Below are 121,896 nucleotides of genomic sequence, written 5' to 3'. Positions count from 1 at the left end.
CCTTCAGATATGAATGTTCCATTCAACCCACGAAGAATGTTTTATCGAATTAGAAACAATTTACAAATTGATAGTTTGCATCGTCTGAGCTATAAATTATTCAGTGCAACCAAAATTGATACGTGTGTGACTATTGCAATGACACGGAAAAAAAAGAATCAAGTTTTTACAACGAATTTTCGACTCACGTGAATCAAACAGTTTTTCATTATCACGATCTGGTTGAGTGTAAGAGATTTAAAACTATCAATTGTTCCAGTGTGCACGAGGGAAATTCCACCTGTGGTTCAAATGGAACCACTTGAAAATTGGACCACAACGAACTTCGTTTGTACCAAGTCACACACTTTTTCCAATCCACAGCCTTGATTAGACACTGTTAAAAAATGTAATCAAATTTAATTTATTTTATGTATTTTTTTCAAAACCTGTTTTGAAGTTGTGTGTTTTATTTCAACATATTTATGATGTAATATAACATAATTTTTTCACAGTTCTCCTTTCCCTCCATAAGTGACAAACAGAATTAGAACCATATCAAGTCCGGCCATATCTTATCGACAAACACTATCTTCCCTCGTCATCATCACCATCATCGACACCAAGTTATATTTTAACCCACAGGTCAACCACTGGCGCAGCTCAGTCAATTGAAGGTAACCGAACTAGGTGGACCGATCTTCCCTCTTCCCAACGAAAATTGTTGTAAAATAATCGCATTGTAGTGGAATTACCGTTCGAACAAAAAAAATCCTTATCAGTCTCGAAAAGTGATAAGACGAGGTGCGTAGAACCGTGACTTCGCGAGTTTCAGTGCTGATATCGACGATATAATCACATGCCGGAGGTGATTGATTTGTGAATGATTTCGTGGAATAAAGGTGCCAGTCGTTGGAGGACAGCCGGAGAGGCCGCATGGTGTCGTAGTTACAGTGCTGAGAAGTTCGAGTGAATTTAGTCGCGAAAACGGTGGAAAGCTGTGAATTGTTCAACCAGAAAAGCGAAATAACTTGGATTAAAGTGGATTAACAAGCGGCAACGAATGACGTTCGAGGAGTTTTGTGGGGGTCCCTTTTGGGTAAGTTTCAGTTACAAAAAAATAAAGTAATGACACAACATTTTGATATCTTTAATTTACTTTCGGTTGGACTAGTGCAACAAAATCATGCATGGATTTTTATTTTCAACCGTTTTATGAACTCTAAAAACTGCTGTCTTGATTTAAACTAGAGTAGTAAAGTATTTATCTCATTTATAATTAAATTGAATACATTGGGGTGTATCGAAGTTTATTGCATTTTGATTTTAATGATTTCTCTTAAATGCCCAAATTTGTGATTTGGTGACAAATTAATTAAATTTTTATCCCACATATCGGAACACTCACAAATTCGGCACACTTTTGTGATAATTTGTCAATCTTTTCTGGCAACCTTTCTATTTTTTGGACCTATATTTGGACATTTCCTTGCTATTTCACTAGCAAAAGTAGTACTTTTTGAACAAAAACAGCATTCAGAGCAGCAAAACACTGCCTCCAAATGGCCTGTTCCATAATTGTGGGATGTTATTGTGCCTACTACAATTGTCAAACACCTGAATTCAAAAGATATCTTCTCAAAATAAAGTTATCAAACCATTAATAAAACATTACTAAGCTTGAGTTTCATTGGTTCCAGTGTGTGAAGTCATTATTTTGTAGGAAATCTGTACTCCTGGAGAGAATCAAATTTTGTTCACATCCGTAAGAAAAAAGTGTTCCGAATTTGTGGACTTCAAAGGTCAAAGGTCTTTCTTTGATATAAAACGTAAAAAAATGCGGTCGGTCAATACATCAGCTTTCACATGAAGGTAAAAGCAAATCATTATGTTCAATTATCGATTTGCTATGATGTTTTGAACATTGTTTGATCTGTAAACTGTTCCGGATATGAGGGATGACTGTATCTAACTTTATTGTCATTTAAAGCGATTTTATAGTACAAATCATCTTATTCCCATTTTACTATTAAATGTATTCAACTTGATGCTAATGATTTATAAACACGCTACATTTGAATTCAAGAACTTTTTCTGTAGGCTTTATCATTAAAATTGTTCATGGAATTCGAAAATGGTGTTTTTGTTTTTCAAATCAAGTTTAAGATGAAACTTTTTGAAATAAGCTTAAAATTTGTCTTTAAATTAAACATTTATTTTGTTACATTTTTTTTCCAGCTCATTTTTTAAGCAAAGTGGCTCGCAAATCTAGAAATTAGTCTCAAACATGTTTATGTTTTGGAATGAAAATTAGGTCTTTAAAAGTTTGGTGAATTAGCTTTTTTCGATTTTCTTAACATTTTTTTTGTCAGTTTAGTAAAAAAAATTGTTCAAAATGAAACAAGGCTCGCACCTTGCAATTAACTGTAGTAAAAAACTGGTTCGAGTAGTTTGCAATATCTGCAGCTTTGCTTTGATCAATTTTAACCACATTCGATCCAAAATAACCTTAAGACATTCCTTGAGTTTTGTATAAGGATTTTCCAACAAAATTTTGTCATTATCGTTAAAGGCGGTATGTGTGTTCTAGACAAAAAGTCTGTAGGCAGTTTGTTTTTTTTTTTATTCCTAACTTATTTTTTCAGGACCTTATAGGTGCTGCGATCACGTTAAGGGCCGTCCATAAACCATGTGGGTGAGAGGAAGGCACCAACCACCTAAAGGTGGATTAAGTAACGTTTTTTGTCTATATACTTTTTTCGTCAGGTTTTGGAAATACCAAATCAATGAACTGACTGAAATTTATGATTATTTGAGAAGGTGTGACACGCGAGACTTGAGCAAAAAATTGACGATACAATTTTATAGCAGCAAATGAAACACATATAATTTTAACTTGATTTATAAAAATGTTTTGATTCTATTGACCACATATGTTTAACACTGTCTCAAACAATTCGAAGAAAGAATTTATCATTTCAAAAAATTTCAAAATTTTAATGCGACAATCCTTTGTTGGTGTTTTTTTTAATCTGTTAACACAGATTTTGTTTGCAAAATCTCAGTGTTTTGTTTTGCAAAAAATCGTCAGAGCTGAGTTTTAAGTCATGTTGCAAAGCAACTATACAGTTAAATAATGCATTTAACAAATTTTTGATCGAAGTGATAAATCCATAGCTTTTATTTGTTTGTCCTGTAGCCAAGAGTTATAAAACTTTGGAAAATATTTGAAACGGCCTATTTTTTCTCCAAAAATTTTTGGATGTTTTCCACATATGATTGATTTTTCCTATAAATAGTTTTTTTAGCCTATGATTTTAAAACTCAATGTCAACTTATTTGGGCATCTTATTAAAGACGTATTTGCCTGGACTAGTCGCTTCCCGAGTGAATCACGAAAAACAATAAATCATACCGATTAATCCTCCGCCAAGGCTTGTCGTACGATGACATGCATCGCGACGCCGCCGTATCGTCATGCCACCAAATATGGTGGTCAGTTTTTCTTTGATAACAATCACAACCGCTCTCTCCCCACATTTTATCAATTTATTTATCAGAACCTGTCGCAATCGATGCATCATACTGACCGAATCTCTTTTCTTATTTCTCTAGGACGACACCCTAACATGGCGCGCCGAAGACGCCGATCTGACCTTCTGCTTCCAGCGCGTTATTCTCCAGTGGGTTCCGTGCTTCTTCCTGTTCGTGTTCACCGCGTACGAAGCGTACCGGATCGCAACCAGCCGGTACCGGGATATTCCATGGAACTGGCTGAACATCACGAAGATTGTCATCACTTGTGCGTTGATGGTGCTGTCCTGGATTGACTTGGGAATGGTCGTGAACTATCACGATCAGAATGGGGTGTTTGATGTGCAGATCGTCGTTGCGGTATTGAATGCTGTGGCTTACGTGAGTTGATCTTTTGCTAAGCTAAGATTACTAGACTAAATTGCTTGAACTTTGTTACAGATTGTCGTTATGATCTTGTACTACTTCTTCCGGAAGTATGGAGTACGAAGCTCAGGAACGGTGTTCATTTTCTGGTTCTTGAAGGCCTTTTTTGGAATTATTCAGATGCGAACCGAAGCAAAGCTCCATCAAGCTCGGGACAATCCGATTGGCTCCGGCGAAACGATCGTCTTCGCCGAGTACCAGTTTGTCAGTTTCACGCTGCAGTACGCGTTTATCTGCTTGATTCTCCTGCTGGAGATTCTACCAGATCAAGCCCCACGCTACAGTGACTACCCAAAACAGAGAAACCCGAATCCGGAACTCAAGTCCAGTTTCTTCGTGAAACTGCTCTACATGTACTTTGACTCGTTCACGTGGACGGGCTTCCGTAAGCCGCTTACCGACGATGACATGTTCGACCTTAATCCGGAGGACACGTCGCGGGAGTTGGTTCCACCGTTCGACAAGTACTGGTACGAGAGCGTCGAGAATGGTCGTCGCAAGCAAATGGCCACCGATAAGAAGGCTGGCAAAGTCAACCCCACGTACAAACCGCACGCGCAGACCAATGGATCCGTGCTGCCGGCCATGGTCAAGGCTTACGGGGGACCATTCTGGTTCGCCGGGCTGCTTCAGCTGGCCATATCGGGACTTCAGTTTGCCTCGCCATACCTAATGCAGTGAGTTGAAGATCTTTAAGTTCAATAACTCGATCACTTACCTTTGATCTGTTTTCTAGGGAACTGATGGGTAACATCGCAATGGACGGACCGTTCTGGATCGGAATGCTGATTACGTTCGCGCTCTTCTTCAACTCGCTGCTGATTGCACTGTTCAACGGACAGTACTTCCGAAAGACCTTCATCGTAGGATTCCGCATCCGAACCGGCTTGATCAGCGCCATCTACCGAAAGGCACTGAGAATCTCCAGCTTCGCCAAGAAAGACACCACGGTGGGTGAAATTGTCAACCTGATGGCGGTCGATGCGCAGCGGTTCTTCGAGTTGACGTCCTACCTGCACGTTCTGTGGTCCGCCCCGATCATCATCGCCGTTTGCATCTTCTTGCTGTACGAGATCCTCGGCGTAGCCGTGTTTGCCGGGTTGGCTGTGATGGTAATCATGATCCCACTGACTGGATTTATTGCTAGTAAGCTTCGCGACCTTCAAGTAGCCCAAATGAAGATCAAAGACGATCGCGTCAAACGGATGAACGAGATCCTCAGCGGTATGAAGGTCCTCAAGCTGTACGCTTGGGAGCCCAGCTTCCAGCAGGACGTCGTAGAAACACGTGGAACCGAAATTGGTATTCTCAAATCGATGGCATACTACGGAGCGGCGACGTTCTTCGTGTGGAGCATGGCTCCATTCCTCGTAACCCTCGCCTCCTTCACAGTTTTCGTACTGATCGACGAGAACAACGTGCTCGACCCGCAAACCGCCTTCGTTTCGCTTGCCCTGTTCAACATCCTTCGCTTCCCGCTGGCCATGTTCCCGATGATGATCACGTTCGCAATGCAGGCCTGGGTTTCGATCCAACGTATCAACAAGTTCATGAACAGTGAAGAGCTCGACCCGAACAACGTGACGCACAACCGAAGCGATGACGCGATCGCTATCAAGGACGGAACCTTCTCCTGGGGCGACGAAACACCAACGCTGAAGAACATCAACCTAACCTTGGCGAAGGGAAAGCTGTCAGCAATCGTCGGAAGTGTCGGAACGGGAAAGAGTTCGCTGATTTCGGCGCTGCTCGGTGAGATGGAGAAGATCAAGGGAACGATCAACACTGACGGATCGATCGCGTTCGTGCCGCAGCAGGCTTGGATTCAGAATGCTACTCTGAAGGAGAACATCCTCTTTGGAAGAGCTTTCAATGCTCAGAAGTACGATCAAGTGCTCGAGTGTTGTGCGTTGAAACCGGATCTGGAGATGCTACCGGGTGGGGATAGCACGGAGATCGGCGAGAAGGGTATCAACTTGTCGGGAGGACAGAAGCAGCGCGTTGCGCTGGCAAGAGCCGTCTATGCTGATGCCGAGATTTACCTGTTTGACGATCCGTTGAGCGCGGTTGACGCCCACGTTGGAAAGCACATATTTGAGAAGGTGATTGGACCGCAGGGAATGTTGGTTGGACGCTCGAGATTGTTGGTAACGCACGGTATTTCCTTCCTGCCTCACGTGGAGGAGATTTTCGTCATCAAGGACGGAGAGATCTCCGAGAGTGGTTCGTACCAGCAGCTGCTGGATCAGAAGGGAGCCTTTTCGGAGTTCCTCACGCAGCACATTCAAGAGCTGGACGAAGAAGACGAGGAGTTGGCGATCATTCAAGAAACGCTGCAAGATGAACAGTCACGCCACGTGGTTCAGCGGGCCATGTCAACACGGTCGAAGGGATCGAACGGAAGTGGTGGAAGTATGCGCAAGAAGAAGTTGAGCAGACAAGAGTCCCGGAATAGTAATAAGGTGGAGACTCCGGCAGCGCAGGTAAAGGGAGCGACATTGATCGAGAAGGAAGAGTCTGCAACTGGAGCGGTTGACTTTGCTGTGTATATCAAGTACTTCAAAGCAATTGGATGGAATCTGGCGTTCTGGTCAATCTTCTTCAGCATCATAAATCAAGCATCCGCTATATACGGAAGCGTATGGTTGACAAACTGGTCCGAGGATCCGGAAGCAGCGACGGATCCTTCCGTCAGAGACATGTACCTCGGAGTGTACGGTGGACTTGGAGGAGTCCAATCGTTCGCACTTCTGATTGCTTCCATTACACTAGCCCTCGGATGCCTCAAAGCAGCCAACAAGATGCACAACAACCTTCTGGAAAGCACCATGCGCATGCCGATGTCCTTCTTCGACACAACCCCGCAAGGTCGTATCATGAACCGCTTCTCGAAGGACGTGGACGTAGCGGACAACACGCTGCCCCAATCAATCCGTATGTGGCTCATGATGTTCTTCAACGTAATTGGAGTGTTCATCGTCATTGCTGTGTCCACGCCGATCTTTCTGGCGGTCGTTCCCGTGTTTATGCTTATTTACTACGCAGTCCAGAAGTTCTACATCGCTACCTCGCGTCAACTCAAGCGACTCGAGTCCGTCACCAGGAGTCCGATCTATTCCCACTTTGGCGAAAGCATCACCGGACAGTCGACGATCCGCGCCTACGGCGAGCAAGATCGCTTCAAGCAGGAGTCTGAGAAGCGCGTCGATTACAACCAGCTGATGTCCTACCCGAGTATCATCGCGAACCGATGGCTGGCGATCCGGCTGGAGATTGTCGGCGCCCTGGTGGTGTTCTTCGCTGCTTTGTTTGCCATGCTGAGTCGAGAGACCATCGGAGCCGCCATGGTTGGACTGTCGATCACGTATGCGCTGCAGATTTCGGCCGTGTTAAGCTTTTTGGTACGGATGACCGCTGAAGTTGAGACGAACATCGTTGCGGTCGAGCGACTCGAGGAGTACACGGTGCTGCCGAGGGAAGCAGAGTGGCAGGTTGGAACGGTCGACAAAGCGTGGCCGATTGATGGTAATGTCGATTTCAACAACTACAAGATTCGCTACCGGGAAGGGCTGGACCTGGTTATCAGGGGGATCTCGTTGAGTGTTAAGGGTGGAGAGAAGATTGGAATCGTGGGAAGAACCGGAGCCGGCAAGTCCAGCTTGACACTGGGTTTGTTCAGAATTGTGGAAGCCGCTGGTGGAGAGATTGTCATTGATGGGTTGGACATATCCAAGATGGGACTGCATCAGCTGAGAAGTCGTCTCACGATTATCCCGCAGGATCCGGTGCTGTTCTCGGGAAATCTCCGCATGAACGTTGATCCGTTCAAGGACTATTCTGACGATCAGGTGTGGAAGGCGCTTGAGTTGTCCCACTTGAAGAGCTTCGTCAAGGGACTTCCAGCTGGTCTGGATCACGAAATTGCGGAGAATGGAGAGAATTTGTCCGTAGGACAACGACAGCTGATCTGCTTGGCTCGAGCTATCCTTCGAAAAACTAAGGTGCTGATTCTGGATGAAGCCACCGCTGCAGTCGATCTGGAAACCGACGATTTAATTCAGGTACTAACCTCAATAATATCTTAATGTCAATGATTCCTAATCAATTTTCCTTTCTCAGAAAACAATTCGCTCGGAGTTTGCCGACTGTACGATCCTGACGATCGCCCATCGCCTCAACACCATCATCGACTCGGACCGGGTGCTGGTGCTGGACAAGGGACTGGTGGCGGAGTGTGATAATCCGCAAAAGCTGCTCGCCGACAAGAGTACCATCTTCTACGGCATGGCCAAGAATGCCGGCATCGTTAACTAGACCGCTGGAGAGGACACAGCTTGGAGAATCTCATCCGAGATGGCGGACACTCTTGAAGGTTGGTTGAATTACTTGGGAAATACCAGCTGAAACTGACGATTTTATCATTTCAGAGAAATACATTGCGATACGATAGTCCTACAAATACTCTTCATGACGATACCAAAAGGATTCACTACAACTATAGAATAGACGATCACATCACCTATATTTTCATACAATAAAGATTTAAAAGTAATGACTGGTATCAGCTTATTCATTGTTGATGACATTGCCTAAGTATTGCGTTGATTTCCCACGAGACCATTACGAAGCCATTTCCTTGTGGCGCTATCTTACCTCATCGATAAGAGACTTGCAATAAAATCATTAAACCAATAGATAACCAAATATGGAATCAAGTGTCATTTGCACAGTCATCCCTGAATAACGAGGTGATATCTTTAGAGTCATTTAACTTGTTTCCAGCTTTGAATTGAGTTTTATTACCTAATACCACTATAATTCCGGACCCAGTCTAACTTACAATCCCGGCATTCTTCGCCATTCCGTAGAATATTGAGTTCTTGTCCGCTAGCAGAGCCTGTGGTGAGTCACACTCTGCAACCAGTCCCTTGTCCAACACCAGCACTCGGTCCGAGTCGATGATCGTGTTCAAGCGATGAGCGATCGTCAGGATCGTGCAGTCGGCAAACTCCGTACGAATTGTTTTCTGAGGATAGAAGATGCAGTTAGAATTTAGTGGTATTATAAGATTTTTAAGATCATTACCTGAATTAAATCGTCGGTTTCCAGATCGACTGCAGCGGTAGCTTCATCCAGAATCAGCACTTTGGTTTTCCTCAAAACAGCACGAGCTAAGCAGACGAGCTGGCGTTGTCCAACCGACAGGTTCTCTCCATTCTCCGCTACCTCGTGCTCCAATCCCGCCGGAAGTCCCTTCACGAACGTCTTCAAGTGTGATAACTCCAGCGCCTTCCAAACCAGATCATCGGAATAATTCTTGAACGGATCGATATTCATCCGAAGACTTCCCGAGAACAATACCGGATCCTGAGGAATGATCGTCAGGCGACCACGCAACTGATGCAGTCCAATTTTGGAAATGTCGATATCATCGATCACGATTTGACCCCCGGCAGCTTCGACAATCCTGAACAATCCTAACGTCAAGCTTGACTTGCCAGCACCGGTTCTTCCCACGATACCAATCTTCTCCCCACCCTTCACACTCAACGAGATCCCCCTGATCACTAGCTCCAAACCTTCACGGTATCTAATCTGCAAGTCCTTGAACTCTACCCTGCCATCTACCGGCCACTTCTCGTCCACTTTACCCTTTTGCCAGACGTCTTCCCTCGGCAATACCGTGTACTCCTCGAGTCGCTCAACCGCAACGATGTTCGTCTCAACTTCAGCCGTCATCCGTACCATGAAACTCAACGTGGCGGATATCTGCAAAGCGTACGAAATAGACAAGCCAACCGTAGCCGGTCCAATTGTGTCCTTCGCCAACACCGCAAACAAAGCAGCAAACAGCACAACCAAACTTCCCACAATCTCCAACCTAATTCCAAGCCAGCGATTCGCCAAAATCGTCGGATATGAAACCATCTGGTTGTAATCGACCTTGTCCTCGGACTCCCGCGTAAACCTCATCTGCTCGTTGTAAGCCCGGATCGTCGACTGTCCGCTGATGCTCTCCCCAAAGTGCGAATAGATCGGACTACGCGTTACTGACTCCAACCGCTTCAACTGACGCGATGTCGCAATGTACACCTTCTGGATGAAGTAGTAGATGAGCATGAGCGGTGGGACGACCGCTAGGAAGATTGGCGTAGAAATCCCAATCACCACAAACACTCCAATCACGCTGAACAGGAAGTACAGCCACGCCCGGATCGTAGCTGGAAGCACGTTGTCCATCACGTCTACGTCCTTGGAAAATCGATTGATGATTCGGCCAAGTGGAGTCGTGTCGAAGAATGACATCGGCATCTTCATCGAGCTTTCCAAAAGCTTATCGTGCAGCTCTTTGGCCGCCTTCAAGCAGCCCAATCCCAGCGCCACAGAACTGATGAACAGCGCGATCGACTGAATACCTCCAAGAGCTCCGTACACCCCCAGGTACATGTCACGCACCGAGGTGTCCGTAATCGCCTTCGGATCTTCCGACCAGTCCGTCAGCCAAATGCTGGAATACACTCCGCTTCCTTGCGTAATCAGGCTGAAGATGATCGACCACAGACCGAGGGACAAGCCGATGGCTTTGGTGTACTTCAGGTAGACTGCCAGCGTAACGGCTCCCGTTGCGGATTCCTCCTTCTCGATGAGCGTTGATTGATCGACCGTATTCAATGGTTTCTCCTTATGCATGCTTTGTCTTGATTCTTGCCTGCTGATTCGTTTCCTAGGAGCCTTCTCGTCCGATTGGCTTGAGATCACAGATATGGCACGCTGTACAATCTTTTGCGAAGATTCGTCCGTAAGTGTTTCCTGTAGCAGTTGAATTTCTTCGTCTTCTTCGTCCAAGCTCTGAATGTGTTGTGTCAGGAATTCTGCGAACGCACCCTTCTGATCCAGCAGCTCCTGGTACGAACCACTCTCGGAGATCTCTCCGTCCTTGACCACAAATATCTCCTCGACGAACGGCAAGAAGGATATCCCATGGGTCACCAACAGTCTTGATCGTCCAACCAGCATACCTTCAGGTCCAATCACCTGCTCGAAAATGTGCTTTCCAACGTGGGCGTCAACCGCGCTTAACGGATCATCAAACAGGTAGATATCGGCATCTGCGTAGACTGCTCTTGCCAGAGCAACGCGCTGCTTCTGTCCACCCGACAAATTGATACCCTTTTCACCGATCTCCGTACTGTCCCCACCCGGTAGCATCTCCAGATCAGGCTTCAGCGCACAGCTCTCAATAACTTTGTCGTACTTCTTCTGATCGAATGCCTTCCCAAACAGGATGTTCTCCCTTAGAGTAGCATTCTGAATCCATGCTTGCTGCGGAACGTACGCGATCGTTCCGTCCGTATTGACCGATCCGGACAACTTCTCCATCTCCCCAAGCAGCGCAGAAATCAGCGAACTCTTACCCGTGCCGACACCGCCAACCACCGCGGAGAGTTGACCCTTACGTAACGATAGGTGGATGTTCTTCAAAGTTGGTGTATCTTCACCCCAGGAAAAGGTTCCGTCCTTGATGTACAGCGCATCTTCGCTAGCATGATGCGTCACGTTGTTCGGATCCAACTCTGCACTGTTCATAAACTTGTTGATACGTTTCACCGAGACCCAGGCCTGCATCGCAAATGTGACCATCATGGGTAACCAACCCAGCGGAAAACGTAGAATGTTGAACAGAGCTAGGGAGACGAAGGCGGTTTGCGCATCCAGATGGTTGTTCTCGTCCATCACTACGTACACGGCGAACGAGATCAGGGTCACCAGGAACGGTGCCATCGTAAAGGTAAAGTACACTCCCGCTCCGTAGTACGCCATCTTCTTGAGGATCCCGATTTCTTTATCACGTACCTCCAGGATCGTATCCTGGAAGCTCTTCTCCCACGCGTACAACTTTAGCACCTTGATACCACCCAAAATTTCGTTCATCTTCTTCACGCGATCATCCTTAATCTTCATCTGTTCCACCTGAAGGTCACGCATCTGCGTCGCCAGCACACCGGTAATTGGAGTCATAACGATCATCACACCCAAACCAGCAAACACCGCTACTCCGAGGATCTCGTACAGCAGGTAGATACAGAGCGCAATAATCAGCGGTCCGGACCACAGTACGTGTAGGTAGGACGTCAACTCAAAGAATCGCTGCGCATCGACGGCCATCAGATTCACGATCTCTCCCACGGTGGTGTCTTTCTTAGCGGAACTGGAGATGCGCAGCGCCTTCCGGTATATTCCACTGATCAACCCGGTACGAATGCGGAACCCGGTTAGGAACGTGTTGTAAAAGTACTGACCGTTGAACAGCGCGATCAGCAGCGAAGTCGCGAAGAGTCCAAAAGTGATCATGACACCCTGCCAGCCAGGACCATCGATTGCGATCCATTTCATCAGCTCCCTGAAAGCATGAAATAATGATTTGGGAGTACAATCGAGCTTCTCGAATACCTACTGCATCAGGTAAGGTGACGCGAACTGCAGCAAAGAGATCGCAAGCTGGAACAACCCGGCAAACCAGAACGGTGCTCCGTATGCCTTCACCATCGCCGGAAGCACGGATCCGTTGGTTTGGGCGTGCGATTTGTACTCCATCCCCGTCTTGCCGGCCTTCTTGTCCGCTTGTATCTGCTTCTGGCGACCCTTTTCGACGCTCTCGTACCAGTACTTGTCAAACGGCGGTACCAACTCGCGTGAAGCGTCCTGCGGATTGATGTCGTACATGCTGTCCATGGTGAGCGGATTGCGGAAACCTCTCCAGGTGAACGAGTCAAAGTACGCGAAAAACAGCCGGACGAAGAAGCTGGATCGGAGTTCGGGGTTTGGGTTCTTCGCGTCCGGATAGTCACTGTAGGACGGTTCTTGGTCTGGAAAGAGTTCCATGACCAAAATCAGGCAGATGAACGCGTACTGAATGACGTAGCTGATGTATTGGTACTCCCAAAAGTTGACGGAATCGCTGGACACGTCTCCTCGGAGCTCCTTGTTCTGCAGTTCAGTACGCAGCTGAATGATTCCAAAGAACATTCGCATGAACCAGAAGATGAAGATCGTTCCCGAACTTCGAATCCCGTTTCGTCGTTGAGAGAAGAGTAGCGCAAGCATTACTTTCTGAAAAAACGATCTTCTTTTAGTTTCGCGAGAAGTTAGATAACTGTACAACTTACATAAGACACCGCGTTGAGTACGGCAGTCACGATCTGGACGTCGAAGAGACCCTGCTCTTCTTTGAAGGTTACGACCATCCCAAGGTCGATCCAGCTCATGCACATCAACACAAACGTGACCAGCATCTTGGTCAGATTGAACCAATTCCACGGGATGTCACGGAAGCGACTGTTTGAGTACTTGTACGCCTCGTACATCGAGAAGATGAACAGAAACAGGCATGGTATCCATTGAAGAGCTACCCGTTGGAGGCAGAACGTCAAGTCCGGGTTTTCGGCGCTCCATTCCAGCTTACCGTCCTAGTACATAAATAGAAGAAAATTGCTTCATCATTAAGGTTGCACCACCGCGGGGGCCGCCTCGGCAAACAGTCCTCAAGTAGTGTCTACACCCGGGAGCTCTTGTAAACAGCTGTATCACAACTAAACTACTCGCTTATCGAAAATCAATCTTGTGACGCGTGACGGAGATCCAAGCCGCGGTTTGCAAACATGATATCTCTCCGCACAATAGCAGTATAAGTAATATTGGCCTGTCTGACTTGATAAGATAAGGCGGGTGGCTGTTGGAAGTCCATTGATGTTCTGTTGCCAAATTCTACTAAGTGAATCATTGAAGACACGGGGTTTTCCTGATCCCTTGCAGGCACTTTCTCCACCGAAGAAGCGATCATTACCCAGAAGGGACCTCCGCAGAACTCCTCAAAGGACATCGCAAAGTCCTGAGGTAGCGAACTTTAATCCTCCAGGAATTTCACAATCTGCAGCAAAGTCAGCTAATCTTCAGCTCCAAGGACACCAGCACACCATTCAACCGTTATTACAAGGGACGAAAAACCACGCGAGACTAAGCTCGGACCGGGCTTTCGATCGCACTTTTATAGGCAGAGCTGTGTTATCAGAGGAGTTCGGGTTCCCGCTGATATGACCAATAAAGAGGTATTGCTCGGCGATGACGAGTCGGTGGAGCGCGTACGGCATGGCTCACGATTGCGTTGAGAAACGTTTGATATGGTTTATTATTGTTTTTCGATATCAGCTAATCGGGTTAAACGATTATCAGGCAACATCTTCTTCGAAGATCTGCGTAAAGTTGCGAATCTGTTTCGGATTACTGATTATGATGTAATTATTCCCGTCAATCGACTTATTGATGGAAATGGATTGCGCTTGATAAAAGATAACCTAATAATTGGTCGTGGTGATGAAATATGTTTAAATATTAATTATCTAACCTTATAATTATTTTGAATATTGATCACGAAAAGGAGCTTTATCGCGAAAGTTAAAGGCTTAAACTTCTAATACAATTAGGCAGATTGTAATCTATATTTTTAGGAAAAAAAACCTATAAAAAATTATGGAGCTGTTATGCAGCATTCAGCATTAAATTCTTGTTCAATACAAAAAATAACAAAACTTAGAAACAACTAAAATACTCACAAATTAAAATACTCACATATTAATATACTAAGATACTAAAATATAAATTAACTAAAATACTTAAATACTAGAGTACAAAAATACAGTCCAGACTCGATTATGCGAAGCCTCGATTATCCGAATTTCGATTATCGACACTAGAGCTTCCAATTTTCCGAGGCTACAAAATTCCCGGGAAAAGGGGAAATTTCCATCATATTTCCCGGAAAGTTTAAAATTTATCAAAAATTGATCTAATCCTGGTTCTAATTATTATTTTGCAACTAAATTTTATAGAAAAACAGGGCTTTTCTTCACTCTCTCTGACTTGCTTGCGCTGCCGCTGCTGCCCAGAACACGGATTTGATGTTTAGCAAGGAAAAGAAAAAAAAACATTTTTTTTTTTGTTCGTGATTCGATTATCCGAAGAAGGTAATCCTTCGGATAATCGAACTTCGGATATTCGAAACTTCGGATAATCGAGTCTGGACTGCAGTAAATATTACTAAAAATAAATATGATTTTAATATATCTGTTATCATATGCTTTTTTAACGATTTTTCCAAAATTATTTTTTTATTTTACAGGCATTGAAGTTCATTTTAGAATATATTGTTTTATAGCAAGCTCAAACCTTTTTAATTCTGGTTTGAAATTGTAACTCATTTAACGGGTGATTGGCTCATTCAACCTTTTTCGAGCACAAGCTCTCCTCCAATGTACAGTACACTCTTTTGGAAAGCTTGGCAATCAACTCGTGAACGAGCTTTGGAGAGAGCAATATCAAAAGCAACAAATCTTAAAATAAAAAGAGAGAACAAACAACCTTTAAAGCTCCTTCTCGCAACCAGCAAAGTGAGAAATATCCAAGTCACGTGTACGCGTTTGATAGCAACATCGTATCAAAATAATAAACAGAGAGGCCATTCAAGTGTGGGGTTTTACATTCAATGCTCACTCTCTCATTCACTCTCTTTTTCTTAATAAAAAGTTTGAGAATGAAAATATGCTCACAGTCGAAGGCTTCCTTATGTACGCGCACACTCTCACAGTAGTGCTCTTGCCGAAAGCGTGAATGAACTCATTACCAAAACAAATAATAAATTGATATAGTGGGCCTTTCCTAGTAAAGTTTCCATATGGTTGCAATTTTTGGGTTAGTAGCGGGCTGGGGAAGTTACGGCGAGCAACTAGTACTACCGTGTGTGTTGTTTGTTTTGGGTACAATCAAGGTTCAAGTAATTTAAGCAATCTGTAAATATGAGTTAACGGCTTGGAAAAAATCAACAATGAAAGCTGAATAAAGTCAATTTATTTTCTAATTAACCGACCGAAATATTTTATTTGAGAAACTGGTGCAACCTTTTTTTATGTTTTTTCACTGAAACTGATAGAAACATGCAAATACTTCTCAAGTGTCTCTTCAATGTGCCTTTAAAGGTTCCAAATAACATATTTTACAAATAAATAAACATCAACACAAGTTTCTCAACTAAAATTCTCTAGCTTTCTTTGTAATCATCTTAAACACCACCCAAAAATGAATATAAATATACATCAAAATTAAGCCCGCATACAAGTGTGATAGTTTAAAATGCTGAATACCTCTTGAAATTTCCAAAATATATTTTTAATCCTTTTGCCCGGTTACACTATGGCATTTTATCATAATAAATTCAATCAACTGGTGAAAACAGATTGCAACACGAGTTTTTTTAAAAATAAAATACACTCAACCCCCTATGGTTGGTCACTTTTTCGTTTGACACTTTTTTAGTTTGTACCCGGTTGGTTGGTCAAAGTCAAACTAAAATGTGACGAACTGTCACTTTTTACACGGTGCTCACGCACACTTTTAAAACAAACGTTTGGAAGTGTGTGTGAACTCCGTGTTAAAAGGGTATCTAACTAAAAAGTGACCCCGTTCGTTTGACAACTGTTGGTGTTGTCACCAATGATTAATCCTTTCAGGCCTGATGGGTTAAATAAAAATCAAAATTTCCAAAACTAGCCTGAATTACATCTGATATATATTTAATAACAAATTTAAATTATAAAGTTTTGCAACACTTCACAAAATCTACTAGATCAAAAAACCATCATTAAAAAAATAAGCCCGAGAAATCTATTGATGTACTAACTGTGTCTGTAATCATCACTATTGACCGGTGCTAGTGCTTAATCGTCACACCCCTCGGTGTCCCATTTACGTGTCCACGTAGAACATTTTCTCTTTATATACACAAAAGTACCTACTCCCGCGTAAAGCACGAGCGCGTGACCGGCTCGCCAAAGAGAGAGCTTTGGTGCTTCCAACGAGAGTGAGAGAAACTTCGCGCTCTCGCGAGAATGTGGCGGAAATTTTCCGCGCGCGACGTCCGAGACTCGAACTCGGTGCCTCTGATTGCGTTGCCGTAAGTTCCAACGATGGCGTTGTAGCGTGCGGACGTGTTTTTCGTTTTCGCGTTCAGTTATCGTGCCCCGTCTGTGCCTTCATTTCGAGCTGTCAACCGGTGTGTGTGAGTGTTGGGACGTCTCCGCCGCCCACCACCACCCTTCTGTGTGTGGAAAATACCCTGTTGCAGAAGAACATGGCGACCGCGGCCACGGCAGTTGTTTGTTTGTTGTTATCTACCCGCAAATGGGCTACGTGTTAATTTTTTTTTTTGTGTTTTTTCTTCACCTCTTTGGGTTTGTTATTGTGAGTTGGGTTGCGAGGGGCGGTGAACAAGTGTTACAAATTGATAAAAGTTGGGAAAAAGAGCGCGAAATCGCAGCAGGCGATGGGATTTTTGGAGGCACCGTACAAAAAATTTGAATTCAAAATATAGTGACCTACGTGGTGTTAGAACGGAAGAACCGAGAGCTTTCCATTTCCGCGCGCTCTCGCTTTCACTCTCTTTGTTTCTCTGCGTTTCCTCTCGCATTTCCCGACGTTTCCACCGCTTCATACAGAGTGTGAGAGTGGGTCGAAGTAGGCAACGTCACCAAAACCTGCTTGCGCGCTTTTTCCCGTCGTTGTTCCGTCGTTGTCGCGCTACGCGTTGGAAGTTCTAGTTCCGTTCTACGGCCGAAACTCCGGAAGTTTATACGCTAGAAGCGTTAGCAGCTGTAAAAAGTGAAACGGTTGGCGTTTGGCGAACGTAAGCTGGGGCGGTGAAGGTTAGGGTTCACCGTACGGTTCAGGGCAGGCCAAGTTTCCAGTATCCATATGGTAACATTCAAGCGCATCGAAGCAGACCATGGTGGAGCAGTTCAACGGTGCCTAATCAAAGCAAGCCGTGCTGTGTGAAATCATGGAGCGCGTGCTAAGTGACGACCCCCTTGGAATGAGTTCAGTGGATATCAGGGCATGCTGCGCCAGATAAAGGTGCTAAACGGAAACCTAAATAAAGTGAGGATGTGTCGCCAGAGTGATACGGTTTCGGCAGCACCAAACTCATCGAAGCTTTGGGTGCTTAGCAAATAAGGTCAAGTGAGGGAAAAAAACGAAAAAAGTGTACATTCCAGCGCAAGTTTCTACCACAAGAGTAATGGACGCGACGGCAGTTGACGAAGCCATCAACTGTCAGAATAGTGCCTAACCGTAGCTGGCGGACAACAAAAATAAACCGTGGTGTCGACGAGCTCGCTTCAGAGGTGACAATTGAGCGAGGCTAATAACAACAAAAAACGCCACCTAAAGTAAACAAAGCACACGGTGGAGCGAATCTGGGCTGGAGTAGCCGAAATTGCTGGAGGTTTTTTGCCTTTTCGCTGACAAACAGGTACGTGTTGGGGTTTGGGCAAACAACAACCGAACAAAAAAAAAGAGCTACGCGGCCATTTAACGCAAAAGTGGTGCTGGCCAACAAGCCGTGCTGGAAATTTTTAAAGTCCATAAAATTGTCTCACCTTCTTGGTTGGGAACCTTGGTGAGGGAAGCGTTGTTAGGTTATCTCTTTTTTACTCGAAAATGAGTCATTCTGTGTCAACGTGCTCGCATACGTCAATCGACTTTCTATTTCAAATAAACGACATACTTTCAGTTAGCCCAACATCGAGCCACCTTTCGTGAAAGTCGGCCCGACAAGCAGAAAAACGCTAGGATTTTCTACTGGGTTCTCAAGGGGTTCTACAAACTAATTACTCCAAGATTCTTTATCCGTCTAACGTCCTGCATTGATTAACCAATAAAACGGCCTGAAACTCTTCCCTCATTCAGGTTCCCTACCCTGTTGACAACCACAAAAAATGTGTCACAGCCCCAATATCGCAAACCACCCCTCATCATGTCCGCAACATCAGCCATCTATTGTTTTGCACGTTGCCATGACAGACAGCAGTTTAGTCACACTTTCGCGTTCGTACGTCAACCTGCCGCCTGCCACCTGAGATGGTCTCCGGTCTAGTTTGTCGCGACCGACGTAATACACGGTGACACGGGTGGCATGGCTTGCTTGTGTTGTGACCTGAAAGTGCCCGCTGTTAGATCAGGAAGGGGTTTCAGAGTTGTTGTTTGGGTGTAGGAACGGGAGGGCCTATTCTTTGCTCCGATGGGTGCAACATTAGGGTGTAATATCAAAATCGATTTTCCAGCACAGCAATTTTTCAGTTCCTGTTGGGGTCCTAAACAACTCCCCAAAGTTTGGGCACGATTGGATTAGTCCTCACTTTGCGCAAAGCGATTCAATTTTCCATATAAATTTGTATGGGAAAAACCAATTTTTTTAATTTTGATATTTATAAAATCCACGTTTCAAGCTGTACTAAAACCGGATTCATATTCAAATGCTCTGGAAGGTGCTCTACAACTTTCCCGAAGAGAGTATGGTGCTAGCATGTCCCTAAGAGAAGATACAGCGTCCTCAAAACTCGTCTAAAACGTGATTTTCGAGCAAAAAACACATTTTAGACGAGTTTTTAACACGCTGTATCTTTTTTTTAGGAGCAAGTTAGCACCATACTCTCTTCGGGAAAGTTGTAGAGCACCTTCTAGAGCATCTGAATATGAATCCGGTTTTAGTACATCGTGAAACGTGGATTTTATAAATATCGAAATCCAAAAAAAATGTTTTTCCCATACAAATTTATATGGAAAATTGAATCGCTTTGCGCAAAGTGAGGACTAAACCAATCGTTCCCAAACTTTGGGGAGTTGTTTAGGACCCCAAAAGGAACTGAAAAATTGCTGTGCTCGCTAAATTTGGACAACTTTATTTTTTTCCATACAACCATATTACACCCTAGTGCAACATGTCTGTCATTTTCCTAATCAACGGTGTGCGGAGTCATGGGGAAATTCCAGTGGTTGGCTATGTTCTGAGCCGATGTGTTTGATGTATTTCGAAAATTGTGTGTTCTGAGCGTTCTGAATGCTGATAAAAGAATAACGCAAGGTTGACGAAGAAAAATATACATTTAATCTTGAGCACAAAAACAATTCAAAATGGGTTTGAATATTCATCAATCTCTCACAATATCTTTTAACTTTTCATTTATTCAACAGCAAAAGATCGATCTTGCACTAGATTTTTAAACATTGAGCAATTAACGTAATTTGTCAACATTGCTCTTCCACTGAAGTCGGTAATATTTCATCATTCATAAACTACAAGTTTAAAATGTGAGTCACTGCACTGCGAGTCGACACAGTTTAGAGTTGAAATGTTTTGTAAATGTTCCATAATTATTTGTAGTTTTTGCTAAAAAATCCAAAACTTTAACCACATCTAAATGTTGTCCATGCTAGACTATCCGAAGCCTTGATTACCGAAGGTTCGATTATCCGAAGGCTTTTATGGGACTTTGGATAATCCGAATAATCAAATAATGGACAAAAAAGTATTTTTTATTTTTCAAAAACTTAGGGATTTTTTTTCATTGATTCATTAATTACTTGTTATTTTTTAAGAAAAAAATCAAATTTTTCAAAAAATCAAATCAATTGATTAGCTGTTATTCTTAAATAATTGTTACTATTTTCTAAATTCAAGGTTCAGTCGACTCTCTGGTTGTCAATATCCAAGGGACCGTCGAGGAAGAGAATCATCAGTTTACAGAACGATGCAAAATGAAGACTCGATTGAAAATATTTTTTTCTTGATACCCAGCAATGGGAGAGAATCATGGCAACGTCCATCAAACAAAAACAAACTAATGTCAAATACCCTTCAAAGCTTCGTTTCGGCAAGAAAAATGTCTATGCAAGCCATGAGAAAGTGAAATTATTGACAACCGGAAGAGATTTTTAAAGCAAACAGAATCCAAGGGACCGTCGAGGAAGAGATCCTTCAAGCAAGGGAAAATATCGAGGAATGAAGATAATTGAAGTATGCAGATTGAAGGGACTGAAGAATTCATCGATAGATGGAGAATTATTGATATCGAGAAGATCGACAGCCAGAGAGTCGACTGTATTTTCAAAAACTACTTTAATCACATTACCCATAATTTGGTAACGATTTTCCAAATCGCTCAATTTTATTCTTCTCCCACTAAAAGTATTCCATGATGACACCAACCACCAAGTGTTCTAAGTGTTTTTTAACGATCGCCATTCAACCGATTGCGGACAATTTGGCATTTACCCTTCCCACCCCGAATGTATTGATCGTGTTTCTACAGACTTCTTCTTCACCATCGGCATTTCCATTGCAGTAGGCCTTTGTCTGTTCGGTACCCAAATTGCCTTGACTCGTTGGCAAATCGAATCCGCGGCCAACTCGGATGGCACTCGATTATCGCTTTATAAATGCCGAAATTTACCGACAATTACGGGTGAAATTATAGACTTTTTTTTCGACTGACAAATTGAGTGGAGACTTGGGCGGGGAAGCCGCCAAGTGCTAATGGAGCGTCGTCAACACGCTCGCTGTGGGTTCTCCAAAATTGGATAACTGTGAGCTGTCAATCAGGCAGAAGCTTCTTCTAGAGTCGTCTGCTAACGGTCCTCCGTTAGCGTTATCTGCTTGTTCCGCTTCAAAGTCATAGTCGACTCTTGACATTGATTGCGCCTATGACCCACTGTTCCTTATACATTGTTAAGATAAGATAAAATTTAGACAGTAATTATGTTTTGACAGTTTTGATGATCCGTGACCCACGAATTTCTCCAACTTTTTATTTACATACCCTTTCACATGCTTCACAGATCGCCGAACCCACCAAGTCGTGCTTTCCATTTCATTAGGGCACAAAACTTTTGTAAACAAGAGTGTATCCCTCTCACACACTGTCACACTGTCATTGGAGTGAAAGGGATACACTATTGTTTACAATAGTTGTGTGCCCTTTTGAAATGTTAGGCTCCAAGTAGCCATTCTGTTTTGTTTTGTTTATTTAAGTTCTCTCTTTCTGTTTTGATCCGGTGCTTCAAAGCCTACTTAGCAAGCAATCACTGGCTACTACTGTTTACGATGATCCTCTCTGCTTTGGTCAGTAATTTCGCAGGTGGCTTCGATCTCTTCTCGCCTCTCTCTCTGCTATGCTCGTGCCATCCGTTGTGCTGCGATGTTGCAAAACCGTTACTTCACCCAATATTTCCGCTCTGCTTGGATGGCGTTTGGAGCAGTGCGGTTGCGTTCGTAACTTTCGATTTCGTTTCCACAGAGAAGAAGGAAGGGAGGGGCTCCTATCGCGCACTTAAGTCTGTTGTTGGCGGATTTTTATGGGTCTATTTTGCTCGAGACAACCACAACATCATAATTGGATAAAAGTAGCAGAAAGCAATCGAAGATTGAAAATGAGGTGTAAAACTGTGGTCGAAAAACATAATATCGGACAAAAATGCAATAATTTTTAAAGTAGAAACAAAATAGACATTCATAAAAATAATCAAATTATTTGCAAAAATATCACATGATAAAATTCAAAACATTTATAAAATAAGCATAAGCCATTATTTTCAAAATTTATTAAAAATTATTAAAATTTCTGAGGAAAGTGCGAATATGAATGTCATTACTTTTAAATAAAATGCATAACAAAATTGAATACATTTAAAAAATGGCGGGATAAAAAATCTAGACATAAGTTTTACTACGATGTACCATTATGCAAGACATTGGGTTTAAGTTCTGCGACCCCATTTAGTCAAATTTGAGCATGTTACATTACCACAATACTTCATCGCCGTCATATTGGCTACCATATTGAATTTTAAATTTCAAAATAAATTAAGACCGATTTTGGAGTCATATATGAGCTCAATGACTCAATGAAACAACAACAAAATTGTTATGTAATAAATAAATTACAGACTTTTTTGATTTACGTGTCAGCAAAAAAATATCCATATAAATTGATTTGAATCTTTCAATTTTGAAAAATAATAAAGAAACATTATTTCTTAAAATAAAAAAAAATCCAGATCTTGAACAATAAGAACAATAAATACAACAAATTCAATCAGGGGTTTTTTTTAACTCACAAATATTATGTCAAGAACTTTTTTTCCAATATTAAAATAATACAAGCAGAACTTTTTTTGAATTCAAAACTTTGTGTTTATATAAAGTTTGATTCGGACATATACATAATTGAGTTATGAAATTCAATTTGAATTCAAAATGCAATGAAAAATCATTATTTTAAACTTTTTTTTTAATTTCAAAATAATTAAAGATGGAATAAAAAAATGCTTGGCGAAAAAACAATGAAAAAATTGAAAAAAATGTTTTTAACAGTAATCCAAAATTATGATTTTGTAAACAAATGTAATAAAATAAACTAAACAGAAATTAAGCTATACAGGTAAACCTCCCTTAAAAAAGCGAAAAACTCCTACTTTTTTCTTGGAGCAAATCCCACAGTGCCTGTCACGAGCTTACTGCCAACCTGTTGCTCTAAATTAGTCGCAACACTCTCAATCTCAACACAACTACCTACAACTACAACTACAACTTCATCCCATCCCAAGTGGCTCCAGCCTCGGTCAGCCAGCTGCTTGAAACGAAAATGAAACTATCTCCGTCACGATCATCAACGCGGGCCGAGAGGCAAAGCAATAAAGATAATCAATTTTCCTTTTCCGAATCGGAACGCGCTCGCGCGTGCCGTCCAGTTATACTACCGGAGTTGAATCACAGACGAAACCCTTTAAATGGCAATTTTTTTTTCTTCTTAAAATTTTGACATCAAATTTGAAACCTATTTTTTAAGGCGTTCCTAGTGTCCTTTCTAAATTTATTGTTTTATGTTTTATTTTTAATGATTGTAAAATTGCATCAAATTGGAAAGCAAAGGGTCACTTGATAAAATCGTCAAGAATTCCGTGCCTTGATCCAAGTAGACGTGCCCTCTCGATGCGCCTATCTCTAACGGTGCAATTTAATTTGTAACAGCGATTAGATTTGAAAATGAAGGGTCTGTATCGGAAGGCGAACCGGAAAAAAAGCAAAAGTGTTTTGGTGGAAAATGCTATGCTCGACGAAAGTGGCCGAGAAATTGAGTCAAAATGCTGAACCAGGCTTTGATTCATTCTTTGAGATATGCTAATAAGGGGGCGAGGCACGCTAACCGCGTTGTTTACGAATGGGAGGAATAATTTTCCCATAAATCTCGGCGAGCATAGAACCAACCTGTTGGTCTTTGTATGACCGGCGCTAAGCTGCCCTCTTCATTATGATTCATTTGTTTTATGAAAGAAACCTAAACTTTTGGCTGAGCTATCAGGGTATCAGTTTCAGATGGAAATATTCGTGTTTTTAGTATAATTAATTGTCACTTACGAAGGCCAACATCCAGCCACTCACCCTAGCTAAACATATGTTTACTACAAGTATCGCAGCATCCCACGACAAATAAAAAAACTAAACCTGTTGATGGTGATGATGCCCATGAACTTGATGCAGGCAGCAGATTACATAGCCCAGTAAGCGGTTTGGCGAGTTTGCAACGAGATGCAGTCATGGCCGGCTATGGCGAGTTTGCTGGCGCTCGGGCTAGTTGATGAATTGCAACAGGTTTTCCACGTTTGCCCGCACGTATAGGAGGCCACACACGCACACACTCACGGGTTGCTGGACGACCCCACGATAAATTGTGGTACCGTACTGGGGTGATATCTAATAATTGATTGTTATAACACCCAATTTTATTTCACTTATTAAGGATGCCAAAGTTTTAACACGTAATTATACTGAAATGTCTCAAAAATTTTAATGAGAAAAAAGTTACCTAAAAAAAATTTTTTTCTGTTAAAGCAAAGCAATCCACTTTAACGACCCCCGGGTCTTTTGTGGGCTCTGTTGCAAGTTTCTGCTCATTTCTAGGCATCCGAAGGTTATGTGTGGTGAGTCACCCAAAACCTCTTTTACGCAAATGGACCGACGTTTTACTTCCCCATCCGATAGAAGGCCAGGAGGATAAGGCGGGAATCGAACCCGCGCCCCATAGCATCTTAGGGATCGGCAGCCGAAGCCGCTAACCACCGCGCCACGAGGCCCAATCTGGTTATTTTTTTTTTAATTCGAAAATCAAGAGATGCTTTGGCAAATCGAGTTTGAATTAGACTAGATAACTATCACAAAAATGCTAGAGCTAAAGATTGGATTTTGATTTTTAAATCTTTTTCAAATTCATTTAAGTTAAGAGGAACATATTGCACTAAACATTACTAAATTTTTAAAAAGGTATTTCGGGTAATAGGTATTACCAATAACTTTACCACGCTTTTTACCAACAGCTAGTTGCAATTATCAATTAAAAATGTTTTTAAAAAATCATACCAAGCGATGTTTTTTTTTCAAAAAAAAAACAGAATACAAAGAAAAAAAACCACAAATTTCAAGAGATGTTTTTTTTTATGAAAACAGCAAAATACAAAGAAAGAAAAACAACTAATTTTAATTCAGTGATATTTGGAAAATATTTTGCTTAGATTTTTTTGTAAAATAAATCAAAAACTGATCATATATTTTTTCAGGTGTTACGGAAATTTTGGTAATGTAGAAAATATAAAAAAACGTTTTAATTTTTATCAGTGCGAAACTTCAAATGACATTTTAAATTTAGTATTGGATGACTGAATTTTGTTTGCCAAAATTCCTATGATGGTTATTTTTTAACTGGTCAAATCATGACAAAGTTAATTTTGTTTCACAGGAGCAAATTAACTTTTCCTTGATTTGAAAACTATCTATTCAAAACTCTTCTGTCAAGAATTATTGATTTATTGGTTAAATTATATTTCTAGGTATGACAAATTCTCATTTCACTCTCCCAGCCGATCCGTCAATCTCACGCCAATTTAAACACTCCCGCTTTGCCGCATGAATAAAGGCAGCAGTAGCAGCAGTCGCGGGTGTGTTTAAGTAACGCGTCGTCCCCGAATGCAAATCTCAGCATGCGCTTTGCTTTAATTAAGCCCCCCCCTTCGAAGCTTCGTCGTCGCCTACTACGAGTGTAGAGCTCAGGCTCAGTTGATTACTGGTCGCGACATCATCCCAGCACAAACCGGCGAGGGATGACGAATATGACGACCAGCCAAGCAAACGGCTGCTAAATTGAGACCTTTCGACGATAAACTTTTTGTGTTTGTGTCATAAAATGGCCTTCCGATGTGGAGAAAAACAGTCATGTGCCAAGTGGCGCAAATATGGCCAAGTGGTGGCATCAGAGGGGGGTAGAAAAAAAGCTTAATTACTACTCGTCAGCCCTTGCCAAGTGTGGCTTTTAATGTTGTTGTTGTTTTTTTCTTTCCATACAGAGTTTTGTTTACTTTCCTTTCCTTGGCTTCAACAGCAGTTTTAGCAGATCATGAAACACGAATTTTATTGTACATTATGTACCTCAAGCTTATGATAAAATCTGGCCATTATAAGTGTTCATCTTAATGTGAGTAAGTTAATTACCTTCAATTAAACGAACGTCTAGCATCATGTAGTTTATGTTGATATGCAAAATTGTTGCCGGTTGAAGTCACGTGCTTCGGGTAAAGGTCAGTAGAAATATTAATTCAACTTACATTCAAGTAAATCATTGGAATTTCAACAATACCTAACATCTCAAGTCCTTTTGAAAACTAATCCAAGCACCAAACTCCAGCAGTCTGAGTTTCCAAATTTCAAAAACCGAGTCCAACTTAGCTTACTCTCCCTCGTGATTTATTATGGTCAAGTTCAAGCTCATTTACCGCGATGTTTACGACCCGCTGGAACCAACCCTCACAGTTAAGTCGACGACGTTAAGTGGTGTTAAATTTTAGTAGATTTTTTTTATTAAATAAAATTTTCTATTGACACTACAAAAAGGATTGAAAATAATATTATTTCAAGTGGCAAACTTGTTGAACAACAGTTTTTAGAACCATTGTTGAATCATATTAAATCAATAAGTCAGATTATTATTTTTTGAAATTTTGGTAATTTGGCCAATTTTGGTCGTTTTGGTAATTCGAGTCATTTCGGTCATTCTAGTCATTTGGTAAATTTGAACTTAGTAGTATGTTTTGTTCTTTTTGGTCATCTTAATCATTTTACTAATTTCATTCATTTTGGTAATTTTGGCCATTTTGCTATTTTGATCATTTTCGTCATTTGGGTCATATTACATTTTTGGTAATTTTGTTCATTTTAGAATTTTGATCATTTTGGTCACTGTGGTCATTTTGGTCATTTTTGTCTTTTTGGTCATTTTGGTCACTTTGGTCATTTTGGTCATTTTGGTAATTTTGGTAATTTTGGTAATTTTGGTAATTTTGGTAATTTTGGTAATATTGGTAATATTGGTAATTTTGGTAATTTTGGTAATTTTGGTAATTTTGGTAATTTTGGTAATTTTGGTAATTTTGCTACTTTGGTCGTTTTGGTCTAGAGCGTCCAATTTCCCGTCCCGGGAATTCCCGGGATTTCCCGAAAAAAAATATTTCCCGTTTCCCGGGAAATTTGTAATTTTCCCGGGAATTCCCGAAATTCAAGCGGAAGTATACATTTTCTTAAATTTTTGGAACTATTTTTTGAAAATGCTCTGAAAAAATAATAAATGAACAAACTCAACATGATTTTGTTAAATTAAATGTATTGTTTGGTTTATATGTAATTAATCAGATTATCATAAATTATGATATCAGAATTATTTCTGATAATATTCATTTTTGAAGCAACTGGGAATAGATCTTTCTTAATGAGTATTCAATTATTACAATTAGGTAAGCTTTTAACAGATTGATGTTATTTCATCAAAACAATGTAAACTCCTTACCTCCAAATTAAAATTGAGATTTTTTTTACGTTTTTGTTTATCATGATCAAATGAGATGAAAATCGAATTTGTGCAAAAAGAACTAATTCAATTGGTTGAATACTTAGTACTAAAGAAATTACAATTTGAAGTAAAAGAATTTTGGAGCACTGGTGCAACTACAGGTGTTAGAGGGTTAAATATAAAAAATTGAAGACTTTTTGTGGAATGATGTTATTTTATCGTATAATTTAAATCATGTTGCATAATAATACAAAAAAAACATTGAAAAATTACTTTCTATTGTATGTTCTCAAAAAATGTACAAATATATATTCAAAGCTTGCTTCAAATATTTGAAAACATTGGGTTGTTTGGAGTAAAACCAACACTAAAAAGCTTTTCCATTTGTTCAAGAGCTGAAACCAGTTTTTGTTATGAAAAACATATATCTGCATGTTTTTTTTTCTCAGTTCAATAAACTGCTCACAGATGCAAGTTTCAAATTTCCCATTAAAAAATACCAAAGTACATTTTCTTGTAGTTGAATGATTTTTTACATGCAGTCAAGCTGTTAAATGATCTTCACACTTATTTAAACCCTTAATGTTGATGTCCTATACAATTTTGTTGAATAATATTAATTAAAACCAAGATCATAACAATTTTTAATGAATTTAAAATTTCCCAGGAATTCCCGGGATTTCCCGGGAAATTGGCTGAAAATTTCCCGTTTCCCGGGAAATTTGTAACAAATTGGACGCTCTATTTTGGTCATTTTGGTCATTTTGGTCATTTTGGTAATTTTGGTAATTTTGGTAATTTTGGTAATTTTGGTAATTTTGGTAATTTTGGTAATTTTGGTAATTTTGCTACTTTGGTCGTTTTGGTCATTTTGGTCATTTTGGTCATTTTGGTCATTTTGGTCATTTTGGCCATTTTGGTCATTTTGGTCATTTTGGTCATTTTGGCCATTTTGGTCATTTTGGTCATTTTGGTCATTTTGGTCATTTTGGTCATTTTGGTCATTTTGGTCATTTTGGTCATTTGGGTCATTTTGGTCATTTTGGCCATTTTGGTATTTTTTGTAATTATGATCATTTTGGTCATTTTGGTCATTTTGGTCATTTTGGTCATTTTGGTCATTTTGGTCATTTTGGTCATTTTGGTCATTTTGGTCATTTTGGTCATTTTGGTCATTTTGATCATTTTGGTCATTTTGGTCATTTTGGTCATTTTGGTCATTTTGGTCATTTTGGTCATTTTGGTCATTTTGGTCATTTTGGTCATTTTGGTCATTTTGGTCATTTTGGTCATTTAGGTCATTTTGGTCAATTTGGTCATTTGGTCATTTCGGTCATTTTGATCATTTTGATCATTTTGATCATTTTGATCATTTTGATCATTTTGATCATTTTGATCATTTTGATCATTTTGATCATTTTGATCATTTTGGTCATTTTGGGCATTTTGGTCATTTTGGTCATTTTGGTCATTTTGGTCATTTTGGTCATTTTGGTCATTTTGGTCATTTTGGTCATTTTGGTCATTTTGGTCATTTTGGTCATTTTGGTCATTTTGATCATTTTGGTCATTTTGGTCATTTTGGTCATTTTGGTCATTTTGATCATTTTGATCATTTTTATCATTTTGATCATTTTGATCATTTTGATCATTTTGATCATTTTGATCATTTTGATCATTTTGATCATTTTGATCATTTTGATCATTTTGATCATTTTGATCATTTTGATCATTTTGATCATTTTGATCATTTTGATCATTTAGTCATTTTGATCATTTTGGTCATTTCGGTCATTTTGACCATTTTGATCATTTTGATCATTTTGATCATTTTGATCATTTTGATCATTTTGATCATTTTGATCATTTTGATCATTTTGATCATTTTGATCATTTTGATCATTTTGATCATTTTGATCATTTTGATCATTTTGATCATTTTGATCATTTTGATCATTTTGATCATTTTGATCATTTTGATCATTTTGATCATTTTGATCATTTTGATCATTTTGATCATTTTGATCATTTTGATCATTTTGATCATTTTGATCATTTTGATCATTTTGATCATTTTGATCATTTTGATCATTTTGATCATTTTGATCATTTTGATCATTTTGGTCATTTTGGTCATTTTGGTCATTTTGGTCATTTTGGTCATTTTGGCCATTTTGGTCATTTTGGTCATTTTGATCATTTCGATCATTTCGATCATTATGATCATTTCGATCATTTTATTCATTAAAATAAACTCATTGTTTTTTGTGACAGTATTGAATGGATGTTTTTAAATATTTTATATTAATTTTAAAAGATAATCATAACAGTTGTCGTCGACGAAAAAAAAAACGATGACAAATCATAGGAGTGGCATCGAGTGGGCCAACAACCAGCTGTATGATGTAGTTATCTAATTAAGTGATTAATCAATTACAGGTGAGCCCGCCAACTCGAGATGAGCCTGTGGTGGTGGTCTTGTTCGATGCAATTATTATATGTTTATACGCCACTCTCGTGATTAGCTGTCATGTCAACCTATATCCCCGCTAACTGTGCATTGCGTTACGTACGCTAGGGACGGGCCCTTTTGGCGACAGGTCAATTACAATTAAGTAACCTTGCTCGCTTCCACCGGCGCACAATTAGTTCTCCGTTGAGGAGCCACGTTGGCTCTCTCTGACATACTAATGTGTGTGACTGTGTGTGTGCTTCACGACTTCAGTGCGCGAAACTGTAAATCATTTCCGCCTGCTTTTTTTTTGTTACACAGTTTGAAATTATAATATTCTAGTTTTTTTGTTATCGTAATTTCTATCAAACTTGAGAAAATGTTATTTCTAGTGATTATATTTAGTATGTTTTTTATTTATAAAAAAAAAATAATAAAGCACTTTATTTCTGTGCATCCAGTAGGTAGTAACTACTTGCCTCCAACTGTTTGATTATGCAACACTTTTTTTGTAAAAATATGGACAGACATGAACACGTTGGCTGGCGGTACGAAACTTCGAAACAACAACGCCCGCCGCCGCCGCCGCTAGTTGAAATGCAATTGTTTTTCCTCCCCTTAGTAGAGGCAGGTAGGCTAACAGCTCAGGTATGCAACCTCATGCGGCCATTTTTGTATCGTCGTTTATCGAGCCGGGAAACATCTGATGCACCAGCACAGCACTGCTGCTGATCGGTTCTCGGGCTATAATTGCTTGATGATGTGGAATGAGTACGTACAATCGCCGGGTGTGTGTTGTGTTCTGGCTAGAATTACGCGGTATGTAACGTGTTAAAGTTTTTAGGTTAGCTTTGCGTCATTAGATGCTCATTATTTTATACATTATTTTATAAGTTTCAATATAATGATGCTAACGTATATTGAAAATAAACATTCATTTTTGAACCTTCCTTACAGAGAAAACGCCTGAAATCACTTGAAATTAGATTTTGTTTAAGCAACTCAAAAAATTCGGCAAGTCTGATATTTGGGACCATGAAAAAAGGGCTCTTTTCCGACATTTTGCGGGGTCCGGTGAAATATTTCGTCGGGAGGTCTAGAGCAACTTTTTTCACGGGTCCCCCACAGACCGTTATTATAAATAAAAAATTTCCACCCAAACCAATGATTGGACATGGTTCCTGGGACCATTCTGCACCTCTGGGCCGAGTTTCAAAATATTTGCCGGCAGAAATTTCGAATACGGTCAGTTTTAGTGTTTCGAGTAGAAATTAAGGGGAAATCACATGTAAAATGCGTAGGAAAAGATCAAAGTTTCAATGTTTTAACTCCAAAACATTACTGGTCATGGTTTTAAATTGTATTAACATGTAGCAGAATGATATAAAAACGATTTACAGCACTGACTTAGCCGGATTAAGCCTAAGTTAAGTGACTTAAGTATATTATTTACAAGTTTACACCTTAATATTAAAAAAAAGTCCTACATCAAGAAATTTTAAGACAAGGAAAACTAGATAGCACAAAAATAACTTAAAATGGGGTGACTTTGAGCTAAGGGGTGACATTGTACCAATAAATGCATTAAGATTGCTTTGATTAGCTTGAATTTTATGTTAATTTATTTATTTGTAGACGGATTAATTTGGTCTATTTATGTTCCCACAAAGCAATTTGATGATATTGCTACGCAAATCTGCTTATTCTGTTTGAATAAAGCCTGTTGATTTGAAATTAAATTGATTAAACTAAATTTAAAGTCTCCTGGAATCCTCCAAATTTGAAAATGATGCTCACATTTTTTAGTTCTGAATCAATTCCTACTGAAATAAAATAAAACAATCAAAATATTAGGGCAACAAATTTTGTGACGTGGCTAGTTTGTGACATTGCAATGAGAATTTGTTTTAAATCGTTTACAAATTTCAACCTTACGAATGAAATGCGGAGAGTACTTCAGCTATCATTTATCTTATATTTTTTTTGTTGTCCTGTGTAATGATTATAATGAGCAAATGTTTATTGACACAACTTCCCACAAGATTGATATTTCAAACCAATCAATTACAGTTACCGTCATAAAAAAAAATAAAATAACATTTTATAATTGATTAAATTAATGTTGATACATTCATAGTTAGAATTCAATAGAATATATTATTGATCATCAAGAACGTTCACTAATAATGTATTCATCAAAACAAATCCTACTTCTGGCCAATGTGAAAACACAATCAATCTTTTAACAAGCTTGGCATATCTTATGAAAACATGAAAATAGTACAGTTAAATATCAAATCAAATCAAATTGTTCGCTCTACAACATTACCAGCCAAACTGGGGTGAGAGGCAACCACGTTTAAAACTCTAACACCGAACCCGATATGGTCAAGTATGTACAGGCGATGTAAGTTTTCAATGTGACTTGTGTCCTAAAACTCTTGTCGGGGTCAAACGGTAAGGCTTATGAAACTAAAACTTTATCTATTTTATCTATTTTTTAGTTGTTCGTACTTATTGAACTTTTTATGGCAGAGGACAACATAATCTAAAAAATATTTGCAACGATTTGCAATTCAAGCTTATCGAGCTTGTTGTTAAGCCATCTGGCTATTATTAAATCGTAAAATTTGGTACAATGTCACCCCGTAGGTCAAAGTCACCCCATTTTAAGTTATTTCTGTGCTATCTAGTATTCCTTGTCTTAAAATTTCTTGATGTAGGACTTTTTTTTAATATTAAGGTGTAAACTTGTAAATAATATACTTAAGTCACTTAACTTAGGCTTAATCCGGCTAAGTCAGTGCTGTAAATCGTTTTTATATCATTCTGCTACATGTTAATACAATTTAAAACCATGACCAGTAATGTTTTGGAGTTAAAACATTGAAACTTTGATCTTTTCCTACGCATTTTACATGTGATTTCCCCTTAATTTCTACTCGAAACACTAAAACTGACCGTATTCGAAATTTCTGCCGGCAAATATTTTGAAACTCGGCCCAGAGGTGCAGTATGGTCCCAGGAACTATGTCCAATCATTGGTTTGGGTGGAAATTTTTTATTTATAATAACGGTCTGTGGGGGACCCGTGTTTTTTGAAGATTTTTTTTTCGATTTTATAGGATTTTTCTTCAGAAAAGTCGATAGACATTGATGGGTTCTTGTTCATATCCATCAAATTTTGTTATGAATGTGCCTCAAGAGACTCTACATTACATATTTGACCTCAAATCAAAAGTTCCCTACCCAAATTTACCAGATTTCTAGCCGTTGCAAACATTTTTCAAAGTTTATGTCACCCCCCTCCCCTTCAAAGTTGGCCTGAAAAATCAGGGGGCAAAAAAAATATTTTTTCGAAAAACTTTAATAGTAGTTTATGCAACAAGTTGCAAAAAGAGGATTTTTTCAGCACGAGTCGTACATTTATCCAACGAGGTTCACCGAGTTGGATAAATACGAAGAGTGCTGAAAAAATCAAGTGTTGCAACGAGTTCCATACAACATTTTTTGCAATTCCAAAAAACACATACTGAGTGAAATTTTAAGTCAAATTTTCATGTATTTTGTCAATAAATCGTTTCAATCAAAAAAATGTTGAAAATTGTTACTTTTCGAAACAAGTGCTGAAAAGTTCAACTTTTCAGCACCCATTTGAGTGCTGAAAAGTAGAACTTTTCAGCATTTATTCTGAAAAGTGTTGCTATTTGATTCTGTTATTTTTGGTACAGAAAAGTAGGCTTTTTCGTCGTTCAAGAATGACAGGAAAAGTAAGTAGTTTCACGACGGAATTGCAAAAAATTTTATTGAAAATTAAAGTTTAACCAACTGAAAACCAGTTGAAATGCATTTTCTCGCGTTTGTAATCAAATTTAGCATGTTTGAACTCCTTTGAAAACATTTTAAATTTTCATGAAATACTAATGTACAGTCCCACAAAAAAAATTTTTTTTTTTGGGGAAAAAAAATTCCGTCAATACCTCCATTTTTTCAAAACTAATGATTGGAAAGCAACTGTACGCCTGTAAAAAGCTTTTTAAAGCACTTTTTTTTCTTCCAAAGGTTGAAACCTAGGCTTGTAATTTCAATTTTCATATTTTTTTATTTCGGATCGGATCCGGCATGCGACCCATCGATAAGTAATTAAGAGCCCTTTCTAATGATCCCTGAATAAGACAAAACTGACTACCCTATCTAAAGGTATGAATAATAGAGTTAAATTGATAGAACAGTGAAAGGGTTGACGGTTCAATTTTGGATAAAATTTCCTTATAAATGTCTGCTGATTGCTAAGAAACTAATCTAATCTAATCAAACACAAGCGAAGCCATTGCGGAGGAAAGCAACAGTAGCAACCAGAACATTTCATAGGATCAACAGGGAAGATTAGATGCGTAGACATACCATACCAAACGCTCCGGATCAGTTTTGATGTGGTGTGTCTTTTGTGTGTGCGGTTTTCTTGTGTGTCAAAATTCGCAATTTGTATGGTGTGGGGGAATGGAAGGAAGGGAATAGGAATGATATAAACAATTTAAAAAATGATGAATAGATAAATATAGTAAACAGAAAATATACAAACGATTCCAGGAATCTTAAATGAATTAATTTAAAGCACAAATCTCGGGTGAGTTTTCAAAAAGCCGTAAGAGCCACATCGACTTCTGACACTGATTTTAGCTTTTCTCGAAAACGAAACAAAATTTCTTTTATTTTTAGTTTGGGGCACTTGAAGGACGTGTAGATGAAAAATTTCGAGCATTTTTGATATTGGTTTATCGCAAGTAGGTCCAACACCGATGTAAAAAGGACTTTGTTTACCAATGGCTCTTGCGGCTTATTGAAAGCTAACCCGAGAAATGCTTAGCACAATGTAGATTTTAACAACAAAATAAAGCTTATAAATTTAAACTAAATCTTAATTGCATCAAATTCTCTGTCCCATAATAATCGCTATGCACAGGAACGTAGGCTTCTCAACATTCGATTGAAAACGAAACCCAAACATTTCAATTTCCTAAACCCAAATAATACCAATACTCAAAACAAAACGCGCCTACTCCCCTTCAAACAGCGCGTTTTGCAAAACTTTATGCACGGCAATAAATCGAAACTATTTGCGTCGCTTTTCCACCTCACAAAACCCACCCCCTTCCAATAGTTTTTCCACCACGGAAAACCTCAACAAAGGAGGAAAATTGCAACTATACAAGCCTGTGTGTGTTTGTACGCTCGGGAGTGTATTTGACACCGTGCACAAACACTCGCACACACACACACAGCTACAAAGTATCAAAACAAAACAAACTTTGCCCGAGTTTGCGAGTCGTTATTGTCGAGTTGAGTTGCGACTTTACTGGCAAAGTACAATTTGTTGTAGTGGTAGTAGTAGTTGTTGCCAACATTCCAAAAGTGGCGCAAATAAGAGGAAGAAGAAGACGCCTCTCCAAGAAGAGAGTGAAAACTGGAAAAACAGCCAAACAACCAACCCACCCAACTCAACTCGGCAAAATTGAGCGAATGTGCACAAAAGCTAGTCAAGGGTAACGAGAAAAGCAGGCTTAGAAGAGTGTGCTGCCTTATGGTGTGGTTGTCGTTGTTTAAGTAATGTTGTTGTTGCTGCTGCTTGCTCGTCTGACTTTGATAAGTACATAGCAGGCCGTGCGGTGTAGTACTGCTGTTGTGTGCGTTTGTTTTAGTATATATGCTAAGCAAGCCTTGCCTAACGGGTGCTAATTTATTTTTTTGACGGATTTTTTTTTTAAAATTTCTAAAATCGAGGCGTTTATAAAATTGGACACTTAGAACAAAGTGTACCATGCATTTTGAACACTTTGTTCATGGTTCCGAATTTCATGAACGCTTGTTCACGATTTCGGGAACTGATTTTCCCCCCGTGTATTTACATTTTTGATTATAACTCGGGAATTCAGCAAACAAATTAAACCAAAGTTCTTGACAACGCACAAAACAGTCTTCCAAAGAAAACGAGTTTGTTAATGTTTACATTAAAAGCTCCACAATGTAGTTTTTGTTTATTCAAGATCAAACATAAAAATGCTTCACGCAACAAGATACGTCGATTTGTATCATAAAAATTTGTTCTTTTTTCTAAAATATATACTTTTGTTTAAAAAGAAAATTCTTTTTCGTTTAAAAAAACATTAAGAATCAATAAAACTTTCATCGCCACCCCAACGGTCCACACTGCCGCTCGACTTTACCCAAGACCATCAATGGCAGTGATGATTATCCGTCCATAATTAGTTTGAAATAGAGTAAATGATAGATAATGAGAGCGAAGGGGGACCAACCGGTTTTTTTCCTCCTCTGACAGCCATCAGGAATCAGTTTCACCGCTAATTGTCAATCGGACTCTAATTAGCGTCATGGTCGTCGTCCCTTTTAAAGGAATCAGGTTTACTTTTTGTCCCATCTCCTGCTAAACACGCACCCTCCTGTACGCAAAATAAAACGAGCTGTAAATAACATTAGAAGGTTTGTTTTAAAATAACGAGACATCAACATCACGCTCCTTATCCAAGGTCACTTTGATTGGGGTACAGGAAAATAATCATTAAAAGTATACCCCTCCAAAGACATTCAAGCATGCCATGACCTAAACCACAGTACAGTCGCCTCAATTTTTAAGTCCATTCAAAAATGCCAACCCCGGAGAAGAGCCTTCAAGCAGCCCGGAGATTTGCGAGGATGACAGTCAGGAAAAAAATATCTCAAAAAATCTCCAATCTCATCCGAGCGGCAGCTTCCTATGTACGAAAAAAATGCCGCCACGAATAGAACACCACCGTACAAGTGGGTTATTTGCCCTGGGGAACCGGTAATAGGGTGGTGGTAAGTCAACAGAGACACAACCCATCATCATTATCATCAATGGCACACGGACACACAGACCGAAACCGAGAGCACCGGGAGATCATGAACCGTGGTGGAGAGCAAGTTACTAACTGCTTAGTTCTGAATAGTGAGTTTCATGAGACATAATTTGGACATTTATCTCAATGGATAATCTTAAATAAAAACCTTCTAAAAACTCAAACTGAAAACTTCAGAGATCAGACCAAGCTTAGGCTTTAGACTTTAGACTTTAGACTTTAGACTTTAGACTTTAGACTTTAGACTTTAGACTTTAGACTTTAGACTTTAGACTTTAGACTTTAGACTTTAGACTTTAGACTTTAGACTTTAGACTTTAGACTTTAGACTTTAGACTTTAGACTTTAGATTTTAGACTTTAGGCTTTAGACTTTAGACTTTAGACTTTAGACTTTAGACTTTAGACTTTAGACTTTAGACTTTAGACTTTATACTTTATACTTTAGACTTTACACTTTAGACTTGTTCATGCTTAAAAGATTTGTTTGCATTCTTCTCATGGAAAGATTATTTTTTGAAAAACCTATTATTTTTTTAAAGGACTAAAAAGAATGCGAAAAGCAGACCTGCCCAACGTCAGGCCCGCGGCCGGATCCGGCCCGTGAAGCAATTTCATCCGGTCCGCGACGGCTTTTCAAAATAGTTCTTTGGCCGGCCCTTCATAAAATATTCAATAAATAAATTAAGTGTCTTAATAAAAAAAATATCTTGAGATCAATTTTTCAGATAATATAACAAAACCTTATTTGTTTATTTTGCTTTTGACATACAATGTTGCTGATTTAACATTTGTTTGGATTATGCCTTTGTATTTTTTGAAATGATTTTATTTCACATCTAAACATTCTTTATGTTTGAATTTAATTCTTATCATTTCAATATTGATGTTATCAGAATTAATTATTAAACTTGAAAAATATGCAAAAAGTTTGCAAAAGACACTGAATTCTAATTTCTGAAAGTTTTGATTGTTTTTATTTTTAATTGTTTCTTTTTTGATGATTTTGATTAATTATTTTTTTTCAGAGCAAGTTTTCAATGATAAAGTTTTGCTAGGAAAAAGCTTAAAAAACGCAAATTAATCAGATTGAAAATAAAGATCGCTGCAAATGTTAAAAAAAATTAAAACAATCTAAAGAAGTCAAGAAATCAGATAGCATTTTTTTTTTCATAATCTTCAATCATTCTAAGAAATTTGAAAAATGACGAATTAGATATATATTTGTATACACTTTAAAAATTTTTAAATAAAGGTGCACAATATCGCAAAAAAAATTCGTAGAGAATTTCTAAACCTAAATTTCGTTTTATTAAATTTTATCTTGTCTCGTTGATTTTTCAAACTAGAATAAAAACTTGCAACGACGAAATTTTGATATTTTTTTATTTAATGATGTCAGGTAAATCAATTTTAATCGACAAAAACAATTACAATACAATTTTGTCCTAAACAAAATAAAAGTAAATCACATAAACACATCATTAAAAGTAATCTTTGTATTTCTTTCTTAAAATAATGTTATTAGAATCTTATTTGCAACACTTGTTTATGTATTTGTTTACTTGGATTAACCTATTAAAATAAATTTCATAAAAAAAAATGTTTAATGTTTTTTATTTTCACCAACATTAGTTCCGGCCCGCCTCTGCTTTAGAAAAATCAGATCTGGCCCGCAGGGCCAAAAAGGTTGGGCACCCCTGGCGAGAAGTCATGAAAATTAGTGATTTTCTATTCGAAAAAATATTTTTCCAAACCATCTTTTTATCCAACTGGTCATATTTGAAACCGCAGTAATCCAACTAAAAACCCAACAGATTTTTTTAACGAATTTCTTCATATAACCAGTTTGAAAATAATGGAAAAAGTCCCAGAACTTGTGTCAGGTTGAAAGTAACGTAAAATCTTCCAAAGTGAAAATAATCAACTTTTATATTGTACAAGGAACTGGTTATTTTTAAAAGAAAGCAAACTCACATATTTTTGATGAAACGGATTCACCCTTGACGGAAATAATCCATAAAACTGGACTCCATTGAAAAAAATAAAAACTAACGCAAAAAATATATATATGAAAAAACTACAAACCTGTTCAATGGTTCAGAAATGAAGAAATTAAAGATTTAAAAAAAACTTGAAGATATTAAAAATATTTTCAGAAATAATCTAAACCTACCTTCGAAATCACTCGAAAATCCCACTGTCCCGAACGATGACGACTTCGCCGACCACGGCCTCCTTCGTAAAAACCGTGCTGAACCGGGGGAGGCAAAAAAATAATCAAACATGCTATTCAATGATGTTTACTCACATCACAGCCGGCTTTGGCTGGCTGACAGTCCCCTTCTCACGATGATATGCACCACGAGGGGGGCAGCATACTGCACCGCACCCGGGGGAATCCCCTTTTCGAGACCGTAACGATCTGAGCGCAAATCTCAGTTGAGTCATATCGGAATACCTAAAGTGAGATTTTGGTTTCAAAAGGCGTCAACTCCAATAAGAACTTAAAATGTTGAACAAAAAATACGACCTCTTCAAAACATCACATTCTTAGCCACGAGGAAGGACACGAACCGCAGAAAAAAGGTTCTTTAAGCGGTTATTAAGCGGAGAAGCCCCGGCTCCGTTCTCCTTTTTTTGTGAGCGAACATGCAAATAAGTGGCTGCAAAGTCCTCGTGCACGTCGTCATGGATTACTGCGATTCTCAACTTTTCATCTTGACCTGCCTGCGGCTTTCGTCAGGTGATCTTTTTCTTAATTAAAAATTCTACCGCAGCACTTTGAGTAAACGGGCGACCTATGGGGGCGATTAAAGAGTAGCTGGGATTAAAAATAAAATACAGGAAAAAACGAGGATGAAGAAGCCGTAAAGTGTCTTTTTTGTACCGGTCGGGGTTCTGACAGCAAGTCTGATTGACTCAACAGTTAGAATGACAGGTTGAATGGGAAAATTAAGCTGACTTATTTGTCATCACGCAGGACTTATTGTTTTGCCATTATCAACACAACTGATTGATTCGTACATGGAAAAGACCTTTATTCAGAAACTTAAAAGAGAAGAAAAATCATTCAAGTCCAAGTGCCTGCCACAACGGCGAACGCGTGAGGCAGAGATAAAACAAACAAACCAGATAACAACACCGCAACGAAACGTACCGAAAATTCAAAAGTAAACAAACCCATTTCAGGCCGACGGGGGGACAAAAGAAACGCCACTCTGACAGTAGATACACCTACTTTGTACACTGCCTTGCGCTCTCGAGCGCGCGATAATGGCAGTGAAATTCTACACCACACAGTTGTGTACACAAATTGATACACCACATCGCATCGCAGTTGGCCACAAGAAGACATTGTCATCGTGCTGCACGGGTCAAATCAGAATTGACAAATGCGCCGCCTACTGCTGGAAATAGTTTTCCGCAGAAAACGTGATCGAACCAGACGTCAAGTCGAGTACATTTCGCCAGAACCCGCGCGTCGATATCAGACGGCGCGGTTCTTATCGGTCTACACGCTTAGAAATTGTGTATTTACGGAACGCGTATGACGAACGAGTCTGATATGGATGCCAAACAATTTGCTGCAATTAAATTGATACCGAGCTCAATTTCATTTTGGCAGGAAATTTTAAAATAATGACTTGTGAATTCTTGAAACACAATCGGGTTTCATTTTCAGCAACTTCAACTTCGACTCCAGCTTACAAATGTATGTCAAATTAACGACTCCGACTCCAATTCTTCACCGAAACGATCCGACTCCACCACCACCGACTGCATCAACTTTCCCATAAAAAGTTGTTAAAGCCGACTCCGAGCCAAGCTTCTAAAGATTTAGTGACTCCAACTCCAACTTCAGGAAATTCATCGACCCTGACTCCGACACCAACGGCGGAGTCGCTATAAATCAACAATCGACCCCCTTTCACCGACAGCAGCAATTAGCAAGCAATTCAAACACCCAAAGTCATGCAAATTTAAGGTTGAAAAAATTGTGGTTTTTCTTTGGTGCTGGCGCGTTTCTTGCACCGAACAAGCACAAACATTACAAAAACTACCAGATTATTAACACTGGAACGCCCAACGCATGTCCAACTTACACGGACGCCCAAGCCTCCCAAAAAAGTTGGAACGATAACTTCAACTCGCTGGTTCTCGGGCATAACTCAACCAATCGGAACGATTCTTGTTTCCAGTAATTTGTAAGAATGTCTAGATGATCCTAGAATTTTGCAGAACTTAATTCGATCAAATCTGTAATTTCTACGACCGAAAACATCGTTCCACCTTTTTTGAAAACGACTGCCTCCGCGGAATTTTTGGCGATTTTTTTTTTTGTACGCGAAAAAAAAAGTTGGAACGATGTTTTTAATCGCAAAAATTACAGATTTGATCAAATCAAGTTCTGCAAAGTTCTAGAATCATCTAGACATCCTAACAAATCACTGGAAAGAAGAATCGTCTTGATTGGTTGAGTTATGCCCGAGATCCGTTGAGTTGAAGTTACCGTTCCAACTTTTTTGGAGCCTTGGGCGTTGGAATGTTAAAAACTACAGTTTTAAAATGTTTGTGATTGTTATAAATCTCGTTTATTACCCAAAATTATTTTAAATTGATTCCAACCTAGTTCTTACATTGTCCAAACCACAATGAGTGTTTTAGCAGAATGCATTACTGTGAATACAAAGAGACGAGTTGTTCCTTTTAATTCCGCTATATAGGGGAGTGTGGGGTAATTTGGACACCCTAAGGAAATTGCTCTGCCACGGGCTGTATGGATATTTTAAAGGAATGTTGATGACACCAGAGGATAATAGAGACCATATTTGATGGAAAAATGTCATTAATTTCGATAAATTTTGATGAAAAACCCATTTTTACCGCAAAAATTAAAAGGTGTCCAAATTACCCCCACATTTTTGTGTGGGGGTAATATGAACACCCCTATGGGGTAATTTGGACATGCCTTGTGGGGTAATATGGACATACCTTGTGGGGTAATATGGACATACCTTGTGGGGTAATATGGACACCTTTTGTGGGGTAATTTGGACACATGTTGAAGAATAAGTTTAACATTTGATTTTTTGAGCATGTTTTTGTAATTGTTTTATATTTTGATGTGTTTATTTTGCTCACAATATTTCATCAAAGGTATAAATAATGATTTTGTGATAGAACTATATTACAATAGGAAGATAATAAATGGTTCAGTGTTGTATACATAATTCAATCATTAATTCTGAAATGATTTAAACATTGATTCTGGATAAGGCACAAGTATAGTTTTTAGTGATTAAGGTATTGTTTAGATTTATATAAATCAATCTTTATATAAAACTAATTAACCTGAAACCATCTTTTTTTTTTATTTTACATGTAGCCCTTCAAGTTTTGATATTTTTGTAAACCAGCATAGAAATTAGATATGTCACAGAAATTGACTAAAAGCTAAATGTGCAGTAATCAAATTTCATCCATTTGAATATTGCAATAAATTTATCTAAATAAAAAAATAGGGATTTTGTGAAAGTTCTGATTGCTCACATTCCTTTTTGAGTGTTTTGACATTTTAAATCCCTCTAAATCCCTTTAAGAACTCAACCAACCATGAAAGTTATTTTTTGCCTGACAGGTAGACTTTCAGGTATGTCCAAATTACCCCACAAGCCATGTCCAAATTACCCCCATAGCATATTCTATCATAAATTGCAATTTTTGATGATAAAAATTGATAAAATGCACAATTTTTATAAGTACATATCTCAGACATCGTCCAAGCAACCCCCTTAAACAAAAAATGTCCACTTTTTTGCCATATAACCTCTGCAAAACCTTATTTCCCAACCCTCAAATATTAGAACTTAAGGCAGTGCCAACCGGCCTTTGGAAACTTTCACATACTATACCAAAACTACTTAACCTATTCCAACTTTTTTTGATTTTTCCATGCTCCTAGGCCATTACTAGTACTAGCCTTATCACTTAAATTGCCATTTTCACTTTATATCCGAAGAAAACGTGATTTTTTAAGGGGTGTCCAAATTACCCCCACTGTCCATATTACCCCAAACTCCCCTAGTTCTTGCATAGTCTTGTTGCTCGATTGGAACCCCGATTTGACAGTTCGATTGGAACCCTGAGAGTGACATTTCGACTCTCCATGTAGGCTCTCTAGCAGCAATGACTTCAATGTAACCCGGCAATCAACACATCTCACAATTGTTCTCCGCGGCCAAGTACAACTGTTTTGTAATAGAAACAGTCTTGTAGAACATCGCAACTTGCAAACTGATCAAGCAAACACTCCATGAGCCGCAGCCTGCTGTTCTGATCTAGTTCTGGAATTCAATCCAAGTAAGCTCGCGCGCGCTTGATGTTTACAAAACATTCGATCTAGTGTTTACACACACACACAAATCAGCCTACTGATTTATTATGACTTGACAGCAAGCAACAACGCGTCTGCCGACTGATACGAGCGGCGGGGTTTCGGTTTGAACCCCAATATTGTTGACATTTCAAACAACATTACGAGAATGCAAACAAACCGGACTGAGACGAGAACGCTCTACTTTTCCCTGGAAAGTGTGTGTAGGTCAGTTCGCGAGAGACCTTGGTGAATGAAGTGTTTTCATAACATTTTGTGCTGGATTTCCCCGAAATTGAAGCGATTCGAGGAATTGAGTTGTAAAATACAATGTTTAGGAAGTTTCAACATAAGTTCTTCAAAAGAAGATACATTTTTAATCACAACAAGCAATTCGAGCAATTTCGACCAGAGCTGCGAGTCGGTCGGACGATTTTGACTCCAGCTTCTGAAAACTTAGCGATTCCGACTCCGGCTTCTGAATATTTAGCGTCTCCGACTCTGACTTAAAAAAAGACCTGACTCCAACAACTCTTGTGAAGATTTTATGTCAATTTTCCTACAAATCTCATGCAAAACTGCTCTTCAATCTTATCAAAATCATCGTCTATGCTATACGGAGAAAAATCAGTTCCCAAAATCTTGAACAAGCGTTCGTGAAATTCGGAAACACAAGCAAAGTGTGCAAATCCGATTCAAATCGATTTTGAAAACTGATTTGTCTCCGTGTACACTATTACGAAGTGTTTAGTCACTTTTGCTTCGATAGTTACTCATATATAATTTATTTTAAAGACACCGACTCCAACTCCAACACCATCGGTGCATAGTTAGTCAACTCCGACTTCTTAGAATTTAACGACTTCAAATCCGACACCACTCTTTTCTTTTGTTGAAAAGACAGCTTGAAGGTCAATAGAGTTATCTACGTGCGCATGTATTGCGTGTACGTACACTAAAAAGATTGAGGTTAAATTTTGTACCAGCCAGCAAAACAAATGGCGTGCTAGTGTGCGTGAGAGCAAGCTTAGATAACTCTATAATGTTTACAAACAAAAACTTGAGACAAAAGAGCTTTTGTTCCCACAATTCCGACGACAATGCGGTCCAAAAAGTCATTGGAGCATTTAACCAAAAAAGTAAACAAAACCACAGCAAAGCAAACACGAAATGCAAATTAATTTGACACTTTGCATACCAAAGTCTCTTTCCGCAACGCTTTAGAAATTGTTTTCTTTTCAACCGAAAAGTATTGTCACTCTCAATGAAGATGTACGCTTTCAAGAGACAACTTATTTTCTTCAAGTCATTGTAACAAATACCCCCTTCAGAAAAAAAAGCAAAACCAACGAGGCGCCTACTCCGACAACGACCACAAACCTTAAGTAGACGCGCACACGCAGACAGTGAAACGTCACCTGAGAGGTTCGGCACGCTCTAGATCCGAGTCGCGACAAGCAAGATGTCCCAGGTATCCAGCGATGCATGCAACTTAAACTAATTTACCTACACCGCGACGACAACGAAACCCGCGACTTTTCGAGTTCCGTCTCGGGTCAAAAAAGGTCTAAATCACGAATATCGACGTATTTGCGAGCGCGGCACCAAGACAAAGTAAGCAATGCGCGGTGACGTTCCTCGAAGCGACGCGTCGTTGATAACGCAAGGGGGGTGGTTGAAGCGCAGCAGGCGTCGCCTCTCGTTTGTGGTTTTTGTTTCTGTATCGGGGCGGCATTGCACACACAAATACCCCGGGGAAGCCATAAATTTCAAAGCGATCGAAGCAGGCCACCTAGTCTCGCAGTCGTCCGTCAGTGCCGGCGACTTGGGGTTTGTTTGTTTGGCTGTGTGTGCAGTGAAGTGCTTGCATGTATGGTCTCGCCTTATTTACTACAGTTTTCCGAACTTTTTGCACTGGAAGCCGACCCCCGTGTGCCGAAATTCGAAAAGAATGCGAAAGTTACGGCAAGCCGATGTTATCGGTGACCCCCGCAGGGAGCACTAACTCCGTTTTCAATGGCTTTTGTCAATTTGAAACAAACATTACATAATGTTTGTTTTAACTTCTCTGTCACCAACTCTGTCAATGCGAGATGTGTTTATTTTGCACCTTCAAAAGGGTAAAATATACACACACGCGCGTTACCCGTCATCAAAGATTGCTGTGGAGCGCCCTCAACGACGCGGAAGAGCCACTTGAAGCGTCCGCTAAACAGCGGGTGCCGAGAGCAGAGCATTCAAGATGATACAAAAAAGGGGTTGGTACGTGCGAATTCCTCGCGGAACGTTGATAGTAAACAATGCGAGCTTGTTTTTTTTTCTTGTTGAGTTTGAGAAAAGTGTCTCTGTCACTGGAAGCGCCAGAGTCTCGGCCCGAAACTTCAAACACGAACAAAAGCAGCGAACCGAAGATTGGCAATGACGTTTTGGAATTTTGACAGTTTGGAACGCATGAATTACCCCATTATCGGTTTCCCGCATGGGTGATGTGGAAATTGTTGCACATGGCTGAAGTTGGGAATTTTGCAACTTATTTTAATTTATACTAAATTTCAAAATTTAAACGCGAATCTACAGTGAATCGATGTGAAAACTAAAGATACACTAAAGCCACGATGATTTGATGTGCAATCTTGATCAGAATCACGAAAAAATAGGTTTAAATTGAAAAAAAAAATAAATTAAATTTTGGTCTAGAATTTTACGAAACTTTGTCTGTTTTGTAAGACTTAATGTTATTGCACAATGGATATACAATTTTTTGCAAAAAAGTAAATTTTTCGGTTCGTCCACAAACAATCTCATGTTTGTAAACAAACGACGCCATATTGCCAATGTTGTTCGGTAGCTCATATCAGGCCATCGCCGGGGCCCTGGGAAGCGCTTTTTGCAACAATTACATCAACCGCACACCTTAACGTTAACGACCTTGAAAGCTGTTATGCAAACCAAGGCCAACTACGCATAGGTGCGTATCTGTCAAACTGGATTGCGTTCTTTTATTGCCACCTTCGGCGCAATGTGCATAATAGCCGCTAAAGGTGAAAGTTACGTCAAACTGGAAGCAAAAAAACAACTTACCAGCTAATTTCTGTGTGCCACTTAGCGAGCGCGCGCACACACACACACACACACACACACACACACACACACACACACACACACACACACACACACACACACACGTCGCTAATAAAAACAAACAAAAAATCAAGCAAAACTTTGAAGCCGAAAATCAGCTCGTTTCACTTTCGGCGATGATGCAATCTTCCGTTGGGCCGGCATCGAGCTGATATCGAGCGACCCCACAACAATCGGTCCAAGCAGCAGCAATTGAGTTATTAATTTGAAATTATTCAATTTGGTCACGGTCTGGCGTTTGTACCCCGGTTTCGAGATATGGGGTGGGGTTTTTTTCTTCTCTGTTGTTTTTGTGTACGTTTGAAAATTGATAACAGGTCGGTGGTGCGAAGCTGTGTACAACTCTTCATCGTCATACTCGTAATGTGTGGGCAAAAACTTGCAAATCTGTGGGGTCAAAACAAAAAACTGTAAAAAAATGCGTCTGAAAAAGTAGGCATCTACTGTGCTGCGATACAATCGCGATGTTTGATAACATCGCGAATATTGCGATTGAATCGCCGTTGATTTTAGCTCAGACTCAAACTCTAACTTCTCAAGAAGTTTCAACTCCACCGACTCGACTCCGACTTCAACAATAACTTCAACTCCGACAAGTTTAAGGTTTCACAAGTTCCACTCAGTAGCTAATGTAAACACCTGAATCGCACAATAACGTACCCATAAGTTACAATTTTGTTCGTCGGTGATAATTACAAACCGCCACCAAGCGAAGACGATCCCATTCATAACTGTACGTCGCGTCGTATAAACGCAGCAAACAAGTACAAAGTAGCAGCGGTCCCCCCTAATCAGTGCGTTTCGCTAATTGATAGTTACTGCGCCAAGAAGAAGCAGCACTAGCACGACGCTGATGATGGTAATTAAGAACGCTAACGCTACTGCACCGCAACTGTCAAAGTAGGCTGCGCTGCGCTGCGATGCGCTGCACCGTCGTGACGTTTCACTTAGCGAGCATTAGCAGCCGTAGCGAGCACGTGACTGGCGCGGAACTGGGGCGTCAAAGTTGGCTTTGACTTTGGTTACACGGAGAAAAAAGAGTTCCCAAAATCGTGAACAAGCGTTCATGAAAATGAGAACCACGAACAAAGTGTTCAAATTTCATGGTACGTTTTTCAAAATCGTACCATGGAATTTGAACACTTTGTTCGAGGTTCCCATTTTCATGAACGCTTGTTCACGATTTTGGGAACTCTTTTTTCTCCGTGTACGCGCTGCTGCGCAGTGCTGTACCGGTACCGGGGTAATTAGAATAAGGTTAGAGACTTGAACTTGTGTGTTTGCGGCTTAGATTAACGCCGAAGTGGGTGGTTGTGGGTAGCGTTTGCTGGCGTTAGGCGTTTTAATCTCAACATTTTTCTGATAGTTTAATACCGACTTTGAGTCGTTGGTTCCTTTCTTCAATTTTCCAACAACCCACGTAAATTCCAGCCCATAAATTCCAAGCAAAATGTATCTTCCTTCACCCGGCCAACGACCTACCCTGCTGTAATGCGCCCAAGTCTTCATAAAGCCATGGAAGCCGCCCTCAAACACGCGATTCACTACACATAATTTGTAATTTGATATTTATGGAACAGACAATCCTTCGTCCCTTGTCACTCGGTGGAGCCATTCCCACCCTCTTACAGTTACGAAAGAAGAACGACGGGGCTACGCCCCAATTCCCGGCCCATCCCACCCTCCCTCAACTTTTCAGCGTTCGAAACTAGTTCATCGGCATCGTCCCACCCCGTTTACAGAGCGCTACATTCCTGCAGTAAATTAAACTTAATGAAAATTAATAGAAAACCTCTTGCCGCTTCGTGGCTTGTTAGAGCCGGCTGTCCCACCACCCTCCGCTAATATCCGGTCTTTTCCTTTTCGCGGGATTGCCCACCTCTCCTTCCAGGAACCAACACATTACTCGTCCTTCGTAGAGAGAGAGAGCTGCCGCCCCACCGGGATTACACGGGGTGACCACGACCACGATGAGACCGGCGGGACGGCCGGAAGTGGCAGCTGCAGGAGGACCGGCGATCGACTAGCAGAGGTAAATAATAATCGATATTGGGAGGGGGCGTTATGTCATACGACCACCGGATATCCATCACACACACGCTCGAAGCGTCCTAAAATTGATTGGAAATTTGACAACGAGCGTGTATGTAGGTGGGACAAAATTTGACTGTACTTGACAGGGTTTGACAGTGTTGACAGATTTTGACAGAATTGACAGAGTTTTACAGCTACAGCGCTCGCTATCTAGGCCACCAATTCACTTTCACTGATCGATATTTCGCAGCAATAATGCACCAATGACTTACATTTGACGTTCACCGGCGGTGGTGCCGCCACCATGGCATGTGATGTTATAACAACTGTTTTGCGTGCAGCCACGTGTGCCAATGGAAAGCTTTTCCATTCCATTAGCCGATCGGCGAGATTACACAAACGCTGCTCACACGATGCCTTTCAATTTTCTCCGATGGACTTGGATTGACCCACTACTCGAACAATAATTCACCACCAGGAGCTTCGAACGGTGGGTGTCATTTGCAATAATTGCACATGACATGAGCCGCGCTAGCGTTGTCACTCGGTCCTGTCACTCATCCCCGCCTAACGGCAAGGTCCATTTGTTTATTGGACGCTTCAAAAATTAATTACTGTCACCGTTTTCCCCCTCCAGCGAGTTGAATAATTGACGCGCGGAGAAGCGCTAGCTCGAAATTACTGCACAATGCGCGACAGGTAAACAATAACTAAACGTCAAACCCGATTCGAATCGCCGCCTACTGGGAGCCGCGCGCGCTGTCATCAGGGCAATTGGAGAGCTGGTGAAGGTCAAACGAAATGAAATTACTGTCTGACGCTGCTGAGATCGACCGATCGATACAGTTTTAATATGGAAATGACTTTGACAGAACTGCTCCTACCGTTAGCGCGCTGAAGCCGTTAACACAACGATCTTGTCCGGTCACTTCACAACTACTCGCTAATCAGCGCGATGTCTCCCTGAACTTCGCCGCGGCGGCGGTGCTGCGACGGGTATTTGACAACAAACTCGCTACCGTAAATAAACAAAACATAAATCGCTCAACCGGTCCGCACTCTCTCTCTCTCTCTCTCTCTCTCTTTCTCTCTCTCTCTCTCTCTCTCTCTCTCTCAAACTGGAGCAGCTAATTTCAATTAACTCCTTGGCGTCAACCGCGCGGGATGGGCCCGTATCGAGGACACTTTCCTCCGGCTTGAAGTGGAGCAATTTATCAAAATCTTCTATGCCATAGACGGGGATTGAAGACCTAACACGGCCTAAAGATGCGCTCGAGGACTGTCAATTTGACAGCTGCGCAAGTTTGTAAGTCTAGAATCCGCTTCCACGTGACGTACCGTCCCAGGGATCCCGGACATTCTGCGAGTCGCTCGCTCGCTCACTGGAAAAGCCTAAGGTCGGGTTGATTTGCCACAATTTCATAATCAAACTAATCTATCGCGCAGCGATGTTCTGGCGAGGCCGCCGTAGCAAGCGTTGGATGGAGAAACTGTCAGCATGCCCGCTCCGGACTGATATCGCATCATCATTACCAACAGCTCGCATTAATGGGTTCGCTTGGGCAATCAGCCAGACCCATTAAAACGCGATGTTATTGTTAGTGTTATTACTTAATGTCATTTCGCTTATATTTTTTTCGGACCTCACTTCCTCTTTGTGGTCGCAGTAGCCTTGCGCTTTCGTAACATGCTGAGCTCTGTGGCATGCTAAGCTGGATACAGCAGCATTGTCCTCTTTTTTCTACGAAGCAAGGTCCGTCTAGACGGGTACAAGAAGCTCAACATAAATCATTTGGAACTTGTGCCTAAAATACGTCAAGATACGACAGAATTGGCATGAGAGCAGTTGTTGACGCCGCTTCAATGTCAGACCGACTTTTTAAAAAAACTGCTCTAGATCGGGTATACTTTCCTGTGAGTAAAAGTTCAAGCATTAGTATTGACAGCAAGGCTAACGTCAACAAAATACAATTACCGATCTATCGACAGTTCAGCGAACTTCAACCACGTCCGTTCGGCTCCACTTCTTGACGGAACTTTCACTCGAAGTTAATCGAAATTCGATATCTCATATGGGCCACACTTCTCTATCCTTTCGTCCTCCCCCATCAGAATTTCACAATGCAAATTGACTTCCTCCAATCACCCGTCCCATCGTGCACCAGAGTCCTCATGGGGCAATCAATTTGATTGGTAATGTTCCAGCCATTATATTCCACCGCCCGTAATTACACTCACGTCGATTCACGGAATTTCTTCACCGCGGGACCGTGTCGTGAGTGCGTCAACATCTGGGAAAGTGGCCACGTGGCCACGGGAGGGCGCTACGGTGAAAACCCCCCTCTTTTTTCGTCACGCCATCAGAACCCCTGGACACGGTTCCCACGACGTACCTCCGGAAGTGTTAACTTCCGGAAGCAAGGGCGCGCGCGCGCCCCCAACAACAACCTTTAACGTAAACTGCAAGCCCCGAAAGCTGTCAAATTACAGCTCAGTGGTTCACTGTGTGTTTACACGGCTGCATCGCGATCGCAAAGCAGGCGATGAAGTGGCGATAAACACGTGGACGTGTGCGGTCTCGTCAAATCCAAGTCGGCGACGAAGGTGACGGCGCAAAGGTGTTGTATATATTTTGAATGCATAAATAAATAATTGCCCTTTCCCGCTGCGCGGAGGAAGCCCGCGCTCTTTGTTTGTGGGCAAACACATTAACGTTGGTTTTATTTTTGTCACCCTTGATAACGGCGCTGTCAAACGGTAGCCGAAGGTATTTTATTTGAAAAGGGCAATACGGAATGCTTTGTCGAAGACTTCGACATACGACTGAATGCTTCCGGATTGCTGCGGTCTGTAATCTGAAATGCATTCTCCACCTTTACGAAAACTGGAAGTAGGGTGTGAAAATTAGTCCACACTGGTTCACCGTTAGAGTAAACTTCGTGACGACATGATCTGGTTGGCGTGTAAACAACAGTGCACGAGCCATCACAGTATGCCATGTGTCATGTGAGATAAAGTACAACAAGTTGATATCAAGTATTTAGTATTTTATCTAAAAAAAATTCCCTCAAAATACAAATATCAAAGCCAATAGTTAAATGATCCAATAATAATTGAAACTTCGGATAATCAAGTCTGGACTATATAAAAAAAAACAAAAAAACCATTTTTGTCCTTTATCGGAAGTATCTAGGAAACCTTTAGATACACAGAAAAAAATGATATAGTATTCATGAAGTAATTGGGACAGATTTCTATCCAAAAAAAATGTATTAAATCAGGAACTGGTGTTAATAGTGTAAATCAATCTGTCAGCAAAATTCTCCATTGTTTAATGAATAAAATAGTAACAGTAATTTCTTGTTAGGGGGCTATCCAAAAACCACAAGGAAACTTTTGTTACAGAAATTTTAGACTCCTTTTTAACATTTTAAGACAGGCCTGCCCAACCTTTTTAACTAAATTTTTCACATTTTTTACCGTCAAAATATTTTCAATTTCATTGATGGAATCGGTTCTCAGATGAAGAGTGAACATAACTTTGATAAAAGATTGGAAAAATAATGGACAAAAAAAACGTTCAGGCTTTATGCTAAATTGCTGTAACTAACAGAAAATGAATGGTTTGGATGAATAAGAAACATTTAGCTTAACATTTCTTCAAAATGTTGAAAGGTGGATCAAGTTACCCCTATCATTTTGACAAGGCCGTTTTGAAATATTTTTTAAAATGCTTGGCATGATAAGAAATGTTCATCTGATTTAATACCCCTATCAGACAAACATATTTGAATGTTTAAGCTTTCAACTCATGCAAAAAGATCTTTGTTTTGTGAGAAATTGAGAGAGGTACGTGCGAAACAAAAAAAAAATCAAGTCTTCCCACTCTCCCCTACTTTTTTTAGAAATTTGAGACACCCCCAAATATTTTTTTATTCTTATATTGTTTTGGTCACCGAGAAGTAATATTTAATTATTTTAATCGGACTATTCTGTGAAATCTGATAAAATTTTTTAGAAGAAAGTAGATTAAACGTTAGGTGGATAGGTCGGCTAAGAGTCATAGAAGAAGATATAAAGCACGGAAAACTAAGTCAGCGAAAGGCCATTTGAGGAAGTATATTTATCAAGTCGCTCTTGAAACTTTTAAAATGGCTTGATTAAAAAAATGGCCTGAAACAAATCGAAAAATCAAATTATAAACGATATAAAATATACACTCTCTCTGGACAAAGGAAGAAAGCATGAAACGAAAGTAGTTTATCAAAATGAACTTATTAAATTGAAAAAATAATATTCTTTCCAAAGTTGCGAAATAAAAAAAAAACCATTAATATTTTGTTTGAAAACTATGTTTTCAAGCTTTAGTCCCTTTACTCTGGCCGAAGTCTAGGAAGGAGACACAAGTCTAGCATGTTTGAGCTCACTTTAAAATATTAAGATTTTTTCTGAATTTTAGATATTTTGAAAACTATTGATCACTTAACAACTTGACTGGTGTAAAATGCATTTTTAAATACGTTTTACATTAAAATGTTAAAATCTAGAGTTTTATAATAGGTCCTATTAACATATAAAAGACAATAGCTTTTAGGTCCTGTTGAAAACAAAATCTATAAATCATGGCGTGTAATTGTCTATTTTTTTTTTTTGTTCTTAATCAGATTCGATAACTTTTAATACATTTTGGATCGATGCAAAAAAAACTTTTTTAAAAACAAATTTCGTTATCATTCTTTCAGAGAAAAATTACAAAATATTTTAGCATCAATAACTTTAAGGTTTCCTGGATCCATTCAAGATAAAAAAGAAAACTGTTTCCATTCCATACCTTTACAAAACTCATCATTTTCATGCCTCAACAGACTGTGAAGTGTGAACCATCCCCCTTCTAGAACCCCTTTCCAAACTCCATACAGATTGGCGATATAACCAAACAATAGCTCATTATCGTAGGCAGTGCATCCTTCCTAACCCCTACACGGGCACGACCTAATGCTGGTAGTACATAGAGTAGGCGGTTTCCTTTGACCAAGTGCAACAACTTTCCAGGCCTACTTCAACGTCCGTGCTCTTTCTCTCTGCTGGGTTGAAACCGGTGTCGAATCCAGGATTACCCTACTCTCTGTTTGTGCGAAGCAATTTGTCTATTCCTGGGTTGGAAGTATTGATTTTTTTCAGCTTTCAATTATTGTCATATTTTCCAACCAGTCATTAGACCGGGTTTCGCACATTAAAAACGGACACAGCAGGGACGCTACTAGTCAATTATTGACGTCCTTTTCCGTACGGCGAACCTCTTCGGCGAGTGTCGGCCGCAGCACCACTTTCACCACCGTTTTATGTACTTTTGACGGGACTCCGGACATTCCATTATGTTACTGCACCGAGTTGTGTGTGTGGATGTGAGTTCGCCATGGGGATTTCCCCGACCGGAAGTACTCACGCGATGTCCACGACTGTTTGGAGGAGCAGAACTCGTGTGTTGTTTCTAGGTTGTTTTTATTTCCCTTTATAGGCCAGATAGATAATGACTCCGTTTGAATTATTCACCATAATTGATTCGACATATATTTTGAATAATTACGCCCGCTCTATGGCGCAGCGTTTTGTGTCCCGCCATTACTGACCCGGGCGTCAACGGGACGACCGCCCGAAGACACACTACTTACATTGGCCTATCTTTGTTTTTCGCACTCACTTTCAGCGTCCAACTAACCGGATGACGACGATTTGACCTGCGTCCGGAACTCGACGGAACCGCGCTCCGCAATGGACCATCATGGGCTGTACACGGACATATCGAACAGTATCCCGGTTGGCGCCAACGGCACCAGCGGTGGTCTGCCGAGCACGAACGTAAAGTACCACCACCATCTGCCGCAGATTCCGCCCCAGCCGCCACCCCAGCAGCAAGCTCAAGGTGTTGGCCAGCAGATTTATTTACCAGGAAGTTACGGCGGACAGTCTCAGCAGCAGCAGCAGCAGCAGCAGCAACAACAACAGGTACAAGGCGGTCATTTACAGCAGCAACAACAGCATGTTGAGCCGGATTCGATAGGCTGCGGTCTTTTTACCGACACTGCCGGACTCTTTGATCCGGCCGGCGCACTCTGTACAAACAATATCAGTAGTAATAGTTTTAGTACCAACAACAACCACCAGGGCGCAAACAATAGCAAGACGGTAGAGTTTACGTCGCGCAAGTTCGAGACGAACACGGGCGACAGTATCACGTACAACATAAACAATATAAATACAAACATTGTAAACAATATAAGCGGGGGATCCCTGGGAACGGGCGGGGTTCAGGCGGGGATCAACCAGGTACAGGCCATTGTCGGTGCCACGACAGATTTCCTCGGGGGTACCCAGTTTTCCACGTCAACAGGTGGCGCAGGTGGTGGCAGTGGCAACACCCAGATCTCGTTCAACAAAGACGGTGATAGCAACAACCCAACGATCATTAACATTAGCAATAACAATCATAATATTATGGCCCCACCCTATCCGTATTCCTACCCAACAAAGATCTCCGGAATGGGTGCGTTAAACGAACTGAACAGCAAATTCGGTGCCAACCACAGCTGGAGTACCGGCGGTGCCAGCACAGCGGGTAACACCACTGTTGGTGGTCACGAATTTGGACATGAAAACACCGTAATCAGTAATTTCGAGTCGAAGAACCCAAACAAATACCACACAAGCCGATCGAGCTATCAACAGCAACAGTACGCAGCCCACTACCAACACAAACAGGCGCAGCAGCCTACTACACACTACCAGCCGAACTACGGACTGTATCACCCTGAAGGTGCCCAGGCTACTCCGATACACCAGCCAAACGGTCATCACCATGGTTACCACGAGCCGTTTCCTCACATCGTACGCAGCAAGTACCCAACTGCGACGGACGAAGCCAGTCGTTACGGACGCAGCCACCACCACCAGCACAGCTCAACGAACCACTCCCAAACGCACCACGATCTCATGTACAACGAGCGATCTCGACACACCACCAACTACGCCACTGGCTACGTTCCTCCGACCCCCGGGTCATACTACACCTCGCATCAACCCTCCACCAAAGCCATCATCGGCCCAAACTTGGAATTTTTCAACAGTGGCTACATCAAACAAATGCCAACCATGAACCATCACTACCTGCCACCAAACAGGCATGCCTACGCTACCCAACCCACAGCCCATCACAACTACCATCACCAAAACTATCCCATCAATCCTAACACAACCTATGAAGACCCCTATCACCATCGATCTCGAATCCCCGCTATCCCCACTCACCACTACAAAGACTTGCACCCTCAACAGCAATACGGCAACTACCCTAACACAGCCGCAAACCTAGGTTATCACCAAACTCAACCCCACCAACAGGTCTTCAACAAGACTTTCACCGACTACGGCGCCCCAAACGTAGCCCTCAATCCGTCCAACCACTACAATAACCCAACAACCCCTACCGTCCACCACCAACCCAACCATTACGGCATCAAGTACACCTCACAAACCCTCGTCCCTCCAATGATCCAAGCTAGATCCACCAACTCCTCCTCCTCCTCCTCCCAACAAACCCACCAAAAACCAACCCAACCAACAAACCAAACCTACTACACCACCCCTAACCCCGTCTCATTCGACCTCAACCATCCCCTAATCGACCTCGAAGATCAAATCAACAGCGTCAAGATCCTCAAAACCAACCGTGAACCAACCGTCCCGCAAACCTTCGACGCGAATCACGCGATCAACTACGACTGTCACCAAAAGTACATGATGAACCGGTACCTGGCCGGCAAACCAACCCCCCATCATTCGATCCCGGACGCCAACGGGTACATCCCGAACGGACTCATCACCAACAACGGCAACAACACCGCCCACCCAACCAACTTCGGGTACACCACCATGGAAGACCTCGGCCTAGGCACCCGAGGCTTCACCCTAGACGAAAACCTCAAGGACAAAAACCTGCGGGACTATCTGAGCAGCTGGAACGAAACCGAAGAAGAGGAAGAGAAGAAGGAAGCCAACAACAATCAACCGGCCCACCAGAACTTCGAGTCCTGCAAGTATCTCCAGGAAGCGCTCGAAGAGCAGCTACCCCCACTACCCCACAGTGGAGTCATCGTAGCGAACGTCCAAAACGGCAACCTGCCCGACATCCTGATCGACCTGGACAAACCCAAAGACGAACCCCAACCAAAGACCGAAACCGAAGTCGGCGAACGTCTCTACATCCTCGAAACGTACGACGTGCCGCACTCCGAGCTGAACAAGTACAAACACCTCAGCGTGATCAACGAGCTGCCCAAGAACGTGGTACCCATCCACGACAGCGCAGATTCGCTCAAGTTCCTCGAGGAGATCGAATCCAACCGGGACAAGTACTACCAAACCGAACTCGAGTCCGAAGTCGTGTACGACGATCGGAAGAAAGAGGACGACAAGAAGGAAAGCACCGACCAAACCGTGCCGGAAGCCGTCCCGGAAAGCGAACCCGCACCCAAAACCCCCGAGAAAGTCAAGCAACCGGAACCACAAGCCGAAGAGCTGGAAGACACCTTCAAGGTGCCCCGTCACCTGCCCAAGTACCGCAAGCGGCAACGCCACGCGGAGCAGCATCATCAGCAGTACGACTATCCGCGCTTTCCGAAGAAGGCGCGCCGCTCCAGCATCGAAGACTTTCTGTACTGTGATAAACCGAAGCAGAAGGTGCCGATCGTACCGGTACCGAAGCGGTACAACGCGAAGCAGCTGCTGACGCTGTGCGTAGCGGCGCTGAACTCGCGCGGATATCGAAAGTATGCGAAGGCGAATATCGCACGGAGGGAACAGTTGGCGATTGAGATGGAGGAGTGGAAGAAGGTTGAGGAGCGGAAGAAGGTGGAGGAGCAGAAGCTGCTGGAAGAGCAGAAGCTGCTGGAAGAGCAGAAGAAGCTGGAGGAAGCTCCTATGGAGGTGGAAGCGGCTGAGGAAGCAGTTCAGATGGAGACAGCGCAAACTGAGGAGACTGAAAAGGTAGAAGATTTGACCAAGTCCTTAAATGAAGCTGCTGTAGAGATAATCAAGGATTGGGACGACACTCCTGAAGAAGAAGAACCAACTTTCGTGGAGGAACAAAAGACGGATGAGTCGAAAAGGCAAGACGTTGTAACCGAGGAAGTTGACAATCAGGAAGTGGACGCAGCTGCTCAAGTAACAACCACCGAAAACACTAAAGAGCGTGCTGAAGATGCACAAGACTATGTTGAAAACACTGAAGAATGCGTTGAAAACACACCAGAACGTGTTGAGGACGTACAAGAGTGCGTAGAAAGCATTCAAGAGTTTGTCGAAAGCACGCAAGAATGCGTTGAAGGCGCAAAAGATCGCGTTGAGGACACACAGGAGTGCGTAGAAGTCATACAAAAGTATGTTGACAGCACTCGAGAATGCAACGAGGAAGTACAAGAACCCGTTGAGGGCGTACAAGAATGGGTGAAAGACATTCAAGAGTATGTTGACAACACTCAACAATGCGTTGAGGATGCTCCAGAACGAATTGATGACACACCTGAATGCGTAGAAGACATACAAGAGTATGTTGAAAAGACCAAGGAAAGCGTTGAAGACGCAAAAGCACGCATTGAAGACGTACAAGAGTGCGTAGAGAACATTCAAGAAAATACCAAGAAAAGCGCTGATGACGTACAAGAATGCTTAGAAAACATTCAAGAGTATGTTGACAGCACTCAAGAATACGTTGAGGACGCGAATGTGAGCTTCAAAGAAACACCAAAAACCGTAGAAGACACTGTCTGCGACATTGCAGAAGTACAGTTATCACCGGAAGTTGATCAATCCGACGAGGACGACAAAGACGTCTTCGAGGAACCTGCCCCGATAACCAACCGGGTATCGGTGATCGTGGAGGAAGGAAAACAGGTGACGACACCACCACCAGTGCCGGTGATCGAGGGACAGCGAGTTCCCGTGATCCAGAGGCTGGAATCGGTGGAAGTGATGGAAGTTGAGCAGGTTGAGGAAGCTGTCCGAGAAGTGTTCAATCCATTGTCTCTGAAGCAACTGACGAATGAAGCATTCGAGCGATACAGCCAAGTGTACGACTACCAGCAAGTTCCGACGCTGCGATCGCTGTGCTACGAGAACCTGCTGGCAAGTGGGTTGCTGCCGCAACCGGACTCGCTGCAGAAGCTGTGCGAGCAGTTCATCTGCAACAACCGGCAGCTGTTCATCATCGAGGAGGTCCGACACGAGCCGGAACGGTTGCAGGACATGTGCCAGAAGGTGGTGAACGCGACGAACATCATCATCGACATGAACGATTTCTGCATCATGACGAACGAGGAGCTCGCCAAGCAGGACAAGGAGGAAGAGGGTCGAGTGTTTATCGTGGAGGACAATCACGGCTCGATCGTGGATCTGTTGAGGGAGGACGATGAAGACGAGGCGGGGACGGAAGTGGTGGAGATCAGCGAAGATCACGAGATATTTCTTGGGGCGATGGAAGCTGGAGACGATGGGATACGGGTTGTGCTGGAGAGCAACCATTCGGACAGCGAGAACGAGATCTATCGGAAGGTGGAGCAGGAGATCGAGAAGATGATGACGACCAGCTCGGATGAGGATGACGAGGGGATAAAGGGAGGAGTGCTGGACGTGGAAGTAATGGACGAGCAGGAACTACAAAACGAGTTCTTTTCGTTTGTAGGGGATGACTGCATCCAGTACGAGGAAGTGGTTCCGGTGAACAAGGTAGCTTATCGGAGGGAGAGCTTGATCAACGATCTGCGGGATAGATACGTTGGCAGTAAGGAGGGTACGTTCAACTGCAGGTTGAAACTGCTTCGCAAGTACGTGTACTATCAGCGTTACATCAAGCTGAAGGATCAGCGAGTTGCGTCGAAGAAGCGATTCTTCCGGAAGCGACTGGTGTGCTTGGAGAAGAAGATCGCGGCAATGCGTCGGAAGACGGTGGTTGAGGTAGTTGACAGTGACAGTAACAGCTCGATGTCTAGCGTGAGTAGTTCGAGCAGCAGCAGTAGCAGTGCCAGCAGTAACGGAACGTCAAGTTCGAGCAGTTCGGGCAGCGAAGAAGTTGTCACCGAAGTGGAGACGTTCCAGCAGTCGGGAGAGAGTGCTTCGGAGGAGATGTCTAACCAGTCGGAACAGCCGATGGAGACTAACAACAATCAGGTAGAAGAACTACCCAAACCAGCTCAGCTAGAATCTCAGCAATTTGCCAAAGAACAGGAGGACAGCAACAGTTCGGACAGCAGATCTCGTGGCCAGCTGCGACGATCGCCGAACGTGCTGCCACTTGCGAAAAAGAAGAAGCTCAGCTTCGAAGAAAGCTTGCTCAATATCGAGCAGATATACAAGAAGAGTGGCAGTCCAACTCCGTCGTCGATTGGCAGCCCGAACTCGTCGAACTCTTCATCGTCCAACAGCAACAGTAGACCGATGACACGTCGCTTCTCCACCAACTGCCGTCCAAACGTGATCGTCAACGTAAACAATAACCGCGAAGCTCCGAGGAAGCTGTTCATACCGTCGTACAAAATATTTGACCAGTCGATGTCAACGAAGCTACCGCAGCTGCCGGTTGAACCCAGTCGAAGTCTCAGCAGAAGCAGTAGCGGAAGTAGCAGCAGCAGCAGCAGTTCCTCCAGTACTAAGCAGGTCACAACGAGCACGCAACGCAGCAGTGGGCTGATTCGCGTGAACTACCCAAAGAAACCCTCGACCAAAGAGGACAAGGTCCCGGCCAAGACCTCGCCACGATCGCGTACCACTTCGTCTACCACCAACGGAAGACCCGACCTCGACCATCGCGTTCCCTTCGTCCGCTTGGAACGCATCGATTACGTCGAGCAGCTGGCCGAGCAGTACCGCAAGCAGCAGCTGCAGCAAGATCAGCAGACCAAGTTTGCGAAACTGCGGCAACGCCGGAAGTCGACCTTCTCGTAGTCCGGTCCCGCGGGGTTGCGTGCGTTGCGTGTCCAACGTGCTTATCGAAGGCTTGTTTGCTGGATTTGTGTCGTGTCGTGCAAACGGGCATCAATTTGTTGTTTTGTTTTTGTTCCTACAACCTGTGTGGTGCATGTGTGACTGGGTGTGTGTGCGTGATATCAAAAACTGATTGCCGCTATCAAACCTCTCTCAGTTGTTGTTGTTGTTGGGGACTTGTCGTTTTACCGGTGCGACACAACGTCGTAGTGCGGAAAATGGCCCATTTTCACGGTTGACCGTGGCTGAATTGAGTCGTGTCGCGTTTAGCGAAGCTGTAGTTGCGCGGGTGACGATCCCAGTTGGCGGTGGAGCGGTGGGACGACCTCGAGGAGACCCTGCTGGGTTAGATCGAGTGCAGTGCAGTAGGCTGTGGGCAGGACGGGTCTAATGTTGGAGATTGGTGCTGAAATGTGTTGGCCATTTTTTCAGTTATTAACAAGTACCTCAAAACGTAATTGCGATATTTTCAGTAATTGATATGCAGAAAATTAGTCCAAAATTGAATAATCCTAAATTTGTGTTTCCATTTTTTATCGTTTTACAGGAAGTTTCACCCTTCCTTCGTGGACTATTGTTAATAAAAAGGGGGTTGGTGTTTATGGTGCAGGCATGACCACTATGACAACGTACCCCATCCCTCATATCTGGAGTTTTTTTTTTTAAGAGGTCCAATAAACCAAATTTTCAGTTTTTGCTTTTTGGGTGTATTTTTATACCCCTGACTCAAGGCGGTTTCAAAAACACCCTAAAAGCAAAAACTGAAAATTTTGTTTATTGGACCTTTAAAAATAAACTCCAGATTTGTTTAAATGCTATGACATATTAGTCAACTTGTGGGTTTTAAATAATTCCTTTATTTTTGCGAAATTCACGAAAAAACAGATTAGAATTTTGAATTTATATTCAAATATTTTTTCAAGTTCCACATTTTCTCAACAATCTTTAACAAACATTTTCTTTTTTTATGCAAAACTTCGCTCAATTAATTTTTAACAGATCAAAATATATTTTCGAAGGTTAATCTTAAAATTTAAAATCAAGAAAAAACATATTTGACATGTTTTTCATTTATTCAAAATAATTTTAGAAATTTCATTCCATCTTTCATGTACTTATAATCGTTACCACCTTCAAACCAAGCAAAACGATCACATGTCGAGGTTCGTTTCCAATGCGCACTGTCTTTGCTCGAAAGCTCCCCGAATCCACGTGTTTGTGTATGCCGCTGCCATCACCCCGCCGCCGTTCGCGCCGCCTGCTACGATTCGAGCAGTTTCATCGCGTTACCTGCCGTTTGTTTGCGTGATAAGTTTGCTATAACGCGAGAATCAACTGTGTCTGCGTGCGTTCTTTGGCGTTACCTAGCGTTTAGGGTGAACGAAGGCTATGCTATAATAAATTTTCGGAGTGTATTTTTTTGCTATAAAATAAAACGTGGTGAAACAAGATAAAACATAGTTTGTAAGGCGAGTCCAAAATAGATTTTAAACAGACGATTTCACACATAATTCTAAATTAATTGTTTTTGTTTTTTAAACAAATTTATATTACTGCTTTTCCATCTAGTCAGGAAAATGGAATTCAATTTAAGAACATTCTAGAAGAAATTCTTTCTGTTACACGATGCTGTGGTGTTTTTTCTGTTTTAGTGAGAAACGGTCAAACCTTAAGTCCTGTTTTAAAAATTAGTTTGTAGTCATAACCACAAATGTTTGAAAGCATTCCCTCTTCTTAGTTTTAAGGTTTCATTAAGGTTAGACTATTTGTACGTTGCAACGTTGTTTGATGCACCTTTTAAACCACCCGATTAAATTAATATCTAGCAAAAAGGATAATCACGTCTAAGCAAGATAACTCTAGTATTTGTTGTTTAATTCCACTAGATGTGTTGTTTTTGAAAAAAGGGTTTTGATTTAAAAAAGCAAAAGTCTAACACACACACAACCAAAACCAAAAATAAATCACAAACAAACAAACAAAAAAGAAAGTTATCAAAACACAACACTGAATTTGAGTGCCTTTGAACGGAGCAGAGTTTGTCGAACGCGAGCTAAAGCGCTGATATTAAATTATAAAAAAGCATGGAAACACATTGAATAAAATAAAGTGTTGATATTTACGTATACACAAGAAGTAAAACAAACGCGATTTTTAAGAGTAAATCCAAAACGATAAAAGACATACATTTATATTGATAGATATCAAATCTATTTAAGCAGTACGGAATATCTTTGGTGGCATTTATCGATGGCAAAAAATAATAATAAGCTACAATTATAGCTTAAAAACAGAGTGCAGAGCTAACTGCGTTAGCCCAATTCATTATCTAAGTATATATATTCTATACAAACAAAAACATATTGCAGTACTTGGGAACAGGTTTTATTCCAAAGCAAGTCAAATTTAAGGCAAAGTAAACATTACACAACACGTGAGTATTGTACATCTATTTTAAAAGTGTCTGTGTGAAAAGTGAAAAAAAACATAAACAAAAACTATTATTTGCAAATACAAACTGGCGAGAAATAAAAAGTATTTCATTTTTATATGTTGGTTGAAATAAATGAATGGTTTTCATTTAATCCGAACAATATTATTCCTTATAACACTTAGAAGAATCATAAAACGAACACCTCACTTTTTTACTTTCACAGATTCTAAACACACGAATTAAGTCCTAAGATAAAAAAAACCGTAAAAACGTCGTGCAATTTTGACACTCGTCATACAAAATGTTGTTCTGATGAACACAATTTATAAGCAAATGTTTACTTTGGACAAAATTCTCTTCTGATTTCATGTTTTTTTTTTTGGGCTTAACGGTACACGTCAACCACAGCTTTTGCACCCAGACATTTTAGTTTCTTCAAAACTACGGGAACTAGCTATATGATTTTTTATTCATCCCCTATATTACTTTTTTCAAAGTTATTTACAACAATGTTTGACTATTTTTACTATAACATTTTTGCAAGATTGGGTCCGTAAGTTTGACAAATTTTGAATAAGAATCTTCCTTGGTTGCTGTGCATCCTTAAACTGTGTTGCGCAAAAGTAGGGTGTTTTCCAATGATCCATACATGTCTCCAAACGATTTTTGAACGATTTAATGTCTTTAATAAATTTAAAAATATCTACACTAATAACCCATTTTTCAAAACAATCTTTTTTATATTCTTATATTTTTAAAAGATTTTTAAGGATACAAAAAAACAACCTTTAAGTTAAAATCAAGAGTCAGGAAAAAATAACATTGAAATGAGTTGTAAAAACATCCTGATTTTTCTAATAAATATAGAATCCACATTTCAGATAATGAAGCAAATAAGTTCTGCGAAATAAAAACAGCAGTTATTCAGCATATAACTTTTCATGTAAATAACCTTTACGTTGGCTTTATTACTAATAACAATAAATGATTTCGAATGAAAAAACGACCGAACTGTCGTCATTAGTTTAATAGAAGCTGATTACATTTCTAATCTATGCTCGCCGTGACTCTATTCTGGTGATTCTTCTTCACTTTTGAATATTCAGTCTAGACTCGTTTGATCTGTGTTTCGATTATTCGAATTTTTGATTACCCAATGTTTCGATTATCCGAATGATTATAGAATCATAAACATATTTTTTCGTTTTTTATTCTTTTAATTCGAGTTCAGTGACCGACCTCATTTTAGTCAAGTATGAATAGTTGATAGCATATTAAATTGCCAAATGCATTGTGAGAAAATGCCATTTTGCCCATCTTGGATTCATCAATTCTTAGTTACTTTAGGTTAATTTAGGGGTTTTTAATCAAAAGTAAGCCAACGAAAAACATACTTTCCCGTAATTTCGCTGCCGGCCAATTACACCAATATTTTTTACGAGTCATGAAGTGTTTGATTGAAATCTCTAGTGAATTCTAAAAATTCCTTGCACCTAAGACAACTCAATCATCAGGTGATAGACTTTTGTTATGTTCCAAATCAGTCTTGAATCAACATGACCATAATAGTGCAGCTGTTCCTTTTCATGGGTTTTGAACAGTTTTGTTCAAAACTGCAACCCTCCCGTTCTGACCATTCCGCCAGAGAAATTTCCAACGAATCATTTCCACAACTGTTTCGCATCACTTTTGCTTAGAAAATAACATGAAAACTGCCTTCGCAATCTTCAAAGATTCCATCCCTCGTGTAAGGAATCCAAGTCCATGTGATTGCAGTAAATTGCTGAAGTTTGAAAAAACAGAATGTGAGCAAATTCTGAAAACCAGGTAACAGTTACTAAATAATATTTTTTTGCAATTCCAAAAAACATTCTTTAGGTGCTGAAAAGTATTACTGTTTACCGTGTTTCAGCTCTTGCATCAAAGGGGGTTTCTTTGCGGTTCTCTTATTTTTGGTGAAGAAAATTAGGCTGTTTTTCGAGAATGTCAGGAAAGAAAGTAGTTACACAATGGATTTGCAAAAAATATCTTATAAACGTTAATTTCTCCATTTTTTGTGATTTGAATCATTTTGTATGAAAAATATAATTAAGACCAAATTTTATGAACTGTCATGAAGCTTTACAAAAAAAATAATACTGCCTTAAGCTTTTTGGAATACATTTAATAATTTGATGAAAACAATTATAATTAACAAAATTTAATTTTTCAAACCACCATCATTTGAACGCAACATTGTGCAATAATTAAGCATTTAGCGTGTTGTCGTACACCATTAGTCGGAATTAACCTAATTATACGTACAATCTATGTAAATAGTGTTAACACTTACCACGTTACCCCCATTTCGGCTGCAACGATGCTATCCAACACTAGTCTGACCCTTTTGACCGTAATGGCCAATTCCTTGGAGCGTTCTACCAAACACAGTGTGCAACTGTACAGGGATCAGTGCAACCAGATCCGTGACGTTTATTATCCTGGATGTAAATTAAGTTCGATAAATGGCACAGATATGATTGTTTACGTAAGTAGTTTTGAATGATTTGCAAGTTAACATATTACTACATTTACATTTTTCTTCAAGAGCAACTACCATAGAACCGAAGGCCGCATCGATGAATTTGTAGAAAAAATCTGGATTTATTATCTGTGTCAAGCAACAGGATGCGTGCCACACTATAAAAGTATTGTTTTTTCACATAAACTAGAATTTGACCTTCTGCTGGAACCATCACCCTATCCTTCCCGCGTGCTGCTGCCCCTGTTTCCATACCGTACCGTCAAGTACTCGATTTATGTCCACAAACCAGAGAGAAAAGTTCGACTCTTTGCATTCTACTACATTTTCTCGCCTACTTTGTGGATCGTCCTGCTCGGGTCACTTGGTTTGATCACCTTGATAACCTTGTTGATTCGCAACGCGTTGTCCAGCTTCAGTCCAGTCCAGGAAGCTCTCCAATCGCTGTACAACCTGTTCGCCAACAACGGTTCCACGGACAGTTTCGACGGGTCCGGGTCGTCCAGAATCGTCTTCATCGTCGGTTCGACCTTGGTGCTGATATTTTGGATATCGTTTTCGACGTTTTTGATCGCCGAACTAGCAATTGACTCACCTAACCGACTTCAGGGAGACTTGCGACTGCTACTGACAGATCAAAAATTGAAGGCTATCTGCGCTGAACCAAACTCTGCAGTTCATGCTCATTTACTGTCTACAGTACCGACACTGGTCAATGTTAACCCGTGTCCACCTGCTTGGCCAAATTGGACATCTCTGCTGAAAGAAGTGTGTAACTCTAAGAAATCAAAAATAGCTTTCGTCGAATCCATCAGCTTTCTACACGAGTACAGTTTTTTTCACAGCCGAAAACCGCTACCTTGTGGCATCTCCAGCCTTATGGACAACGTGTTCCAGCTTCCAAAGGCGATCATCGTTCGGCGAGGATATCCCCACAAGGAGGAAGTCGGTCAAACGTTCGTAAAAAAATCGAGTTTTTTTTTAAATCCAAACACTTAAATATTCCCCCACTAACAGATTCTTCAAAGTCGCCGAACGTGGCGTTGCGCAGCTAGTGGCAAAGCAAGTTTTTCAAGCATTGGGCTCAGAGAAAGCAAAAGATGCAGCCATCCAGGAAGGCTATCTGAGGATTTCGGTGCGCCGGTTGGCAGTCACGTTTGCCGTGCTCGGCGTGGGTGTCGTTTCAGCGAGTGTCATCTTCACCATCGAGTTGGTCACGCACTATCGGCGGCAATCGAAGTAGTCGAAGTGATCGGAGGGCTTGGAGGGTTGTATTTTTGTTTTGTTTTTTTTTTTTTGTGCTTTTGTAGTACAGTAGTAGTAGTACAAAAAAACAAAACAAGCTAATCCAGAGTGACTGAGAAGAAATACACATCGCTTTATCACCCAATTAATTTTATTTACCCGTCAGTTTCAAATTGTACACATCAGTTGATTAAATTAAAATTAGCACCTCTTAGCCGCCAACACCACCCCTTTCATCAAAATCCAACCCGTCACGGTCAAACTGACGATGACCACACTCCACGATGATTGTCCGGTTGTGGCAGTTGATTTGGCCGCCGCCGAGCCAGTCGCACTTCTCCGATAGTTTCGAATTTTCATGGCCCACTTTGATGAGCTTCCGGGCGTCGCCTCGTCCGGACTTACGGCTCTCGCAAGAACTTCTTCGCTGGGTTCCAAATTTTGAACGATGTCCTCGAACAAGCCCGCATCTCTCCGGGCTCGAGGTTCCTCGGTAGTGGTGGGTTGAGTGTCGTTTGGTTTCGGGGGATCTGTTACGGGGTTACCGGATGCGTTCTGCTCAAGCCGCTGGAGAAACGGACTCAGCACTCGGGTGAACGTTACAATCCCGTAGTCCACGACCTGCTTTGTGAACTCGTCCAGTCGGCTGACGCCTGCTGAGAACGGATTGCCGGTAGCGGGTTGCGTTGGGTCGAAAATGTTTCTAAAACTTTCGAAAACACGCGCGATTGAGGTTCGGTTTTGGGCAGTCACAAGATATGTTTGCACGACTAGTACGGTGATCCACAGTGCAACTGCAATCTTCATTTTGGAGGTGATCAACGCGCGGATGACTAACGACAACTGTTGTGTGAGAAATGCTCTGCACTGAATCGTGTGTTGAAGTTCACACTCACATTCAGTCGGTAACTCAGGTGTAAACCAGTCTCCGGAAGCTGAAGGTGATGGTGACGGCGGTAAATATTGCTCGAGGGGAACCTCAGCGCACAAACTACAAGTTATTGCGCTTGGCTGCACTTTTGCCAAGTAAGTTTGACGCCGCTCGTTTTTCCTTTGTCAATGTGAAAAAGTCTGAAAATTAACTTCTAATCCTAAGTCCATTAGACCAAGCTTAGCGTATCCCTATTGGGAATAATAAAGAATGATAAAATACTTCAAAAGTAAAATTATAAACATAATTAAGGTTACGTCCCAAAGACCAAATCCCAACATTTATCTTCCCCTTTCATAAATTAAACAACCTCAAACACAAACCCGTTTATGTTATTAAAGTGGAATTAAAGTCAATACAGATTACTAAATACCTTGTTAGAAAAGATCATATTATACCAATTTAAATGTAAGGAAGTTTCCAATTACCTAAAGGTGGATTCAATTATTTTTTTGCTTCTATTTTTTTACTGGAAAATTCCTCTGTGTTATCCGCGCGCACAGATCTCGTCACTCACTGACACGATCGTCAAGAACCGGTCGATGATTTGGTGAAGTATCTATTAATTTGTTGTTCAAACACTAACACGGCGCACTGTGGACCAATGTTTGAGCGAAACAGGTCTGTAGGAGAAACTGTTGAGAAACAGTACCACCAGAAAAATTTAGCCACGGGCGGAAAATAAATTCAGATATTTTAATCTATTACATGCAAAAAAGGAAAATAATTTGCACATAATTTCAATTCTAAAGTTCTATTCTTAAAAAAATATATACAATCTTTAACAACAACATTTTTTTTTAAGAAAATGAATGGAGAATTTTATAAATAAATAAATAAGGTGTAAGCTATAAATAGAATTTATTACCGTAAACTGGGGTCAATCGGGACACATGGGGCGAATTGGGACAGCAGTTTTAACCATGTTGGAGCACAATATTTTGATTTTTCTTGTTGGTTTCGGTTAGAACAGACTCAGGCAAACAAAATGTTTTCACCCATTTCCAAATTTAAAAGCTTTTAGTGCTCTAAAAACTGCTGTCCCTATTCAGACTGTAGTCCCGATTCACCCCAGATTACGGTAATGACATATTCTCCAGCGACAAATATGATACCTTTTGGTTGATAGGTCGAACGTTTCAAATATTCATTTGTTTTTATATTGTTATTATTCGTTAATATTTTTTTCCAAATCATGGTGGTTTGACACTGTTGCATTTACGGAACAAGTATTTCCAATAAACAAATATTCAATGATTGAACATGTTTTTTTTAATTTATTTATTTCGATATAAGCATGAATTTGTTAAACCAATTCAATTTCTAAAGATCCCAAAAACGAACTGTTTTAATTTGAATAATAAAAAGCAAATGGAAAATGAAACAGCATGCCATTAAGTCATTAATCAAAAGCCATTAATTTGATTGAACTCGATTACTTCGCGACGCTTTGAAAATATATTCCCTACCCACTCATTTCGATTGCAACCATGCTGGCCAACGCGAGCCTAGCCGTTCTAACCGTACTGGCCAATTCTCGGGAACGTTCAATCGAGCTCGGTTTGGAACTATTCATCAGCGAGTGCAACCAAATCCGTAACATTTACTATCCGAGATGTCGACGCCCTTTGATGAGTGGTACGCAAGTTAACGTTTTCGTGAGTAGTTTTACTTTTACTTATGATTTTTATCGATTTTTCAATTACACATTTGGCCATTACAGAGTAATCATATAAACAGAGAAGGACGCTTAGACGAATTTCTGGAAATAATCTTGATTCATTATCTATGCGAAACAACAGGGTGTCACTACAGCCATGGAAGTGTTAAATTTGCCCCCAAAGGAGCCTACGATCTTCTACTTCGACCATCATCAAACGATTCCCGATTTGTTCACCCCCTTTTTCCATACCATACCGTCAGGTACTCAATTTACGTCCGCAAACCAGTGAAAAGATTTCGACTTTTTGCATTCTACTACATTTTCTCGCCTACTTTGTGGATCGTCCTGCTAGGTTCACTTGGCTTGGTAACCTTGGTAACCTTGATGATTCGCAACGCGTCCTCCAACTTCAGTCCAGTTCAGGAAGCTCTCCAATCGCTGTACAATCTGTTCGCCAACAACGGTTCCACCGACGGCTTCTACGGGTCTTCTTCTCTTAGAATCGTGTTCATCGTTGGTTCGACCTTGGTTCTGATCTTTTGGATATCGTTTTCGACGTTTCTTATTGCTGAGCTGGCGGTTTCTCCAGCAAACCGACTTCACGGCAACTTACAGCAGCTGATGACAGGTCGTATGCTGAAAGCGATCTGCGTTGATCCCAACTCTGCAGTTCATGCGCGTTTGCTCAACACGGTTCGGCCACTGGTCAATGCCAACCCGTGTCCAGCTGAATGGCCGCAGTGGGTGAATCTGTTCAAAGAGGTTTGCGAATCGAAAACTTCCAAAGTGGGATTTGTAGAATCAGGCAATTTTCTTCGCGAGTACAACTTTTTCCACCAGAGATCACCGCCCTGCCAACTCTCCTCCGTGATGGACAATGTGTTCCAAATTCCGAAGGCGATCGCCGTCCATCGAGGGTACCCCTACAGGGAGGAAGTGGGACAAGTGTTTGTAAACTTGTTTAACAATGTTTCAAAATTTTAATCACTCCTCACTTTCCGTGCAGATTCCTTAAAATCAAAGAACGCGGAATAGCTCAACTGGTGGCGAGGCAAGTCTTTGAAACGTTACGTGCCCAGAAGAGCGGAGGTACCATCCAAGAAGGCTATCTGAAGATATCTTTGCGCCGATTGACGGTTACGTTTGCACTGCTCGCAATCGGAGCAGGCCTGGCTTTTGTCATCCTGATCCTCGAATGGGTCACGTTTGTTCAAAAGCAACGTAAGTGCAAAAAATATTTATAATTATTGTAATTAACGATAAAATAAAAATAACAATTTAGATTCAATAAAAATCGTGCTTACATCACATTTTTCTTGTGACCAAAACATCGAATCACTATGCTTGCGACCATGCTGATCAACAGCAGCCTGACCGTGTTTACCGTACTGGTCAATTCACTGGACCGTTCAACCGATCACAGAGTAGAACGATTTATTGAACAGTGCCACCAGCTCCGTAACTTACACTATCTCAAATGTCATGAGAAAACTTTAAATGGGACTCAACTTTTCGTAAACGTAAGCTTTTCTTTAAATTTTGAAAGTGATGTTCTTTTTGAAGATTTTACATATTTTAGACCAGCCATTTTAGAAAAGAAAGACGCATTGATGCAGTTTTGGAAACGATCTGGATTAAGTATTTGTGTGCAATCAAGAGTTGCCAGATTAATGATTCTTCGGCTAATAACGACTTCGATCTCCTTATGGACTCATCGCCCAGTAATTCTCGCTACCTGCTGGCACTGTTCCCATACCGTACCGTCAAGTACTCGATCTTTGTCAGTGGACCAGACAAAAGAGTTCGGCCGTTTGCTTGCTTCTACGTTTTCGCGTCTACATTGTGGGTCGTCTTGATCAGTACGCTTTGTCTTTCAACCTTAGCAGGCCTGCTGATCCACAGCATGCCGTTCAGCTACAGTCCGGTTCCGGAAACCCTCCAATCGATGTACAATAGGGTGTTTCATCCAAACAAAAAAGTTCTCAGAATCAGGCAAACCGAGGTTCCCCTTGTAGAGGATACCCATAGGGACTCTCATGCCAAATATCAGCCCATTTGGTTGAGAATTGGCCTGTCCCCAGCGGTTCAAAGTTTACATGTAAATTACTATGGGATTTTTATGCTTTTCGTTCAATCGTTCCTACAGGTCTGGGGACAACATGGATTCACTCGGAATAAAGACAGGTGTGTAGGGGATGGTCCAAGGAACAAATTCCAGAAGGAATTAGGGTTGTCCATTCTGTCCCCAAGGTGCGCATTGGATCGACGTCCGGTGTCTCCAGAATCAACGATTCACCCTTCAAATGTACGCATTGTCCTTAGTAAGCTATGACGGCTAGCTGAAAATTACGACGCCCCATGTCAGACAGTGAACACGTGGGGAAGCATCGATTGCATTATTATTACAAAATCATCATGTTACGTTATTTGGAATAGTTCAAATTGTTACAGGAACATCAAAATTATAATTTTATTACTTTAAAGTATGTTTCTGAGCATAAACTTGAGTGAATGATCTGCCACGTGTTCACCGTCCGACATGGGGCGTCGTAATATTCAGCTAGCCGTCATAGCATACTAAGGACAATGCGTACATTTGAAGGGTGAATCGATGATTCTGGAGACACCGGACGTCGATCCAATGCGCACCTTGGGGACAGAATGGACAACCCTAATTCCTTCTGGAATTTGTTCATTGGACCATCCCCTACACACCTGTCTTTATTCCGAGTGAATCCATGTTGTCCCCAGACCTGTAGGAACGATTGAACGAAAAGCATAAAAATCCCATAGTAATTTCCATGTAAACTTTGAACCGCTGGGGACAGGCCAATTCTCAACCAAATGGCTGATATTTGGCATGAGAGTCCCTATGGGTATCCTCTACAAGGGGAACCTCGGTTTGCCTGATTCTGAGAACTTTTTTGTTTGGGCGAAACACCCTAATGTACAATCTGTTTCTTAACAATGGTTCTATGAAGAGAGTTTTCCGATCGTACTCTTCTAAGATTGTCTTTATCGTCTGCTCAATGCTTGTTATGATCATCTGGATATCGTTTTCAACGTTTTTGATCGCTGAACTGGCGGTTAACCCACCTGATCGACTCTATGGGGACCTACGACAGCTGTTGACAGATCGAAAGCTGAAAGCGATCTGCGTTGAGCCAAACACTGCTGTCCACGCCCATTTGGTAACCATTATAGGGCAGCGGATCAACGTTGATCCTTGTCCTACTGGATGGCCTCAGAGGTCAACTTTATTCAGAGAAGTGTGCAACTCACAAGTTGCATTCGTGGAAACTAGTAACTTTCTTCAGGAATACAATTTCTACTATGCACAGTGGTCGGAAACGCAAATTTAGCAGGAATAATTTATTTCCGCTTCAGCGATTCATTTTCGAGCTTCGGTGTCTAAGAAGCATTTGTTAAAAATTAAATTCTACATCTTTTGGTCAAAACGATATTAGGGTGGTCCTACAATTTCTAATATTTTCAAAAACTATATTCGCTTCTAGACGAGATAGAGGTATACTTTCTTCAACAGAACTGTAGTATTAGCCATTTCAAACAACTTTGTCGAAGACACCAAATCTCTATCTCTTAATCTGATCAATCTACAGCATTTTATATGAAAAGCAGTAGGGTGGCCCATCAAAAAAGTGTTTTTATTGCGTATCTTTTTTGTATTATTTTTGGCAATTTTGGTGTCTTCGGGACATATTTAGAGCATAAAAATACGCGTCTTTTGAAATGTCAACGAAGTCGCTAGGTCATTTTTGTAAAAAGTTACAGCGTTTTTAAAGTTTTTAATAGGCCTTTTTCAAATGTTTGTATCTTTTCGAGGGGGACACAAAAAAATACGCTCCGCGGTGCATCTGAAAGCTCAAAACTTCTTCTTTAATATGAATATAAAATCTCAAAAGGGTTTTTCCTAAACTCAAGTTACAGCGATTTAAAAATGGTCATTTTATGAGATTTTTTACCATGCTCTATGAGAAAATTTACATGATTATCAAAAATAAAAAAAAAAACATTTGAAATTTAAATACATAACCTGTTTTAAATACCCTGTTAGACTGGGGTCCCGCGGTCGTGCGATTCGAAGCGTTATCTACTCGAAATCGATCTTGTCCTGCCATTTTCGAGCGATTGTCGTGCGTTGTTCAGCGTTTGCAAAAAACTAGGCAGGCGATGACACAGTTATGGCTATGACAGTTCATTTTTGGATGGTTGCCATTGTGATAAGTTTTTTTCGGTGTTATATTGTTTCAATTTTCTATTAAAATTAGTGCATGTCAGCTTTGCGGAATAATGGAAGAGGTATACAAATGCAACGTACAATTTTTGATTTCATTTTCCTCAATCAACATTCTCTTTCAGACAAAGTCAAAACATGCAACTTTTGCCACCGAAGACAAATTCTGAGTCGTCTGAGATCTTGAAGGCTCGCCTCTGCACTTATAACGCCTATTATATTGTTATTTAATTTATGATGAGAAATAAAAAAAATGCAATTTAAATCTGTTTTGTAAACATCTAATTATCGCAAAAATTCGAAAATTAAACGTCAGACAATGGCAGGACAATCTGAATAACAAAGTCGCCCGAAAACGGCCCGACAACGGCCCGTCAACGTCGATTTTCTCAAACGTCGATTTCGACGATCGTCGGACAAAGTGTTGCATATACGCACGAAAAGGGCCCGAATTCCGTCGGACAAAGCGACGGAATTCGGGCCATTTTGTCGAGCCGTCCGGCGGTTTTCGGGCCGTTGTCGGCCCGGTCCGTCTGTCAGGGTAGTAAAGCAGCTGAGGATATGATATCTGATTAGGGTGGCTCAAATTAATTAGCAAATAAAAAGATTATAAATTTTATACGTTAGAAAATGTATTTTAACATATTATTATTTCTCTACGTTTTCGTAAATCGACTTTTATTTGTGTTTTTTTAATAGGATAAAAATTTCCATGCATTTACTGTGTTTAAGGGTGCCATTTTGCATCATTAGTTGTTCCATACAAAGCTTCATACAATTTTGCCCATACAAAATGGGAATGTGAATATTCGTAAACATGATACATTTTCTTATCGATTTAGCGTCTTAAAAAAGTGGTAGGTTATGATTTGAACCCTTAAAAATAGTTTCAGGGAAAAATGCACACTTTAGAAATTGATATTAGAAGTTGATTGAAGTTGATTTCCCAAAACTCTTATTTTATTTCTGAAAATTTGTTATATTTGTTGGGAAACATCTTTTAGGCTAGTGTTCAGGTTTTGTTGTAAAACCTGGTACTATTTTTTTTATTAAATGCAAAAAATACAAACTAAAGTCGATTTATGAAAACGTAGAGAAATAATAAAATCTTTAATCTTTATATTTTCTAATTAATTTGAGCCACCCTAATGAGATATCATATCCTCAGCTGCTTTACTATTTAAAATAGGTTTAATTTTAATTTAAAATGTTTTTTTTATTTTTCTTTCTATGCGAATTTAAAACAAACATATCTTATAAGAGTGAACGGATATGAACCACCCTAGTTCATCTAAGACCACCCTAGTTGCCATAAAAACCAGGTTCGACCACGTTTGTCCACAAATCAATTTTACTTGCATTTGAGCTCACTGAGAGCAGTTTTGATACTGATTAATGCGATATTCATGTAAATTTTCTCATAGAGCATGGTAAAAAATCTCATAAAATGGCCATTTTTAAATCGCTGTAACTTGAGTTTAAGAAAAACCCTTTTGAGCTTTTATATTCATATTAAAGAAGAAGTTTTAAGCTTTCAGATGCACCGCGGAGCGTATTTTTTTGTGTCCCCCTCGAAATGATACAAACATTTGAAAAAGGCCTATCAAAAACTTTAAAAACGCTGTAACTTTTTACCAAAATGACCTAGCGACTTCGTTGACATTTCAAAATACGCGTATTTTTATGCTCTAAATATGTCCCGAAGACACCAAAATTGCCAAAAATAATACAAAAAAGATATGCAATAAAAACACTTTTTTGATGGGCCACCCTACTGCTTTTCATATAAAATGCTGTAGATTGATCAGATTAAGAGATAGAGATTTGGTGTCTTTGACAAAGTTGTTTGAAATGGCTAGTACTACAGTTCTGTTGAAGAAAGTATACCTCTATCTCATCTAGAAGCGAAGATAGTTTTTGAAAATATTAGAAATTGTTGGACCACCCTAATATCGTTTTGACCAAAAGATGTAGAATTTAATTTTTAACAAATGCTTCTTAGACACCGAAGCTCGAAAATGCATCCCTGAAGCGGAAATAAATTATTCCTGCTAAATTTGCGTTTCCGACCACTGTGCTATGCAGGAAAACCTCTTCCCTGTCAACTGTTTAGTCTTGTGGATAACGTGTTCCAGATTCCAAAAGCGATCATCGCTCGCCGTGGTTTCCCCCATAAAGAGGAAGTCAATCAAACCCTGACAGACGGACCGGGCCGACAACGGCCCGAAAACCGCCGGACGGCTCGACAAAACGGCCCGAATTCCGACGGTTTGTCCGACGGAATTCGGGCCCTTTTCGTGCGTATATGCAACACTTTGTCCGACGATCGTCAAAATCGACGTTTGAGAAAAGCGACGTTGACGGGCCGTTGTCGGGCCGTTTTCGGGTGACTTTGTTATTTAGAGTGTCCTGCCATTGTCGGGTGCTCTCGTTTCGGATTTTTTGGTTAATTTGATGCAAATAAAAGAGATTCCGTTAGCAAACATGCACATTTTATTATTCTATTCAAATCGACTTATATTTAGATAATTATTGTCCACATTGAGATGCCAGGTTCGGAACTCGTCTTTGCTCGAGTCTTTGCTTCATTCTTGGTGATCTCAAGGGGCAAAACCAGCAATTTTCAAACATCTAAAGATAAAGTTAGAAAAATATATCAAAAATTCTGAACAAACCATAATTTGAAGTGCTTTACCTCATTCATTTGTTCGGCTTGTTAGTTCCGTCAAACTCCTGAATCTGGAACATAGATTTCCAGCTTTTAAAAAATGATATAATGAGTACAATTTTTCACAAGCACGTTGGAAATCCACGAAAAATTATCTGTCATTAATTTTAATCAACGCCTGCCAAGATTTCTGCATACACAAGATGTCGGCTTTTTGACATTCGATCAAAACGCACGACAAACGCTCGAAAATGGCAGGACTCAATCGACATCGAGCAGATAACGCTTCGAATCGCACGACCGCGGGAATTCAGTCTATCAGGGAATGTTTGTCCCCTGAAAGCATTTTTTTCAAATCTATAACATCATTTCTTTGTAACAGGTTTATGAAAGTTATCGAACACGGCATAACTCATCAAATCACCAATCACATATTTGGTACGTTGTCGTTCAATAAGCAGTACGATCAAAGCATCCATGAAGGCTACCTGAAAATTTCTATAGGCCGTTTGGAAATCACGTTCAGCCTACTTGGTTGCGGAGGTTGCTTATCAGCTATCATACTAATCCTGGAAGTCGCGTACTATCAACGAAAACGACGCATTGCTCTGAACAACCTCTAACTGCCTGGTCTACTATGACCTATTTAACAACTTTATCCCAACATTTGTCGCACTTTCTTAGAATTTTAGGGTGCCTTAAACAAGCAATTCATGGTGATTAAGTACGACTTAAGTACCGTTTAAGGAAGTTATTGCAAAAACGAACATTACTCCAGTTTTTACTGCACTCTATCGCTCGTAATGGTCCATCGCTACAGAGTTCGCGATAACGGTTTCTCGTCCTCACGGGTAGACAAAACCAGCCCCTCCTTTGGTTCAGTATCTCTTGAACTATTGTAGAATCAATCCAGTTCAAAATGCAGCTCCTCACCGTTCTGTGCTTCGTGTTATTACTCTTCAATTCCGCTTGGACATCCACTACTCCAGAAGACCCAGAAGAGTCAACCCTGACCAGAACCAAACGCTTCTGGAACCTTGCCCCGGAGCCAAACTACGACACGGAACTACAAGCCATCAACCCGGTTCAGCGTCCTCCCATCGGTTGGTTGATCCCACCGGACTATTCACCGCCAGCTCAGAAGCCGTCCCGACGTCGCCCAACGACAACCCGACCAACCCACGGCTTAGCGTACGAAATCGTGAAAGGAGTCGTGCTGGCCGGCGCCTCCAACGTGGTCCGTGTCCTGTCCCAAACGACCCCGCGGCCACTGCGCTGGACCACGGCATCGCAGCTCAAGAGACGGGTTAGGCCGTCGACGACGACAACGACTACGGAGGTTCCGCTGCAGAGCAGCTCCAGTGGGTTACCGAATCCGGCCGACGAGAACAGCGTGCTGGTTCCGGTTACCACGTACGGGCAGGACAACAAGCCGATTGTTGTGTACATGTTTGTGCCGAAGGACCGAATCTTGGGGTATCAGAAGGAGGACGTTGAGTCGAGTGTGGTGGAGGATTGAGGGAGTAACAAGTGAAACACAAAACTTATTTTGAATAAATGTTTGATTTTTATTTGAGATTTTTTTAATTCAGGAAAGTTTTTGAGCTGGGCCTTCGAATAAAGTTTCGTTGCTGACGAAAGTACGCAATCCATTCCAGGATGACGATAACACCTGCCAGGCCTGCTCCGATAGCGAGTAAAGAAAACGTGACTGTTAATTGATGCAAGGAAATCCTCAAATAGCCTTCTTGGATGGTTTCTTCGGTCGTTCTGGAGCGTATTACGTCGTAAACGTGCCTGATCACCAAATTAGCTATGCCGCTCTCGGTGACTTTCATGAATCTGTTAGAAAAATTGTATTGTAATTAGATTTGCCACCTTTTCAAGCGAAATACGACATACATTTTACCGATGTCCTCCTTGTAAGGATATCCCCTGCGAACCATGATCGCCTTCGGAATTTGAAACACGTTGTCCATGATAACAGAAAGTTTGCAAGGGAGCGATGTTTGTCGGAACATCTGGTACTCCAGAGGGAAACTGCTGGTCTCCACGAATGCCACTCTTGAAGCTTTGGAGTTGCACACCCGGTTGAGCAGAGTCAACCAATGAGGCCATCCAACTGGACAAGGATCGGCATTCACCAGAGGCTGGACCGTATTAAACAATCGCGCATGAACTGCAGTGTTTGGCTCAACGCAGATGGATTTGAGTTTTCGACCTTTGAGAAACTGTCGTACTTCTCCATGAAATCGGTATGGCGGAGTCACCGCCAGTTCGGCAATCAGGAACGTCGAGAAAGATATCCAGATGATCAAAACTAATGTTGAGCATACGATAAAGATGATTTTGGAGGAGTTCGATCGAAAAGAACCATCTGTTGAACCGTTGTTGGCACACAGATTGTACAGCGATTGAAGGGTCTCCTGGACAGGCCTATAGCTGAACGGCATGCTATGAATCAGCAGGGTTAAGACGGCGATCAAGCTGAGCGAACTTATGAGCACGACCCACAGAGTAGGCGAGAAGGTGTAGAAGCAGGCGAACATTCGAAACCGCTTCTCCGGTGTCCGGACATAAATCGAGTACTTGACGGTACGGTATGGGAACAGAGGCTGCAGCACGCGCGAGACGTTTGGTGATGGATCGAGAAGCAGATCAAAGGAACCTTTGGCGGCAAATCTAATACCTTCAAGTTTAGAGTGGCACCCTGTAGTTTCACAGAGGTAATTAATCCAGATACGCTCCAGGTACTCATCTATGCGGCCTTCCTTGTATTGGTGGTTACTCTTGAACGACAAAAAGGTTGAAAATGTATGATTAAATCAACCTGCTGAAAATTTCCTCCAAACTTTTATATTTCTGTTAAAATTTCTTAACACCGAAACTGTTTGAAATCATGTTATCAAGTATTAACTACTCACGTATACAGTAAGTTCCGAACCACGCATGGAATTTTCCCGACACTCGGGATAGTAAACGTCACAGATTTGGTTGCACTCCTCGATGAACATTTCCAAACCAAACTCTGTTGAACGTTCCAGAGAGTTGGACAGTACGGTAAGAACGGTCAAACTCATGTTGGCCAGCATGACTGCAACCAGAATGCAAGTCAACTGGGAAATGCGTGGTATTTTCATATTCACTCGAACAGTAATTAAATCCAATCAAATCAATGGCAGACATTTCAAGGCATGATTCTCCATATGAAAAAAGTCTTTAATTTTAAATTAAATCGAGATGTTATCGTAGCTTTTAAACTGACCAAATATTTAGGTTTCTAATTACCCAACCCAGCACCATCCCTTCCATCACAAACGACAAACCTTGAGCTGCCAAACCGGAGAGTGACACCAAATCAAACCATGGTGCATCTGTGTGCCCCTCTGGACATTGATTCAATTACACGGACGTCGAGTTCAAGGCTCTCCGGAGCTTGCGATGTTAATTTGAATAATGTCGTAAAAAACAGAAGAGCTTTTCTCTCCGCTCCCGTTGTGGTGTCATTTGGGCCAGATATCTTGGCGAAGAAGGAAAATTTTCCCTTCCCAAAAGAACTTTTCACCAAGGAAGAAAAGTTCAAAAGACCACCCATCCACAAAGCGGCATCATTTTCATATTTCAACCGAAATTCGCTCGTACATCGCCCGGAACCAACAAAAAAGGGAAGGAGCTGGGTGGGAGGATGAGCCACCCTAAGTCGTGGCTTTGGTGTGGCATCGCGACGGGTTTCTCCCTCTCTGACAAGTAATAGAATTTTAACCCAAATTTCCCCATCAAAGCGAAAAACAGTAATTTACGACGGGCTCGTGTCTGGCATAGATTCTGATTTCGGAGAATATCATCTCGCTGTGGTGGCCGTACGCAACACGCGATGCGCGATGTTGGAATTTTGAGTAACTTTAAATTTATGATTTTATGATTTTATGATTGTATGATTTTATGATTTTATGATTTTATGATTTTATGATTTTATGATTTTATGATTTTATGATTTTATGATTTTATGATTTTATGATTTTATGATTTTATGATTTTATGATTTTATGATTTTATGATTTTATGATTTTATGATTTTATGATTTTATGATTTTATGATTTTATGATTTTATGATTTTATGATTTTATGATTTCATATTTTCCAGCTTGGCGCTATTTCCCGTTGGTGTCTTTTTTGGCTGATGTGCGATGATGAAAAATCCAAAAGCCCACCAGAAGCCATCGCAGTTGCTCTCTCGCTCTCTCTCCGGAGCCCTTTTTGCCGCGCCAATCCGTTCCGTTCCGAGCGATGGAGGCGCCAGTCAGTCTACGCAGATATTGATTTCTCTCGGTCGCGTCGTTGTCGTTGGCACACAGCATCCAGTTCGAAACGGCCAACAAGTTGAGTCCTCAGTCATGAGTCCGCGCTGGTGCTACGTGCTGGTGGCCGTTGTCCTCGTGTGGCCACCACCGGCGGTCACGGCCAAAAGCCGGAACCGGGTTCAAAAGTGGCAGCAGCGCACGTGGCGGAGTCGGTTCGGAGCTGGTCCGAAAAGTGATTGGAAGTTTGAGGGGGAGGGAAAAAGTGACCACCGAAAGGAAAACCTGATGGCTGGAGCACGTTTTGGAGCTGGATTAAGCCAGGACGAGCTGGATCTGCTGGCCGATCGTCCCGTCCCCAATGGATACTCTAATTTTCACTACCGGTTCGATGACCTCCGACGGAGTCATCGCAGGAAGACCAAACACTCCAATCGAGTAAAGCGATTCGCAGTAGACTCCGACGAGGAACCGGTTCAATTCCAGGACGACCTCCTGGAGAACGCCCCGTTCGTATTCGGAGACAACTACCCCCAGGATCAGCAGCAGGGTCTCAACAACGACCTCGTAGATTTGGACTTTGTGCGCGACGAAGATGAAGAACTCGGCACCGCGGACATTGACTTCATGCCGATGCAACCGCTGGCAGGTCACAGCCAGAAGCTCGTCACGGTGGATGAGGACGACCCCTTTCCGCATGCGAGTCCAAAAAACAACATCAACAGGAAGAATGTCACCGAAAAGGTCCAGTACACACTAATCATCCACCACGGACAACATCCGCCGCTGGTGGCCGAGCTAGGGGACAACGGGGTGGCAGGTCAGAACCTTGGGACACCATTACTGGTGCTGCTGGTGGTGCTGGTTGCAGCCTCCCAGAGATTGGTGGTGTGATAAGCCGTTGTGTCCTTTAGCATGTCCTATAGAACACTCTCGTAATTTATTGCTCCGCTTTTAAAGCTCTCGTGTACACATCGTATCGTGGTAATGTAAACCCAAGCAGTGTCAGCAGTGAATCAGTTGTGTTGGCATGAACAGGACTGGGTGCTGCTGCTGCTGCTGCTACTGTCCGGCCAACCAACCAACAATTGTGCGTTGTTGCAAAGAAATTGTGATCGAAAAATCAATAAAGTTCAATTGGTGTGCTGTAATAACGGCGAAATTATTGTGGGAGAGAGTTTTTGTTGCGGAAAAACGAATAATCCTTTAATAATATTGATCAGCTAAAAGCAGCAATCAAAATGGGCATTTTAATCATGATTATTAACATTGCTCTAATTCTAAGAAATAATTTAATGGCATTTATGAGCAATTTTTTACTGTTCATGAGAAAACACCCTTGAAGAGTATTGGGGACGGCATTTACAAGACGGATTCATTGACAGATTTTTGCTAAACTAATGATTGCATATTAAATGTTAACATTCCATAGACCATTATATGCAATTTTTCAATGTTTGGAATCGAAAAGTACTTCAAAAATGTTTAGTCAACCAGTAATGGTCGGATTTCAAAAACAATATTTTAAATTTCAAATCAAGAAAATAACGAACTTACAAACTTTTGAGAGAAATTTTTACTCCCCCTTCACGTGTGAGATATTTTCCCTTGTAAATTAAATTGAAATTAACGAAAGCTCGATGCATAATCTTGTTTTTGACCAGAATTCCTCCAGTTTTGTAATTTACATCAGAAATGTCATACCTTGCCTTGAATTGGAAATTGTCGGCAGTAAAACATGGCTTTTGTAGATTTAAGATTTTAAAAGAACAGTCCAGACTCGATTATCCGAAGGCCTCGGAAAAATTTCACTTCGGTCAATCGAATCACGAAAAAAAAAAATTCGCTGTCTTGTTTTTGATTGTCGAGCTTAAGTATGACCCCTAAACTACGGTAAAGTGATTTTTAATCCAAGATGGCGGCTAATATGGCGGTGACGAAATATTGAAAAAATGCATTTTATTATTTAATAAGCCATCAACTATTCAAATTTGACTAAACTGGGGTCGCAGATGTTAATGTTAAAAACGAAAAATAATTTTTTTTTTCGTGATTCGATTTTCCGAAGTCCCATACAAACCTTCGGATAATCGAATTTCGGATAATCGAAACTTCGGATAAACGAGGCTTCGGATAATCGAGTCTGAACTGTACCCTTAACCTTTATTTTAAATGCATTAATGAAAAAAAATGTCGCTTAGTTTATAAATTAATTTGATGATAAATATTTAATGCATTCAGTAAATTAATTTACATTTTTATTACGTTATTATAGATGAAATAAAATACTTTCTACAGATATGATGGACTAAGATTCAGTTAATTTCAAATCAATCGCCACTCTCATCGGCCACCATCCAGCCTGTCCAACTATTCCCAACTGGCGATGTCCTGCACCAAATTACCCTCCCAAGTGGTCAGCCTTTCGGACAACGTGTTCATCTTTGTCGAACCTCTGAAATCGATTATTTCTCTGCACGGGAGACCTCTCAGTGGTAGCTTTGATGTAATTGAACCGCCTACTGTAATTGACATTGATGTAATCATTGTTATCCGAGCATTCGTTGGTGAAGGTTGTCTGAATCAACATGACTCGTCGCGTCCCGGCGCAAAACGCCGGCAATATTGCCCTACCTGCGGCTCAAGCAGGCAAAAAAGTGGGAATTTCCAAAAGGAAGGTTGAGGCCTCAACTGATGGCCAAAAACCGGGAATTTCCAAAAGGAAGGTGCTTTTGGAAGTGACATCGAACAGCAAAAAGACGAAAAAGAGCGACGGTACTGTACCGATGGATGAGGAGGAGGAGAACTCTTCATCGCACGAGGAGCAGCTTTTGAAGAACAACAAGTTCGCTGGACTGCCTGACGAGGACCAGGTAGCGGAAGCAAAGGAGAATGAAGTGAAACAGCGAAAGGAGAAACTGCCTCCTTTTTATGTGCGGCAATCAGCAGCAACGATCGACTTTCGAGCGGGGCTGGTTGAACTCATCAAGTCTGGGAAAGTCCTAGGCAACATTCGTCTGTGTCAGGACGGATTTAAGGTGCTGGTGCAATCCAGGCAGCACTATCAACTGGTCAAGGATTACTTGACCGAAAACGAGGCGGAGTACTTTACCCATGATGTCGTCATGGATAAGCCGTACAAAATCGTCGTCAGAGGTCTGTACGACATGCCAGTGGAGGAATTAGCTGCCGAGCTAAAAGTTTTGAAACTGGATGTGTTGGCCGTGCACAAAATGAGCCGACGCAACAAAGACATCAAGTACCGTGACCAGCTCTACCTGCTGCATTTGGCTAAGGGATCGACGACGCTTCCTGAGCTGAAGGCAATTCGAGCGGTTTTCAACATTATCGTGTCGTGGGAGCGATACCGACCAGTGCATCGTGACGTCACACAATGCTTCAACTGCCTGGGTTTCGGGCACGGAGGTAAGAACTGCCACCTGAAGCGTCGTTGCGCCAAATGTGGTACCGATGCGCACATCACATCCCAGTGCATCCAAGATTCGCTGGTGAAGTGCCTCAACTGCAACGGTGAGCACTCGTCAACCGACCGAAAGTGCCCCAAGAGAGCTGAGTTCGTGAAAATTCGGCAGCAAGCATCGACGAAGAATCAGCCTCAGCGTCGTAGAACTCCTCCAGCCCTGGTGGAGCAAAATTTTCCACCTCTTCAACCGCGACGCCAGGTCCCGAACTTGGCACCGTTGCCGTTGGATCCCAGGAAGAGAGCTGAGATGAATCATCCACGGCCGGGTTCCAGCCAGGAGCCGAGACCGCCACCACCGGGCTTCAGCCAGGAGCCAAGACCAACCCAAGAACCAGCAGTTGAGGAAAATGGTAATGATCTTTACACCTCAACCGAACTCCTCAATATTTTCAAACAGATGTCCGCTGCACTGCGTGGATGCAAAACCAAGACCCAGCAGATTGAAGTGCTGACCTCGTTCGTCATCCAGTATGGATCGTAGGTCCCTCAAGCTGCTGAATTGGAACGCTTGCTCCATTAGGAGGAAGAATTTAGAGCTGGTGGATTTTCTTCGCGAGAAGGAGATCGACGTAGCTGCCATCACGGAAACTCATCTGAAGCCCGGTGAAAAAGTTTATCTGCAAAACTACAAGATCGCGACGCAGCTCGATAGGACCACCTCTGGAGGAGGAGGTGTGCTTGTCGCTGTTCATCGTGATCTCAAGCCACGCCGGCTGCCACACTTTAAGCTGGACATCATCGAGGCCGTTGAGTGGAAATTCCCACTTCGGTTGGCCCAGTACTCTTCATTGCTGCATACTGCCCACGTCAGGTGAATTCCAGAGATGGTTCAGCAGCAAAACTGAAGAGCGATATCCAGAAGCTGACACGGCGGAGCGCAAAGTACATCATCGCTGGTGACCTCAACGCGAAGCATGAAGTTTGGGGCAACAGCAGGAGGAATCGGAACGGAGTGATTCTGCACAACGATCTGCAAAACGGATACTACAACGTTGTGAGTCCGGATCGTCCAACGAGGGTGGCTCGGTCTGGGAATCACTCAATCATCGACTTCTTCATTACCAATATGGCTGAGAACGTGGCTCATCCTGAGGTGTTTGAAGAGTTGAGTTCTGATCACTATCCGGTGGTTGTGGAGGTTGGAGCTTCCGTTACTCCGCAGCGGCAACCAACCCGGAAAGATTACCACAACGTTGACTGGCAGCAGTTTCAGCAAGTGGTAGACAGCAACATCGACTATGATCAACACCCGGAAACTTCTGCTGATATTGATCGTTCGCTGGAGGTGATCCAGCAGGCTATCAACCAAGCAGAGGCTGCCAACGTTCGGGAGGTTCCTGTTAATTTTAAGGTAACTGATATTGACGTAGATACTAAACACTTGATTAGACTTAGGAATGTTTATAGGAGACAATATCAACGGACTGGGGACTATGACAAAAGATTTCAGTGAACAATTTGAACAAAATCATACAAGACCGACTTGACAATATCAGAAATCAAGAATTTTCAAAACATGTAAGCCAGCTTGGGAATTATTCAAAACCATTTTGGAAACTTTCAAAAGTTCTTAAAAACAAACCAAAGCCTATTCCTCCTCTTATTGTTGAGGATTCTCCTTTGATTACATCCGAGGAAAAGGCAAATGCACTTGGGCTTCATTTTGTTAGTTCACATAATCTTGGCGCTTCCATGACCAGCCGTAAAGAAACATCAGTTGCCAATAGTATTTCAACAATCAATGACTCTACCTTTGAATTTCCTGCAGATTCCCATGTTTCTGGTGAGGAAGTCAAAGTTGCAGTTAAACAAATGAAAAATATGAAAGCTCCAGGCTTTGATAACATTTTAATCTGGTGTTGAAAAAACAGAGTGATCAGTTCTTTCAACATCTAGCCAATATTTTCAATAAATGTTTGCAACTTGGTTACTTCCCCACCAATTGGAAGCTGGGCAAAGTCATACCAATTTTGAAGCCTCAAAAGATCCAACATCGCCAACAAGTTATCGTCCCATTAGTCTTTTGAGTAGTCTGTCCAAACTCTTTGAGAAGGTCATCTATTCAAGGCTTTTGGATTTTACCAACGATAATAATATAATTTTGAATGAGCAGTTTGGCTTCCGAAAGGGACATAATACTGCTCATCAGCTTACGAGAGTAACTAAAATCATCAAGCAGAACAAGCTTGAGTCTAAATCAACTGCTATGGCTTTGTTGGATGTTGAGAAGGCTTTTGACAATGTTTGGCATGATGGTTTGATACATAAACTGTATTTATACGGTTTTCCAATGTATCTTATCAAAATTATCCAGCACTATCTTTCGGAGAGATCGTTCAGGGTTTTTCTGAATGGGATTGCTTCTGGATTATTCAACATTGATGCTGGGGTTCCCCAAGGAAGTATTCTTGGCCCACTTCTGTACAATATTTTTACATCTGATTTGCCTACTCTTCCTGGTAATGGTGTGTTGTCACTTTTTGCTGATGACACTGCCGTTATTTATAAGGGTAAAATAACCAGATATTTAGTTGGCCGTCTTCAGAAGGGTCTTGACGTTCTTTCCGAATACTTTGGCGACTGGAAAATTCGCATAAATGCAGCCAAAACTCAAACCATCATTTTTCCACTTTCCAAATCGGCCCGATTTGTCCCAAAGGATGATGTTTTGATTAAAATGAATGATGTTTCAATACCCTGGTCAAAGGAAGTTGTCTATTTAGGTCTCATACTTGACTCGAAACTATTGTTTCGGCAGCATGTAGATAAAATATTGAACAAGTGCAGCATTCTCATCAGGTGTTTGTATCCTTTAATTAACAGAAAATCAAAGCTATCTTTGAAAAATAAGTTAGCAGTTTACAAACAAATAATTTACCCCGTTATTGAGTATGCAGTACCTGTTTGGGAGTGTTGCGCTAGAACTCATAAATTGAAGCTCCAGCGTGTCCAAAACAAGGTACTCAAAATGGTTTTGAATGTTCCTGGCTGGACAAGATCAAGTGAGGTTCATGAATTAGCAGAAGTAAAAATGTTGGATCAGAAGATTCAAGAAAAATGTTTGAAATTCAGGGAAAAATGTGCTGTATCTGAATACCCCTTGATTCAAGGATTGGTTTAGTTTATTGTAAGTTTAAGTTAGTTTTAGGTTAGGTTATGTTTTCTTAATTTTTTTCCTCATTGTACCTAGTGTTACAAAAATGATAAATCATATACTTTTAAAGTTAAGAAAATGAACAGTGTTTAAATCACGAAAAGCAAACTAAAGCTGAAGAGCCACAGCTGACCACTTATTATGTAAACCAAATGTAATTATTATAAGAAAGATTCAATAAAGTATATTTAATTCAAAAAAAAAAAAAAAACATTGATGTAAGTATACATTGTCGGTCGGTGGTTAAGGTCTGAGGAACGGATGGGTCGTTCATTTTGTTTTTGGGGGGGAGTTTCAGAACAATGACGCAGAATTGGTGATGGGGCGTCAGCTGTACACGATCGAGTTGATAAGTGCAATGTGGATTTTTGGATTTGTTCGTGATGCATTGAATGTGAGCACCAAATTTAGTCGTTCCAGCGCTGATAGTCCAATTTTGACAAGATTGTGGAACCACCAAGTGGACATTTGTCTCTACCCTAATGGATTCGCGAGCGTGCGTTACCCGTTGACAACATTCCGGTCTATTTCGTACGATCTGTTTGTCCCAAAACCTGCATATTCATTCGAGGGTTCCTTCTTCGTAACCATGTTCTCCAAGTCATTGTGGATTGCTTGGATCGGTTCGTTTGCCCTGTGCGCGTTGGCAGTCTACATCGGGGGGATTTTCTTCGCTCGACAGCTTTCGTTGCTCCACATGATCTACAACCAGGTGGAGACCTGCTCTGCAAAGAAGCTGCATCAGACCATTCTGGCCTTGGTCATCTCCTGGCTAGTGATCTTGTTTTGGATATCGATTTCGACTTTTTTAACCGCTGAACGGGCTACTGTTGGTGAGAGAAGACCATTTAAGGACTTGAACGACTTGCAGACTTCGAGAAAGTATACCGTTTGTGTTAGACCAAATTCAACCATTTTCGATCACTTTCAACAAACCGAACTGGCTTCTTTGATCAACAGAGGATCCGATTGTCCCACGGATTGGAATGAGCTGGGAAAGCTTGTTGAAAATCTTTGCTCCTCAACTAAAAAGATCGTTTTGATCGAACGAAGTACACTGCTTCAAGAAAATCACACGTTTACTGGGGAAAATCTTCCTTGTCGTATTGAACAAGTTCTTAGCAAAGTTTATTTACAACCACGAATGTTTGTGGCACGACCAGGGTTTCGATTACTAAAGCAGATTAATAACCTGTAAATTGATGAAAAGAACGAAATACCCCTGACCTTATTGAATTTACTTTATTTTCAGTTTGCTTAAGATAAAATCGTTTGGCATCCAGCAAAAACTGGAAAATTTGTACAAGCAAAACTTATTCTTAAGCGTTGATCACGTATTGTTAAACATATCATATGAGAATTTGGGCGTTTTATTCCGGATTTATCTGTTCATGGCTGGCATATCATTGCTGTTGTTGATTTTAGAAAAGCTAAAATTTGCTTGAACGCTCCATAAACATACTGCAAAATAAAACAAGAATACTTCAGAATTATGAAGGGAACCTTGAACACAAATACACTTGCATCGGATTAATGAATCATTCTGCTTATTAAAGATCCGGATTTTGAAATCAACCATCGCAAAGGATCCAGGGGAACTGGCGTCACTGCTGGAGTGCTCGTAGTAACATCCGCCACTTCTTCGTTTAACGGAAATCCGTTGCTAAATGTCACAAAAATTGTTAAAATCACCAAGAAAAATCTATACACGTTTTGTAGATTCATTTTTGACAAAATTAAGCACGAAATGTAAGCGGTTTGCAGAACGAAAACATAAGAAGAACTGTCGATTGCATTGAGAGATGGTGCGACTTGAGATGGTCGAAAATGTAAATAAAAACAGACGTGATAGGTTCGCACAAGTTGTGCTGATAAGAAAGTAAGGTTTGTTACACAAACACATTTATGTTACGATGCAGTGCTGGGAATAATTCCATTTTTTTTGGGTCGAGATCATTCCGACCATGACTTTGATCTATTGCGGTATACCCATTTTAATATCACAGACTTCAGGATGACACGTTACCATTTAGGGTAGCGATCATTGGCTGACGTTGCGGTATCACGAAAATTTGGTGTCGAATTCAACGAATTATCTTTACGGTTAACTCTAAACAGTTGACCTGGCCATTCAGAAAAAAAAGAATCTTGAAGGTAATTTTCCAGGATGCTTTCGAATGGTTGGCTACGCTTGCGTTAGATTTAATAAGACATTTCGGTTTTATCAAAAAATATTTCCGGATTTTCCCATTCTCTAAAAAAAGACAATTCCCTTTTTTTCACTAGATAATATTGAATGTTACATACGAAATGCATTGGTTCAACGCATATCCGTTTTTGATAAATCCAAAAAAAAAACTTTCTTTAGATATGATTCCATGAGCATGAGCATGAGAGACCACCCATGGTTGCCCCTCCGTTGCTGACCAGAACTTTCTTTAGATATGATTCCGAAAATTCAAAACAATTCCCGCGCTAACCATCGAATCAACATGTCCAGTTCCCATCAGATGAGATACACAAAATTGCCCTCCCAAGTGGAAAGCTATGCGGACAGCCTTTGACATCGATTATTTCTCTGCACGGCAGGCCCTCAACTGCAGTTTTGATGTGATTGAACTGTTTTTAACTTTGATGTAAGTACTGGGATGTATCAAAATGGGTCATTTTTGCGGCCATTTCAGGGCGTGATCTCTTTGGTGTACTGAGCCCGAGCCCCAAATATGAGCATTATGGGTTGCTTTGACTTTGAAGTTTGAATGGCATTTTGGTTTAAGCTAGTGTTGAGCCCCTTAACGATTTTACACCAAGCAAGCTCGTAAAAATGAACCCTTTTAGGCCTGAATTTTCAAAAAAATATTGTTTTAGTTAATGATGGGAAAAATGATTCTAATGACCATACGAAAATTATAGGCTAGTTTTGGAAATTTTGATATTTGGGTCACATATGACCCATCAGGCCTGAAAGGGTTAAGTAAAATAACAACAACAAAAACTCCAGGACATTCTGAAGACTAAGATGATTTCAAGATGATTTTTTTTAATTTTGAATCAAAATTAAATTTAAAAAATACACTCAAACGCCGATAAAGCTTTAGCCATTTGAACATAAAAGCAATTAGTTATCATATCGCACAGTGGGTCCCAACCGCGAGCGCGTAGGAAATCGCTCGCAACTCATTAATTATCATTTTAATTGAATTTATGCTCCGCCCTTGGATCCAACATACGCGGCCGCTCGCGAGTAATTCCAACTTGCCAATAGCCCTAAGAGCCACCCGGCAACAGCTGGCACTGTTCACCCATTTATTTTGCACTTTAACATTATTTCCTTATCGATTTATCGCTGCTCGATACAATTTATACTGTTGGGTAAATTTTACGAAGGTTTTTTGGTCGATTTAGTTTTTCGATTTATATTAATGTACGCTTGTTGGAAACAATATTGCGTAAAATCCTACGAATTCAAACAATTTTACAATTACATCACAGAAGGCGAAGCACGTGCTGGAACTCAAAAAAACGCAGGCCTACTCTATCTAAAGTAGACGACGTACTTAGGACGAAAGTCACGAATGGACAGGCAGAGCCTACTTATCAGAATGAATGAAACTAGAAACAACAAGTCACACAAACTGTTTGTATCAACATTAGATTTATTATCTAAACTTCACAACGTTGACTTAACTAATCGTATTCGAGTTTTCCTTTTTGTACAAAATATTTTAAAAGGGGCTTTTTGCTTGGTCTATTCTGTTGAACAAGAATTACATCACTAATACGACACAACGCAAAAGATTAACAATTAACGGGGAGTTGGGATAACTAACAATTTCAGCCTGATCGATGGAATGATTTTGAATCATTATTTTGTTTGCTATTCTCTTTTCTTTGGAATCACCTGGGTTAAAATACGCTCAAATTTTCAGCGCCCTTCCGCGCTCACGAGAGCAAAAATTTACACAATGCCGGAAGCAACAGAAGGAAGCTAGAGAATTGCGCCGTGGCGATGGCTTTGCCGGCCGTTGGGACCGGTTCCGCGGACAGCTGGGGTGCCGTGGTGGGACCGGCGGCCGCCGACAGGGCCGGTTCAACACTGAGGGCGGCATTCGGCGCTTCGACGGTCACGGCCGACGTTTCACTGGAAGAGGAGGTCGCAGTAGCCGATGCGTTTTCGGCGACTGGGAAGGCTGCCAGCGGGACAACGGGGTCGGTTGAGGTGTTTGTGGGTTCGATGGTGGCGAGGGGCGTTTCGGGGGTGGGGGTTTCCGGGGCTGCGGCGAGAGGGGCGTCTCCGTTGGGGTTGGCTGGGAGAGGGGCTAGAACGGCTTCGCCGTTAGGGTTGATTGGGGCCAGGGTGGTTGTGGTGGTGGTCGTTGTTTCCGCTGCCGGGGCTGCTTCTTTGTGTTCTTCTTTGGGTTTGAGGGCGTCGTACAGGGCGGCTCCACCGACACCGGCGGCAAGGCCGGCAGCGCCGGCTCCAAGGATTGTGCCGATTCCGCTTCCACCGGAAGATTGGGGCTGCTCGTAGTGATGGATGACCGTTCCGGGTTGTTGCGGGTAACCTCCGGCCGGGGACTGGTACACGGGTTGTTGTGGGTACCCGCCTGGGTAGCCACCGCCAGGATGAGCAACGGGAGCTCCAGGGAATCCTTGAGCGGGTTGAACCGGATAGCCAGCATTCGGTTGAACTGGTGGGAATCCACCTCCAAATCCTCCGGCAGAAGTGTTGTGACCATGGGGACGGTAGGCGTTACCGGCAACGACCCCAGCAGGGGCTCCAAAAGCTGGCGCTCCGCCCTGGTACGGTGGGGCTGGCTGGAATCCTGGATTGGCATGCGACGCGTACGGTGGTGGAGCCTCGTTGAATCGGGAGTTCAAATTTGGATTCGCTTGAGCCGAATACGGTGGCGGCGGTCCGTGATTCCCTGCGTTCGCCGAGTATGGCGGAGGTGCATTATTCGGCACGTTCCAGCCTACCGGGGGCCTTCCGGCTTGTTGCGAGGGCGCGGACGCAACCGGCGCTACCGACTTGGGCGGGGCCGCGGCCTGATGACTCGGCGAATAGCTCAGCTTGGCAATGTCCGGACTGGCGTAACCTCGGTTCGCAGTAGGCTTGGTAACGCGACCCGCGGCCACCTTTCGCGCTTCGCTCACCTCGATCAAGTTGGCCGCGCACAACAGCAGACATAGTGCGCATGCCTTAAGCTTATTTTTAGACCGATCGTAGCAACCCATTTCTCACTTGTAATAACTTTATGTTGGTTCGCAATTATTGTCTGCGCGTCGATCAATCACTACTCCGCGCGGTGCATAGTACAAATCACTGCGCCGTAATTAAGGTAGAAATTCCAGCTTCAGGAAATGCCCCTTCGCGTAACACCTGGCACTCAGCTAATTTGAATAATTTCTTAGCTAGTCGATGACGAACCAATTTTCCAAGGTCGTTCGCGTTACCTAATGCACCGTTCTCGTGACCAGCGGGCTCTCTTCTAATGATCCCTTTCCTTGCGATAATCAAGCGTGAAATTGTCCAGGCGCTGAAGGTTTCCCTTTAATTAGCTCGCGCACTTAAGTTGAGGGAAAAAAAGTAAGCAGGTGATCCACTTGCAGCTGACGAACGTTGAATACTAATCCGATTGCTGGCGTTACAACTAGATAGACGGGGGATTCTGTAATGTAGAAACAAAAGTAGAATGTCAAATGTGGGAAATTATTTTTATCGCGCGCGCGGCTTGACGTAGTTGATTCATGCAACAAAAGAAGTCTGATGAACGACCGTATTGTTATTGCGCCTCGCCGCGAACCTAATCATCCTAGTTGGTCCAACTAACCCCCACGAGTGATCAGCACCAAATGGTATGAATCCCCCAAAAAGATCCCGCCCGCAGTCTAGTTGGCATTGGCCTGAGAGGGTTTGTTTTGGAAACGAGTTAGCACCTCAGCGACAGCGACGACTACTTTGATGATCGCCTCAATTATCGCCCGCGCGGTTATTGTCGTTGGGGCAGGAATATTTTGCGCAAAAGCCACGATCGGGCGCGTAAACAGTGATGTCACACGCGTGTGGGCTTTTCTAGTGCAGGGAAATATGATATTGTGTGTGGTAAAAGTTTTCAGTGAATTACTGAATGAATGGGCTTCTGAAAGGTCATTAATGAAAAAGGTTTTTGTCCCTGATGATAGGAATAACATTGTGAAACTTATAAATGACTCATCTGCTTAGGTTTTTTGCAGATTGTCCTATTTGTAACCGGTTTTAGCTTGGCAAATGTGTTTCTTGAAGAAATGCAAATTTTAATTAGCAATAAAGTGTTATTTTTTGTCCAAGACCAAATTATCCCTTTGGGTAACCTTTGTTTTACGAAAAACTTAACTTTTTTTGTTTTAAGTTTTTCTAGTTCAATTTTCATTATATTATTAGGCTTAGTGCAGTCGTTCTGAAAGCTTGAGACCTCGAAATCATCATGAGCTTTTATGTTTAGCATTTATTTAGGTCATTTTCGACACCATTTCTGCTGGTAAAATTCATTCGTTCTAAGTTGAAATGCATTGATTCATAACATTTTATTCCATCGAGCACCTAATGTTGGCAAACCCCGCATTTTGACGTTGAAGTACAACCTCTAAAAGTCGTTTTCAACTGAAGAAAACTGATGATTAAATGGAATTAGGACCGAGTCCTCAACATGCAAAACATATGATCCCTACATCTTTTAAGTTATTAAATTTAAATTAAATACATGCTTTACATTTGTTTAATTTTCCTTATTATGTTTACCGATGAAATTTATAAACTTTTTGAATGAAATCGTTTAATTAAATATTGTATTTATCTTTTGATCACTTCTAAAATCAATATAAAAAAAACTACAATTCAATGAAAACTGTTTTTTTTTTTACATTCAAATTTTTGTTGAAAAAATTTAAAAATTAATGTTATAAAATCAAAAAAATACAAATTGTTAAATAAAACTTTAATTCAAATCATTGCTTTTTTCCTTTCAACTAATGTTTTGCGTTCCTTCCAATTTATCTGTTGACAAAAATTGATTGATTGTTTTGTAATTTATTGTTTTATTAGGTATAGTAGCTTGTAAATGCAGACTTAATCTCAAGTCATGGAAGAAACCTTCCGCAAATGAATATTTCTCGAGTTGTTTTTGAAAAGGACCTATAAACATATGGAAGACAATAGCTTATAAGTCCTTTTCAAAAAAAACTCAAGATTTCATCCAAAATATACTAACAATTTTCAAAACACTAACTCTAACTCGAATAAATTTTTTGTTTAAATGTGTATTTTGAACAATCTTTTAGGAGGAAAAAAACACTATGCCATCCCGCATAATCAAAAACCATCGGGGGAATAGTCCAAACTATATTACTACTAAAAGAGATGTAGTTACCACATACTTAACCATTATCATATAGTTACGGCACTATACAAAACCATAACGAAACTGATCGTCAAATGATGACGTTTTTATTGAAGTAAATCTAATGATTCTAACTATTTTTGAACTATTTGGGGTACAATAACCTTACACTAAACAGTTCGGATTGTTTAGACAACGTGACTCAACAAAAAATGTACAAGTCCAAAAGTTCAAACAATTTATCAACTTTATTGAGAACAATATAGCAAAATTCCACAGATTTTAGATTTTTATAGTCAGAACCTGTAAGAACTAAAAACCTACTATAAATGCTATAGTAGAACACAATTGATGGCGGCCACATTTTTTTCGATAAGTTTGTATAATCCAAATAATTTGTCAACTTACATGAAGTAAAATTACTATACACCATACTATTTTGTCCAAATAGTTCAAACAATATTTCAACAGTATGGAGTACAATTACAGTTTGTTATATAATCCAACTATATGTTAAACGATTGGTACAAAAATTTCAACTTTTATCAAGTAAATTGATCACAGTCGATTCCTCTGGATGATAGAGAACCTTCAACACCCCCACTTCTCCTCAGATTATCAGAAAACTCCCCAAAAGAAGAAAAATGTTACGAGGGCTCATGAAATTGACTTTCACTATTCCAGAAAAAGTAGGCATGCTGTTCTTACCATACACCAAAAATATGTGTACTACATAGGGACGTGGCGTTACATCGTGCTGCCACCTGGTTTTTTGAGGTGCAAAAGTGGAAAAGTGCTGAGTCATCGTCTAAAAATAGACGGCGTCCTATCTCGCCCAGCAAAATGGAGTCGATAAAGTAGTCGGTTTCGATGAGAAAAAGTGGAAAACGTGGTCTAAAAATAGCGACGCCATCCCCCTATGGTGGACTATTACTGTTCACTATAAAATGAGTCAATTGTTTGGACTACTTGGACTTATCGAAAAATACTTGCCCCCGAGCTTGCTCCCTTCTAACACAACATGTCACCAAAACCACTGAAAAACCACCAACAGATATAGATCAATCGGATAAGGCGGCAGCAGTTCGGCAGCAACGTAAATAACATCACATATAATGGCGGTAAACATTCACCAACTATCGATAGAACTTAAAAATCAAATTTGATTATATCCGAAGTAGTTATCACAACAATTGTAGGGTTCATTTTTGCGGTCTTTTTAAAGTGTCGGCAAAGTAGTGTCGGTAAAGTAGTTTTTCAGAAACTATATAGGAATAGTCAATTTTTGGGCAATGACTATTTGACGTAAAATCCAAGTTTATAAAAATATTTACATATGTATGAAAACCTCATATAGTTTTCTGCCTAACAACTAATTTCTCATATAGTAAAATCGACCAAAACTATTTTGGGAATGGAATTAATGGTTTTATATATCGTACATATATAGTTGGGTTACAATTTAATGAATAGTAGAGACCATTTGATAAATAGTTGAGTAACTATTTGTCATAAAGTAGTTATATAGTTCATGACTATGCGGGATGGTTCTGATGTGGTTCTGATAGGCGAATGACAGAAATTTGACTAGATAAGCAACAAGCATAATATTCATGGTTTAAGGCTGGTACAAATTTTATTTAAAGTTTTCGTTATTTTTTTTATTTTTTTGTCCCCCACATCCCCCCCCCCCCCCCCCTCGACTCTGGCCAGAGCCAAGGGACAAAAACTTTTAAAAATATTTGCATCGGCCTTATAAATTAAAGGGGTAGTTCATCTATTGTAAATTATTGCATTTTTTTTTGCTTGAATCATCATTGTTTGTGCATATGATTGAATAAAAAATCAATTTTCTTCTAAATTAGTTATTCGATTAAAAATAGTTTGATTATAATTAAAATAATTAAACCCAGAAAATAATTTATCTGCTCACAACACCAAATTCAGAAACTATATTTTCCATTCTTCCCACTCAAAAATTCATCCAAAATATGCGGTCCAAAATGTTTTTTTTAGTACACAGCAAAAAAAAAGTTGAATTTTGGAATGTTGAAAATTTGGTAGGTTGAATATTACCTCTATCTCTTAATAAAAATGTGTAAAAATGTGAACCTGAGTGATGAATATTCATCAAAAACTGATGAAAATTCATCATTTTCAGAGGTAAAATTAATCATTTTTTTGACAAAGAACTTTGTCCTAAGGTTTCTATACGTGGTGTCAATCCAAAATTTTCGCGAAGCGAAAACGTTACGTGACGAATTCCCCTCTCGGCAAATTTCCCCTCTAAAGTACACGCTGGTTGGTCGAACAAACGTTTCCCAATCAGTCAATCGAGAGACGTGAGATTGATGTATCTAAAATTACCCCCACTCCATCTCATAATTTTCGGATCGTCGACGGGGCAACAAAACTAAACCTAAACCAACAAAATTCGGCTCGGTTGGTCCCGAAAAATCATTCTGTTGCTGGACTTCGACGAGTCAACATCAGGAGCAGATGGTCTGGTGGCCCGGGAGCAGATGGCATGAATCAGCCAAGACATGCCAGCCGGCATTAGAAGGAGTCGATAATTGGAATTGGCCACCACCTGGAGTGGCCGGAGGCCCCGGGGATGTTCCGATGGGGGGCCATTTGCCGAACCATAAGAGTAGGGGCAATATGGGTATCAAACTTTATGGTTTTTGATACTGGATAAATTGACATTTCGGCAGTAGTGCCCACAATACGGAGTGGCCGGAGGCCCCGGGGATGTTCCGATGGGGGGCCATTTGCCGAACCATAAGAGTAGGGGCAATATGGGTATCAAACTTTATGGTTTTTGATACTGGATAAATTGACATTTCGGCAGTAGTGCCCACAATACGGAGTGGCCGGAGGCCCCGGGGATGTTCCGATGGGGGGACATTTGCCGAACCATAAGAGTAGGGGCAATATGGGTATCAAACTTTATGGTTATTAAGAATCTAGTGAATCTTGGGAAAATTTGGACCGGACAACGTAATCGAAAATTTCAACAACCATCTTGCAAAGTTCTTTGTCATACTGGTCATGTGTAACATAACCACCTGCACCTTTTTTTGACGTAAAATCTGTCATCATTTCTTGATGAATATTACCATCATTTTTTCTGTGTATGTCTTGTAGTAACTTGCAAAAAAAATTGTTGAAACAGAAGAACGTTGAATGCACTTAACTTTTTATTATTAGTATACTTATGCGTTTAAAAATATTTTTATCGCAAAAAAACACTATACATTTTTTTTGCTTTTCAGATTCAGATTCAGATTGGATGTTTCCTCTTCCATCGAGTTAAGATCTTGTAACTGAGGGTGAAAAAACATTGCATGAGAATCAAACGAGATTCCGCCTAGGCAGATAAGAGGACATTGTTATCAACAACAACGCACATGTACGTCCGCCGTACAGTAAACCCACATGATACATTTATCCGCCATCACAAAATAGGTTCGTCTACCTTGGTATGTAAATATTTATTAAAAAAAATGTAACTAATCATTTGTTCACTTCGTTTTGTCAAAAATATTTTAATTTGTCTTAAATTTAGGCTTGAATCACTTTAAAAAATAATAATTGAAATTTAGAACTCTATTTTTTTAAACGGGATAATCCTTAATAGATTTATATCTTAAGCAACACCTAATAAAATAAATACGTTTTCACAACTGCTGTATTTTGTAAAATAGACCCATTTGCACACTTTTTCACACTATTCGAAATCCCCAACTGATCACAATGTTTAGCTTAAAACACTTTTTAAAATCACCTAGTTCAACAAGTAGCCGACGCCTGAATCCGAGGCAAGATGAAGGAGCCCAACCTTTTTTTTTCGAAGGGAAGAGAAAAAAAAGGGACACTTTCGCAACCGAAGCCAACCGACAACTGACTGACCGTTTCTGGACTCTGCCACTGCTACTTTGCTACTCTACATCCAAATCAACCTTTTTGCCGGCACTTTTTCAAGGTATGTTGGCCTGTATTGCATCTTTAAAAAAAAATCTTTTTTTATTCATTAAACTGTATCTTAATTGTTCTAGGATATTTTTCAAAAAATAATTCTTACAATTCCTTTGTAGAATATTGTTATAAGATATTTTGATGAATTTACTGAAACATCCTTTTAAAAATTGTGTATTTTTTTAAGTGTTTCAAAATCAACTTCAGGTACAAAACACAATTAAATACCTTAATTCCATTACCCTCTTATTATATTCGTGTCCCTTAACAAATGAAGTAAAGAAAAATGAGCGCGTTACAAACACATGGCCATTGCCAGCTGCAACGGTGGCTAAGCAAAAGTGGCGCGGACCTGGCCGGTACGAAAAATCTTGTAAAGCCTTCTGCAGCATGAAACCTACACACAGAGATGTGTCGGATATTCGAGTACACAGACAAAAATGTACGTTTTTGGATTTTGTTTTATTTTGTGTACTTGCCGGTAGCCACATTTCCTTGGATTTATCAACTTCACACGCAGATGGTTTTACTTTCTTTGAAAAAAGCACGGTGGAAAGTAATTTTCGAAGTTTTTTTTTAAGTCTTGCAAATTTGGATGAATACTAGGTGTGCTGAAAAAATCGATGAATATAAAAAAAATAATATATTTTTTAGCAAAAAAATGTTTGCTGAAACTGTTGTTTTCCGCAAATTTTTGATAAAAGGGTGCCATTTGCACGCCCATGGGAGTGTCATGGGATCATCCATAAACCACGTGCCTGCAAGCGAAGGTAGGTTGAGTTTTCCAAAAAATCATGCACAATGAGTTAGAAAATTTCCCTTTCCCTATTTTTCATTCAACACTTGCAAAAATTGTTATAAATGGAGTCCTTTTTATTCATCAAATGTTTGCTTTCTGTATACAAATAAATTCGATGAATTCTACCTAGTTATAAGAAAAAAAACTATCCTTCTACATAAATTTCTGTTGGCTAGAAAACTAAAAAAGAGCCTAAAAAATAGCTTTTATTTAGTATATTAAAAAAAAATTGAGCTGCGTATTTAAGCTCCAGAGATTTTTTTTAATTTAAAATTTTTTAAGAAATTTGAAAAGGTCTAATAAACTTTTTGATTTTTTAAATCGCCTCGTATCATAGGTATTGACCCAATAATTAAAAAAAATACAGTCCACACTCGATTATCCTTATACCTCGGAAAAGTATAATCGTTTCACTTCGGATAATCGAATCACGAAAAAAAGTATTTTTTCATTATTTTTTTAACTTGAAGAAAATGTTCTGTAACATTTTTAATGTTTGATGAATCTTTTCGCACTCTTAGACAAATTTCCAGGAACACGAACTATGTGCTCGCGTGTTTTTTGAAAAATGCAAAAAACGTTAAAAGGCTCAAAACTGGTAAAAACCAAAACGCACCGATTTTACGGGTTAAATCCCGTTTAAACTTCAATGTCAAAGCGCCTGGTCCTGTCACTACCTATCAAGCCCGGTGGTTGGTCACTTTTTCGTTTGACACTTTTTTAGTTTGTATGTACCCCGTTGGTTAATCAAAGTCAAACTAAAAAGTGACAAACTGTCACTTTTTACACGGTGCTCACGCATACTATCAAAACAAACATTTGGTTTTGTGTGTGAACTTCGTGTAAAAGGGATGTCAAACTTAAATAAGGACTCCGTTCGTTTGACAACAATTGGTGTCAAACCATCGGGGTTTGAGTGTATTTGGGATTCGGGCTCAGTACACCTAAAGAGTCATGCCCTGAAATGTCCGCAAAAATTTCCCATTTCGTTACATCCTAATATAAAATCACTTAAGGGTACACAGCAACCAAGGAAGTTGTTGTCTTCTTATACCAAAATTGTTGAACTTACGGACCCAATCCTGGAATAACTTGATTATAAAAATTGACAAATTTTATTGTAATTATTTTTGGAAATAGTAGCATAGGGGATGCATAAAAAATTAAATCGAAGGTTCTCGTAGTTTTGAATACACTAAAATGTCTGTAACAATACTCTAAGTGCAAAAGCTCTGGTTGATGTGTACCGTTAAGTATTTATATTTTTGACATGCACTTATTCTTCAATAATTTGTTTTTTTTTAATAAAATACAAGCCTAACCCGACAAACTTCGTTCTGCCTTTTTTTCGTTTGTTGAAGTTTTTTGATTTTTTGCAGCCTCCTGTGATCAAAATATAATTTTACGTAACTTTCTCCATACAATTTGCCGATGCTCCGGAATCGGTTCCAGAGTAGTCAACGTGTCAAACCTTCCTTGAGCTTATACGAACCCAACGCAACAAAGAGCGCTCCGATCCGACTTTCCGTTATCAACTGATTCGCGTTCGAACAAAACAGTCGAATTTTTATATATAGATAATAAAAAGCATGCAATTTAAACTTCTTCATTTTTCTCCTCACTAGAGTTAAAACTTTGCAAACATATTTGTGTTGGTCTTATTTTTTTTTAAATTGCATTGAATTGAACTGTTTCAAAGAAAAGTACGATTATCATATTTAAACTTATTTGCCAACTTTGTAAATGTAGAATGTAAAATCAGCCTCAACGAGACTGACCGACAGCGTTTAAATCCACCCTCAAATCAGTTAATTTCTCGCCGTGACCACTCCAACATCAACATCAAGGTAAGCCATAGACGCCATCGATCAGCTCTCTTTTATGTACTTTTCGTCTGGTGCTTGTTCACCTTCCCAAGGAGAAGGAAGTGCAAAACAATGAATGTGGTGAGAAATTATGGTGTTCTCGTGGTGAAGTTCATCAACACGGTGAGTGTCGTGCGTGTTTCAAGATGACAGCCATGTTCATGCGAATTGCCTAATTTGAATTGGAGTGATTGTTATCGTACAATATAATGCTTTATTATATATTTTAGTATTTTTTGCATGTGATTTTAACGTAGAATTAATTTTCAACTGAGTAAGCGATTCTCTAGACATCTAGTAACCCGAGAAACCATGATCATGAAACCACCATGATGACGCACAACTGTGACGACTTGCGGCCATCAAGTCCCCAGGTATGAGTCAGACCAATCAAGACTTACCTGCGTCATAGCTTGCTACAACAAAAGTGCAACCAACACCGGCACAAACAGACACTATATGATGGACTCTTCGATAGACACCTGACCAAACGAATTGCACGCAGCGAACTTTAAAATTCATCATGTTGTTTATCGTGTTTCTGTTTTCGACTGCAAGTTACGAAGTTACTCAACACGTGGTCTTCAGCAAAGTTTGCTTCGATTTCGATTTGAGTTGAGCCGTGTTTATTTGCCATTACGACATACGGCCAAGGTGTATACACCAAGAAACTATTTCGATTGGTCCCAATTTGGCCAACATGGAGGTGAACATCAAACATTCCAACATTCCCTGAAACGACCCGATAACATCGTGGCCCTTAAAATAAACCCCCCGCACGAAAGGAAATCATTCCGTGGATTTTTCCCTCCAAGTTTTCCAAACCCCGGCGTCTATCAGCACCAGGCAACCGTAGATTACATAGTAAAAATGTATTTTTGACACGCAAGCCGGGTCAAGAAGGGTTCATTTGGAGAGGTGGGCCGCGGTCAACGCAAATCTTCAAATCAGGAGGAAATTATAGCACCATGCTTCCATGCTGATCGATCAAAGAAGGCGCCACTCTTATGTAGTATGCTGCTGGATGGCCAACTGCGATAAACGGTGACGTCACATGGAAAATGGAGGAAAATTTCGGATTGTTGCGAAATACAGGTTGCTTTGCTGGAAATTACCAAAAAATGTTAAACCGAACAGAATAGTGATCAAGAACTGTTGAAATTGTATAATTTGTTCAAGCTTTTGACAAGGCCATCACGTTTGGAATGCAATAAACATTCATCTCACGTTTGCAATAAAAATGCATTTCGCTTTGTACACTAAATTAGTAGAATATTTATTATTCAGAAGACTTCCCAGTAAGTCTTCCTAGGAAATCACCTTTGTTCATGAGTAATAATACAAAAACACAAGTTTAGCACCCAGGCATCAATACTAACGTATCCACAAGTGGCAAATCGTTCTGCATGTCTGTTATTGTTATTATTATTCTCGTCACTTCTAGAACAGACGTAAATACCAAGAAGCGGTAAATAATTATGCATAACCAGTCTCCCCTAAACAAAGTAGATTGGTCAAAACATACCGCAAAAACCTCCCACTAACACACGAGACTGGCAACACGTTGTTTGTGTTGGAAGTTTGTGATGGTGTTGGAATATTTAGACATTCCGGGTTACAGTAGGCAAGTCAGTTTATGTCTGTTATGAGATTTGAACCTCTAGTTCAATACCTGATTCATTAAGAAGTCGGTTCAAATTCATTGTTTGTGTTACATTAGAAAAAAAAGTGTGTGGTGGCATGACAGTCCCACTTGTTTTCTAATGTTGCGCGATATTGACATTTAGGGCGTGCACGATTCGTTACGCCATCTTCGCTTAAAAATCTGGATACTGGTTAAAATTAACTTATAGTTTGGCAGTGGTCGTATCCCTTGCGTACGGCGACTTCTCAGGGCTTTTGTTAATTTGATTTGGTTAAAGGCTAGTATGCAGATCGGAAGGAAAGGGGTCAAGAAACAGCTTTACGAACAGCAGAACAAAGGAGAGGGAGCAATTTCTTGGGGCTTTTCTTCACCCTCTCTGACTCGCTTGCGCTGCTGCCGCTTCCCCTTTTGATTTTTTTCTTGACCTGTTTCTTCCGAAGTGCGTATACCGCTTAACCGCGGTGAATTTTCTTGAAATAATTCGAACTGTCAAAAATCCACCAAAGCATCTACCACATTGATCGCACAAAAATCTGTGGTAGAAAAGTATCCACCGGTAGATGCTTTGGTGGATTTTTGACGGTAAATAATTATGCATAACCAGTCTCCCCTAAACAAAGTAGATTGGTCAAAACATACCGCAAAAACCTCCCACTAACACACGAGACTGGCAACACGTTGTTTGTGTTGGAAGTTTGTGATGGTGTTGGAATATTTAGACATTCCGGGTTACAGTAGGCAAGTCAGTTTATGTCTGTTATGAGATTTGAACCTCTAGTTCAATACCTTATTCATTAAGAAGTCGGTTCAAATTCATTGTTTGTGTTACATTAGAAAAAAAAAGTGTGTGGTGGCATGACAGTCCCACTTGTTTTCTAATGTTGCGCGATATTGACATTTAGGGCGTGCACGATTCGTTACGCCATCTTCGCTTAAAAATCTGGATACTGGTTAAAATTAACTTATAGTTTGGCAGTGGTCGTATCCCTTGCGTACGGCGACTTCTCAGGGCTATTGTTAATTTGATTTGGTTAAAGGCTAGTATGCAGATCGGAAGGAAAGGGGTCAAGAAACAGCTTTACGAACAGCAGAACAAAGGAGAGGGAGCAATTTCTTGGGGCTTTTCTTCACCCTCTCTGACTCGCTTGCGCTGCTGCCGCTTCCCCTTTTGATTTTTTTCTTGACCTGTTTCTTCCGAAGTGCGTATACCGCTTAACCGCGGTGAATTTTCTTGAAATAATTCGAACTGTCAAAAATCCACCAAAGCATCTACCACATTGATCGCACAAAAATCTGTGGTAGAAAAGTATCCACCGGTAGATGCTTTGGTGGATTTTTGACAGTTCGAATTATTTCAAGAAAATTCACCGCGGTTAACCAAATCAAATTAACAAAAGCCCTCTCGACTCATCGATGGGTATATAAGATCGTATTTCCAATGGTTAGCTTTCAAAACATTTTGATGAATCAAAAATATATTTTAAACTTCCCTATGATAAATTAAAAAAATGTTGATTTTTTTTTTGTTTTTTTTTTTTTTTTTTGTTTATTTTATCAAAATTATCTCACAATCCGGCATTCACTCCACAACTCCCAACGGTCATGTCTACGTCACAAACACTCACACAAAAGCATCGTTGTGTTTGGTAAAATCCCATGTAAAAACAACATCGTTACTCAGCGCACTCATCGTCGTCGTGGTGTGCACTGCAACATTCAACCGTGGCAGCTTGTAGTGAATGGACGTGTTTTTACGAATCGGTCGCCAAAACTATCGATTTTTCGCGTTCGACAAAGATTCATAATTTTTTTTTTTTCGCGAGGCACAACAAAGTAGTCCGCGCGGGTGCTATTTTTGGGACTAAGAGTTTTGGAGAGGGTTGTGTGGTGCATAAGCGAATTAGGGTTACTTGGATCGATTTCAATTTCAAGTGGTGGGGCAGATTTCGCATATTCAGAAGAGAAACGCATTAAGTGATCTTGGGGAGGGGGGTTTATTTGCCCCAAACAGGTTTTGTGGCAGTGTGTGCGAGTGTTTTACGACTCGCGGTTGAAGGAGAAATGAGTAATAAAATGAAACGGAAGGCATCTTCATTGAGGATTGATAAAAATAACCTAAAAGTGGTCACGTTTTGCGTGTTGCTTTGCGTTTCAAACTTTTTGCCCGCTTTGGAGGCGAAAAAGACGAGCAAAAGCCGCGGCAAGAGTTCTTCGTCGGGGGTCAGCACCGGGCGAGTGGCCAAACCAAGCCAAACGGTTCCGCAAAGCTACAGCAATCCGGGCAGTCTGAGCTATGGCTCGAGCTATCAGCAGAAACCGAAGCCGAACCCGTCGGCGCCGGTGGACACTTCGGCAAACAGCCGGCCCATCGGATGGAACGTGAACCAAAACCAGGCGGGCAAACCAGCGGCAGCTGCCCCGCCATATCCGGTTCAGAACGCTGCCAAACCCCCTCCGTATCCGGTTCAGGGCGCCGCTAAGCCACCGTATCCGGTTCAGCAGACCCACAACACTCATCAGACTCACGGAGCTCCGCCACCGCCGTACAACGTGAACCAGCAACACGGCGGACCACCACCGTACTCGGCCGTCAACAACCCGAACGTCCACTCGCCGTTCAACCAGCCTCCTCCGGTGTACAGCCCCGGAAATCAAGGATTCAAACCTGGACAACCTGGTGGCTTCGGACAGCCTGGATTTGGCCAGCCGGGATCGTACGGTGGACATCAACAGAGCGGCTTTGGAGGTCATGCACCGGGAGGATTCGGAGGTCATGCTCCGGGAGCTTACGGTCAACCTGGTGGCTATCACCCTCCATCTCCGTACGGCGGATTCCCATCTGGTGGCCAAAACTACCATGCTCCAGCCAGTGGCTTCACAGGTGGTCTCCCTCACGGTGGTCTAAGCGGTGGCGGTGTTGCTCCCCCTGTCAACTACGCCCCTGCCCCAAGCTTCCCAATCACGGCCATCCCAGCAGGCGCCTATAGACCACAATCATCTGGAATCGGTATCGGAGGAATCGCCGCTGGCGTCGGAACCGGTCTCCTAGCTGGAGCCGCTGGTGCCGCCATCTACAATGCCCTTAAACCAGAAGATCGTGTCATCTACCGTGATCGTGTCACCGTCGTCAACGCTAACCCGGCAGAAGCTCCCGCTGCCGGAGTCGCCCCAGCAGCCGCTGCAGGTGTCGCCGTAGCTGCGGCCGGTCCAGCTTCCGGTCCTCCAGCCGCTGCTGCCCCAGCACCAGTTGCCCCAGCTGCCGCCGATGGAACCAACCCTCAACCTCCAGCCACTCCAGAAGGAGGAGCTTCCGGCGTTCCCAACACCCCCATCATCATGAACAATAACGCAACCGACGCTGAACAACCCGCGTCCGTCAACGGTACCGAAACATCAACCAACGCTTCGGAAACCCCACTGGCCGCGTACGACGGAACCACCCCTGCTCCACCAACCACCGGCAAGCAGTACTATCCACCCCCCGGCCAATACTACCCAGCCACCGGTCAGTACGTTCCCCCCGGCGAGTACGACTTCGCCACCGGCGTGTTCACACCCGGCCGCTACATCCCCGACACCAACATCTTCCAGCAGGGTCAGTACGATCCGCTGACGCAAATCTTCACCCCCGGTTCGTACGATCCCTCGAACGGCCAATTCGTCCCCGATCCCAACAACGGCCCGATCAATCTGGGAGCTCCGTTGGCGCAGGAAGCGGCGGCCGTCACCAGCCAACCGCTGAGCCAGGCTCCCGAAGACGTGACCGTCGGAGTGGGATCTACGTTCGGTGTCAGCTCGCTGCTGGTGGCGCTCGTGCCCGCCATGCTGGCCGCGATCGCACGCTACCAGTAATCTAGCAAGGTAAGAGAAGCAGCCGTTGGTCACAATTCTTGAACGAACCTTTTCTTTTCAATTTCATCGTCGTACAAAGCAGGAATGGGATTTTCGTACCGCTGCAAATAAGACAGAGTTCGACTTTGCGTCACCTGTTTGTTGAAATGCCTTGATTCAAGGCACACGCATCTATACCAGGTGACGCAATGTCAACTTTTTGGGGATTCCACTCAAAATTTAATTTAACCTGAGTGAAATTCACCAAATTTTAAACCTCGCAGCGAATGTCTTCAAAAGTTAAGGCTTTTTATAAAATCTGAGTGTAATTCTTTAGTAATTTAGAAGAGTGTGTTGGTAAATTTTGACAAAACCAGATCAAAATCAACTTGAACTCCAAGCTTGAACTATTATTTTCTTTCTTTGTTTAAATTTCGATTCCAACCAAATTTCCAGTCAAAGTAAGGTCAATGGATGCTGGCCCGGTGCCAAACTGAAAAAAAAAATCTTCTCGGTGTTTCACTATTTGCGACTTATTTTGAAATGGAACTTGAGCATTTTGCTTGAAATAAGATATCTTGACAAACTTGTTTTCTAATTTGCATAATTTTTGTTGAAGTAAAATATCAAACCTGATTGGTAACTTGCAATTTTGCATATTTTTCGTAATCACCAGCTCAACGACTCAGATTTTTTGTTATATTTTTCGACTCTTGTTTGGTCTGGATTATCGATATTTTTGCCTTTTCATAACCATATTAATCTGGGTAAGGAATAGAGCGAATGCGTAACGTGATTTCCGAATGATCCCACTTTGTTTACATCTACAAATTAGGAAGCTGTTCAAGCACAAGCATGACTTTTTTCTTACTGACAAATGAGCTGTTTTATGTTTAGTTGTTTGTGTTTCATTTTGGTTAGTTTTTGATAGTTTTTGCTGGAAAATTGTATGTGTGTGTGAATCAAATCAAGATTAAGACAGCTTCTGGATGGATATAACCGCATCGATTCCATAAACAATTTCAATTCACAATTTTAAAAAATGACGATCTCGCCTTCAACTTTGTAAAGATTTCTTAACTTCAATTTCAGGTCCTCAAAAGCCAACAAAAAATCATTCTTGAACAAAAAAAACTTTTTTTTAAATGATCGATAACAATACTCTCGAAAAGATCTACTTCTAGCGAACAGTAAATTGGTTCCACTTTGACAGTTCAAAATTGAGGCCGTTTTGCGAACCACTATTCAGCACCCAGATATTAATGTTTGTAATTTTATAATCAAAATAAAGAAACTAAAATTTCGGTTTCGTTCTTGTTTTGATTTTTCAATTTTTTATATCACACTAATATTTTTAAGATTTTTACATATGTTTTTGCCATTGTTTGAAAAATATCTCCAACGACCATGCATCTTTTACCTAAAATGTTTATAACGAAAAATTACCTTGAAAATTTAGTTATGGCCAAGCTACAATAAAATCAACTTCGAGTAGATAAATTATTTCGAAAAGTACATAAATTATTGCTGGTACCTACCTACCTACAATCAACCTTGAAAACGTTGCTATGCAGTTGTTTGTTTGTTACCTTTGATATGGAAATGTCAAATTAGCATAGAGACTTAATTAAAAAAAAAACGTACGTAAATGACTTGACGTAAGATTTGCAGCGATTGACGAATCATCATCAAAAGAAAATCTATTGACGCTCATGAAGAGAAAAAATCTCAGGGAAACTTGACTCTCCTCTCTCATGCTCGAAAGATCGGTAAAAGGAATCTCAAAAAATCATTATCTTGATTATTCAAAGATACATCTATTTCACTACTACATTTGCAGGTGTAACGTCACACGTCGAAAAATGATCTGTCATTTTTTGTAGATGGACATTGTTTATAAACAAAACAAAATAAATAGCTTTAAGAGCACCAAAACAAGCAAAATCTGAAGCTATTTTCTTTTGCGTGTTTCGCCTCCTCTCTTTTTCGCGGGTGAAAAAAAAAATCACAAACGAAAATGATTTTTTTTGCGATTATTCCATCCCTGAAGATTTGAAATACTTCAAAATCTACACGAAATTGTCGTTTTCATATTAAAGGCAAATAAACAACTGCATTAGCTAGTTTTCCCAGTAAGTTAGCAAGTACTTTTTCGAAACACTCATATATACTAACCAACATAATGACTCTAGGTGCCAACATCACAAATCCCACGTCAAGTTAATGCTAATTTAAGTTCTTTCCCATTGTAGAAGTTTAGATTTCTTTTCATGGAATAAAATTTCAAAACTACGTACAATTTTCTAAGTTAAATATTTGCTGATAGGCCATTATTTATTCTTCCGTTTTGGTATTATTGCGGGTATTTATTTTATACTAATGAATAGATATAACAAAACACTTTATCAAACATGTGTTCAAGTGGCATTCCTAGATGTCTATCTCACTTCACTAAATTAAAACCTACGATATTGTAATTTGTGTTGAATACTTTGTGCTCATTTTTAAATTTCCTTGATTTGGACTAAATTTAATTTCAATGTGAGTAAAATCACAGGAACGTGTACAAATTCCAGCCGCCAAAGAAGTTTGACATTTGTCAAAACGTTTAACGGCGATTACACAATAATTTGAATTACTCAAATAAAGCATTAAATAAGTTTTTTTTGTTTGCTAATTAGTTATTTATTAAATTCTTTATTTTTGTGTAGCTTTAAACTTAATTATCTCCCTATTCTCTATCTCTCAAATTCTAGTGAACCATGCTGGTAGCAATTGCTAGTCCGCGCGTCCAGACCCAGTCGCGGCGAGTCAACTCTACACAGTACGTCTGTATAGTCAACTCAACAACAACAACAACAAAACGGACTCGAAGCGCGCTCGCGTGCTCTTTGTCCCGCCACTTGGAACCAATCACTAAATGACAAATAATACATCACTAAAACGGTAAAGTAAAGTCGTGTCTCTCTCGCTACACACTACCACTACAACGTTAACATGCAAGAGAAGAATAAATAATACAATGGAACACCATAGAGATATCCACGCGCGAGAGTGTGTTAGTTTGTAAAAAAATTACACGCAGACATGGGCAAATAGAGTAGACCAATCGTCTGTCAAAATCAGCTGTGTCCTTTGTTATACCACGAGCACGTGGTAAACAGCTGGTTTTTACAGACGATTGGTCTACTCGATTTGCCTATGTCTGCGTAAAAATAGAGTAAACAATATCAGCTGCTTGGAATTCAGCCAATCACAATCGATCAAAACCAAAACAATACTTTAAATACAAATACAAACACAGAATCGTGGTGTGCGTGAGAGAAACCGTGGATATCTCTATTACAGCATTAATATTGGCGCGAATGCCCTTATTTGGACAGACATTGACATTGAACCGCGCTGGAAATTTAATTTGGCAAAGCGCGTTTTGAATCGCAAGTAGCAAGAGAAAAATTTTAATCGATGTTACTCAAACTTTGGAATACAAATTAAAATAGCATTTAACACATAGCAAGACTGTTGATGTACCTTCTACGCAAAATGCAAAGTGTATTCCCGAAAATAAAATTGACCGCAAACACTATCCTTGCACCTCCGGAAAATAATCTCGAAAAGTTTTAATCTCAAAATTTAGTCACAAATTGGAAGACGTTTTAAAACGAAGTGCAGCTACCCAATCCGAAAAGCAGCAACAATCAGCTAGATTACATTAGAATTGGACCAGGCAAAGTGAGAAAAGAAGCTTAGACGCAAAATGCCAGGCATTGATAGCATCAAATTCAAACTGTCACTAACGAGCACTTGTCATGATCATTATAATTCGCTCACTCTCTCTCTATCGTTTCCCCCCTCAATGCCAAATTGACTCATTTTAAACTATCTCTTTATACACTCGAAAGCCACGTCCTTTCTACTGGGACACGTGTTTTTGTGTGGAACTGAATCTCTCAATTGAAAAACTCACCTACTCTTTTGTGAACGTACCTTTTTTTCTGAAAGCCACTCTAGAAAGAAAAGAAAACTAAACCCATGTTTTATGTAGAACGATTATTCGCCCTGAAAGGCGAATGAAAAAAAGTAATATTATGTGATACGTGATATTTAACATTGAAAAAAAAGTATCTTTATTCTTTATATCTTGATATACCGTATCTCTATCGTTGGAATTGCAATTTAGTCTATTGGTTATACACTACCTTACTCTGAAATAATAGAAAATATATTACAAACAAACCTTGTGTCTTTAGTCTACTTTACTACATAAATAGTGTGTATAGTATATAAACAAGATGTGACAGAAAAAAATAACAAACAAAAAAATCTTAATCAAGCCCCAAAAAAATGCAGAATAAACCAGCTAAAAAATGTGCTTTTAACGTGTGAGTAAAAATCTAAATTGTATTTATTGTCGTTAGCTTAGAGAGCGCATCGGAACAACCAACACAACACTCTACAGAACAAAGCAAAACACTACACTGCATAACTAGAATTTTTAAAATTTGAATTTTTTAAAACTGTGTTTTGCGAAACAATTGATTCACAGATGCTGCACGGCGATTTGGTTTTTTTAAATAAAATATATTTTTTTCCAGAATACGATTCGCGTTCTTTCAATCAAACTTGATGACAAAACGTCCCCCAAACTATCCCTTTTAGGTTTTCTTACAGCGGCACCGTGTTGACGTTTGTTCCAAGGCCCACATACACAAGGTTGGGAAGGATACCCCACATGTTTTCCCTTATAACAAAAATATGTACAATGAAACGACCAGTTTCCAAGCAAGGTGAATTTTCTAGAATCTATGCGAACAAATCACCCAAATCTTGTTAAATCTAACTTGATGATTCCTAAATCTCATCAGTTTGTCAATACGAACCTACTTAGATTTCAGTAATGAGATGGTGATTTAGGTACCCAATTAACATTTTTTCCAGGAGTTCTATAAGAGCTCTTCAAGATAGCTACAGCATAGCAGTTTGGACCGCGGTAGGATAAAACTCCTGAAGAAGTTTTGAAGAGAATTTTATCCTACCGCGGTCCAAACTGCTATGATGTAGCTATTTTTTTTATTATTATTATTTTTTTTTGGTGCCATTCTGAATTTTAGAGTTAATGGTAATCAAACTATTCAATTTATAACTCTTTTTTAATTAAATAACTTTTTTTAAACTTGTGGTTTAGAATTTCATATAACAGTCCCTAGGTCCCGATTATACGAAGTACTCGGAAAAAAAAATCACTACAGATATGGATCACGAAAAAAAACATGTTTTATTGTTGTCTTGTTTTGGATCTGTGCTCAAATATGACCCCAAAAATGGTCTAAAGTAATTTGGAAAATTTAATTCCAAAATGACGTAATTAAAAGTAAAAAAATAACAATCTAGAAAAAAATATTTGAAAAGCTTTTAAACTTCCGATAATCGAGTCAAGACCACGGTCTGGACTACATTTAAATGTTTGGTATTTAGATTTTTTTAAATGCTCCTTATTTTATTTTTTTAACTCGAATGTTTTTTCGATTTAAATTTAAAGTTTTTTTTTATATTAATTTTGGATCTTCTGATTTTTTGATTAAGGGACTTTGAAATATTTTAATCTGTATTCTGAATTTTTGTTTTTTTTTTTTGCTCAGTTGCCCATTTGAAATTTTCCTTGACCGGTTCCTTAAGACCGTTCATTACCGTAATCAAAAACCAGAAAAAAACATATTGCATTTTAAAGTCTTTTTTTTTGCATTCTGCTCTTATTTAAATCTGGAGTTTTTTTTTTTTTTTTTTTTGAAATGGTCCTATAAACCAAATTTTCATTTTTTGCTTTTTGGGTGTTTTTGAATACCCCTGACTCAAGGCGGTTCTAAAAACACCCAAAAAGCAAAAAAATGAAAATTTGGTTTATAGGACCTTTTTAAAAAAAACTCCAGAAATGTTTTATTTTTAACTGTAGTTTTAAATTTAACAAATTTGAGAATTGATTGTTTATAGTTGTTGAGACTTTTTTTTGGTATATGAATTTGTTATTTTATTCATTCTTATTTTTTTTGTCTTTTTGAATTAGTAAATTTTTTATTCTTTTAAAATTTTGGATTTTTTATGTATATATTTTATGGACTAACAAATTTTTACAACTGGGCCCTTAAATAAAGCTTGAATTTGGTCCTAAAATGAAGCTTGAATTTGTGAAGTTATTATTGATAAAGCTTATTTTTCTGAGTACTATGACCCTTTGTACGACCACAAAGGATTTAAAAATGATTTTTAAGTCAATTTTGATAAATTAACTTCGCGGCCCTTCTTGACAGAAAATGTCCTCCTTGACAGCTCTTTTTTTCGCAAGCATATTTTTTTTTTGAAAAAAGGTCCTATAAGCAAATGAAACACACTAGCTTTTATAAAATCTTTAAAAAAAAACTCTAGATTTGTAAACAAACCGTATATCTCGCCTATGTCAAATGTTTACATTCACTGATGTGAGCAGAACAGACAGCTTGTTTCAAATCCACATTAACGCATTTACATTGTTTAGCTTCACGCAGAAAAATGTTTTGTAAAATCAGCCTGTACGAGGCTTGCTTCAACAAAATTTTTGTTGAATATAATCAAGAAAAAAATAGCGTTGCAGCAAACCTTGATTTGCTCAATTCCACAAAAGTTCTATGTTGTTTTGAAAAAGTTGCTTTGAGGTTTAGCGTTGATTCAACAAAAATTATGATTTTCGAATCAACAAAATGTTTTGTTGGTTCAAACCTAAGTGATGAATAGAAAGAATGCGTAACGTGATTTTCGAATGAACCCACTTTGTTGACATCTACAAAGTAGGAGGCTGTTCAAGCACAAGCATAACTTTTTTCTTATTGGCAAATGAGCTGTTTTATAGAGTTATCTACGTGCGCATGTATTGCGTGTACGTACACGAAAAAAATGAGGTTAAATTTTGTACCGACCAGCAAATCAAATGGTGTGCTAGTTTGCGTGAGAGCGGGCTTAGATAACTCTATAACCAAAATTGTCGCGTTTTGATCGGTTAGAAGAGATTTTTTCTTTTTTACGGGTGACGAAGAACTGCGGCGAGAGTGTCATTCTGCGATGACGCAGATAAATTCCCTGACTGATTTTGGAATTCTGCAGCTCTTCCTGGTCCAGCGAAAAAACATCGCTAATTCTAGCGAAGCTGATCTAACAAACAGAGAATATTTACACTAAATTAGGGTTTCAAACGGATACAACCGCATCAACTCCATAAGCAACGTCAATTAATAATTATTAAAAATGACGATCACGCCTTCGTCTTTCTTAAGATTTCTTGACTTCAACTTCAGGTCCTTAAAAGCAACACATTTTTCATTCTTGCAAAAAAAAATATTGATCGATATTGCGCATTTTGCACTTCTCTAGAGTCCTGCGCAAATATTTTCATCACAGTATCTTTTGATCACAGTGATTTTTCATCACACTTCCAACCGTAACCATGGAAAAGTTGTTTTTGTTTGTAGCTGGTTTGTTTTTCAAAGTGAGAAAAGTTTTATTCGATTCAGATATTTTGGACGGATATTCTAGATAAAAGGGACCTGTTTCATCGGTTTGGCTGTTCTGCAGAGAGATAATCTCAATGTGACTAATTTTGGATTTCTTTTTAGATTTGTGAAGTCCTATTTAAGGGTGATGACACAAATTTCACCAACAACTGGCCAGATGACATCGTTCCATTGAAAAATGAAACTAGATTTTCCTCATTTGTGTTAAGATCGCGAACCTCTGCTAAACATTATGCTACGGTTAATGCGAGAGTGGTCACGGTTCTTAGCAGATTTTTGTAGTTTATCTATAAATAATAAAACAATGTCCCTCAAGTTTAGAATTTATTGACCGTTGGGATTATGCACGTCGTCATGATAGAGAAATTTGTCCATATTTTAGTTGAAGAGACCTCAAGCAATACATTTTAAGGAAAATAATATTGCACCTTGCATTAATTCCTAGAGTTTTGTGTCAATCGTGATAGCTACCGAAGACCAGAATTTCACAGCCGGAACAAGCCAAGTACGGGTAGTCCCTGGAATGTTCCGGCTGTGGAATTCTGGTCTACGGTGCCTAGAAATAGCTATGTTCGTGCCGGCACCTTGGCTTACGGCGGTTCCTCGTCAGCTTTCCGGACGGATGATGGAAAACGGACGAGATGGACGGAATCTCGGAATTTCGTCGTTGAAGAGGGCGATTGGTTACCCTTTTCGTTACCCTGCAGCTTGTCCAATCTTCCAATGCCATTTAGGGCTGTAAACTTTTGTAATAATGTCAATACAGATTTCTTTCGTCCACAATCTATGGGTTTTTTTCCACAATATTGTTGAATTTACAGCCAATTGGCATTCCACGTAAATTCAATTAACCATCACCCAAAATTGGGCAGCAATCGTCCGAGAAAATCCGTTTACGGACTCAGCGAACACAGCTCGAAGTGGCCGATAGAATTATGCATTAGAAAAAAAAAAATAACCCGTCAAAAAACTCTAAAGTTCCAACTACGAGAATCGAGCCAGGAACCTTTAACAGACCATCTCAATGACTTAACTGCGTCGGCTACCACAGCTTGGTGACTAGATTGTGGTTAGAAGTCGATGCATTACACTAGTTTTGTGTTGATGGTGTGATGGAAAATCAATTTGCCAACTGTGATGAAAATTATTCCGCAGCACTCTAGCACGGTGCAAAGTGCGCAAAGTTGACAGTTCTCAGTCCTGCAAAGCAGTGTGATGAAAAAATCTAGGCCTAGCACGATTGACACAAAACTCTAGGAATTGCTGCAAGGCGCAATAACAATACTCTCTACTTTTGGCAAACAGTCAATTGGATCCACTTTGACAGTTCAAAATTGAGGCCGTTTTGCGAACCACAATTCGGGACCCCGGTTCAAACATGCCTTATTTTTCTGCGTGTTGGAATAAGTTCTTTTTCAAAACACAAAAAATGAATTTGCCAAGCTTTGGTATTATTTACTGTTTATTCATTATTTCATGGTTCGTGACGATAAAGCTTTTTTTTCTAAGTACACTGAATCTTGGAATGACCCTCGAGTCGAGAACAGAATTCTCCAACTCCACAACTCGTCTCTTTGTATTCACAGTATACGGTTTTGTGTTTTGTGTAAAAATGGTCATATTTGCGCCCAACTTCCCATCAACGTGCAACAAAGCAGCCGCCCTCTTGCTTTTTTTTTGCATCACCCCTCGGCGGCCCAAAATGCACAAAAATCGTTAAACTGTCAAACATCTCGGCGGCCGCTACTCGTCAACATCAACAGCATCATCACGCATCGCAGTTTCGCAAACTTTTCCGGAGTTTTCCCGTCGAATTTCCTTCCGCCCCGCCGGATAACCATGGCAGGCATGGAGGACGCGGAACTGCGCTGCCGCATCTGCCTGGGCGTCGAGGCGAACGAGCTTATTTCCGTGTTTTGCGTGGCGTCCACGCAGAAGAAGCTGTTGGCGCACATGACGCTGGCCGTGGCCGGAGTTCCGGTGAGTACTAGTTTGGTTTCGATGCTTTGTGTGGGGTGAGAGGATTAATGGGGCGTTTGGTTTTTGTAGATTTCGATGTGCGACAAAATGCCGCAGGTCATCTGCGACAAGTGCCTTGGCAATTTGGACATTGCGTACGCGTGTTGGCGGCGGTGCCGCGAGTCCTGGGGTGATTACGTGCGCGATCCGGCCCTGCAGGACAAGGAAGAGGACTACCGGTGCCGGATCTGTCTGCGGTCGAACGTGGAGGAGCTCATCTCGGTGTACTGCATTTGCGACAGCCAGCTGTTGAAGATCAACGAGATGATCAAGCAGTACGCGGGGGTTGAGGTGAAGGAGGACGATGGCCGGCCGCAGTACACGTGCGACGGATGTTTGAGCGAGCTGAACGTGGGGTTCGAGTTTCGGAAGGTGTGCCGGCAGTCGAACGTGAAGTTGCGCTGCGAGTTGCAGGCGAAGGAGACGAGAGGGACGCCGGTGATTGAGTCGGACAATGAAGATTTGCCGGAAGCGGATCAGGAACCCCCGCCTAGGACGGCGCTGAAGAAGATTGCCAAGCGGCGGCAATCGGTGAAGATGGTGGCCAAACCGGAGCTTCCGAAGGATACGGTGCGGATTACCAAGTCGGACATTCCAGAGATTGTGCCGGGAAGGTTGAATGCGAAGAAGAAGGTATTTTCTTCACCTTCGGAGTTTAAGCAGTTGACGAGCCAGATTCTGAACAAGTCCAAGGGAGCTTCTCCGCCTAAGGCGTCCGCGACGCCTTCGACCACGAAGAAGAAACCTCCGGAGTTCAACAGCTCGCTGCCTTCGTCAACGCTGGTCGCGTTCGAGATCCGCGTCCTCACGGACAGCGAGCACTACACCCACTCGGAGGTGTCCAGCTTCAAGTGCTCGCGGTGCAACGCGCGCAATCCGCTCAAAACCCTGGACGTGACCTGCGTCAAATGTGCCAGCCCGTTCGACAACTACATGCTCGTGCGACCGCACAAGGGCCAACCCAGCATGGCGGCCTATTGCTGTACGGAGTGCAATTACTTCGCCAAGACGCTCACCACGATGGTGAACCACCTGGGTTCCCACCAGCCGGTTGTTCCGGCGCGCAAAGCCAAACCAATGGTCATGAAAAACCTCGTCATTCCAGTCGTGCCTATTTCGATGAAGGAGGAAACGGTTGAGGCGCCTGAAAACGACGAAACCGTTCCGGACCCGTTGGAGGAGGTGTTTGTTCCGGGAACCTTGAAGCGAGTCGGCGAAGAAGTCGCACAGCCAGTACAAAGTAAGAAGCAACGGAAAGAGCCCAGCGCCGAAACGATGGACGGGTTGATCGAGCTGAACCAGTCGAAGCCGGAGTCGACGCGAGCTGCGTCGATAATCGACCTGGACCTGGATGATCAGTTTTTCGACACCCTATTAGAAGTGGACTTCTTCAAGGTTCAACTCCTGAAAGGTGTCCTCTGCTGCGGCTGCCAGAAGCTGTTCCCATCCAAGGATGCCGTGCGTCAACACCAAGCTCGCGACCACCAGGCTCGAAAACCCAGGTTGGGCGAAATCAAGTGCGACACCTGCACGGAACCGTGCCGGACCGAACGGGACGTTCGCCAACACCAGCTGCTGGCGTCGAAAAAGATTTTCTACTTCTGCAAAGCCTGCCCCCAGCTGCTGATCGTCGAGCAGGACTTTGAAACCCATCGTGCGGAACATCACCCGACGTTGGCCGTGAAAAAGTTACCAACAACCGACGAACTACTCGTGACCAAAAGTAGGTGAGGTCAACGCCCGTTAAAACCCTTCCAAACTCCTAACCTTCTCCGACTTTCTTTCCAGTTCCCTGGACAAACCCCGGACCGTCCCCCTAAAACTGACCTCCGCCGACCCCACCCTCTTCAAACCGCTCAAAGAAACCACCCAATTCCGGTTCCTGCTCCTCCGCGGTGAAATTTGCTGCAAGTGTCAACTGGTCTACCCGACCGCGGAATCCCTGCGCCTACACCTCGCCGAAGTGCATCCTCCTTCGCAGGCACCCGCCCGGTACCGCTGTGACCGCTGCAACGGCAACTGCCGCTCGGAAGCGAAACTAACCCAGCACAGGCTTCAGGGCGCGCGCCGCTTGTACTACACGTGCAAGCTGTGCCGCGGCCGGTTGCTCGACGAGGACTTTGCGACGCACCGGAGCAAGTACCATTCGCGGTTGGGGGCAGTGGCGGTGAATGGGCTGGTGGAAACGAAGCTGTTGGTGGAGAAGGGTGGTTGATCGATGGGGGGAGTTTGATTGTTTCAATCCGAAGGAAATAGTTTAAAAGGTCCGCGAACTGGTTGTGGACAGTTGCTTCGGCGAGTGGGATCAGCTATTGTGAACAATACTATGTTTGTAACAAAAATTTTAAGTTTCGAAAGAATAAAGCACAGGCTAACAACTAAGGTCAAACGTGTTTTGTTACTTTTATGAAAAATTCCAAAATCTTCTGAGCTTTCACTGTTTTGCAACATTTTTGATGGAAATATGCTTGCTCACTTCCTACTAATCTAACTACCCCTAGATTTTGATTGAAAACGCCTTTTAGAAGCTGTAATTGAACTTCAAGGTGCTTATACGCAAACGTTAGGCTCGATATAATTGCTCTAGATCTAAAAACCGGCGTGACCCGAACTCGACCAAGAAACAATCACATCTACTGATTTCTTTTCTGACTGGGAAATATCCCACAAATCTGCGACGCAGATTTTTCAAGCTGAATACCACAGATATTTGATCCACAAAATATTCGAAGCTGGCAACACTGTCACATGCAATCTCAAAACATAAACAAATCTGACAGAACTCGAACTCGCAGAAGCATCAACCAGATCAAAGAGTTGGAAAAATCCGCAACCTTTGTGCCATATCGTCGCCCCACCCACAATGTCCGCATTCTGCCGGATTTGCCGGGTGCAGATCTTCTCGCAGCCGATTCCGCTGTCCAACAGCTCGCTGCGGCATTCCAAGCTGATTTACGACATGATTTTCGAGTGCACCCAGATTATGGTAATTGCGATGCTCCCTCAATCGATTAGCCCAAATGTTACCAAAAGCATCTCTTTTAGCTCACCAAAGACATCCGGCTGCCCCAGGTCTTATGTCAAGCTTGCACAATCCGGCTAGACGAGGCGTTCGCCTTCCTCCAGCAGTGTCGCGAGTCGGAACAGATGCTCGTAAAAACCCTCCCGGCGACGGAGTCGCCAGAAAAGCAAACGGTCACCGAAGCCGTCAAGCTGGAACTCCTCCCCGTCCCCTTCAACTCCTACGGGCACGTCCTGCTGGAAGCCAGCAGCACCGATCCCACCGGCAAAGACTGGATGAGCGAGGCGCGGAAGCACCGCGAGCGTCAACGGATATCTACGGCGCGCCGGCGTGCCAACATGACGCCCGAGCAGCGGGACAAGGAGCGCGAACGGGCCCGGATACGACAGGCCCAGCGGAGGGCCGCCCGAAACGATGACGAGGTTCGGGCGCAGCGGGAGCGCGACAGGGTACGGCAGGCCATCAAGCGGGCCAAGTTTCGGGAGGTGGAGTTGGTTGGGCAGAATCGACCGCATGGCCAGAGCTACGCGCTTGAGCCGGGAATAAATCCGTTTGAATAAGAAAAAAAAAAGTTGTTTTATTCGTAATTTTAGCAAAGGATTGAAAAATCATCTTAAAATTCTGCTTAGTCCAACGTCAAAACAAGATGCTTTTAAAAAATAATCGAAGGTACCCCATTAAAAATCACAAGAGCTTAGGTCAAATTGATCGACCTGACCGATCGAATTGCCCAGATAAAAAATTTAAGCAGACAGAAATGAACCAGCATGTCGGCATAAGGTTGATACGCAGATCGCAAGAAACGGTCAAGGAAAGAGTTATGGCCTATCTACAATCACTTAGCTTAGAACATCTAAGTAAAGTAGTTACTTAGGAAAGTACGCAACTTACGGCCGTCATCCACAATCAACTTAGAAATTTTGCTGGGCTGATATACGTTGCTATGCAGTTGTTTGTTTACCTTTGATATTGAAACGTCAACTTACCGTAGATTTTGAAATTTTTCAAACCATACGTCAGTTTCTAATTTGATTACTTTTCCATTGTAGAAGCTCGGCTTCATTTCCATTGATTCAAATTCCTAAGCTAAGTGATTGTAGATAGGCCATCACGAACAGATTTTTCTTAAGCGGTATGCAGCTGAAAAGTAACGGAAACGAAAAGTGACGTTTGACGTTTCTTCGCGCGGTGCATGTTTGTAATATGTTTTGATGAAAAAATCAAAGAATTGGAATTATCCTCGTTCATTTCGGTCCCGCCAGTGTGGATCAATCGGACAGCTATAAAGACAACTTCTTTTTTTCTCCATTTCGTCCATTTAATTTAAAATAAAAATCAGCATTTTGAGATTCGGCGGGCATTTTCAATATTATTATATAGAATACAAAATTATCAAAATGTTTGTAATTATCAGTCGCATTCAAAACTTGTTCAAAACGGATAATTCTTCGGAAATAAAGTAAACCAAAGTGAAAATAAACATGACAATAATGATACAAATATCTATTTTCTTAAATTTAATAATAATCTGCAATTTTGAAAATCAACAATAAAAATATTTCAAAAATAAAAATTCAAAAATATGGAAAAACAAACATTTCAGAAATTTTAAATAACGAAATAATTATAAAATAAGGAAGGAAATTTCAACAATTTTTAATATCTGAAATTTGGAAATTCAAAATTAAAAATATACAGGATTGAATAATAATTTTAATATTAAAGTATGTATAAATTCAACAGCTCAAAAATTTTAACCTGAAAAATTGCAGAAATTGCCAATCGAAATTTCAAAAGTTTAAAAAATCTGAAATATACAAATTAAAAAATACAAAATTACGAAAACCTCGAAATTCTAGCATTTACAAACTCTAGACTAAAAAAATAAGGAATTTAGGAATTTTAAAAATTTAAGAATTGAAAAAAATCTAAAGATTTAAAAATAAAAAAAAATTAAATATTTAAAATTCAGTTTAAAAAATCTGAAATATACAAATTTGAAAATATAAATTTACGAAAACCTCGAAATACTAACATTCAAAGACTCATTTTTTCCAAAATTAAAAAAAACTAGCCTAAAAAATAAAGAATTTAGGAATTTAAAAAATTTAAGAATTGAAAAAAAATCTAAAGCTTTGAAAATTTACGAATTTAAATATTTAAAAGTTTTAAAAATCTGAAATATACAAATTCAATAAATCCTGGAAATTCTAATATTCAAAAACTTTTCTAATATTAAAATTCTAGAATGGAAAATTAAGAATTTAGAAATTTCGAAAATTGAGGAACTGAAAAATAAAAATAAAATCTACAGATTTACAATTTTCAATATTTAAATTTTGAGAAACTAAAAATTCAAAAAATCGAAAATTAAGAATTTAAGAATTAAGGAATTTAAGAATTTACGGATTTAATAATTTAAGAATTTAAGAATTTAAGAATTTAAGAATTTAAGAATTTAAGAATTTAAGAATTTAAGAATTTAATAATTTAATAATTTAAGAATTTAAGAATGTAAGAAT

General features: G+C 40.8%; 9 protein-coding genes and 2 long non-coding RNA genes across 13 annotated transcripts; 7 read left to right on the top strand and 4 right to left on the bottom strand.

Moving 5' to 3' along the window:
* The first annotated feature begins 626 nt into the window (after window positions 1-626).
* Window positions 627-8,491, top strand: LOC119766621 (multidrug resistance-associated protein 1-like). The gene is made up of 6 exons (XM_038251628.1): window positions 627-1,078; window positions 3,595-3,894; window positions 3,955-4,616; window positions 4,676-8,000; window positions 8,059-8,311; window positions 8,367-8,491. The coding sequence occupies exons 1-5, from the start codon at window positions 1,043-1,045 to the stop codon at window positions 8,251-8,253; spliced, it is 4,518 nt and encodes a 1,505-aa protein (XP_038107556.1). The 5' UTR covers window positions 627-1,042; the 3' UTR covers window positions 8,254-8,311; window positions 8,367-8,491.
* A 223-nt stretch (window positions 8,492-8,714) lies between these two features.
* On the bottom strand, window positions 8,715-13,959 carry LOC6033358 (multidrug resistance-associated protein 1). Its single transcript, XM_001843769.2, has 5 exons — window positions 13,784-13,959; window positions 13,107-13,406; window positions 12,395-13,050; window positions 9,025-12,340; window positions 8,715-8,965 (listed from the first exon to the last, which is right to left on the bottom strand). Exons 1-5 carry the CDS (start codon window positions 13,817-13,819, stop codon window positions 8,771-8,773), a joined length of 4,503 nt encoding a protein of 1,500 aa, XP_001843821.2. The 5' UTR covers window positions 13,820-13,959; the 3' UTR covers window positions 8,715-8,770.
* Window positions 13,960-16,953: 2,994 nt separating this feature from the next.
* On the top strand, window positions 16,954-63,207 carry LOC6033357. The gene is made up of 3 exons (XM_038251703.1): window positions 16,954-18,295; window positions 48,469-48,609; window positions 54,319-63,207. The coding sequence occupies exon 3, from the start codon at window positions 54,384-54,386 to the stop codon at window positions 60,603-60,605; it is 6,222 nt and encodes a 2,073-aa protein (XP_038107631.1). The 5' UTR covers window positions 16,954-18,295; window positions 48,469-48,609; window positions 54,319-54,383; the 3' UTR covers window positions 60,606-63,207.
* A 6,288-nt stretch (window positions 63,208-69,495) lies between these two features.
* On the top strand, window positions 69,496-70,812 carry LOC119766490. The gene is made up of 3 exons (XM_038251068.1): window positions 69,496-70,385; window positions 70,445-70,659; window positions 70,805-70,812. The coding sequence occupies exons 1-3, from the start codon at window positions 69,823-69,825 to the stop codon at window positions 70,810-70,812; spliced, it is 786 nt and encodes a 261-aa protein (XP_038106996.1). The 5' UTR covers window positions 69,496-69,822.
* Window positions 70,813-76,168: 5,356 nt separating this feature from the next.
* Window positions 76,169-76,676, bottom strand: LOC119767733. Its single transcript, XR_005277685.1, has 2 exons — window positions 76,389-76,676; window positions 76,169-76,324 (listed from the first exon to the last, which is right to left on the bottom strand). It is a non-coding gene; the product is annotated as an uncharacterized LOC119767733 (long non-coding RNA).
* Window positions 76,677-77,944: 1,268 nt separating this feature from the next.
* On the bottom strand, window positions 77,945-79,664 carry LOC119766489. Its single transcript, XM_038251066.1, has 4 exons — window positions 79,650-79,664; window positions 79,286-79,477; window positions 78,264-79,150; window positions 77,945-78,203 (listed from the first exon to the last, which is right to left on the bottom strand). The coding sequence occupies exons 1-4, from the start codon at window positions 79,662-79,664 to the stop codon at window positions 77,945-77,947; spliced, it is 1,353 nt and encodes a 450-aa protein (XP_038106994.1).
* Window positions 79,665-90,933: 11,269 nt separating this feature from the next.
* Window positions 90,934-98,603, bottom strand: LOC6033356 (basic salivary proline-rich protein 3). 2 transcript variants are annotated; one of them, XM_038255189.1, is made up of 2 exons: window positions 93,133-93,154; window positions 90,934-92,970 (listed from the first exon to the last, which is right to left on the bottom strand). In XM_038255189.1, the coding sequence occupies exon 2, from the start codon at window positions 92,534-92,536 to the stop codon at window positions 91,241-91,243; it is 1,296 nt and encodes a 431-aa protein (XP_038111117.1). In that variant the 5' UTR covers window positions 92,537-92,970; window positions 93,133-93,154; the 3' UTR covers window positions 90,934-91,240. The 2 variants fall into 2 exon arrangements, with proteins under 2 accessions (XP_038111117.1, XP_038111116.1); XM_038255188.1 differs by lacking the exon at window positions 93,133-93,154 and adding an exon at window positions 98,465-98,603 and having other exon boundaries at window positions 91,035-92,970.
* A 6,056-nt stretch (window positions 98,604-104,659) lies between these two features.
* On the top strand, window positions 104,660-109,828 carry LOC6033355 (trithorax group protein osa). The gene is made up of 2 exons (XM_001843766.2): window positions 104,660-106,825; window positions 109,552-109,828. The coding sequence occupies exon 1, from the start codon at window positions 105,026-105,028 to the stop codon at window positions 106,814-106,816; it is 1,791 nt and encodes a 596-aa protein (XP_001843818.2). The 5' UTR covers window positions 104,660-105,025; the 3' UTR covers window positions 106,817-106,825; window positions 109,552-109,828.
* A 4,346-nt stretch (window positions 109,829-114,174) lies between these two features.
* On the top strand, window positions 114,175-114,724 carry LOC119767806. The gene is made up of 2 exons (XR_005277720.1): window positions 114,175-114,377; window positions 114,436-114,724. It is a non-coding gene; the product is annotated as an uncharacterized LOC119767806 (long non-coding RNA).
* A 1,337-nt stretch (window positions 114,725-116,061) lies between these two features.
* Window positions 116,062-118,735, top strand: LOC6033354. 2 transcript variants are annotated; one of them, XM_001843765.2, is made up of 3 exons: window positions 116,062-116,313; window positions 116,383-118,079; window positions 118,141-118,735. In XM_001843765.2, the coding sequence occupies exons 1-3, from the start codon at window positions 116,173-116,175 to the stop codon at window positions 118,565-118,567; spliced, it is 2,265 nt and encodes a 754-aa protein (XP_001843817.2). In that variant the 5' UTR covers window positions 116,062-116,172; the 3' UTR covers window positions 118,568-118,735. The 2 variants fall into 2 exon arrangements, with proteins under 2 accessions (XP_001843817.2, XP_038108503.1); XM_038252575.1 differs by having other exon boundaries at window positions 116,383-118,075; window positions 118,141-118,323.
* Window positions 118,736-119,124: 389 nt separating this feature from the next.
* LOC119766790 lies at window positions 119,125-120,187 on the top strand. Its single transcript, XM_038252579.1, has 2 exons — window positions 119,125-119,338; window positions 119,398-120,187. Exons 1-2 carry the CDS (start codon window positions 119,216-119,218, stop codon window positions 119,932-119,934), a joined length of 660 nt encoding a protein of 219 aa, XP_038108507.1. The 5' UTR covers window positions 119,125-119,215; the 3' UTR covers window positions 119,935-120,187.
* The last annotated feature ends 1,709 nt before the right edge of the window (window positions 120,188-121,896 follow it).

The sequence above is a fragment of the Culex quinquefasciatus genome, chromosome 2 (genome assembly GCF_015732765.1).
Source record: "Culex quinquefasciatus strain JHB chromosome 2, VPISU_Cqui_1.0_pri_paternal, whole genome shotgun sequence".
NCBI classification, from domain to species: Eukaryota; Metazoa; Arthropoda; class Insecta; order Diptera; family Culicidae; genus Culex; species Culex quinquefasciatus.
Note: the sequence above shows the minus strand (reverse complement) of the source record. Positions and strands in the feature narration are given on the sequence as shown.

What these genes read in the sequence shown, in the direction of transcription:
- LOC119766621 (XM_038251628.1), top strand. Translation starts at nt 1,043, where the DNA reads ATGACGTTCGAGGAGTTTTGTGGGGGTCCCTTTTGG. An exon ending in GCCTCGCCATACCTAATGCA is followed by an intron (nt 4,617 to 4,675) that starts GTGAGTTGAAGA and finishes TCTGTTTTCTAG; the next exon opens with GGAACTGATGGGTAACATCG. An exon ending in AAACCGACGATTTAATTCAG is followed by an intron (nt 8,001 to 8,058) that starts GTACTAACCTCA and finishes TTCCTTTCTCAG; the next exon opens with AAAACAATTCGCTCGGAGTT.
- LOC6033358 (XM_001843769.2), bottom strand. Translation starts at nt 13,819, where the DNA reads ATGTCCTTTGAGGAGTTCTGCGGAGGTCCCTTCTGG. An exon ending in TCTGCGGAGGTCCCTTCTGG is followed by an intron (nt 13,407 to 13,783) that starts GTAATGATCGCT and finishes TTTATGTACTAG; the next exon opens with GACGGTAAGCTGGAATGGAG. An exon ending in AAACCGACGATTTAATTCAG is followed by an intron (nt 8,966 to 9,024) that starts GTAATGATCTTA and finishes TTCTATCCTCAG; the next exon opens with AAAACAATTCGTACGGAGTT.
- LOC6033357 (XM_038251703.1), top strand. Translation starts at nt 54,384, where the DNA reads ATGGACCATCATGGGCTGTACACGGACATATCGAACAGTATCCCGGTT.
- LOC119766490 (XM_038251068.1), top strand. Translation starts at nt 69,823, where the DNA reads ATGATTCGCAACGCGTCCTCCAACTTCAGTCCAGTTCAGGAAGCTCTC. An exon ending in AGGGAGGAAGTGGGACAAGT is followed by an intron (nt 70,386 to 70,444) that starts GTTTGTAAACTT and finishes CTTTCCGTGCAG; the next exon opens with ATTCCTTAAAATCAAAGAAC.
- LOC119766489 (XM_038251066.1), bottom strand. An exon ending in GTTCGGAACTTACTGTATAC is followed by an intron (nt 79,151 to 79,285) that starts GTGAGTAGTTAA and finishes TTGTCGTTCAAG; the next exon opens with AGTAACCACCAATACAAGGA. An exon ending in AAGGAGGACATCGGTAAAAT is followed by an intron (nt 78,204 to 78,263) that starts GTATGTCGTATT and finishes TTTTTCTAACAG; the next exon opens with ATTCATGAAAGTCACCGAGA.
- LOC6033356 (XM_038255188.1), bottom strand. Translation starts at nt 92,536, where the DNA reads ATGGGTTGCTACGATCGGTCTAAAAATAAGCTTAAGGCATGCGCACTA.
- LOC6033355 (XM_001843766.2), top strand. Translation starts at nt 105,026, where the DNA reads ATGAGTAATAAAATGAAACGGAAGGCATCTTCATTGAGGATTGATAAA.
- LOC6033354 (XM_001843765.2), top strand. Translation starts at nt 116,173, where the DNA reads ATGGCAGGCATGGAGGACGCGGAACTGCGCTGCCGCATCTGCCTGGGC. An exon ending in TGGCCGTGGCCGGAGTTCCG is followed by an intron (nt 116,314 to 116,382) that starts GTGAGTACTAGT and finishes TGGTTTTTGTAG; the next exon opens with ATTTCGATGTGCGACAAAAT. An exon ending in CTACTCGTGACCAAAAGTAG is followed by an intron (nt 118,080 to 118,140) that starts GTGAGGTCAACG and finishes CTTTCTTTCCAG; the next exon opens with TTCCCTGGACAAACCCCGGA.
- LOC119766790 (XM_038252579.1), top strand. Translation starts at nt 119,216, where the DNA reads ATGTCCGCATTCTGCCGGATTTGCCGGGTGCAGATCTTCTCGCAGCCG. An exon ending in TCGAGTGCACCCAGATTATG is followed by an intron (nt 119,339 to 119,397) that starts GTAATTGCGATG and finishes CATCTCTTTTAG; the next exon opens with CTCACCAAAGACATCCGGCT.